Below are 126956 nucleotides of genomic sequence, written 5' to 3' on the forward strand. Positions count from 1 at the left end.
TCCAAAAGAAGTTTGTACCCAGCATGTCAGAGCAGCATAGAATATGCTTGCAAGACAGTTTAGGAAAACCTAAGCCAGATCCCAAGGGATGCTGCTTGGAAAATCCTTGGCTTTAACGGAGTCAACACTTTGGGTAAAATTTTCAGTACTGGCTCGTTGTTGTAAGAGCACAAATCGCACCAAACGGGAAAGACAGCTGAGCGCATCTTGGGAAAAACTGAGCTTGAGCAAATACAGCTCCCAATCTCTGCAAAGAAAGCTTCTGAAAGCTGGGGTATAACACCTGCATCAATCACGAGACTGAATCTAACCACTGTTCTAATGCTTCTCTTACTCTTCTTCGCTTTTAAAGTTTCAAATAGAGGAAACAGTTCGAGGGGAGTTGGGGGGAAGAGCCCCCTCGGAGGGGTCTGGCTGTCACCCGGCTGTCCCCTCACCGCAGCCCGATCTCATTCCCCCTTCACAGTGACACCTACCGGCCTCCCGACCGCTCCCCGCATCCCCCGCCCGCGCCCGGCGCTGCTCCGGGCCCGGGGCCGCTCTCCCCCGGCCCTGCCCGGGCCCGAGCTGCGCGCTGGCAGCACCGGCACGACCGGCCCGGCGGGGCAGAAACTTTCCCGGCGAGTTTCGCCGCCGCCGCGGGCGCGCAGGGTGCGCGATGGGGCGGGGGCAGCCCCCGGGGGCCGAGCGCGGAGCCCCGTGCCGAGCCCTCACACGCTGCCAGCGGCCCCGCGGCGCTGCCGGCGGCGGGCGGACGGGCCGGGCGGCAGCCGCCGGCGCGCAGGGCGGGGTGTGGCCTCGCCATTATTTATGAGCTCCAGCCCCTATTTGCTCAGCTAATGATGCACCGGCGGCCGCCGAGCCTCGCCTCGCTAGAGCGGCGGCCAGGGCAGGGCAGCGCCTGTAACTGGAAACCCGCGCCGGCACCGCGCGGCCGCTCCATTCACTCCTCGGGGCGTGATTGCGCGCAGGGGAGCAGCGCTCGCTGAGCTTCGGTTGTCCACTGCCAGGATTATTGTACAGAGGAGCCGGGAGTATCTTTGCAACCACCACGAGGAGAGACTTTTCCCCTTTTTTTTTTTTTTTTTTTTTCTTTAATTTATTTTTCTCTCTGCCGTGAGCCAGGTTTGGAATTAAAATGTTCCGGTAGCAGGAGTGGAGTCTATAAACTGATAGAAACCAGATAGAAATCAGTATACTGCTGCTTCCAATAGCCGGGTAAGCGTAACCTAAAGTTCTCTTTCTTTTCTGTAATAGATGTGAAATGGCTCTGATGGTTGAATTTTGTTGCTGTTCACAGATAGTTAAACCAATGCTTTCCAGATTGGCGCAGTCCGTGTTTGGCAGTGTTTTGGGGCTTTTTTTTTTTTTTTTTTTTTTTTTTTTTTTTTTTTTTTTCCTCCTTCATTTCTTTCTTCTGCCAAATGATTTTTCCTACAGGATTTCAGGGTAGGACCCATCCTGTAGCAGATGACACCTGCAGAACACTTCCTAGCAAAGCGATACTGTACTTTCCAGAAGCCATGCAACATGCTGCCAGCGACCTCCGTGGCAGGGAAACTTCACTACTTCACTTTCGTAGCGGTTTGTGTGTTTGTTTACGGTTAGACTAGAGTGTAAGAACAGAAATGCAATTAGACACGACTTTTTGTCCGTCCTGTAGAGTCTTTTAAAGTACTTGCAAGGCTTTAGGTCTGTGTGTTGTCAGCGGAGATCATGTGCACTGGACGTGCTGAATATAGTATCATGACTTACTGAGATAAATTCAGAGCTGGGATATAAGCCCAACGCTGGAGTCAAACCTGCAAAGAGCTGTCAGTTACCAGCTCTGTAAATCTCTGAAATTAAACCTATTTCCATTAGCTAACTCACGTGTCAGACACCCTGAGGTACCTTTTTGGCACTGTATGCATTTATTATTTATGTATCTAAAAGCTGGGTAGGAACCATGCTGCTCAGCACTTGACTCTTATATTTGCCTGTCACTTTTGTGTTAACGGTGAAGATCTGCAATTTGAGCAATGAAGTGTAGCAATGTTTCACTCCTCTAACTGATTACACTAGAATTGGCTGAGAGGGAAAGAGAGCTGAAAGGGTTTTGTTTTGGTTTTTTTTTTCTATTATTGTTTCCTGCAGTATTATTTAAAGGAAGAAGGAAAGCCACACACTTGTTCCTCTTTGACTTTTTATCTGTATTGCAAAGAAAGCATAGTGCTACTATTGTAAAATACCAATCCCATTGCGTCTGTTAAATCACGTTTTGTATGATTGGCTAATTGTTTTGGCCTGACAAAGAAATTTTATTGGGATTTAATGCCATTTCTCTCTTAGAAGAGGAGTAAGTTAAAGGATATCCCATGAGCAAGTCATAAGGTTTTAAATTTAAAGCCCACAAAGCAACATTAGTAGCAGAGTTTGTGCAGCCTGTTTAAAAATTATTCTTGGCAAAAACTCTGCAACTGTCGTTTTATTAGTTAACAGACCCTTAGAGATAATTTGGAACTGGGCCAGAATGGATATGTTTTTCCTGCAGACCTGATCTGTAGCTGGCAAATTTCTGACAAGGTTGTTTCTGTCAATTAGCAGAGTTGTACAATTACTTGATCCTCATGCATTTTTCAGTACTCAGAGCAAATAAGGAGAGTTTAGAGTGTGGGCTGCAGAGCTCTGCGCTTTCATGCATGCTATCCTTCCCACCCCCAGCTTGATGTGAAGTCCTCATGCAAAGAGAAGCCTTTCCAAGCGATTTATAGTGAGTGGTTAGGGAATGACAGGGGTGGTAATGAGATACGGGGCTTTTCCTGGGCTAAGTCAGTGCTGTGGATCCAGCCCAAACTAGAGCTGGCCTAAAGTCACCCCCTAAGCTCATTCCTGTCATGCTGGGGTGGTTACAGCTGGTTCTAAGGACAGGTGTGAACCTCAGAGGGACAGGATGAACAAGGCTGTAGAAATATTGGCTTCCACTGGAGGGACTGTAGTGCTGAGCACAGCTGGGGTGAAGAAAGCTGACTGAGCAGGTAACAACTCTCTTCATCAAATAAATGTATGGCTTTTAATGATATCTTCTAGCTGTAGGGGTTGTGTCTTTCAAAGTACTTCCAGCTGCCATAAAATAAAGTATATCACCTGGCTAACTCATAAGTGGTGTCTAGAAGAGCTGTTTACATCAAAAAGAAATATATATATATATTAGCAGTGAAGTAGAATGGGCCTGAAATGATGGTGTTACGTATTCTCAGTTTTGCAGCTGAGCTGATAAAGTTTCACCTGTTCCAATAAGTTAAATGAAATTTGCACTTCACAGTTTTTGGAGAGATATAGTTTAGTAGCAGGTGTGATACCGGTATGCAGTATTCAGCTTCTATTGGGGGCTAGGTTTTTTTGGATCTGGTCCAAAGTCCATCAGAAAAGCCACTTTCTCAAGTGATTCCAGTGCCCTCAAGTCCCTCCTGAACTAAGAAAAGATACGGCGTTCTAGAATGCTTTCTGATTCTCTGAGATGCTCAGGCTTCTCAGCAGCTAACTCCCATAAAATAAAGGTTCAGCAGATGTGCAGGAGGAGTAGCAGATATATCAGGTGTAGTATCACTGTCCAACTCTGGGATTCTTAGTGCCCTGTAGAAGTCAGTGTGAGCAGGTGTGTATCCTGAAAGGAGTTAGCCCAAAAAGCAAATGTTGACTAACAGTTTCAAGTGTGTTGAAATACTTTTGGTTTCATACTTTTGGTTTTGAAATTAATGACACAGCCAGAATTTTTTTAAAGAAAAACGTGAGGGTGATTAGAGAGCTCATCTTACTAACACTTAAAGCTCATTTCCAAGCACCTTTGATTTCAGATGTTTAAAGAAAAGAAAACAAACAAACAACAAAAAAAACCCCCACAAACAACCAATAACCCAAACCTCCCTTCCCCTTAACATAAGAGAGAGTGGTCTAAAAATATCAGCCAGATTTCTGTTCGTGAAACTTTATCTCCCGTCCTTGCTTTGCTCTGCCTTGACATTTAGTATAATTACATTTCCAGCAGGTGGAATTGTCTTCATTTTCAGTAAACTGAGTCTAATGCTGTAGTCTGCCCTAGCCTAAAGTTGGGCTCTGTTGGTTCCTACTAACAGGCAGTGACTTTCTCTTGTGCCAGCACAGAAGACTGCTGGGGAAAACCACTTTCAGATGCACAAAGGGAAAACAGAAGTGCTGTGCCTCCTTCTCATCAGTAATTATGGTTTCAGCTGGAAGAGGCTTCCAACACAATCTTTCCATACTGTTGTTTTTGCTCCACAAGATTGTATAAGAAGAGTAATGTGATCTCTCTCTCTTTCAGGTTTCGTTTCTTGGATATTAAGTTGCAAATCTGAAGAGATGGCATTTCTTGCAGTGAACGTGTTGATTGGGATATTTATTTACTTTAGCAGTGTCAAAGGATCTTCCCAGCCCCAAGCAAGGGTGTTCCTATCATTCAATGGTAAGAAAGAAGATAAACATTCTAAAACAATTATTATGATTGAACATTTTCTTCTTCCCCTTAAATTCAATAACTGAGTAGAAACTGGCTTTTTTATCTGTATCCACAATTACTATATTTGGATTGTGTTCTTGCAGCACCTGTCAGCCTAAATTTGATTCTTTTACCAGAGTCTACCTATCACTGTAGATGCATAATTAATAATAATTAGGCTTTTCTCTTTATTTAGAATTATTATGACTTACTAACAACGAAAGATTTATTTCTTATCCTTAGTTTTGCTTGGAAAAAACATAACACGTGACACGTGGTGGAGAGTATTAATGATTTGAGTTTCTTTCATTGGTGCCCAACTGAAACACTATATCTGAAAATGAGGCTGCCTAAAGTTTTACCAAAATAGTTAGTCAGGCACAGAGTCCTTTGAAAAAATATCATTCCTTGTGCACTTGGTGCTGTGTGTAGGATGCACGTAGCATGCAGCAGTCCCTGATGCCTACATACTATAAACCAGCAATGAAAATTATCATTTTCAAATGATAAGTTTCTTTTACTTCTGAAGTGCTGAGCAGCACCTTATTGCTGCGCTTAACCTCAGTACTACTTTTAATGGTAAAGTATCTTATTCTTCTAGTCTTCAATGCTAATTCTAGGCACCACTTCAGAATGTGTGTGTTCTTCAGCTTATAGTGTCTGCTAAATCTGAGCTGAAACTTTCTGTCACTAATTATAGGGGCATTAAGTTTCTCCAGCCCTCTGCCTTTTCTGTGATTGTCTTTGAGGCATGAGGTCTTGCTATTCCCTGCACCAATACTGTTTGCGTTAGGATGGCTTCTGTGCTTCATTAGTGCAGGATGCTCTGCCACTGCCTTGGCACACATTCTGTGTGCTCTGAACAGTCTCTAAGAATTGCTTTGAAAGTAATCTGAGCTAATAATTATCTTAAACTTCTGTTTGCTACAGTGATCAATAACTGTAAACACGAGACTGAGAGACATCCAGAAGACTGCCAAGTTAGACCTTCCACAAATACCAGCCAGAGTTTGAATAATTATATTGTAGAATAAGGGTCCCTACATTGAGAAATGTAGTACTTAATAGGTGTAAAATAGCATGGCTCTGGTAAAAGCAGTAGTAGGAATTGAGTTCCAAGAGGGAATTCCAATGATGAAGTAGGGGTAGGAATTTCTTTTCCTTGCTTAGAGTTTGCACTGACTTTGGTGGGGATGGCTCAACACAGAAGCAAGCTTGGCTGTGGTTGTGTGTTACATTACAGGTTTGCCACAGTTATGCAGAACAGGCTGATTTCAATTTGCACATCATCTCCTTGGTGGCCTTGAAAGTAATCTAGGCTTCCCCTGATCTCTTGTATGACCATGAAGTAGGAAGTGTTCCGGTTTTGTGGTATTCAGCTTTATGAATTGGAAGAACTGTAATGAGAGGCAAACGGTTTTAACAGAAACTCAAGAGATTTTGTTTCATCACAGGCATCCTGCAAGGGTGAAGCAGCCATAGGCCAAAAGACCCCAGACCTAGGAACTGAAAAGTACTGACTTTAAGCCTTATTTTCTGTGTCCCTGAAAGGAGGTCGTCCCTTCTTCCTTCCTGCTTCGCTGCCTCAATGCTATCTGATTTTCTTAAAACTGACTTTTTACTCTTAGTAATATGTAACAGCCAACCTTTAAAAAAGAAATTACATTTTTAGGTCCTAAATTTTATTGGGTCTTTTGAAGTCATAAAGGTAAAAAAATGAATTCTGTGTCTTACGAGAAGTATGTCTGAAGCAAAAAGCTAAGCTTTTTTGTATAATGTATAAACAGAAGTTTTATTTTTAAACCTGACTTCCAGATGGTAAGAAACAACTTTCATTATGTGAAAAGAGTTTGCAGGTTATTGTGTATACCAAAGTAATGGCCCCACCTGTAGTATGAACTTATGTTCTATAAATCTTCGTTTACTTACATAAGTAGAGATGTAATAGAAAAAGGTGAAACCTTGTATTTTTCTCTAACTAAGTGTGATAACACACTCTTTCTTCATAAGCTGCTTCATAACTCACTGTTTTTAAATCATGTAGAGCTACTGAGCTATTTGGCAGTCTCCTTGCCCTGAGAAGCTGTCAGTTTTTATGGAGAATTGTCACTCTTTTAAAGTGATCGTTTGAAAATAAAACCATAATTAGGACTCCTTATGTTTTAAATGACACTACACAATAAAGTCAAGTCATTCAAGCTTAGGATTCTTACGTGATATTTTTCAAGTTCTGAATTGGATTTGGCTTGGTGACTACAATTACATTGCATAAGTTTTGGGGGTAGAGTGTATACAGGAGGAGAAAATGAGTGATGCTTTTCAAAGCTAACCTGCTCCTTCAGGATCAAGTCAATTGAGCTTATTCACATTGCAGCATTTCTCATGGGAAAATCCAGCAAGTATCCTGACCTATTCTGTTTTTCATCAGGAAAGATAAAAATGAGAATCATTTGAATCCTGGGCTGCTTTTCTCTTTGCCATCTACTTCATTAAGAATCAAATGTAATTAAAAAGTGCGCCTGGGTAATACCTCAAGAGCCTGATAATAGGGATTTTGCAATTAACTTCAATGGGTGAAGGACTGCAACCCTAACTTCTATTTCTGAAATCAAAAGCCTGGCCCCTTGTCTAATTAAAATGTAGTTCATGACTTAGCTGAGGTTGTTAACTGTGCGTATGACGTGAGCGTGGAACTTACTGCTGTCTGCGCCCTGAGTGTCTTAGAAATTGCGGTGCTGTACAGAACCCCGAGGCCTGATTCCTGCTGCTTTGCACCTTTTATAGCCATTTACTCAGCTGAAAGGAAAGGTCAGACTGGTGCTGAACAGCTGCTTTGCTCAGGTGAATATGGTTATACAGGAGACTGGGCCAGTGGGGAATCAGGCAAAGGGGCTCTTGGTGTGCCTGGACCAATTTTGCATGACCTGCTTGTCCTGTTCAACAGTGATGGCTCAAACAACTGATAACTTGTACAATGTCTGCACTTGAAGAGCCACTGCAGCTGAGGAAAAGATGGCCCCTGGTTTTTCTGATTCTGAATTTGCAAAGATGTGAAGCCTGTGGTGCAGCAGGTGCAGCAGCATTGGGAATCATCTGCTGTGTTCCCATTGAGCATGCAGGATTGAAGGAACCTGGAATGGGGGAAGCAAAGGACTCAACACGTCTCCCTACACTATTAATACATTATTCCCCCCTCCTCCTACCTCTTCTGGCTCCTTGTCCCTGGAATAGGTATTTTTTAATCTACTTAAATCACCTATCACAATTTAAAGTGCCATAGTTTTTCTCTCCATAGCAAAAGACTTGCCTTATCTGTTTATGAACTATCAAGTGTGGTGCCTGCAGTTTCTCAAGCTCCATGCATTCCTCCTTGTTACTGTACGTTCCTGAACAGATAATTGGGAGCTGTATCCTTCAGTCTTCACAAGGAAAAATCCTGCCTGAAATTAGTGAGAGTCTTACCAGAATAAGGAAGGAGGTACTAGTTTCCAGGCTAGTGTCAGACTTTGTTTCATTCCAACTCACATTTACTTTTTGGGTTTTGTTGCAGGCCTGAAATGTAGAGCCATACCATTTTAACATCAAATTCTGAATTGATTGAAGCTGATATAGTACTTATTTTTTAAAATACACTCAAACAAACCTTCTTTCTGATTTAAATTGATACAGTACTACACAACAAGGTGATAATTTCACAATTTATAGGGAATGTTTAATGCATTCCTACCTCAAATATCTGGTCTAGAAGATATTTCCCATGCAGATTTTCCTATTGTCTGCAGTGAAAATTCCATATGAGAAGTGGATCAAGGCTAATTTGCAGACAGTTTTGTTCTTCTCTTTGTTCTAAAATTACTAGAACATGTAAAGGACTTTTAAGAAAGTATCAGTCAGATTCATTAATGACAATTAAAGTGCATAAAATGTCACCAGAGCAACAGCAGCACTTATTCAACTGTCAACATATTTTAAAAGATTTAAGGCAACCCCTGTGGTTACCCTCAAGGAAAAATAAAGGAACTGAGAACCATTTTCCTTCAGCTCTTGAGCAACAGCAGTACAACTTGTTTTTAAACAACCCCTCATTGTAATGTTAATGTTACCACAGTTAATAAAAAGTTCATTTATTATTTGGGGGACTTTGTGCTGATGACAGTCTAGTAGGCAAAGGTTTACGCTCATATAGTTGATTGGATCTTTTGGTGTCCATGGAATGAAAGCTATTTATGAAATGAAGCAGAAGTAAAGCATTAAAAGAGGGGTGGGAAAAAAAAAAAAAAAAAAAAAAAGAGAGAGAGAGAGGAGATCCATGGTTTAATTTTGTTTACATGCAGAACTTATCTTGAATGTTCATATAGTTGCTTAATTTTCAGCAAATTGTGAGTAATATTTTTTCAAAATTAACTGATTTGTGGGTCTCACAGCTTCTTAGGTCTTAAATGTTAATTTATAAAGTGTTGAACATCAGTGATGTGAAATTTTTTTTCAATTTAATTATCTCTCACTGAAGATTTAAATGCGTCCAATGAAAAATATATTTTTTTTTTCTCTTTATTAGTGAAGATTGGTTTTTACAGTTTGTTATAGAATATAGAATGTTAAGGGGTTGGAAAGGATCTTAATGCATCTGGTCCTGACACTCCCTGACATGGGCAGGGAGGGATACCTCCCATTAGACCAGACTGCTCAAGGCTTTATCCAAGCTGCCCTTAAACACTGCCAGGGTTGGGGTATCCACAGTCTCCCTGGCAATCTGTTTCAGTGTCTAACCACTTGCACAGTACAAAAATTCTTCCTGACATCTAACCTAAATTTCCCCCTCTTTCAGTTTGCGCCCATTACTCCCTGTCCCATCACTACGGTTCCTGACAAAGAGCCCTTCTCTGGCTTCTCTGTAGCCCCTTCAGATACTGGAAGGTTGCTGTGAGGTCTCCAAGCCTTCTGTTCTCCAGGCTGATCATCCCCAACTTTCTCAGCCTTTGTATGGGAGGTGCTCCAGTCCCCTTATCAACTTCATAGCCTCCTCTGGATTTGCTCCAACAGTTTCATGTCCTTCTTATTTTGAGGACACCAGAACTGTTCTCAGTATTCCAGAGGAGTATCGAATTGACAGCTTTGGTTCTTCCTAAAGACAAATGCCTGATTTACGAACTATAGTCTTTGGGGTCGTTTTTAGACTTCTGCCTTATCTGTATTTTTTTTTTCCATACTTTTTTTGTTTGTGTTTCTGTATTTCCCTGTTAAATAAATGGAGGCTTAATGCAATAAATTTTATATTGAAATAGAATTACTTGAATTGGCTGAATTAAATGTAAAAAAAAAAATCAAACCTATTAAAGGAAGCAATATGTAAAAACCTCTGTATTCTTTCTAGAGTTCCGTGGGCAAAAGTCCAATGCCAAATGACATTAAATCTGCTTATTTTCACACTCTTGTTCAGTGGCAATGTCTTTGAGTTGGCTTCATTGTCATTATTGTTGACATGAGTGTGTACAGAAGAGGATAATTTATTGTTTCTGTATTTAATTAAATTGTGCCATGTGATTTGACTTCAGTTATAAAAATAGTCTTGCAATAAAGCTGAAGTCACAGGTACAGTTTGGTCCAGTTTTGTGTTTGTGCTCTAAAATTACTGTAAGTGGTACCCTCATGGGAAAGGACAAATAAGTACATCTTCAAGGTACTTAATTATCAGGCAACAAAAGTGCCTGATGATTAACAAAGGTAGGTAATTACCAAGCAACAAATTATCAGCCTATGAATTTGATCCTACTCTTGGATGAAGACTGCATCTGAATTTGACAAAATTTGTGAAGACATGTTTTTTCTTGCACACTAATAAGTAGATCTGTTATCTAAGAGATGACTTACTTCCTTTAATCTCTTTATGTTCCTGAACTCAGTCAATTTGACCTGTATCTGAACCAGCCCGAGGCTTTGTAAGTGTGTTTTTTTGTTTTTTTTTTTAAATTTTGGTATGGAAAAATCAAACTTTATCTTAGAACATTTTGACAGATTCTTCACATCTTGGCGCTCTCTGCTTGTCATAGAGGAAAGCAGCTTATCTTGGCCAATTACATTTCTCTGTCATTACAATTCTTTCTTGTGTTGCCTGTCCAAGGCAAATGCTGAAGTCCCTATGTAGGAAGTTATGTTGCCATTATTCTACAACACTTCTTTTTATGTTTAAAAAAATGTGATGGGAGAGAAATGGCATAGACATTTCCAATACCCCATTTTTTTCCAGATTGTTCGGGTACCAGTAACAAGAGCTCCTCTGTGAGCCATTTCCATACTGGATGAGCTCACAGTTCACTTTGATATATAGAGCTGCACAAGCCTTTTTGTGTATCAGATGTAATTAGTGACGTGACTCACAATAATTGCTCATTTTATTGAAGTGCATTGACTGAGATCCTGCCATGAATAAATACACAGACCAAGAACTTATCCTGTTTTTTGAACTGGCTGTTCCCTCAACTTGCGTATTTTGTTCTTTTTTGGTGCTGACTTTTCAGAGTTCTCAGTAACACTCCTTAATAAAAAGACGAGGCACTGTTTCTCAGGGAAAGGTCTTTGTCTTAGGGGCACAGTTTACCCATTCACAGTGCAGCTCCTCAGCTCATCTCACCTTACATTCAGACATCACTGCCTTAGCAGATACCAGGTTGATAGAAGGCTGTATCTTTGTCCCTGTTCAACTGATTACAGAGTTGGGGTCTCACGGAAAAAAAACTGAGTGAAACATGCTCCATTACCTGTGTGAATCAGGGTGATGTTGTATCTCTCTTACTGGGAATCAAGATAAATGTGTGTTTCCAGGAATAAAAAGAAGGATTGTGATTAAGAGAGGGTTTACAACATTCCTCCCTTCCCGTTTTATCTCCATCCTTATTCACTGTAAACTTGGTACAATTGCATTTGCATCATTACTTCACCTGCCACCGACAGCTTCTTCCAGGAAGCAGAAATCCTGGTAGTGATTTACTGGAGCTAAGACTCAGGTGTAACAATGGAAAGAAGATAGGGAGTGATTGCTCTGCTTCTCCCATGAAACCACTCTGGAGCTGGGACCATCATCCCTTGAGAGAGTTTAGCTCTTCATGTTACCTTTTGGATGTAAGGCTAACTATTCCTCCTTGAGGAGAAGTTTCTTCATTCTTTAGTGTGTGAGGCTGGTGGAGGTTTTTTTCCCTACTCATTTGTACAGCAGTATTTGGGGTATTTCCAGCTGCTACTCTAACCCAGAAAATCAGTTATGCAAAAGTGAGTGCTAAAAAGGCTCCTCAGTTACCACAACTAATACCCCAGATTACACAAAGAATTTTTTTTTTTTTTTCAGAAACACAGTACACATAGTTTTCATTTATAATCTTAGAAGGCTTATATTCCATGGCAGCATTTTGAAGATATGTCTTTCTGCCATCTTACATCTTACCTACAAGAAATTAGGCCGTGGTATTTCATCATTATCAGGAAAGAAAATGAAAAAAATTCTGGAACTCTCCATCAAATCATCTTGATAGAAAAAAGTCTCTGGAAAGCATTTCACCAGGACACAAATCCAGTGAGTGCTGTCTGGGAACTGCAAGGGATGCAGGATGTATTGGGAGCTCTGTGTGTTGTTAGGGAGAAATGAATTTCAGATTTGGTGTGTGAATGCCCTCAAATGGTTTTGGGGTTTTGTTTGTTTGTTTGGTTGTTGTTGTTGTAGTTTTTGGTGGGTTTTTTTCATTTATTTTATTTTTATTTTGTGGCTGTAAGTAAACACTTCATATGAAATACATCCTATTTTTATGAGGGTGTTTTATTTCCAGTAAAAATTTCAAATGCAAGTATGTTTTTATGAAATGCAATTTTTAGGGATTGAATGGAATGAATACCCAGACTTTTGAACTGTTCTGCCTAATCTTACACACTGCTCTGGAATAAATTATTACCTCACTAAAATTATCTTAGGGAATGTGGATGAGGAGACAACACAATCAACTGGGACTGCCAAGTTTCTTCATGGAAAAAAAATGTGTATTGGCAGTTGCTTCTATTTTTTTTCTTAAAAAAGAAGTCAAAATTAAGCTGAATCCAAATTCTTTTAATTACAGCACTGCTTTCAGCCATTAAGAAGGTCACACTGGCATTCCAAAATTTTTAAAAAAATTGTTTTAAGAATTACACAATAAATGTGTGATGTATTAAAATTCTCTTTCAACTATCACCCCAACTATTGTCTCCTTTCAGAATTTCCTTTGCAATTTCACAGTTCCAATACTGCTTTGAAATGGAACTGAAAAACACAAGATCTTGTAAATCCCTCCCTGAGAGTAATAGGCTTTCTCAGTTACCCGTTCTCCTTATCATTTGTTGTTGTTTCTGTTGCCTAACAATTTTTTTTGTTGTTGTTTAATAACATTTCTCTTTACCATTCTTAAATGAAAAATATATTTATTTTCAAAAGCTTTGAGTTGTGCAGAATAAATCAATTTATGTCAGCTCAGAATCAATTAAATTGGACAAACAATTGTCTTCTTTTAACATCTGTGTAAATCAGGCTAGATCTCAGTCTCCCAGCTGAAAGGAGCTGCAGAGTCAGATTTACTGGCCTAAGAGAAATATGCAAGGCAAGTTTCTGATGGCAAGTTTCTGATCCCTTATTTAGCTCAATTGGCTGAGAATGATGAGGTTCATTTTCTTTCTTTCTTTGTCATGATGCAAAGTTTTGAACAGCAGGAGAAGTACCATGGTATATATGCACACCACAATTGATAGTGCAACAGGAAACAGAGAGGGGAAGATAGTAACAGTAGATGTATTCATAATCCTGCAAGAATTACTTTTTAATGAAAAAAGGCATTTGGATTTAGAACAGTTTTTAAACAGATACATCAATTTGAAGCCTGCATTTATTGTTTGTTGATCCCAAGCATTTTACTTGGCTTCAACCTAACACTGATACAGAAACTCCTTGGAAATAAAACTGGTGTCAGGAGAGTGGATTTTCCTTATCCTCTGAGAGATCCACTGAGCCACAGCCAGCCAGGGAACAAAACACTGTTTTCCTTGGGTCCAGCACTGTCACACACCTCTTTGGCCTTTCTGGTGCATTACATGGCACAGGATACACATCATGACATGTACTTTCTATAGCCCTTAGGAACTCCTCCTTGTCTGCAATAACCAGCCTGCATGCCTCTCATTGCAGTTTTCCGAGACAGTCTCTGTGTGAGTATGTTGAGTGCTCTTACAAGGCAAATATCAAATTAGAACACAAAAATGTGAGCACTTGCATTTTCAGAATGGCACTTTCTGGTTGGTTGGTGGTTTTTTTTTGGTTTTTTTTTTTTAATATCAGCCAATTAAAATGTTATTTTCAAGGAGAGGCTTGGCATTTTTTCAAAAATTTACTTCTCGAGGCCTGAAAAGGATTTTGTTGGCATGGAGAAGGGATCCTGGGCTTAGACTTTGCGATGGCTTCAACGTGAACACAGCTGGAGTGTTTTAAGCTGATTCGACTAAAAACCCACTTCCTGCCACTGTTGAAAATAATGCACTTTTTTTTTCTTCTTTTTTTTTTTTCTTTTTTTTTTTTTTTCCTTAAGCAGACAAACCTACAGCAAAGACAAAAGAGTTGAAAGCCTCCATGAGGTGTTTTATTGTGGTTTTCATTAGGGAACTGAAACAGTGCATATACAGCTATTAAATATGAAAATGAATATGCCTGTAAAGTCTACTTCTTATTTAATAATTTATTATCTTTGTAGCTTTGGTAACTGCCTTTAAAATTAGAAGAGTGTTAGCTATTCATTTCTCCAGTATGAATATTTTTTTCACTTTTGGGTACTTGCAAATGTAAGACTTTTTTTAGACAAAATTTTGAAAAGTAAAGTAGGTAAAGAATCATTTCTCAGTACTTTTTATTCCATTGAATGTTTTTTTCAAACTCCCCCTCTACTATTTCATGGTCTCAAGTAAATGTGTTCTTAAGTTCACACCAACAGCTGAAAGGTTATTCTGCATAAAATTGCAAAAATAATTTGAAGCTTTCAGATGCTGCAGGTATAACACTATATGAGCAGTGCTCAGAAAGTGGAGCTAGGAGAAGACTTACGAACTTAGTTTGGCCCATCAGGCAGGTCCAACAAACCACGGACTTTTTTCATCTAGTCACATTCGTTCCTTTGAGACCTGGGAGAATCTGCTTGCTCAGTGTGTGCTTCTACAGCTGATGAGTTCATCCTCCCCAGCACCCAGAAGGTGAGCAGTGGATTCATGAAGCACTAGCATGGCATTTACTGAAGAGAAAGAGCATGAGCGTTGCTGAATATTTGTGTATATATGCCCCTGGACTAATTAGAGCAGGCTCTGGGGAAGAGGGCCAAGCACAGGAATTCAGCATCTCCCCAGCAGCTGGGGAAAGCAGAACGACCACCCTGATGCAGGGGTTCTGAGGAGGCTTTTATAGAGGAAGGCTATGCCAGCTGAATCAATACAGGGGCAGGTTTCATGCCTACTGTGGTAATTTACAGACATGTGTTGGATGGGGGAGACAATCTCACAGAATTAATTAAGGAAATCCAGACAGTCATCTTTCTTTAGTTAGACTTTTTTTTTTTTTTTTCCAGATACAGAAATCTGCCTGAAATGATTACCTAATTTCCATTTGCTATTAAAAAAGTAAAAAGGTGTATTTTATTCCAGATTCTCACTGTTATTGCCAAAGAAATTTCCTTCATAAAAACATTTGTTACATGCAGCACTGCAGTCCAGTGATGAGATCCCTCACCATTATTTTTTATTATTATTGTTGTTTTTGTTGTTGTTGTTATTATTGATATTATTGTTACGTGCTTATATCCAGTGCATTTTTATGGGTAATGGTGTATTGATATTGGTATTAGTATTGGTACTAGGGTCAAGAATTGAATGCTGATTATGAGGCATGTCCTTCTCCTTGTATGCTCACTTCCACTCTTACCTTGTTCCTAAAGATCCTGCCTGGATTTTTCCAAGAGGCGAGCAGCTGAGTTTATTCTTTTCACTCTTTGTGGTGGCTGTGACAGACTTTTACTTTAAGGTTATTTTCTTTTGCACAAGGGCACAGTGGCATGGGGTTTATGGCTTGCTTATGGCTAGTGAAAGCTTCCCCAGCCATCTGGGGATCCCTTTCAGGTTGGGTTGGATGTGAGAGAAAACACGTAATGTCTAAGATCAGCTAAACTTGAGATTGTGTGTAACATCAATAAACCACAGCACTCTGAGTAAACAAGGTGGCCACTCACTGTTTACTGTTCCCTTTGCTTATTTTTCCAGCACTGTGTCTGTGACAGCCCCAACCTGCTTGCTGAGCTGCTTAAAATGGGTTTTGCTCAAAATGGGTCTAATTCCTGGCTGATAGGTATAAGTTCTATGTGGAAATGTGTTAGAGAGGGCTAGCAGATTGTGGGACAAATTTTCTCTAAAAGGCCCTTTAAATAAAGCAAATATTTATCAGTGGAGGAGAGTAAGAGGGTTACATAGGAAACACCAGGAGGTGAAAGGGGCTTGCAGAGGTTACTTGCAGGCACAAAATACTGCAGCCCAGCTCATGAATGAACATTCAGCCTTAATGTCTGCTCCAGAGATAATCTCCATTTCCTTTGAAGCTGACCTAAAATCTGCTGTCAGATCTTGTGCTGAAGAAAGTACATGTGTGTTATTTGTAGGCTCATTTAGGAGGCAAAATACTATTTTTTCACATAGGAATAGAGCATAGTTCTGGCCTACTGTGTCATTTATGTGTTAAAGTTTTCTGCAGTCATGCCAGTTCGTTTTGATTTGTGGAGATGAAAGATTAGGGAAAGAGATTTTTCAGTTTTGGACCCTCCCAGCATAAGAGGTTCTGGCAAAAAGATGGGCCACAAGGCTGCTGTGGGTGCTGGAGCACATGGTAAGCAGAGTTTCTTCTCGTGGCTCTCTGATGGGGAGAGCAGACTCTTCTCAGCAGTACACAGTGACGTCTGTTTCGATGGTAGGAATTTTGTTGTTATTGTTGTTGTTGTTTAGTTGGAGGGTTTTTTTGTTGTGGTTTTTTTTTTTTTTTACTATAAGCATAGTGAGACATTGAAGCAGGTTGTACAAGGAGGCAACAGACTCTCCGCTGCTCCAGGTGTTTGAAGCTCAGCTAGGTGAGGTCCTGTGCAAACTCACAAATTCAGTGGGTAGCCCTGTTTTGAGGAGGATTTTGGCTGACACCACCTTTTCCAATCTGCATGTTTTTGCTTCTGTGATTTTATCAGAGATCGGCAGGTGTGAGTTTTAAGACGTTGGTATCTATTTTGGCAGTGTTTCCAGTACAGCTTATCTATTAAAGTAGTTCTGAAGAAGAAAGTTAGCTTCTCTTGAAAAGGTCAGAAATTTGACCCAAATGACCTGGCATCCTGCGTGCCCTTCTCCACAGTGAAAGCTATAAACACTCAACAGCAGGAATTCTTATTTAGGTGCCTTCTGCAAATTATTGTGCCTAAAGTATGTGTTTCCAAGACTGAAATCTTGCATGTTGTGCAAATTTTTCTCTTCCAATAAGAAATAGAGTAGATTTCCCTGGTGTGGAGAGGAAAATCATGGGTCTGGAGCAGATTTGTTTGAACAGTAAAATACAACAATTCTTTTCTAAGGAATTGCAAAAATCCTAGATATGCAGCATTACATGGAATTATATGAGGACATAATATCATATGATTCCATGAGTATTTTCTTTAAATAATCTCCTTTTTTCTCTTGTTTAAAAAAAGAGATTGGTTAAGAAAAAGAGATTGCCTTCTTTTTAAACTGATCTCATTCATTATATGACTAAATCAGGACTGATGATCAGTTATGATGGAGCATGCAGTATGTAGATAAATTAACAGGTTTAAATAATTTCTATAGTATCTCTATTTATTTATTTATTTATTTATTTATTTATTTTTGAAATTCTATTGAACTCTTTTATTACCAAATCAGAATAAATATTAAATTATGTAAGTAGCATTTCTGACCATGTTTCACAGTATATGTTTGGTCTCAGAACAGATACTAGGTCTTGTTCTGGTTGTAGTTTATTCTCAAAGTTTGTATCTGTGTGTGTGTAATGTTACATAGAATGGATAAAGGAGACTTCTACAGTACACGTTGTGTTTAGGGAGGTATACGTGTCTACTTCTTGGCAAATTTTATGTTAGCTGATGTATTGCAGGTGTATAGCAAAAAATGTTTCCTAAAATATGATAAAATGGCAAATCCAGTCAAAAAAAATTCTAAATAACCTGGCCACATCCTGTTTTGCATGCATAGCATCCTAAATTTGTCCAAGCTATTGTATTTTCTTTCATTTGAATGGCTGAATTTGCATGCTCAAGCTCTGCTCTTCAGTGTTATGTGTGCACACACATATACAACCAGCGTAGGAAAAAATTAGTAACATGATGCATACTTCTGAGCTTAAGCTTTTTCAGTCTGCGGTTTATAATGTAATATTTTGAATATTTGACAAAAACATTAGAATTGTGTTGATTAATAGTCTGTACAAACTTAGGGAAGATTTCTTTAGCCTCTTTGCAAGCCTGTACTGGTCTCCGACTGGCCTTATTTATCAAATAAGGCCATCTATTGTTCCAGTCTGCCATAAAGTCATGGAATCTTGTGACTTGGAAGGGACCTCCAGCCAACATCGTGCTCAAAGCAGGTCTAACTAGATCAGGTTGCTTTGAGACAAGTCCACATAAGTCTTTAATAACTACAGTGGTGAACATCCCACCCTTTAGCATCAGTGTTCCAGTAGCGTTCCAGCAGGTTATTTTACACATAAGAAGAGTAATTCACCATCCCTGAAAGTGCTCCGGGCCAGGCTGTATGATGCTTTGAACAGCCTGGTTTAGTGGAAGGGGTCCCTACCTATGGCAGGGGACTTGAAATTAGATGATCTTTAAGGTCCTGTGCTGGCTTGAAAGCAAAACCTGCAAGAGACTCCAAGTCAGAAAAACAATTTAATTGGAAAGAAAAAACAAAACAAAATAAAATAAAATAAATGCAATAGTACAAAAGATCACTGATGGAGTCAGAATACAACCTGACACCTTGTTAGTTAAGGTGGTGGTAGCAGTCCAAATGAAGTGGTCTTGTTGAAGCAGTGATCCTGTAGAAAGATCTGGTAGCTCTTGTCCTCTGGTGATCCAGTGGGTAAAGCTGGCTGTGCTGTCCCAAATCCCAGATTATATCCAGGTGGGAATGCTTGGCTCCTCGCCCTGGGCAGAGCATCTCACAATGGGCTGATATCATTCTAAGAGCCTTGCAATGGGTCCTTGATTGCCCATTAAACAGAGATAGCTCCCGGAGGGAGTTATCTATGAGTCATGCAGCAGGGCACTGATGGGCCATTGACAGAAGATAGTCTGGAGGGAGAGGGCAAGGGAAACACTGCCCAATCTAGTGTCAACAGCTCATGTAAATGGTGGTGGAATACATACTTCGGGCACATTTTACATTGTAAGTTAGGACAGGTCCTTTCCAACCCAAACCATTCTGTGGCTGGTTCTAGAATTTCCTCTTCTCACTTGACTTTTAAAACTGAAGAAACCCAGTTCCATCATCTCTCCATGGAAGCCATGTGGTCCAGAAACTTGTATCTTTTCTTTGGCTTACTTTTAGTCTTGGAAAGTGATCCTGTCACTCTTAATGATGAGTTGCTCACTTCAGTATCTGCTCACATCTCTTCACCCCTCTCCAGGTTCATCTCTGCATAAATGAATAAAATGAATAGAGTCTGACTCTGTGTCTGTCACAATAATTCATAATTCACCTACTTTAAAACTGTGTAAAAACCATATACCATATACTTTGTATATTCTTACTGGCTATAAAGTTGTTTTGGTGCCCATTTGGGGGAAAAAAAAAGAAAAAAAAAAAGGAGGATTTTGTTGGCCTTGGTGTTGTTAGAGTCAGCTCTTGAGGGTTGTTTTTTTTTTTCCCAGAGAATGTAAACAAGTGTGAGTTTCGAGTGCCCATGGCAGTTGTAGAGTGTTTCTTGAAGCTGTTTTATGGTATTATGAGGAAATCACCTGATAGCCGTTTTTAGAGGAATTTCTCTCCAAGTTTTTGAGGAGACACTTTGATTCCTTCCCATAAATCAAATTCTGTATAGAGTTGAAAAGGAAAAATCTGTTTACTATTTCCATATTAATTTACATTTTGGGCATTAATTCTGGTCGCTGGGGGAAGCCAAAGTATTGTGTCATTTGGCAATACCAAAATCACTTGTATATGAAGAATAAAATAGAATAGATCTCAATTCACTTTTTAAGATTCTCTGCAGACAAATTCATTCTCTGTGTGGTAAAGGATAGGTGGATTTCGTCTGTAAAGGGATATTCATTTTCATTTGATCTGCCTTAATCCTGAGGATATGGATTCAGATCCCAGAGCTATTGAAAATATTAACTTGATGCTTCCATCAGCCTTGAAAAGCTCTGTGATTGAAGGCTCTCAGCAGCTGTGATCTACTGTAATAAATGCCAATGATAAAAAAGGACTAGACGAGCTGAGGATTTTTTTTTTATTTTGAAGAGGAAATCAAAGTATTTTCTTTCTAAATTAAATTAGGGGAAAAAATAATTTGATGACTAATTTATTGATAGAAGGTACCAACAAGATTGTTCTTTTCAAGAAATAACTGCTCAGAATTTTGGAGCCATGGTTCATCTCAAAATATGTTGCCTGTTTGCCCAGCTGCCACACCGCCTTTGCCTTGTCTCCTCCTGCGTGTGAAAAAAGAGACTGAAAGCAAGGTAAAGGGAGTAACAGATTTAGTGCTGCTTGTAGGCCATAGTCCTTAAGAGGATTAAGACCTTTGGCTTCCATGTGCATATCACATCCTAGAGGAATGGAACCCTAGGATTTGAGCACAGTCAAGCTAGCATAGTCCTCTGGTGTGGTTTTGACTATATAGTCACATGTATTATTGGTGATCCAAAATGCAGGAACAAGTCTTGAAAGTTTTTTTTTATTATGCATTTTTTTTGGGGGGGGGGGAGGCAGTGGGGGGAAGTGCTAATTTTTTTTTTTTTTTACTGTTAAGTCACAATTGAAACAACTGGGAAATGCTTCTCCAACATAACCTGGATAGTGCAGGCAGAATGGGCCCTCAGACAGAAGCAAGCCGAAGTGCCAAAACCAAAGGAAACTCTTAGGGAGAAAAAGGATACAGAAAGGATGTTTCTTTAATCTTTCATTGCTACTTGAATTTTATGGAAGTTACACACAAATTAAAGTAAGATTATATTCCAGAGTTGTGTGTTCCAAAACCTTATGGTACAAAAAAGAAAAAAATCCATATTCATGTCAGATGCATTTTAATTTCAAAATGGTACACAGAGTTTATGCCCAGCATATCATTTGTTACGCAGCAGTCTTCCTCTGTCTTACATGTTTCCATTTGGTTTTGGCAAAAAAAAAAAAGGAAACAGTTAAAAAGACAGTTCTCTTTGTGGGGACAAAAAAAACCCTTCTGAAGTCCAGTGATGTTACCAAACTTTGGATCATTATCATATTTTCCAATGCTTGCAGTATTTCAGTGAGAAATCTACATTTAATCAGTCTCCACCCTAAAAGAGAACATGCCATTGGGAGCACAATGATACATGCTGGTGTTCAGTGATATCTTTCATCATAAAAGAGTATTCAATTTTCAAATGAATGTTAGAATTAGAATAGATTAAAATCAGTTTCTAAGTTTTTAATTTTTATTTTTTTAATTATATCCAAACTGCAGCATGAAATGTTTATCCAGCTCAGAGGTTTCAGGGCCATGGATGTGGTTTTGCATTAACAAGGTGGCATTTACATGTCTCGGGACAGGCCTTGCTACTCCTCTTGGCAATGATAAAAAGGACACACTTTTACTACTGTCCCTTCCTCACTGCCCATACCAGTAATTACCACTTTGTATTATTTATAGAGACTGAGTTGGTTTACAGTTTTGGTTCTTTACTTGCTTTTCTCTTTAACCACTATCCAACAAAACTGCACCCAAAGTTTTGGGGGGTTTTTTGAGGTTTGTCTGGTGGAAGCAGAATTGAAGAGTTTTATGTACTGTGCTGTCTTATGACAACTGGCAGCAACTGAAATGAGGCATGTCAAGTGACTACCACAAAAAGAAATCAGTAATTTACAAGTTCGGACAAAGGTTGAACAAACCTTCTCTGTAGTTGTTCTGTCTTGTACAGTCTGCTAATATTTTCACGTTTAAGAATATTTAATTTTCCTAATTGAGAGAATGTTACACTACAGTCCAGAACAAAAGGCAAAATCAAAAGCGGAGTACTCTCATTTTCAGCAGAGCCGTGCTAATGCTTATGTTGGTTAGTGAGAAAAACATGGGGGTGGATGAGAAACAATAATTCATTACTGTCTCTCCTGCAGTCAATTAAATGTCTCTCATGTAGCTGATTAAAGCTGCCTTTTTTCAATAATAATAATAATAATAATAATTAGAAACAGACTGAGATTAGGACCATTTCTCCCAGCATACCAAACCTTTAGTGGAAGGGAAAAAGTAAAACCCAAATGCCAGCCTTGCCAGGTTGAGTTGGATTATACAGTCAATATCCATAGCTTGCAATATGTGCAAAGTTATTCTTCCTACTCTGATGTTGACACCTGTTCTTAGCTTGACCTGCTGAATCTTAACCAGTGCACCACATCTGAGAAGTTTTCACACATGATAAAAGCACGGGTCAGAAAGGTGATGATCTGATGTCTTCACACACGAGTCTAACATATTGTTTGCATGTGAAATCATAGATGGCTTCGTAACAAAGGACCCTCCCCATCCTCAATTTGCCTGCTTTTAAAATAGTTTGTAGAAGGATTTTGGAAAACCAATCTCTATAATGTCCTTCTCTTTCTATAAAATTTATTGTTATATATTTCCAGGCTCCTTAAGATACTACATACTATTTTGCTAGGCTAAAATGCACCTCGCCCTTACAATTTTTCACACTTGCTATCTCCTCCGATTTGATTCTCAGTTTCTCCCTTCTGTATCTAGTTCCCTCTCCAAGCTAAAATGTAAAATAAAGTAGAAGAGATGCTTGGGCCCCTGAACACATTGCTGAAAGGTTCAATTTTCTGCACACAAGTGTTCAGAGTATTTCTCACAGAAGAATTGCATAAATTATGGAGATTCCAGTCACAGAACAGTGAATGGTATTGTCAGTTTACTTAGGAAAAACTAATGAGGTTGTAAAGAAATGCTGTCTGCTTTATAAGAGTAAAATTTGACAGCTGGAAAAACAAGGGCAATAGGCTGGTTTCCATTTTCCATTGATTTTAGCCCCCAACATTCAGAAGACTTCCTTTTCTGCAAAACTATATTCACACTGCCTACACATGAGCACATAATGCTCTTTTGCTTCAAGCCAGAGGCAGATTAAACTTCATTAGGAGAGTAAGGCTTGAGGAAAGTTCAAACTGTAACAGATAGTAATTTGACAAATAAAGAATTAGGGTTTGTTTTACTAAGCCAAAAATAAAGGCTAGAGCAAGGTTCCCATGGCTCTTTTGTGCCTTTAACCACTGGGTAGTAATACCATCCCTTTTCACAGTCTGGTTTACATACTGTATAAGCCTAGTAGACACATACCAAGGCTGTTTTAATGCATTTAAGCACTCACTGGAAGCACACATATCTCTCATTAAATTAAAAAAAAAAAAAAGCCCATGAAGTATTTCCCTTAGAGCAAGAAATAAGAACAGGAAGTAGAATATGTGTTCAGAATATTCTTAGGTAGATGCACTAGCAGCTGAGCTTAAAATCAACAAGAACGAATGCATTTTTTTGTCTGAATGGATTCCATTAGCTTTCTGTAGCAACATTAAATTCTCAGTCAAGCATCTTCATGTCTACATATTTACACATTCCCAGGCCTTGTTGTGCTAGGATAAAGGATGGATCATTGCAGGTGAGTGACAGGTACCTGTGGTAACTGATGGGCTGTGATTTAAGAATTTAAGTTCTTCTCACTCAATACCAAACTGTGCTAATGTGCAGTGGCACAATCCCATACAAATGTCTCTGACATCATTATCTGAAAACCTTTTACTAATATGTATTGGATGAACTTCAACAGACAATCTACCTACTAAATGTTGTACACTGGAATATACAATGTACTAGATAGTGGCTGCATGCAAACAATATTACAAAGTGAGGGCTAATACAGAATGATGTGCTGAAATGCCTGGCAAAAACCAGTATGAGATGGTCTCCTGGACTGGAATGCAAAGCCACTGTGTCTTTGTGTCTGTGCTTGTTCTTGGGGGTTAGGCACCTCAGACTGGGAGCTGAAGTAACCCTGCCAAATAAACAATTGCTCCAAGAATCATCAGGCTTCTTTAAAGATTACCTGGAAGTATCTAAGGGAGAATCTTTGAGGACAGGAATAGGACACAAACCTTGGTATTTAGTTGTCTTATTCTGGTCTGCAGGGAGGTACAACTAATAGCCTGGAATCTGCACAGAGGATCGTTGCCTGAAGAGAAATGTTTGCACAGTTTACATACAAAGAACTGAGCAGACACCACTTTCTTTTCTACATTTTATATAATGAGAGAGGGAAAAAAGTTTTAATTTCCATAACAATTTGGAAGCAAAGAGCTGGAAATTCCAATTCCAGCCCATGTTTCTTAAGTAATTTTGTAGTAGGAGACATAAGCTAATTAAAGTTCACTTTTCATTCCGCTCTTTAGCCTCTGCCACAATACACAAAAAATAATGCAGAATGAGCTGAATTTGATTGAGAAGCTTAAGGGGCTCAGATTAGATCTGAGTCATGAGTGCGACGTCTTGTTTTCATAATTGCTACTTTATTTTATAGTTAGCTCTGTAAAACAGAGAAATTGTCCTTTAGGGGCATCTTCTGGATGGTGGAAGACTGGAGCTGTGGCCAACCACTGTTCATTCTTCACATCCACCAAATGATTCCTGCAGCCTGTTGAAGAGGCATTAGCCACCTGCCTCCAAAATCTTCTCTTTAATTGTCTTCTGCACAGATTAGGTCTCATAGATCAGTTGTTCTCCATCTTCAAATCTGAATGTTGGGAAACATATAATTTTGAAAGGTTGGTAACCCTTTGTCCTGGGCTTAGACTGGCTCACAGATGCCATAACCAAGTTAATTCTGTGCATTTTGCCAGAAGGTACTCCTGTTCGTGGAGGTTTTAAGTTCTTGCTGTTGTGAGTGAACAAATCTGTCAATTCGATTGTTAGTGATCCTCAAAAGCTGCATACAGACATAGAGAAATGCCTGTGCCCTGGAATGGATTTCAGCCCTGGTGAATAACTCCTTTAAAACTTCATTATGTTAATTAAATTGTCAGGTAAAGTAAAAAAATTCAATCTTTAAGTAAATTGTAAGAACAATTTACTTTATGACTTGAAGGAAACTGCTGCACTGAAAACAACTATAAAATGATAAAAACTGTGAATTGAGTTTTCTAAATTATTTTTACAGAAGTTAAGGAGAAAAGGCAATTAAAATGAATCATAGTGAAAATGGTGCATTTCTTCAAAATAAGGCCTACATCGTAGTCAATATATGTATCAGAACAATCCTGGTGATACTAATTTTAAACCCATGAAATGCACGGCAGTATGTACTTAGAAACCAATGCTGAAGTGTGTAATAAGTAGGAATTGCCTTGTGTTGCAATTAGAATTTGTGCTGACAGTGAAAAATACAGTTTGAAACCACGCATTTGGACTGACTCCCTCTTCTCTCATCATTCAAGCAGACTTCTCAGCTGTGTGTGGGGGGGCAGCTGCATTTACCTCCAATGAAATTACAGCAGCAGAGAATTTGGCTTTGTTTCATTAACTTCACTTGTTTCTTGGAGCTTTTATGTCTCACTCCCTCAAGCAACAGGATAGATATCTATTCAAGATATTTGTGACTTCAGAATACTTTATATTTTCTGCCTCAGGTGAGGAAGGTATCTAAATCTCTTTCTTTTCCTAATGAACACATGTACACACAATATTCTGTCCCTTTATCTACATGTGTAAATATACATACAGACACAAAGGTGAGACCCCTGACTTAAGAAATAGACCAAATCAGTATTTGAATCCAGTCATAATGAAAATACGTGTTTTACATGTAGGAAATGTGAATACCAGAAATATTAGCAATCTTAACCCTCTAATCCACTTCATTTTATTGAAAAAAAAAGTGTTTGCTCCAGCACATTTTTGTAGTGCTTTCTCTTGTTCAGTAATGAATGCCTTAAGCACAGAAACTTTTTTCTGAGCTGTTATTTCAGGAGGAAGAATTATTTTCTAACTGTGAGCCTTTGTTTTCAATTTTGCAACTCTTTGTAATAGTGAATTATACTTCTGTGCACCATACTAATCCTATCCAGTTTGAGCACAGAGTACTCACACAGAAACTGTTCCTGTGTTGCTTTCCAGGTTTTTTTTGTTTGTTTGTTTTTTGTGTTTTTTGTGTTTTTTTTTTTTTGTTTTGTTTTGTTTTTACCTTGATGGCCATGTTGGTTTATTTACTTGCTTATTCATGATTTCTTGATATTCCTTCATAATTCAGTCTCTTTAGTCTCTTGAATACTTACAGTGTTCCAAACTTGTGCCAGTTGTGCTTTACATTACTAGTACTGAAAAACTTGGAAAGAAAGTTCATTATTCCATAGATAAACTCAGGGTGGTAAAGTGCTGTTGTGTGATGAGATTCTTCCAAGTAGCATTCAAAGTGATGCTAAATACAAGGCAGAGCATTTTTAATTTATTTCTTGCAGGTGCATATGCTTCCATTGTTCTAATGGTAATTTAATGTGTGCAAATCCAGACTGATTCCCTTGAAGTTGGTGAATATGCATCACCTTCCTAATTGTTTATTAAAGTATTAGATTTGAAATGGTAAAGGTACAGTGAGCCAAGTCCATAGGCTCAACCAGATATCAGCAGTGAAGCAGAGCTAGAGAAGTAATGGAGCCAAGACTTTAGACAACTCTATTTACCTGCTTATGTGGATGCTGTTTCCTGAAACTTGTCATTTTGCTGTTGACTCACCAGCTGCACAAATGCAAAGGGCTGCACTCTCAACTTTTTAATTTATTCAGGCACACGTCTGTTCTTGTCTTCAAAAGGATACATGTGCAGTAGACCAGCAGCATGAGTTAGAGAGTATGATTTTCCAGAGGTTTTCAGACTAATTAATCCTAAATTTTGCCAGTCAGCTTGACTGGAGATGGAAATCCCAAGTTTTACCTGTGAAAGGAAATGATACCTGAAGGTCACTCAGACAATTTCCTTATTGCTACCTGGGACAGGATTGCCCTGTCCGGTGTTGGGGAGGCCCATGTGGAGTTGGTTTGCTGGTAAGAGCAGGTGGCAATGCTTCCTTAGGCTCCTTATCTCAGGAATTTGTCTCCCCACTTCTCCCTGCAGCACTTAGGTGAGAGAGATCCAGATGTTATGCAGAAGCTCCATGGTGTAGGAACGAGATCTGTTAGTGTGTCAAACTGTGTGACTGATATTGCTGGTATTTTACTGGTGTTGGAATATTGCAGTGTAAGCAGATTTCACGAGATTTGTTCATAGAAGGTCTGGCTGCCAATGCTAAACGCTTTCTTTGTACATTCTTCAAGTGAATAGGTGCATCTCTTCTGCTGAAGGCTTCATTTGAAAGCAGGATTTTGGCTTGGATATAAACTTGTGCTCTGAACAGCCTCACACTTATTCAAGAAGGATGTTTAGGTCTGAAGTTTTGTGTGAGCCTCAGGCTTGGAGCAGCACTGTTTACTCAGACAATTGTCACTGGTGCCAGCAGTCCTTATGACACAACTTTGCAGTCTGCTGCCTGCTCGGCCCTCCCTCAGCATCAAGACATCTCTTGACAAAGCAGCCTCAGCATGCCCTGAAAGGAGATGGAAATATAGTTCAACAGTAGAGTCTTTGCTGCTGTTGTGCAATATGAATGTAAAATCATCTTCTTATGCCTGTTGTTTACTGTATAACAGAAACTGAGGAATTTTCAGTTTAAGAAGAAAAAGTTTAGCTGATCCAGTTTCTTGGGATGGAGCATAAGAGAGATGTAGAGAAACAAGTGCTTAGGGGGCGTGAGTGGGCTTTTGTTAAAGAACAATGGAAAACAAGGAAGACTCACCATGACGTTCTGGAAAAGCTTGTAATTTGTAAGATACTATTTTTATAGCAATTGTGTCTGTACAAAATAGGACCCAGGTAAATATAACAAAATAAGTTAGACTTGTATGGGTTGGATGATTGGTTGGTGTTTTGGGGGTTTTCTTGGTTTGTTTTTTTTTTTGGTTTTTTTTCCAGGTGCGTAACCTGAAGGCACTTTTAACTTGCATAGGCTTTGAATTATTGTAATATATGATACATGCAAAATAAGAAGAATTTCTTGTTTGTTCTCTTGCTTTCTTTGTGGATAAATGTCTGTGTGTCAGGCAGCAGACAGATTTAAATTGCAGAGCTGTTTAAGTATGGAAGAGGGAATGGTGTTCAATTAATGGTGTTTAAATAATTTGATGCTACTGTTCTTTAAGTAGAATAAATGAATGTAATGAATGTAGGCAGTTCCTTTTGAGCCCATTAGCTTTATCACTTCCTTGAAGGTATGAAAAATTTAAAGACAGCATCAGAAGAAATATGAAATAAAATCCAAAATGCTTATATTTTTGCTGGGATCATTAGAATTTGTCCTTGGATTTTAAAGCATTTTTTTTCATTGCCTACTGTGAAGAGGTTTTTCATAAAAGCCAAAAAACCTGGATGAGAATGCTGTGCAATATTAACCATTCCAGGAGGCTCTGTGTAGGAGAGCCACTGGGTAAACTACAAAAATAGCATCAAAATCTGTAAGTCTGGTAGGAAAGTAAGACTCTACTATCACTTTTCCATGTGTATTAGGCATCTAATAGAACTGAAAATCAGAGAAACAGGTCCTTCAGTTATATTTTATGTCATTTTCTCTCCTGCTCATCTCTGTTACTACCATACACAGTTAAATGTAGAGTCTTGTGTAGCAATTCTGCAGCAACTCTAATGATCATTCTTCCTTAGCCTGATTTGATCCCATGCTTCTCACACTTTATGACTCACCCATGTCTGAACAGGGATTTGGATTTTCCTGGGGTGGTGAGTGTGTGGGTGAATCTGGCCACCCCCTCCAACCTCCCCATGTCCACACGAGCAGCGCGGCTTCTCACCAGCTGCCACAGCCAGACACAATTCCCAGCTCTCCTCTGCAGGGCTGCTGCCCATGCCAGCCTGGAGCTCTCTTGACGTTTTGCCCAGATGACAGAGCTGCCCTGCGAGCCTGTCCAGGGTCACAGCCGTCCCCCTGTGTCCTCGGCAGGGAGCAGAGCAGCCTTCCCGGGCAGAGATGCCACTGCCAGCGGGCAGCTGTGTCTCAGCCGTGTATTTTTGGAAGTCTCTGAACTTTACAGTTAAAGACATGCCAGAAATATTTAGGAAAAGTTCAGGAGACATGGAGCACTTGAATGCTTGCTTACTAACCCTCTGGCCTGACACTGTTAATAAAACTTGGTTTGGCAGTCCTCAATTTAAGAGGATGAAACTTTCAGCTGCAGGTTGGTTTGTTTCAGTTTCCTCATGGGCTGCAATATGCTCCGTAGAAACTCGCACCCTTTTTTAAAAAATTATTAAAATATGTTTTCAAGCTCCTAATAAAGAAAAGCTTTTAAAAATTTAAATACTCCAGGAATTGATCCTGGAATAATGTGCATGAGCATGAGCAAGCTTTAGCACCACCAGTGCTGGTGCTGCAGTGGCAGGCTCTAATCAGCAGCAGAGTGTGATGGAGTTTGGAGAAGAAGAGTGGGGAGCGATGGCAGGAGGAAAACAGAAGTGTAATTGGCTTCAGAATGAGCAGACCAGTCAAGAAAGTACTGAGCTGAATTAAAGTAGGAAATAACTATTTATTTCTGTCCCCTAGAAAAGAAGTAATGAAAAGCTTTGGTTATTCTGTCGTGGAGTCCAATTTGGTTAATCTCAGTGGGCCATTTACCAGCTTCCATGGAAAGGAGAATTGTTAAATCATGTTAAAAATTAATAAAAATTTCCTGGTGTATCAAGTGTTCCACCTTTTCTTTCTGTAATGCTCCTAAGTATTTCCCATGAGGGACTCAATGGCTTGTCAGGGGATTTAGCATTAATATAACAATCTCATGATTTGTTATTGCAGCAGTATTTTGAAGAGATTTGTGGGAAGGGCAGGGTTTTGAGGAGTAGCACAGTGTCTGCTGTCTTCTTACAACAGGTTTTGCCTCCCCTCTGTTGCCACCCACCCTCCTCCTATGCATGTTTAGCACCTGTGAAGGGCTTAGGGTGCTCTTCTACTGTGCCTCTTCCTGTTCTGCACTCCTTTTCGGAGTGCCTCAGCTGGAATATATTTGAAATATTTAACTTTGTCACTTAATATAATTTGTAAGTCCAGACCAAAAAGTTTCAATAAATATGTCTTCTTATACTGTTAAACATAGAAATTAAGTACACTAAGTACTGATCTAATTCACATGTAGAGGTATTTTGTGCGGGGAGAAGATGGGATCTTATTTGAAAAATAATTTTGATTGTATTCTGCCCACGTAGCTATTTTGGGGTAGACACAGCACAGACTTTTGGTGTGAGCTAAACCAGCTTTCTTTGTGTTCTGACATAAAAGCCATTGAGCATTTCACAGGAAGACTCTTCTAGATTGCACGGCTGTCCAGCTGTCTGGCTGGGCTCTGTGCAGCAGGTGTTTGGTTATGATCTCAGTTACATATGTACCAATAGTTTCTGCTGCTGCCTTTCAATACTTTGTTTTACCTCAAAATCTAGTAGTCTCAACTGGATATCACTATTGATTGTAAGTACAATGATCATGAATGCCTGTCCATAATAAACACAGAGGAAGACCCAGTTCTGAAGCTCATTTGGTTTTAAAAAAAGAGGTAGTTACTAAAACTAAATTATTATTCTTATTATAAGGATTAAAATCAATAACTTAAAAAATTGCAAAGACTAACACCTACTTTTTCCATCCTTTTCCTTCTAGCCATCAACATGTTTTACCCAGCAGGTCTAACTAACAGCCATATGCTCTCTAGTCTCAAGGGAACTAGTTCCAGCTTGAAAATCAATATGTCCCTACCAAGCTGTGGTAATAGATGCTTACAGCAGCAGGTTTATATAACCTAATGGTACTCTGTGCAACAGCAGCTCATTTAGATGAAAGAGTTGCCTAGTCTCACTCAAATGTTTGGGGCAGCAAAAGATGAATGTTTCTAAAAGCTGATCAAATTAGTAATTTGTTACTGACAGCAGCCTGTCTTTAGTTGCTACTCTGGAGATCCTGCCAAGGAATACAGTGTACACTCGTCCATGAGGTTATTTCTGCCAGATGTTTTCATATTTGTAAAGACTGTCACTACCCTATCCGCTGGAATGAAACAATATAGTTTATTGTTTGGATTTTTTTGGTTTGGTTTGGTTTGGTTTGGTTTTGGTTTGTTTTGTTTTGTTTTTTCTTTGCATAAACATCAGCCCCTCTCGATTTGGATAACCTGGAAGAAATCTGCAAAAATCCAAAACTCTAAATATGTTTGTGAAATTCAGATAGATTTTTTAAAAAACTGCCTAGAAATCATCAAGGCCTGGATTTAATGTATATTTAAAAGAGAAGGGCCTAAAATTAGGGGTTTTATAGAAGAATCCTGCCTTGACTTTTTTTTTTTTTTTTTTGGTGGAGAATAATGGTGACAGGTCATGTGGATCGAAGTTTGTTGAAGTGGCTGTTTTTTATGTTGTGTGCCACTGCAAAGCTATTCCCAGTGCTGATTGTGAGGTCCTGCTTGCTTCCACAGAAGGGTTGTTTACACCACTGCTGCTATGTTCTGCCTAGTGGCTTTCACAGCAGTTAAAATCCTCTTCAGGGAAGTGTATCACTGCCTCTTTCAGAGCAACTGTAGGCAGTCTTCAGTGCCAAATACAGACGAAACTGCAGACGTGTACATTGCTGTAGATGTGTACAAGTTCCCTTCTTCTCATGCGCTCTAAGGTAGTGCTCAGTCTCATTTCTTTCTCTTGCTTGGGATGACCAGAGCATGTTTTTTCACCTGAAATATGTGTTTGAGTTATCAAGACAGGAGCAGGATTTTGGCTAGAAAGTACAAGTTCGTCAAGTCAGCCATGACTTCTGTCCTCTCATTATGAAGGGTGACCAACAAGATATCCATAATTCCAGACTTCATTGTGTAGTACATAGCCCATTTTATGAAACCTACTTCTCATTTCCATCAATACCTTCTCAAGATAAGTTGCCTCTCTAGATTTGCTTCCATCTAATACAGGAAGTCTTGAGGCAGTTCTTTCCACTCCTTTTCTATTATTTAGGATAAAATGATTTGTCTGAATAATTCACATCCATACATTAGATTTTGCTTAAGTTCCGCTCTAGGTCTGAGTGAAATTTTGTGCAGGGGAAAGTAACTCCTATCCGTGTCTGTTTAATTCTTACTTGCCTGGTTTGTGGGGGCTTATTTAAAAAGAGTTGCAACACATAAGGCTGTGTATATCTTAATCTCATGTTCAGACATGGTGTTCCTAGCTTAAATAAGTAGTTAAAAAGAGCTCTTTAGCAACCCTTTGTAACTTGTGGGAGCAAGAGCTTTTCTTGTTGAGCTTTAAAATCTAACTAAGCTGTATTTTGGTGATGTAGGGTGACTCTTTCTGTTTATTTATTTCAAACTCTTCCAAACTCTTCCAGCAGCTTGTTTTACATATATTTATAAGTGAAGTTTCATCGAAAGGACATGTGGCCTCTTGTTTGCAAATTTACAAGGTGCATCAAAGGACATTTTAAATACACTGAAAATTTCCTCTAGCGAGAAACAAAACCACCAGATTATTTGTGCACTATGCATGTTTATAGCCTACTTCAAAGATTTTAGTTACCTTAGCTCTGAGCCGTGGAATCTATCTTGCAATGCATGAGGAGGTCAAGAACTGCAGACACACAGACATCAGCCTGGCAGACTGAACCAATGTAACAATTCAGTGTACACACCAGTGTGTTTCCTTTTGTCTGAACAGTGGTCTGAAGCCCTCGAAAAAAAGTGAGAAAACCTCACTTTTGGCAGTTTTCTAAAATCTGATTCACTGTCCCTTAAAGTCAGTTGAAAGATTCCCATGACCTAAAGAGAACTGTGGAGTGTCTTTCCTCAGAGGGAGCCTGTCTGCATTCTCCAGCAGGATCCCAGGTTGGATAAAAAAGTGAAAAACTGACAAACTGTATTATCAAATGTCAGAAAGCAGAGGAGCTTGTGAAATGTGAAGCCTTTCCATGTATTAGGTCAGCTACTCACAGAGCTCCCCCTTCACATCAGCCTGGAAATAGAACTGATGGGTGAGCATGGGTGAGAATCAGACTCATTACAAAAGTCTTCAAGAAACCCAGCAGTGTGAAGAGAACATTACTGAAGGATCAAGTCAGTCGCTAAAAGACTAGAAAATAGCCAGCCTAAATTTAACTCAGCTGCTTTGTGATCATGTGTTGTGAAATTACCCTTCCAGTTCTTTGTAGGCCTTTATCTTTAGAATTTATGAAGGCCTGAGATAGGATTTCTGGATCTCTGTCATAATTTGCAGAAGTTGCAAAATGGAAGAGAAATATTTCGACTCACTGTTTCTGAGGAAATTTGTCTTCTTGCCTGTTCCACAGTTTTCATTTCATTCTAGACCAGTGCGTTATTGTTTTCAGATGGTCACAAAGTGCTTTTAGCTAGGCTGAGATTTCTGTTTCATTGTGAAGTTACAAACATTTTCACTTTCCATTTTCCATCTATAAGTTTCTAGACATGTTAGAGTAGTAATTCAGTTAATATTTCTAAAGACACTCAGATGCTAATTTTAGCAGCATTGAAAAACCCCATCAGAATTAAGAATATTCTTTTCAGGATAGGTCAGATGATTCCTAGAATTGAGGAATGAAGATGAAAAAAGAGTTGCTTCAAGTTTATTCAATGCACCAAAAGAGCTAATTGAAGTACTAAGGAAAAATGTGCTGATATAATTATAGAAACATGTTACAATTAATGATACTATGATTCACAATAACTCAGGAGTCAAATTAGATTTTATTCAGGCAGTTGACATCTCCTGAGTGCTTGAATTTGCAACATCAGTTTTCTTTCAAAGCTGAATGAATTCATTAAAAACTTAACAGTAATGTTTTGAAAGCATTCTGAGTGCTTTCTTCCTCTTCTGATGAAATTCTATGATCATAGTCATGCTCATAAAAATCATAAACCGTGTATGATTTTTGAGTTCATTCAATCCTCTCCTACTGAAGTGGCAGTGGCACCAAAGTGACCCTTGTTGATGAAACCCAGAAGAGAAATCACTTTTTATCCATAGTGCAGCCTCCCTTCTGGTGTTACGTTGTATTTGGTGGGTGTTCCCTCCATATCCTGCCTGACCTCATATTGGAAGGTAACATAAAAGGTGTAAGATAATTTAATGTAAGCCTGATTCTGAATTGTGCAAGTAATGCAAAGGTTGTTGTTGGTTTTTTTGGGGTTTTTTTTGGTGTTTTTTTTTTTTTTTTTTGTTTTTTTTGTTTTGTTTTGTTTTGTTTTGTTTTGTTTTAAATTTATTCTGCAGTTCAGTTCTTGAAATGAGTAAGAAATTTAGGTTAAAAGTAACAACATATGTATATATTCTGTAGCTGACTGAAAAGGGAGTAAATAAACATACTGCGGTTACAAGTTTAACAGTTTAGCATGGAGGAAGAGAGAAGCACAGTTCTTAATTCAAGAAGAGCAAGTTAAAGGATATTTATCCAAGCTAGATAATTTCAAATGTGTGGCTGATTATCCTAGACAAATTTAAGGGAAGTGTAAATTCCTCAGTTCCAAGGCTATGGTTGTAATAACAAATACAACTTTCTAGGAGCTTTCCTGGGTACTGATGCCACAGGGCATGAAACAGCACAGGTCTCCACTGAAAATTACCTTTGCCTTCAAAACAGAGAATGTGCATCCAAAGCATTTGTTAGTAATCATACATCCTGGAAATTTCCATCCTTAAACCTGACCTCAGTTTTAAGTTGGAAAACTGCTACCAAGCAAAGGCAGGTCCCTGTTATCACTGTTCAACATTACAGACTTGTGTCTTTAATGTTACTCACATAATAGGGACTTTCCCTGACTTGTTAATTGCAGCATTAGTGAGTCTTTTCAAGAGCCCTTCAAGGATGATAAAGTCAAAGTGGGTCAGAGCATGGTGGATCAGCAAATATGAGGCTGCTCTTTGCAAAGAGGTAAGCAAAGGGTTTAAATAAGTACAGACAAGTCAATAATATGGTAACCAAAAAGCTTCCAAATTGACTAAAATGCTGTAGAAGTCAGTTTAAATGCGTTGGAAGGATGGAGATGTGTGTTAAATGAAACAAAGCAGATTTATAAAGACTACAGTTGATTCTAGTCATATCCAAATTCCTTCTTTGATCGAGTGTCTGCTTTTATGGATGTGAAGAAGTGCATCTGTTAAAACTTGACTTGACATTGTCCCATTTCAAATTCATTAAACAGTGGAATTAAGGTGTAGATTAATTTAATGTATTCTTAGTGGGTGGAAAATAATTTAAGAATACTGTTTTGCTGTCAAACTGGAAAGACTTCTCTAGTGTGATTACGAAGTGTCTGTCTGGAATCTATTTCTATTACACATTTTTCAGCTGCAGTTTGGATGATGGAATAGAATTTCCACTTTTGAACCTGAGAGTAAACTGAGAGGAATTTCAAGATTTTTGGAGGATAAGGTCAGAGCTCAAAATATTTTCACTTAATTGAAAAGTGGTTTGAAATCAATAGATTTAAATTCAACAAGGAGAACTGCAAAGTCTGTGTATGCAGTTGAGAGGAAGTTAAATGGTCAAATACAAAAGAGAAGAAAATTGTGCAGCAACATTGCAGAACTGGAGTTAGAACTGGATTTAGTCTACCTTGCAGACTAAGAAATGAACAGCATAAGTGCTTTAGATAAATTTATGGAAATGTCCATGTCAGGAACAGGAGGCAGTTACTCTACTCCACACTGATGAGGGCAGTTTTGGTCACTGCATTTAGAAAAGATGTAGACAAAGTGAAGGGAGTCTGGAGGACAGCAGCAGGGCTGATAAGAGGTATAAAAGATACAACCTGCAAGGAAAGCTTGAAATAGCTGGGTTTGTTTAGTCTGGAAAGAAGAAGACTCATGGTGTGGGAGAAGGGAACTTGATAAGAGTCCTGAAAACCATTACATCCACAGGGGTTATCAGTTGTTCCCCAGATCCATAGAGAACAACGCAGGCAGCTACTGACTTAATTTGTTGTCGGGATTCAAAAGAAAAACCTCGCTGGGCAGACTTGAACAGAAGTAGTGTTGGAAGGATGGGAGTGATGGTCTGCAGAGAATTACACATCAGAAAAAAAAGCATTCTGAACCTGTCTACATATATTGATCCTTCTTCAGTTTAGCAGGATGGTATGATGACATTTGTGATCCTTACCAACTCTGCTTTTCCATTTTGATTTGTTCCATTACTTTGTCTTCCATGTCTGTGGTATAATAAATAAAACATGCAATTCTTGCTTTTGCTGAAACATAAATTAGTCAAGTAATTCACAGTAATCCACAACCTTTAACATTTTTTAAGTGAAGACTTATTTCTCCAGTAGTTTTTTAGAAGGAAAATATGTCAGTGCTTGGTGGCAATGAATTATTATCTTTTCCATATACCAGCATTTAATAACTTATATTACTGGTGTGTTTCACACATTTCTGTATATTTCATATGTTTTATATATTTCCAAAATAAAGTTATCTCGTTTTCATGGTCTTTCCATTACAGTATTCTTGGACTTATAGAGTGCTTATTTAAAAATGAAATGTCTACTGGTCAGCATCCACCCAAACTTACAAATAAACTCGTCCCTCCAAAATGGTAGTGGTGGTCATGAATTTTGGCTCTAGATTTCATTTTTTGAAATGAAAATGAGCAAATATAAATGTACTGTCTGGGATCCATAAAATCATGCAATATTTTGCCACCAGCTTCATTGGAAATAAGATGTATTTTTAATAGGCTAAAGGTAGCTTCAAAATCCACTTTACAGTTGCCTTTGCAAAATTGTATATTTCCTGATTCAGCTCTGGGATGGCTGCCATCTCTGAGTGATGCCATCATTTGGGTTGTGGTACATAGTGTTACAAGCCTAGCATTTCCCACATTTTTCATTCATGTTTCCTCTTACATAATTTTTCAAGGCTTTTTTTTTTTTTTTTCTTTTTCTTTTTTTTTCCATATCATAATTTGCTGAGTTGAGCCTCCTGTACTGAAGATGTCTATTAACATTTCTAGAATCCTTCTAGGGGTGTCCCACATTCCTGTCCTAACTTTGACTGAGAAATTTAAACAGAACAGCATGCTATGCTCAAAGAAAACACAGTCCAAACTATTGGAATGGGCCATATATACCAGAAAGCAAAAATGTGAATCAAAATATATGACTCCTTTGTTTCTGCCAATAGGTTTTGACATGGCAGTTCTCTTGGTTTTCTGTTTTTCGGGGGTTTTTTACCTTGCTTTTGTGCGTTAGAGTGTTCTTTGTGATCTCAAGCATGTTCTCACCTTTAGTTGCTGCTCGCTGCTTCTGGAGTGCCCTTGGTCATCAATATTAAAAGAACTTTAGTATTGAGCTACCACAGATGCATTTGTAAAAGTGTGCCAGTGCACTTCCAGCCCTGGAAGCGAGGTACAGTGACCTGTGAGCTCTCTGGGCACATTCAGCAAAGGCAGCAGACACCAGCACCCTGAGGGAAAAGGAAAGAAGCAGAGACTGGTGAGGATGGAGCCACAGGGCTTTGGGGGTGAGTAAAACTGAAGTGACAAAGGGCAGGAGAGGAAGAGAGTGCAGCATATAAAGGAAGAAATAGAAATTTTGCACCCTGGCTGCTTCTGCAGTTCATGAATTCCTGTGGATTATGCAGTCATTCCTAAAATGAGTAACATTATCAGATTTTGGATCATAGCAGTATGTGTTATTATTCTGCAAATGAATAAACAAGCGGCCTCATTTTGCAACATAGTGAATATGGTCTTCTGTAAAGTTAAGTGGACCATAAATTAAGTGGATGGATCACATTTTCCATCTGGGAAGTGCGAAGAAAAATAGCTTGACTTTGTGTTATTCATCCCTTTTCACCCTTAAATGAGAGTAATGCAATAGCTATTTAAAACTGCAACCAGAACACTCTACTATTATTTGTGTAGTTTACATATGCAAAAGGAATTTTTTGACTTGATGCATAGGTCTTCAAGCAAACATATCATGTGCAATAAAATCCACAAAAAAAATTATTTTTTACTCTAAAAGCTGTAGTGGCATTTTGGTAGTATTTCAAAGCATTTCACTTTTACAAATAAAAGTCAGCAATAGTTATAAATAATTTTATTATATAACAGTTTGTGAAAATACACATTTGCATCAAACATATGAATGTACAACAATTAATTATTTGGTTCAGTGAAGTTGTCTTGAAAGGCCAGAGAAATGTGTCTGATATTTACCAACTGGTTGCATATGACTTCTTTGCACACGCAGATAGTGCCTAAGTGGTGTCCCCTGCCAAGAGCTGAGCTAGCCTAGCCTAGATCTGCCAAGATTCAAGGAGAAATACTACAATACTACAAGAGGCATTAAGCCAACCCAACTCACATATATACAGAATATATTTCTGTGAAAGTGTTATGCACCCATATGTTAAACTAAAAAATTACAAATTTTGAGGGTGAGATTGGTTTGAATTAGTGATATCCACACAGGATGCAAAGGAGTGATAAACAAGTGATGAAGCTGATTTTGAAAGAATGAGCCAAGATGAGCCGCCATTCCTCATTGAGCTGCAGTAGAAAGGAAGGACAGGAAGGATTTGAGAGCTTTAGGCTGAGGTCAGAACTTGATCTTTTGATGGTTCGTGGTTAGGGTTTGCTTTTTATTCAAGGTTCAACGTGAATGTTTTGCTTGGACTGAACCATCCCTGCTGCCACACCTGATGTAAGCACAGCAGAACTGGAAGCTAGATGTCTTTATCATGTTGGATTGATATGATTCACTATGTTGATAAAGAAAAAAGAAAGGGCACGGGAAACTAATAATAATAATGTGGCTTTAGCTAGTAGAGGTGTAAGGTAAATGCTGCATGTGGTTAAAACATGAGTGAGTTACAAACAGTGCTGGACCTGCACAAAGGGGAGGTATCCCCTGTGTAAGCTCTAACTGCATTGTTTTGATCAATCACATTTGTGAAGGTCAACCTTACCTCACAAGTATGAAAAACCCACTTGCCTGTTCAATCAACTATTTCCACAAGGAAAGATGAATATTTGATATGTTGACTGTATGCAGTACCTGCTTTCTGGTGAGATTACAGCTGCAAAATACTATTTCCATGATTAAATATTAGGAACCTAGGGGGAAATGCAGTTACTAAACTATTTGAAGCACAAGCCATAGTTCTGATGACGTTATGATGGTCCAGGATGCATCCCTGGAACTGAGAATTGAATGCACTTCCAAGAAGTACTGAAATGTAGGGAAATTCTGAAGCCTTGCAATTATGAATGTAGTAGGTTTCAGGCTGAAGTTACCCTTTATGAGTTAACGGGAGAGTCTGTAATCCAGAGGCTTCTGTACTGAATGTTCAAGCTTGTGGCGGTGCGAGAATCAAGCTCTATAAAGCACCATCATTTTTTTGGTATCTCAGTCCTCTGCTGTGCTCCAGTAAAACTCAAGGTTTTCCCATTAGTGGTTAAAGATTTCTAGAATATGTCAGAAATGGTTGTTAGACCAAAACTGCAGCAGGTTGGAGACCTTGTATTTCCAGGTGGGTTGTTGCTTTTAAAAAGAGCATAAACATCATAATATAGTGATATTGTGATATAGTGCATACTGTACTCTTAGGGATAAAATGAGTGATCATTTCTGTCTTTCTGAATTTTAAGCATAGAGATATGTACAAAACTCTTATCAACATGGAATTTTAGATACTGATGTAATTTTTTGGAAAGGAAGATTACTTGGCATTAATGCAGAATGTGTAAGGAGGTGGTACAGCAGGCATGTAAAGACATTGAACTGATCTTCTGGTTGTGCAAGTGTTTGAAGCTGATTTACTGGAAGACAGCAAAGGCCTTAAGGATTCATACTTGTTTTCATTACAGCAGGGTTGAATCACATATGTCAACATTTGTGTGCATAACTGTTCTGTTCTATAGCTACAAGGTTAAATCTTTCTAAAATATACCTGGGAGTGCAGGCGTGCCTTCTAGTCTGCCCCACCAGCTCCTCCGCTGTCTAAATGATTTGATACAGCTTTGTAAGTGTTCACTTTTCATACCATTTAACAAAAAAATTGTTCCTTTAAATAACAATGCCTCATTTAATTTGTAATTGAAATTGTAGGTAACTACGAGGTTACCACCTGCTGAGACAATAAAATCTTTGATGGCACAGTGTCTCAGTAGACTGGGGAGGTGGGGAAAAATGTTTGCTGCACTTCAGAGACTATGATTTTGTTCACAGCCTGCTGGTTTGGATTAGAGTCAGAGATGAGTTTCCAAGTCAGCATGTACAGCGCACTGCCAGAAAGTTGTTCTTGGATATGCTGCTTCTTAGTAAAATGCAGAGGGAACAAAAAAGGGAGGAAAAAAAATTAAAAAAAAAAAAAAAAAAAAAAAAAAAAAAAAAAAAAAAAAAAAAAAAAAAAGGAAGGAGGAATGGCTACTGGCAGCTTTTCATTCCTACATTTAAGGGTGTTGTAAAGACAACAACCAACACTGTCTGGACTTTGATGCATTGAGTCCTGGGTGGGCAGTGCATTTTCTCACTTCTGATTGATTCTGTTGTTAGTACAGCAGTGTTAGAAAAGAAAGCAGAGTTTTCACTGAGACCAGTAGTATAAGCAGTATGTGTTTCATATGTGAATGAAGCAGTAGTTCTAGCTTTTCTATAAAACACAGTGGAAAGCTTATTATATGTTTTCTGATTTTATTATTACCTTCAAAAGGGAAAAAAAAAAAAAACTGGTTTGGAAATTGTAAAATATACTTTTTCTCAAGCAGATGAATATTTTTCCATTTTCTATAAAGAAGAGTTTACAAAACCATTACACTTACAGGGGTTTAGTCAGCCTACACAACAAAAGTATGTAAAGAATTTCAACACAGTGGTTGTTTGTAAGATATTTAGACCTGTTCTGCTGACTCAAAAACTTGAATGGTAGCAACAGTAATAACATTTAGCTAGTAATATTGCTAATAATATTTTAATAATGTTTTTCAAGAAGAAAACATCAAAAGCTTTGCAAGGCACATGATCCAATAGGTGAACTGAAGGATAGAGAAGTAGTCTTGATTGTCTGAGTCCAAGAGAATCTACATCACTCCTTTAGACACAGGCAGGATACAGCACCCTCACTGCTTTTCTGAAAATGTTACATGGTTCAAGGTTTTAATACTTAACCAAGCAAAATTACATTTCTGCCAATTTTGCCTAGATTTGTTTTGGCAGGGGGCTGACCAAGCAGCTGGGGTGCCTCCTGCAGGTGGAGGTTCACCTTCCTTCTACCTAGCCAGCTTTGAGCAAGTACCTTGTCTTCTGTCTGGAATTTCCCATCAGCTGATCAGCATTGATGCCATGTCACAGATACATTATGAGAATAAAGACACTTACAAATTTGACTTGTATGCTGGTAACCATAGGCATGTAAGGCAGAACAAGAACATAATTTTTTATTGTGTATGCCTGGACTCAGAGTCATTTCAACAGGGATTCGGTAGTGCAAAGTCTGGGTTGGTGCAGTCCACAGAGAGTCCATAATCAAGGCTTCATTTCCATTATTTACTTTCATCTTAAGGCTGATGCAGTTATGTGAAACATCTAAAGGGAATTTCAGTTCTAAATTTCACTTTGCTGATCACTTACCAAGTGAATTCTTATATACTCGTGCACAACTTGTTTAGAGCAACACAGCGAGTTTTGGAAGAGAGAGAACAGTTTACAGTTTATTTACTTAGCATTTCCTATAGTCCTACCGTAATTTTTAGAGAAAGAATTCAAGAAAATCACCAATTGTATAGCAACCATTTTGATACTGTCTCTGTATCCCTTGTCATTTAAAAACTCTTGTCTAAGAAATGAAAAAGCATGAAAACATGATTTTACTCATCCATCTTTTTTTACTATTGTGTTCTTTATACATTCTACATCCTCAGTTTACCACCTTAAATGGAATTACTGCATTTCCTAATTGTAAACTAAATACATTGTTAAAACAGTTCCTTTTCTGCATTTGGCATTGCTTCTTATCTTTTCTATTTTGTGAATTTTGGCAGAGACTACAGGACCATGCATATTTGTGAAACACAGTATACTGTATGCCCATATTTTGAAATGACATTATCTTTTTTCTAAAAGTACTCGAGGGTGGAGCACTCAGAAGCAATTACGGCCTGACAGGACAAATCTTACTGAAAGTACGTTATTGCTAAACGTTTTAGATGGAAAATTCCTCTCATACTTTTCACATTACAACAGTGAAATCTGTTTAATTATTCCAATCAGCAGATATGCAATGTGAATCACAAAGAAAACAAGATCAGAGTAATATAAAGCTGTAAATATATTGAAAGGGGAATTTAGCATCTTTTTTGCTTACAGCAAACATTTTATTTCTTGGAAGCAACAGAAAGAAAAGCAGTGGGGCTTCTTGATGTCAGCAAGTGTGCTCTTTGAAGGCCTTGGAGGTGCAAAGCAATGAAGAAAATTAATTCCAATTCAATAGTAAGAAAGAGAAAGGTAATGTTCCAGAAAACAAAACCTCTTTCTTTCTCACCTGGGTGACAAAGCTACCTATAAAAATGTTCTCTCATGCATTTTGGGTGAGAGCTCTTCTCTCAGAGAGTTAAGTTTGCTCCATGGGCTGGTGCTGGAGGTGCCCTCTGGACAGAAGAGCTCTGGTTTCCCTGCTCAGAGGTCTGTGATAAGCCTCTGCATCACGGGGGAGCCTTGGAGGAGGATAAACTTAGTGCACAGCCATGGTTTGTTTATAAAAACAAGTTGTCCTGGCAGAGAGTGTTAGCAGCCTTAGAACAGAGGCTGTCAGATCTTTTGGTATCTTATTAGCTTTTATCTTCTGTCTGGGGGTTGCAGTGCCTTCTGCTGTGTCCTGGTGTGCGCAACACTTACTTCAGGCATTGTCATAGCTAGAGAAAGGCTTTTGCTGTTCTAACATTGGATTTCTTGACTTGGTTAACTAACCTGGTAGTGAAGCTTTTCATGCCATCTGCGTCATGTCAGCAGAGTAATCTTCAGCTTAGACAGCAGCTGGGCATGGTTTTTCCTGACAGATGGTATCCTGTCATCTCTTTAGCAGCTGTTTGGACGTGGCTGTGTGTCAACGCCACCATGATATAATCATTGTATCCTGTGAAGCAAGCCCAATGTGACCCTTAAGGCACTTGGCATCGTGCTGTTGGTGGCATATTTTGCAAGAATATTTTGAAGAAAGGGTATGGAAACAAGAAATCCGAGCATGTGTCACATGTCCTTCCTTTGCACACTTTTATGGGAAGCAACAAATGTGTTCCAGCACTTTAACAGTAAGTCTTTTGCTGGTTGAAAACCTAAATTTCTGATTTAGAAAGCTATATAGCATTACTATGAAACCATGACAGTTTTGCAGTAAAGTTACATTGTTCTGGCTTTATTCCACTGATATCGAAGAGAGTCTTTTACATTTAGCAATTAATTGAAGATATAGATGGTGTCAACCTGCAGATTTTAAAATCAGTGAGAGAATATTTTATGCAACAGGTGGAAAGATGTTTTAAGAACATGCTTTCTCTCCCTAGATGTATGTGGTTGCAGCAATTCTGAGTCAAAGAGGATACACAAGAGTTAACAGTATCAGTGTTCTAAAGAAACATAGCAACAGGATAAATTTTCATGTTGGAATTCAAATGCTTAACCTGGTGGCTATAAGGGGATTCTTTACATATTTGGACTCCTGTATTGTAAAATTTGAGCCATGTTTGTTACATCTGAAAGCTCAGTTCTCTTCACTGTTTGGTGTGCTCTCAATGATCAAATGTCCTTTTTTCCTCCCCTTTTTTGTTTCCACATATGCATCTTCCACTTAATCACGTTATGTGCTTTACTCTGCCTATGGCGGAAGTCCCAAGTGTAGCACTAACAGCTGTGACACGGTTCCTCCTGTGGCTTGGTGGCTCTCCCTACGGGAGGCGGGGTTGGCAGCCTTAGTGAGTTGTGTGTGTTTCTGTGTACACACATACATAGAGCTGTGTCCAAGCCACTTTGGCCACTACCTCAGAGTTCAAAGAATCTCCAGCATGAGTGTTAATTTTGTCCTGATGTAAGTTCTTTTGGTCAAACTGAATCATACATAGGATCTCACCACAGGAATCTCATTCCTGATGCTTTCTTCTTTGACCTTTTGTGAATTAGCAAGTATTGTGACTTATCAGTGAGGGCTGGGAGGTGACAATTAGGTTTTATATTTCTGTGAGCCAATTATATGTGATTTTACTGCCAGGCAATACAGCTTTGGTCTGCTATATGCATAGGACAGAAAAAACTCATGTGGTCATTGAATCATTCAATGTTCCTCAGTGTTGAAGTATTAAAGAAGCTCAGCACATGAATATAGCACATTTTCAATGTAGTCAAGTGCACAACAATAGGCTTCTTAGCCTCTTTGTGCAGTTTTCTCTTTGTTTGTTTGTCTTTTTTGCTGACACAGAAATAATAGTCTCAAGATTATTGTGGGTTCTATGGGCTCAGTAGCTGGGGAGGTTTAACTTGCTATTTTCAGTCTAATTCTTTACAAAGGATAAGTGAATAATAATAAATGTTACTTTCCTGTCATAATTGTTTCCAGCGGATCGTTTAAAAAGTTTTTCAAGGACATTATATTTTTCAAGCATATGAGTATGCTTTGTTTTACTGAACTACAGCTTTAAAAGACATTTTCTAAACTTTTAAGTTTCTGACTTTATGAGGATTCAACTTTTGTTTTGAGCACATCTTGACACATCACTGCGCCTCGGTTTTGCAGCTGCTCTGGTTTGCCCAAGGATCCTGCCAGCTGTTGAGGCTGTGAAGTTAATGGGAGTTGGATTGGTACCTGGGCCCACCCAGCTGCAGTTTGGCTGGTGACTGACCATCAGCACAGCCAGATTAGAGTTGGTCTCTTTGTGCTGGTCGAGGGGCTGTCCCTTAGGTGAAACGTTAAACAGAAATCAAGTAACTCAAGTTGGAAGACTAAGACATAAAATGTGAGCCTATATAAGTCTAAGCCTCTGACTTTTGTGTTTGATCTACCATCTTTTTTTGATTTCAGTGTCACCTTTATTCTTACCCTCAAGCTTGAGTGTTGTTTGCTATATAGTGTGGAACAGCTGTTCCCTTTAACCTGGAGCTCGTTGTTGAGAGATGTGTTCTTTATAGTGTGTTCACGCTTCTCTGGGCTGTGTTTTAAGGGTTAGTTAAAGTCATTTGAGATCCCTAGGGCAGTGTTACTGCATGTTTAGTGTTTTACTACCTAATAGTTAGGTACTATTTTTTAAATTGCTTTGTATACATGACCTAAATTTGTAAATCTAATACTCAAAATGGTGTGTTAGAAGGTTGAGAGCACAAACCTGTTTATTTGGAGACATGGTTTATTATGGTGCAGTTTCTGACCTTCTACCAGATTTCCTTATGGAACTATACTAAAAATAAATTAATAGTACCCAAACATGTAGTTCACATCCTATTCTCTTCCTAAGTAAAATTTAAAAGCAAGAATACAAAGTTTCATACCAAAGCAGCTGACCTAGTCACAGAAAGGTCCTTCTGTCTGGTCAAGTGGGCCACTCCTATTCAAGATGAAAACCTCCAAAAAGCCTCCAATTCCATTGTTTTTTTTCTGAGTTTATGTAGCAAGCAGGAGTAGAGCTCTTTCTGTGAGAGATGTGAGGCTGTGTGCTTCCCTTGAGGGAGAAGGAAATATTTTTTTGATAAAAAAGTTTGTTTACCAAATGCAATAATACATGTATTATTTATTTTTATTTAATATAGTCAATCACTTTTTTTTTTACTATGAACACTTGCTTTATTATTCTAAACATATTAACTAATTGCTATGTGTGCATTTTGCAGTTTGAATGCTTGCATTGTCTCATAGCTAGATTTGCTGTTAGGCAATTGCTGGTATCCAGTCAGACTGGATGAATAGAATTGTTGTACTTAGAAAGCTGAATACTTTATATGGCTCAAGAAATTAATTAAAACTGCTACTATTTAGCCTCCAGGTATAGCTTATACAACTTAATCCTAGTTATAACAGATAAAAATATGAGTCCATAAACACTGGTGTATTTCTAACTAGGATTTATTATTTCCCTCTGTAATGTTAGGCAACAGATGAAACTTCTGTGAAACATTTGTGCTGGGAAACTTTTATCATATTATCATGTGGCTTGTTTTTACAGTTCAGTCCATTACAGTGATGAAAAGAGGCTCGGTAAAGTCAAGATATAGTTTAAAGATGATAAAAACAAGAAGCTTGAAGGCTGCCTCTCATACTGACTGTACTCAGTCCTGTCTGACTGATTTCTTCTTCCTGGACTTTGTTTAATTAAGTGTGCTTCAGTTCACTGTCTCCGTGACCTATTGAAAGCAAAGTCTTCTATTGAGTTTTACTTTGTTTTATGAAGTCTTTCTACTGCCACTAGTACTACACCTGATAAGGCAGATGCTTTATATAGATGATCCATTCATGTGGTCATCCTCACATCGGTTCCTTCGATGTCACAGTTTTCTGGAGCAGTGTGTGCCCAGGATGCACTGACTGGCTGCTGCACTGGGAAAATGGGCTTTGGGGGCAGAGAGATCAGGCTAGGAGGAGCTCAGGAGCTCATTCTGGAAAGCATGCTCCCTTGCAGAAGTACTTGGCTGCAGCCCCAGACGGCGTGTCCTGCCCGCCCTCTGCGAGTGCCCTGACGTGGGGGATGCGCCCCTTCACACGACCCTGCAAGTGGAGCCTGGAGCATCCAGGAACAGAAACTTGGGAGGTCTCTAATGGGCTTGGACCAAGCCCTGTGTCAGGCTCAGTGTTGATAATTGACTGTCTCTGTGTCTGACATCATGCTTAAGTTAATGTCAAAGAGAGATTCTGAAAATGTAACTCATAAAATTACAGGACTTCAGGAAGTATCAAACCACTTCCAAACAAACTGGAGGTGCTGTCACATTTCCCATGAGACTTCAGCTCTTCTTCTTCTAGAACAGTGGGAATCAGCATTCAGTAAGATTTCAAGGAAGAAATTCAAATTTCTTGGAATCTTAGTAGCTGGCCTTATTTTAGAGGAATAGAGAAAGTTTTATTGTTTTATTTCATATAGAGTCATCTTCTGTTCTCAAGACAGAAATAGTTTGCTAATTTTCATGATTGCTTTATGACCTTTGTACTACCAGTGACTTTTTTCTTTTCCTAAATCTTCAGCTCCTGAGCTCCTTTAGCAGAAATTACCTTGAACCAGGTTTAGTCATACTCCTGCTGTGTAGGCCAGTGTTTGGCAAAAATGATTGTATTTGTCTCGCTATTCAGATTGCTCCAAGCACTTTCCTGCCAACTGTATTTGTTTGTTTGTTAAAAAAATTATTTCTCGTAACTTTTGACTTGTGTAATATTCCTCAAGGCAATGATATTTATAAGAGTAATGAAAATGTGTACCCTCCTTTGATGACATGAAAGAGGATTGCAGGGTTAAATGTAGATCAGCAGATCCTGCTGCTTCCTTCTGAACACACAGCGGCAAACATACATTCCTTTTCACGCTCTGAATTTGCTTTGAAGCACATCTCTGCTATTGAATGTGTCAGTGGCTGTTTCAAAAATTCTTCTACTCTTTGGGCCAAAGCCCTTACATTTGGGACATTGGCTCACCAAGATACTTGTATAGGGCCAAAATACATATTTTTTTAGGGAACTTTAGAACCTTTTTCTCTCTGCTTGTGCATCTGGGTTTTCTTTTTCTTCCTATTCTCCCTGTTGTTTTTGTTTTCAGGGTGGTGATGAGTTTATTCATTGTAATAGCATTCTAATGCAGTGACATAAATCCCTTGCTAGTAGGAAACAGAAATAACAAATAGCTTCATGTACCTTCAGTGCAAAGCACATGAAGTATAGAGTAACAAATGTTAACTTGGATGCCGTTGAAAAGATGTGGAAGTAACAAGCCTTTCCTCTTTCATATGCCCTACTTGGAGGCTGTTGAGTGCTGAAAATTCCATTACTAGATTGCATGCCTATTTCTCTTTAGAATATCTCTGTTTGGGAATTTTCTTTTCCTTTAAGTTTACAGGAGAAAAGATACTTATTTTTGCATACATAAAACTCTCTATTGTTCCTCAAAAAATATCATTAGTAGCAGTTAACTAAGTGAAATATATACCATTAAAACCCAAGGGAGGCATGCTTAGGAGGTAGGAGCGGCAGATGGACTGAATGATCTCTTAACTCAATTTTCTGTAATGTGGGAGGCTAGTAGTAAAGTTTATTAGTGTGGGCTTTATAATAAAAACTTCCTTCTGACAAGTTTTCCAGGGATGAACAACCAACCCATCCTCCCAGGCCAGTAAAATGTGAACCTCATGGGACTCAATCTCATTAAATGTCTTGATGACTGCACAGCATAATTTGAACCCGTAAAGAAAAAATAAATTCAGATGGTTTGCAGCCATTGTTATTTTTAGTTAAGCCACAAACCATTAATGGCTGTTTAAAGTAGAGGCATTTTTCTCCTCAAGCATGTGCTGCTTGCTTCCTACCCATTCAAATATGCAGCCGGAACACTTGGTCCCTCCAGGGCCACTGGAAAGGCTTCAGAGTAAAGTTGCACTAAAACTCTAAGAAGGGAACCTGTCTCTGCCTCATACAACCTCCTCAGTGATGACTGTTCCCAAATGATTTGTTCCTCTGTGTGATGGAAAGCCAAGATGCTGCCTTTGGTCTAACAGGATGTGAAAGTGTGTAAGTGCCCTTCCCAGTTATGGTCTTGCATGACTTTTGGAAAGTTCCTAACACTCTTTACATTTCTGATTTCTCTTTGAGTTGTTTACAAAGGTACAACTGTTTCTGACAGATGTCTGTGTTCAGCCCTATATTTCTGCTGTCCAGAGTTGCAATTTTACTTTCAATCTGAAGTAAATTGATGCTGACAAATAAATTATCAGATAGATATATTAGCATATTTGGTTTATGATAAGTATCTTCCCATAACCCCTCTTTGTGTCCCTAACCTACAGGGATTCTTGAGATTGGCTGCTATTAAACATATCCAAGCAAGATTGTATTGGGAAAGGAAGAAGAAAATTGTGTGCAAACTAGTTTTCAGCTGTATTGACAATCTTGTTTCTGGAGTGGTATTTTCTTCTCTTCTTGCTCTCTTTCTGGTTTGGTGTTTCTTTGGGTTTTTTTTTTGTTTGTGGGTTTTTTGTTTTTTTTTTCCCCATAACTCTCTTATTTCATGTTGGTTATTTCCTCTGCTGGGATAGCAATACATTATTGTGGCAGTGCAGTGTTTCTGTAAAAGTAAATAAAATTTAGCTTCCTATCTTCCAGTAAGACACTGCTGTGTATTTTAAAACAAATAACTATTGTCATTTGTAATAAATAACCCAATATTTTAATTTCCTTGCTTTCTCTTTTCCCTCAAAAGTGATGATCTTCCTTCACTTTCTTTTTTACCTGAAATTAAAAATTGGTCCAACAGAGCATTCAAAGATGCTTAGTTTGCATTTCTGAGAAGTCCTAGTGGAAATTCCTGTGTTTTCTGTTAGAATCTAAGTGCTTAATATTGTCCTAGAGGAAACCACATTACAACTGTATCAGATTAAAAGTTGCCCCTATTTCGTTCTTGTACCCTTTAAAATATTTAGAGGTTCCTGCTTTATTTCAGTCTTTTAGCCTTGTCCTGTGGAAAATACGGCCACCAGTCTTTCAGTGGAATCTTGTGAATTTCATTGACTGTCAAAGATGTGAGTGCAGAGGTAAAGATCAGGAGGGGAGGGATCTTCTCTCAAAGTAATTAATCTCTTTGAAAGAGCATAAAAGGAAGTTGGAAGTTTTATTAAATGAAGTTACAGTTTGTTACCTTCATAATGGCAATGATCTGTAAGAGACATAGATGACCCTGCAGCGCTTTTAAATACTTGTAAGAAAACATGCATAACCACTGACCTGTGGGCCTGGTGTTTTGAAACAAATGTCCACAATGTTTTGTTCAAGGAGTTTCCACCTGTTCTGAGATTTCATGGGGAATTGTCACCATTATGTATGACCTTATGTAGATCAAGCAAACAGACATCTATTTGTAAAGTGGTGTTATCTCTTTACGTTCTGCTTCACCTCAGTAAATCTTGGCAGGTTCATTCAGATGGAGCTTTAGAGAATCTAAGCTACTCCCTCTCTCTCTTTAGCCCTCTGATTTTTCCCTCCCAGTGAGAATATACAGAGCTTCTACAAACTGGTCTCCTAAATTCAGTACCTCAGATGGCTGCAGCAGACTATATGACTCTGCCCAGCCTGCCCTAGCAGCTAATGTACAAACTCACATCTCTTTGGAATTCATCTTTATTAATGCAAAGGAGAGACTAGAGCAAGCCATGCCCCTACCTTCAGATAACCTAGAATTCGCAACATGGAACTCCTGAGCCACTCATAATTGCTTTATGTTTCCCTGAGTCAGAAAGTGTGATGGAACCATTTGTTTTTGGAAGAATACCCTTGTTTTACTCCTCCTAGAACATTTGCAGGTCTGTTGCAACTTAGTGGCAATCCTGACTTTGGGCCTGTGGTTTGTGCTGCCCTACAAAATATTTTTGACTTTCTACTGACCTTCCTTGCTTAATATTCAAAGCCAGTTGTTACATGTCACTTTCCTGTGTTTTTCTTGCATGCTGATTTGTTCCAGAAGATGATGCTTAGATTACTTGTAATCCAGATGGCCACAGAGGATTTGGCATTGGTTTGGGTTGTTACTATGGATGAGTGACTCAATAGCAGTGATAAAGTATTTACACTGCACCTCCCAACAGAATGAAGCAGACAGGAGGCAACCTGATAGGAAGTTTTCAGTAAGAACATTGCTCAGTCAGTTCAAAATGCAAAATGGGGACATAAAATCTTTCTGTCAGAAGCACTTCTTAAAAACTAATTTAAAAGGAAGAGGTGTTTATATGTACCCCCTTCCAAAGTATTTAAGCCACTGTAAATATTTTCTTTTATTTTATTTTTTTTTAAAAATATCAATATTGCAGTAAACTGAAGTTATGTGATTTCCCACCCCTGTCCTGCACAGGCATTCAGAAGCTGCTGTCTGTGGCCCCATCTTGAGAAGCTTATAATGCAAATAAGCCAGACAGACCAAAGCCAGAAGGAGAAACAGACATGAAATGATGCACCAATGGTTCTGCATCTGGCCAGTAGCAGAGCTCAAGTTAATCTAAGAGGTGCTTGTCACAAGAAATATGTCGTTTCAGTAAGAAAAACCTGGCTGATGCCAGCTACAAGCTGAGTCAATTGACTAAACTACTGACTATAATTTCAGAGGCAAGACATAGGAAAAATGTGTTGATTTAATGAATTCACAAACTGAGACAAAAGAAGTAAGAGCATCATCTACTGTGTTATGAAATGGGATCAGAAATAGCATGGCTCTTATCACAGTGGGATATGCTGATATACACACCCACAATAATTAAGTGCTCTTTACCTTGCTGTATTGTTGCCTTTTGTCCAACCTGGAAATGAAACTCGAGATAATTTTAGTAAGGAGGTAATATAAAAGGGGATCTCTGTTTGAAGGCTTTCAGGTACAGTTATGGAAAGATGTCCACAAAAGCTTACCCCCCCGGGGGTGAGTACATTTCTATAGGTTTTAGGAAATTAGCATAATTGATAAAACTAGGAGGACAGGTGATGATGCAATTCCCCCCCCCAAGTGGAGCCCCCTCTCTGGAGTCCTCCTTCAGCACTGGTTGTACTTTGTCCTTGAGAGTGTATCTCCAAGAGTTGTTCTCAGCCTTGGTTCCCAGGAAGAACCAAGATAGCACTGGAGCCTTGTACCTCCCAGGCCTTGGAGCTCTGGAATTTGTTTTGTCTTTCTGCTTAAGGAAAGGCCATGGAAAAGTTCTGGAGAAGCTAGTCACCAATACAATAGACTACAGAGCTACAGATACATGTGTGAAGAATACAGAGGATGTAGAAAAAAGGCAAAACCTAACCGGCATCAATATAGCAAAAGATAGGAGATTCTGGGAATGTTTTAATATTTTATCTACTCCAGACTGGTAATGTGTATTTTTATGTTCTCATATCTAATCGTCAACAGTTATTTTATGCCTTTTATATTATGCCTTTTATATTTTTTTTTTCCTTCAGTACGGAGGCAAGCTTGTTTAACTACTAGCTCATTTGTGATTAGAATTCTTCCCCAAGGCTATTGACATAGTCTTCTTTGTTCAATTAAATCTAGCTAAATACTAATATTTCATGAGTAACAGAACCATTGCAGCAGAGAAAGCAGTTCAAACAAATTGCATTCTATACTCACTTGCTAGGCAGACAGCCACACGCTAACATTAATTAATGTAATTGATAGGTCTTATTTTAATTATAGTAATACAATAACTTGGCAAGATATTTAAAATGCCCTGTGTGAAAAACTAAAGGGATTTTTGGTGTCAGCTAAGCAAAGCAGAATTTTTACAGTGTATGAATAAATTGGGGGCCAAAACACAGAATAAAAACTGTCTTTTAGCAGCAGCATTTTATAATTTTGAAAAAGAAATGTTATCACTTGGACCTGGGCTCTCTACCATTTCACTTGGTATGCATAAGTTCATACTAGCTGAAAGGATAGTCCTTTACTGTATTAGAGAGCAGGAGAAAGGGAAGCAGAACTAAATGAGAAAATCAGTATTAATGACATGATCTGGACAGTGATAATTTATCTGCGAACAGCATCTAAATACTGCTAATGTGCAGCCTGACAGAACCTGCAAACATTTACTTGCATGATTATTTTTGGCATCTATGAAAAGTCACCTTCTGATTGCTTCTACGAGTAGTGTTTTCAGGACAAATAATGCAGGTCTGCTTTGGCTTAGTGTGCAAGGGGCAGGGGGATATTAGAGAGTATCTAATGCTATCAGGAAATAATGCAAATGCATTCAAATTGCAGATAGTTTATTGCCTTCCCTTCCTTCCTCTTCTCATATGTCACTTACTTTCTAAGATGATAAATCCAAGAAGTTAATTTGTCACACACCTGTCTGTGTGTTTTTTGTCCTGCTTAGAGGTTTTTAATACAATTACATTTGAGTTCACTGCATTTACAGAGAATTAGATCTTTTTTATTTCAGTGGCCCAAAGTCAATCATTGAAACAAACAAACCCTTCAGTTAACTGTTTTCAGATTTTTTTTTTTTAGTCTGTTACACTTGCCCCTTGAGGTACCAGGTGAGGCAAAGTTGTATTTTTATCATATTGAGGAAGTTCAGATTTATCAAATTCAGGAAATTCTTGTGTCATCATGTAAATATTTGATATCTATTCTGAGTTAATCATTCTGGCTTCTTTTGTAGTCATTAGAAAAAAACAAAACAAAACAGAAACCTGCAGAAGAAGGTTGAAATCAATAACAAAGGAGAAAATTAATGGATGACTTAGGTTCTCGTGTTACAGTTTTTCTCCCTTGTTCACCAGAATGTTTCTCCCCAGAGTAGTCACTGATTGTTAAGGTTTCCCTTTTCTCATGCCCAAGTCTGAAGTACCCTGCCCTCATCCTCTTGTCTCATTTTAAGCCTAAAGAAGTTGATGCATTTTCTGGCAGCGCAGGATTTGTGACCATTTCGTTTGGAATGGGGAACACTGAAGGATGGACTTGTCTGCGTGTACTTTATCTCACAGGTTGTAAATCATTAACCATTTGCTCTGCATTGCTCTAGACATGATAAAGGGGCAGGCCATCCATAGGCAGTGACAAGTGTGGGACAGCCCACTTTGCCTCTTGTGACTAGACTAAGGAATCAGACCTCTGAGCATAGCAGTCTCATATCTGCATGATCTCTTTCTTGTGGGACTTGGGAAGCAGGATGAAGGACCAAAGGGACAGCATAGTTCCCCAGGTTCCAGAATGTTTCCTTTGTCATAACAAAGGAAATGTGTTGAGAATTCTTTTAGAAGACCTATTTTGGAACATAAAGTGGCATTGCTGTACAGAATTTATTACAGTATTGCCAAACTGAGGATGACCTTTCTGAAAATAATTGTGCTCTAGATTAGTTTATGATACCAGGACTAGAGCCCAAGCATCTGAACTTCTAGGTCATTTTTCACCCTGAGCTCATGTTTTAAAATTTTTTAAAATTTTGCCTGCAGCTAACTGGGAAGTATGGTAAATTTGGACACTTCATTTCTAACAGTTGTTAAAGCATTGATTCTTAATGCTTTAAGACTAAATTTTATGCCAATGGTTCTCTTTTGGTTTTATTGATGTTGAGAGGTGAACATTCAGAGCAATGCCATGAAAAATCAGGTCAGCAGACACTGGTCAGTGAAAATAAAATCCAGTGTTGTGTTAAGCATTTTAATTCTCAGGGCAATGATTAGAAGCAGGAGTAGATTTGATAACTTTTGTAGCACAAATTGAAAAGCTCAGTATCATTAGATGGTAGTGTCTTCAGTGATAATGTGTCTTCAGAGCCTTATAATAGACTGCCATCAAAAATACATAAAAATAAGTTTAAATTATTTATTCTACACTAAATATGCATCTGATGAAAGAAACCTCTTCTTCTAGGAGCTCTCAGTGCCAGTAAACCACCCAGTAACCCAGCATGGAATAGCAAACAGAGCCGAGCCAGAAGAGCAGCTATGTGAGATCATTTAACAAGGCGAAAGTTATTAGATGAAATGTTAGTTTTTATAACTGATAAACAGTTTGTAAAAATATAAAAATGAAAATATACTATGAAATGCTATGAAGGTGAAGCTATTTAAGGGAACCAGTCAAAGTATGTCTTGTATAATACTGAAAGCCCTATTTAATAAACACCAGCTACAAGACTTAAACCTGTTGAAAATATTTTTCCTTCAATGTGAGTTCAGAAGGTCACTGTATGGCATTCCTCCTCATGGCCGAATCTACTGAAGTTAACATGCCTTTAGCAAACAAATTCTGATTAAAAGCTATTCAGAACTGTCTCTATTTTCTTTGTCATAATCATATTGTAGATATTTTCTTTCTACAGCAGTCAAATTCATGACATCTATTTAATGGGGCTAAATGGATTGTGCATTAAGCAACATTGCTTTATACAAAAGGGAAGCACTAAAGCATGTGTACCTGCAAAATAGAGTGATTTAAATGTATTATACAATAAGCCTAAACAGTTACCAGGAACTTGAATTAGAATACCACCTTGAACATAAAAATGCCTTTAATTTGTTATTTTTTAACAAACATACATTAACTGAACTGTTTAGTAATTATGAAAGACAGGTAAGTGTTGTTATAAACATATAGCAGATGGTTAAACTGACATAAATGGAGGGTGAGAGGTTTGTTCAAGGTCAGAGAGCAAGTGCCCAGGAGTTCTGACATATAGTTAGTTCCCTGTTCTGATCATGGAACAAATCTCCTTTGTTCTACGTATTTGCACATTACACTTTAAATGAATAGCCATATTATTTCACTTGTGCTTCCAAAATATAAGTACAGGGCATACAGAAGAGACACAATCTATGATTTTTGTCTCTAAATTAATGCAATTTTTGTTTAAGGATCAAAGCATAGTTCTATACTGAGGGCACTTGCATCATCCTCTGCTACAGTAGTAGCTTGCTGTAGAGATAAGTGGATGACTGTGGTTGATTTCTCTGCTATTGCCACTTCCTATCCTGTATCTGCCATGTGCCCATTTTAATCTAAATAATCTAAAGGAATATAAATACCTTTCAGGTTTGGTTTGCTGATTGTGTCCTTCTTCCTTCAACCTCCAGTTTCTATACTGAACCTCTCGGGGGCTGACATAGTATCTTATTGAGTATGTTACTCATCTTGACTCTTCTTTTTACCTGAAAGCAAAAATTTGTCTTCTGTTTTCTCTTTGCTGTTGTTCAGCATATCCAAATACACTAATTACTCAGTTCTGTTAGACCCTCCCATTATCTGAAAGAGATAGTGTTGTAATCATGAGATGTTTCATAACTGAAAGTTGGATATAAACAAGTAGGTTTTATCTATTTTTTTTTCCTATATGTGTAAATGCAAAAGAGGGAATTCTTGTACTTTTTTTTTTTTCCCCACTTTTGGCCAAGTTCTAAATGGTCATCTTGATGAATAAATATGGCAAGTTTAGTTTAAACATGGAGTGAGTGACTGCAGAAGGTTTATTTATTTTAATGGCTTTCCATTCAGATTAAATATAAACAGAAAAGCATAAAAGTTATCTCTTAAATCCAAACCAGAGTTTTGGCTGAGCTCATGAAGTCTGAAGTGTCTGGAGTTCAAACAAACAAACAAACAAACAAACAAATATCTCTTTTTGCATGTGAAATACATTTGAAATAACTTCCTCCAGCTATTAAATTTTAATTTCAAAGGCTTTTTTGCACCAAGTGCAATTCAAAATGAAACCCATTCAAATAAGTTCCAAACTGTTACCTTCACCTTACATATGTAAGTCACAGAGTTTGTGACATGTCTGAAGTCAGAAAGCAGAATACCAGCAGACTCAAATCCACCAGGCTGTGCTCAGCCCACTGAACATGACTTTTATTGTGCACCCAAATACCAGCTGGTGATCACTTGAAGATTGATGGTAGCATGCAGCTCTGGAATGTGCTCCTAAATTCATTCTTTGTGTCAGTCTTCATGGTGTGAAAAAGAGTGAAATACCTTTGTGTTCTGTGTGTTTGAACAGCAAGTGTGCTGTCCACCGAGCACGGCTGCCTGCAGGCTTGGAACACTCCTGCTCCCCGGAGACAGCAGGAGGGACAGCCACATGCCAAAAATGACACCCAGCAGTGACAGAGCCAAATCCATACAGAAAATATTAAGGTTAAATAAAATACTGCACACATGCTTAGAAATATTTTATTTTTGAAGTTGACACTTGAAAAAAAAACCACCATAAGTCTTCATTTAATTTAATATTGAAAATACACTTAGCAGTCCTCAATGTTCAGCAATACAAGCAGAAAACAATGATGATGAAATTAATAATTTCCACTGAAGTCCTCTGGGGGATGTGGCAAACCCCATACTCGATGAAGCAGGTTGTTTCATAACAGTCATTTGAAAAAAAAAAAAAAAAAATTAATGTGCAATCTGATGAAGCCACATGACTATTCCTCTGATGGGAGTGAATGCATTTAATATAACAGAAAAATGCATTTCCAGAGAAAAAAAGAACCAACTGCCCAGACATTTAAAGACAGGCTTGACCTTTGCTTTTCTCCCAAACCAAACTTTCCTTGGCTTCAGAAGGCGTCCCAAACACCCACATCCAGAAAGCAGCTTGCTTCCTGTCAGTGGAAAAGGCTGGGTGGCCTTGCAGTTGCAAAATAAAATTTAATCCAAAAGCTCAAATTAGCCTACAAGAGGTAGTACAGTGGGTACTCTACTAAAGCATACAGAAAAACAAATAAGTATAGGAAAATAAATTAAGAATATTGTGGAAAAGCACTCTTATTATTCTAAAATTTCTGTAAATAGAAATAATGGAAGATTTGGGTAAATGCAGTTGTGACACAGCTGTGGAATTGGGCATGGCTGTTGCTTTTGGTGAAATTTGTTATCTCCAATATAATGACCCTTCTGGCATCATGTTGAACTAGGGGTTCATGGAAGGTTCACTGAGCAGGGGATGCCATTTGTTGACCTCCAGCTGCTTTGTTTTCTCACACAGTCGAGTGAGAATAAGTGTTTCTTTTATCCTTCCCAGATGTAAAGCAGAGTTTGCTAACTATCTTGCCTTGGTATATAGAGATGATTGTCTGATATGTAGACAAGAGTATGTAGACATCAAGTATATGCATCCCATTGGCATACTGATACTAAGAAAACAAGAAAACACACCAAAAAAGGAAGCAGTGATTTACCTATTTGTGTGTGATAGTCACCATGCCACATACTTCTTTGCTTGGTTTTGCTATGGGCAACTTGGCCTTTTTTATGAGTTTCCCGCTAAATTCAAAATTTTTTGTGTATAAAAATACCACCCTTTATATCGGCAGTCAACTGAAACAAATTTATTACTGTAATTCTTTTGAATGAGAAATACTGCCTCCCAAAGTTTCTTCAGCTCATAACTGGGTAAATTTTCCATTATTTTAATGAAGGATCAATGAAAGCTAAGCACTGGGATGTGGCTTGATCTCTTTATCCCTGATGTTTGCTTGATAGCTAATCCTAATTTGATTAAATTGATAGTAATAATAATGAAACTGTAACCAAGGCTGCATATACTAAATTGCCCTATTTTGTACAGGGTAGTGGTGAGAAGTGACTGATGAAGATAGGAACAATATGTTTTAAGGAGATGTGTGGATAAAGTAGCATGGCTAAAGTTGCAGTACAGTTGGTAACATCAATAGAGGCAAGGATTACTGCAGCAAAAGCAATAATGCCAATTGTAGACATGCAAAGATTGGCTGAATCTCTGGGGAGGTTGTTCTTTGAGGGAGAGAAAGGAATATAATGGAAAGGGTTTCTCTGCCTTGCCACAGTAAAGTGGGTTCTTACTTTATTACAGAAACCATAATGAAATTTTTCAGTGGATGAGCTGCGTTTTCTCAATGAGTTTTTATTAGCTCTGGTAGCAAATAATTCAGCAGCTTGGTGAAAATGTGCTCAGAGAGAAGGACTGTGTGTGAGCTTTTGTTAAGAGCTTTTTCAGTCTGAAAAGAAGTTAGGAGACTACTATCATATTTTGATTATTTAAGGTGTTGACTATTCTGAAACATTTGATTCACTAAAGTTCAACGTCATGTTGTTGGTACATCAACGAAGATATATTAACATCTCAAAACCACACACTGCTACTCCCCAGTAGTTGTCAGTTTTGCAGAAGCCAAATTATCTCTTCACTGTCTACAGACTACCTTGATACATTTGCAAAGTACTCACTTAGATTGAACAGAAAGATCAAATTTCAGAGAAAAAAAATTCTAGCAGTAAAACAACCTACCTATCAGCCAGCCTTACCTACACTCTCACTGTTCCTCTCTCTCCCTTCCCAATATTCAAAGATGTCTCAGCTGACAGCATCTGACCCATCTGTTTGTGGGGAGTACATAGTCAGGTACTTAAACATAAGCCTTAAAAGTTGTTGGTTTTGGTTTTTTGGGGTTTTGGTTTTTTTTTTTTTGTTTTTTTTTTTTTTTTTAATCACAAAAGCAATAGCCAGAACAAGATGCAAAACTAAAGAGAAGTCCACTGAGACCTAGTTCTCACAGTGGCCAACCCGTGAGTGGCAAATGGAATGAAAATGTGTGATTTGGAAAAAAACATGTTGTTGAGATTTGGAGTTCTGACTTGGAGACTATCACAAGTCTTAATTAATTTTTTGGGCAGACAATTACAATAATTCCCTTTCTTCTGTTTCTCACATATTTCTGTAAATTTGTGTGGAAGTTTCAGTGTCTGCATGCAGTCAGGGGTTTAGCTATCCAGTTAGTGGGATCACTTTCTTGGAACATTTCTCTGTGTGCCGGAGCATCACGGGAGGAGGTGCAGCCGTTCTTCCAGCAGTGTGTTTGGTGGCCCACTAGAAAAAAGAGAAGAGCGAAAACACAAGAGGTTACAATGAAGAGATATACTTCTCCCAGAAGAGGCAAAACTATGTGGAATCTGTCTGACTTCTTCAGGGGTGCGGCCTTTTTTTTCTTACTCTGTCTCAAAAATAATGTCATACTTGGCAACCAAAAGCTTCTCACTCCTGCATCTGGAAAACAAAAACATCCCTAGTGCCAATGGCAAAGCCACTGTGTGCACATAGGCTGAGCTTCTTCAGCCTTCAGGCAGTGTGGCAAGGGTCCTCTCTCTCCATGGGTTTTGAAAAGCAGCCAAAGGGTAAACTCTGTGTAACTGTGCATACTTGGAGGTATGCATCTCTTGGAGAGCAGCTTTCGTGCTGCAGAGCTGTTGTACACAAGCTTGTTACACACAAGGCCTGGAGGAGACTGGCTCCCATCTGACGTGGATAACTCAGCTGCAGTAATCAGACCCAGTTGGCCTGTCTTTATGGCTCTCCATGCTTGCCAAAGTTGTCCCTTTTGTTTTGGGATCAAAAATGAGAACAAGGCCTGGACGGGATAATAATGATCAGGAAAGAACAAGGTAATACTTGAAAAATAGGATATCTTCTGGAAAGTTCTGTATTTATAGCATCTTCTGAAATAAAACATGCATATAGCATTTATATAAAATTATAACTGCACACTCCTTGCTAAAAAAAGAAGCCTACTTTTCAATGTTTTTATTGAAATGCCTATACAGACTTCAGAGGAGTTATTCGAGGTTTATAGTGAGGTAAAGGGAGGAATAATCTTAAGATTATGCCCAGGAGTGTCTACAGCCTAGTGAGACTAGATGGCTCTAGGGTGTGGGTGGTCTTACATAATGCTCAGTGAAGGAATCTCAGTACTGGAATATTTGGCAAGACTTAGGATAGCTGTGTAACTGCAGTTTGAAAAACATTGACACATTTCTCCTCTTTGTTTTGGAGTGGGTTTTCTGTTGTGGAATGTGGTATGATTTCACATGACAATATCTGTGAAAATGAAAAAGAAATCGTATCTCTTCTTCATAATTTAAAGCTTCAATAAAGAGGCATGGAACGTTGTGGGGTGTCTTGGTTTGATAAGTGTGCCACAAAGCCATGTTAATACATTTTGCCACACATGAGTAAGTGGCTTTCTCTTCTCGTGTGTTTGCGTTTGCTTAGAAAGCACATTCCTTCTGCACAAAACTGGCAGCTGCCCACACCTCAGAGGATCCGCCCCTCCTTTTTTCTTCAATGTACTAAAGGAAAGATGAAAAATTCTGTTACAGATTTTGGTAATTTTAATAAAACTGCACTCTGTCATAAATTATTTCCCTTTTGGTACAACTTTTTAAAAGGCACAGTGTCAAAAGCCAGTTAATACTTCATTGCAATTTTTTAAAAGTCTCTGAATTACCAGGATTTCAGGAGTCTTGTGTATTTTGCAAATTGAAAAGAAAAAAAAAAAAAAAGAAGAAGAAGAAAAAAAAAAAGAGAGAGAGAGAGACCTGACATATGTGAACGCTCTGCTTAAGGTCAACTGTTAACTGGTATGTCTTTTCCTATCAACACATGGTCCCCTTCACAAAGAGCTATTGAGTGTTTTACTGCTCCTAATGTATATGCTGAGCTGCTCAAGGTGACAAATTGTTCTTCAGAAATGCTAGAGCCACCTCTGGACCTGATTCTCCAAAGACTTCACCTTGGTGCTTTCATTTCCCTTTATAAAAGATTGCACTATCTCAGTCCAGTAATATTTAAATTCCACTCTCAACTCACTTAGCAAATACACCCACAAGTATTCAAGGCGTATATTTAAACCAGATCATATTTAGATATCATTGACATTTCCTTGTTATTTACTCTCGTTCCAAATGCAGCAATTAAGTTTCCTTCTAGCAGATTGTACATTTTAGCTCTGGGCAAAAAGAGGGTTCTGTTTCAGCCTGTACTATCTGCACTCCCTTCTTCTCTCATTCAAATGATCTTATTGATTTTATGAGCACTTGTAAATCTGTTTTCTTCCCTTCCACTTGCTCATTTTTTAATAAAAATGCAATTAAACACATTTCAGATGGATTCAGAAACAGGCAAGTGTGCACATCAGTGATTTCTAGTTCTTATGAAGCTATTACCTTTTATATAAAAAGACAGATTTCATTGTAACAGCATTAAAGAAAAGAGTAAAAACTCCCATGCATGAAGAAGAGATAAAGAGATAAATAAAAGGTCAAAGGTCCACCTGAGATTTTTGGGCCCTGAGTGGTTAAGGCACACAAGGGACTGACCAGTAGCACATCTGGCTACTTATGGCTCTTTGGTGAGATGACTGTGTCCCCATTCACAATAGGATTCACTTGAGAAGGGCTGAGGGATGGGTTTTTAGTTTGAACACTGCATGAGCAGTGGCAAAATGCTTCAGCAGCTCCCTTATCTCAGCCCCTTAGGCAGAAGGAATCAATACATATATCTTCAAAGAAAATTAATAACAGGGCAAAGTTGACTCATTCTGAAGTTTTGAAAAGAAATATTCTGGCTTTACTTGTTCTTTTTCCATACTTAAAATTGAAAAAGTAGTCACTGGTGTTCTCAGACTTGCACTATTATAGCAGACTATCTCCACAAGCACTGTGTAAACTATAAAAATGCTGTGTTTATTTCTTCCATGTCTTTAAAGAAATTAAAAATAAAGCCAAGAAAACAGTAATTAAAATTGTTAGATTCTTATGAAATCTGATACTGTTTAACTGAATATTTTCCAGTCATTTCTGCTAAAAAGATACAAAACAGATTTGTAAATAAAAAGTAGAAAGGAAAATATTTAAACTAAAATAAAACAGACCTTTTCTTCTGGCTGAATATTTTTGGTTGTTTTTTAAATTATTTTTTGGTAACTTGGCAAATACCTCAAAATGTGCTCACATTCTTAAAATACATAACCTTTCCATTTAATGCTACCAACATTATACGTGGTGTCTATATGTCCAAATTACTTTTTTCACCTGTTCAAACGTGACCTGTGGGCAAAAGGGGACCATTTCCATTTGATGTTATAAGCAAAAAATATTGTTTTACTTAAGTATTTATTTCTAGGGGAAAAGGAAAAAAAAAAAAAGAAATTGGTTTCATTCCAGTTCCTAGAAAGTGAGATTTTACGTTGCAGTCTCACATTTGGCATGGGCTGGCATATTTGTTGGCACAAACTCAAGGCTTAATGAGGCTTAAGAGAGTCTTACAGCCTCCATAACCAGAGGCTAACATCGAGCTTGCTGCTGGATGTGCAACAAGGCGTGTGATTTGTGCACCCCACTCCCCATGAGAACGGAAAATAAAACAGCATTGTATTGCTGACTTCCACATCAGTAAGGCTACATAAATTCCATGCCAATTTGGGCAGCAGAGGTTCCCAGGGGAGATGGAGCCCATCTTCCTGGAAAGCTGTGTTTGTGCCCTTCACTGTGGTACTGCGTGTGAATGGATTGCTGTGCTTTACTCCCTGATTGTTTCTGAGGCACAGACACCAAATCTCTGCTTTTGCTCTGAACTTCCCCATAAACAGCCTTCTGAGACTGAAGCTTTATGCCAGCAGGAAAGAGGAGGAAAGCATATTATTTCTTACACTCTCCCATGGGGGATCCTAAATTAAAAGCTTGACAGACCATCCTGGGCTTGCTCAAGGAAGCCCTGCTAGGCTGGCAATCCAGAGATGGTAGAGTGCAGGCGTGACTGCGTGCAGTCTCTCACGTGTCATAGTTTATCCACAGTTTATCACTGGATGAAATCAGTGCCTTGAACTTGGGCTAGGGATGCCTGCATAGCATGGCTGTAGCTTACCAAACCCTGCAAAGTAAAGATAGTTCTTGATTATGTTGAAATCGTTCTTGGTTATGTTGAAATCATTCTTGGTTATGTTGAACATTCAGTAATTGGTTTTGTGAGTCTGCAAAAAGTTATATTTTGGGAAGGTCCTGCTAAAAATTGCATAAATTTCAATAATAAATGCGTCAAGCATTTATATCCATTCTTATAGGACGTCAGCCAAGGATGTCAACCAAGGAAGTCACTTAGGGCCTTGCCTCTACATATTAGAGATTATTATATTCCTTAGTCTGGGAATCAGGCTGTTTTCAACATTGCGCTACCAGTGAATTTGAATTAAGGAGTGATGAAAGTTTGAGGCTGAGTGATTAAATAAGACATTCAAAGGACTACCTAGTGGATCTAGCTCATTTATCCTTATGAAGGCTGGACAATTTGGTTATGATAGGCTGTGTGAGATAACTACACCTCCCTGGATACCCTGCCTCTAATAGCTGAAATTGTTTTGTTCTGGCCAGCATATTTAGATTTGTTTCAAGGGCTTTTGTGATGTCAGTAATAGACACTGTACACATATTTTGTTATTTCTTCTGTGAGAACACGATTTAAATATATATATAAATATATATATATATAATTTTTTTTTTTTTTTTTTTTTTTTTTTTTTTGTGGTGGTGGTGGTGGATTAGAAGGATAATTAAAGAGTCGGATTTAAACTGTCTAATTGTCGGTAAGCTGTCCACTGTGTACAGAGAAAACTTCCAGTCATTGGGATCTCCAAAATATGCAGTTCAATAACAAGTATAATGAAGCTCTTGTTACTTTGTTAAAACAACCTTTCCTCTAAGATCAGATTTCTTACAGCAGGGATCAAGTTGGTATTGATTTTATCCCTGAGGAAAGGCAAAATTCACCAACTGATGAAGAAAAACAAGGAGCAAAGATTAGTTTTGTATCATTAAGGATGAAAGTTACTTGTATACTGTTCTATGGTAAAAAAGGAAAAAAGTTGGTATTTAGAGAGCTGGCTGTAGCATCATTCTTCATATAGGTTTTACTGCTTTCAATGTTTGGTTAAATTCTCAAAGCATGGAATAGAATTACTCTGAATGTCAGTAAATGTCTGTTTCATCTTTTGACAAAAACTTGCTTTTGAGAGACAAGAAAGGGAATGTGAAAGACCGTACAGCATCTTTGCAGCCACTGCTTTCTCCAAGCAACAACCAGATAGTAATCCTTTAAAAAAGCAAATTTTCTTGGGTGATTGTGCAGTAATTTTTGTTGAATGAAAATAAAATTTGATTAGTTATAAATTTTGTCCCTACTTGCTTGAGTAGCCCAGAGACTGTAATTAGCTGTAAGCTTCAGCACTAAAAGAAATAAAACTAATAAATCAGTGTGAGAGTATTTGTTTTGCAGCTTTCCTTCCTCTTAAGAATGGTGTTGAGTTTCCTTAGTCTAGTAACCTGACATTAGGTGTTCTCATCAGCACCTCGATGGAGGCAGATTACCCTTCAGGAGCCTTGGAAAGAATAATAACCATTTCAAAGAGGTTAAAATTTCAGTAAAATAATGGGGTCTGAGAAATGAAAGTTGTGGAAATCTTCGATGATCATGATTATCTTTTACATCAGCCATGGTGTTTTCAGTGTCGACCGCTCAGCCAGTGAGGCAATAAGGAGGGACACTGTGTTGTGCAATACCCTGCTCACATTTAGCTGGTGCTGTGTGGGAAATCCTCCCAGTTTACCTGTGCTTTCCTGGTATATCAAATGTACAGTTAGGAGAAGGTTCAGTTTCACCTCCTAGCTGCCAAGTGTTATGGTACAGTTAATAATGCCCAGGAAGAGGGATGAGCACAAGTGTCTGAGACTGGTGGTGAGAATTTCAGAGCGGCCAAAGGTCCTGGGTGTTAATGGCACTGTGCTGCTGAGTCTCCCAGGTGCCTGGGACAATCCTAGCTAAAAGCTTACAGGGAGGATTTTTTTTTTTTTTTAAGTGAAATAAAGCAGGTGATTTTTGAATCACTAAAGAAAGGCTTCTGAAAACACTGTGAACAATTTTCATATATATTTAACATGTTCTTTTTCAGTTTTTAAGCACAGATTGTAAATCTTTATTATATGTTTATCTATTGCCAAGGAACAAGATATACACTATTTGAGGGTTTTTTTAATATTATCATAAATAAATGCACTCAGATCCTGAAAGCTGTCACACATCTAAATTAATCAAAACACAATTATCATTCAGTAACTCGGAATATTTTTCATCTTTCTATGAAACTAGTTAACAATGATAAATTAATTGATGTGTCATATTTTTCAATGCAAATTATATTCTGATAAGTGTTCTTTCAGTCCTTAGTTCTCTGCTAGGCAGGTGTGCATCCTAGGACTACAACTTTTGCTTGCTATTAAAAATGGCTCTCCAAGTAATTAAAAACAAAAAAATTCAAAAATTCATAAGTAATGTGTGTTTGCCACCCTGAGTCACAGTGAACTCAATTCAATCCTAATATTCATAAAGAAAGAAAGCATAATTATATGTTAAATATTTTAACAAAGACAAATTGATTATAAAGGTTTTATTTTCCCACTCTCAGCTCTTGAGAAATCTCTCTTCTGTCATTACTGAAAAGTAAAACACTTGGGGGCCAAAATATATTGGCCAAGCAAAGATGGGAAGGCTGAGCTTTCTTGAGGGCAGCAAGTAATACTTATATTGCAGTTGCTCGTGCTATTCCTGTAACAGGCCTGATCCTGCGCTGCTGAGATCAAAGGATGTTTTCACTTCACTTTGTTGAGGAAAGTTTTATGTAGAAAAATAGAGCTCCTTTTACAGTTCGGTTAGTTTGGTCCAAACCCCTAAACAGACAACTGAATGCACATGCATATTTAGGCTTGACTGAACAATTTTGTTTTTCTTTTAAGTAAGCCACACAAGGTGATGAAGAACAAAGTAAAATTTGACCTTGAAAATTATAAAAACCTATTCTTAGTGAAGCCCCCTGTTAGGAAAAGGAAGTAAAATGTTCTTATGTGGTTCTTATTGATCTTGTGGATTTTCTTCAGTCATAAACTTCAGAATGTATTGAACACATTGATTAATTTAATAAATTATCTCCCTTAAAAGCCAAAGCTGTAAATAATAATATCCATTAAAATAAGAATTAATTAGATTAGTGAATAATAGCACTGCCTGATATTTATGAACCATGTCTCTCTACTTAATGTAGAAAATAATTGTATTCAAACTGGGAAAAGAAAATTTGTTTTACCTCAGCCATTGTATTATTACCTAGTGTCCAATGAGGCTTTTTCTTTCCTCTCTGACCCCATTTGTGTTCAAAGATATCTTTATTTAGAAAGAAATGCAGTTGAGAAGCAAGAAACGTGAGTGAAATGCTTTACTATGCTACTGTCTTTACTATTTCAGAGCTGCAAGAAACTAAGACCTCTGAGTATCACAGGATATCCCACAGCCCCCTGGATTACAGGATATTATTGATGGATGAAGATCAGGATCGGATCTACGTGGGGAGTAAAGATCATATTCTGTCTTTGAATATTAACAATATAAGCCAAGACCCCCTCAGTGTAAGTTCAAGCTTTATTTTGAGAATCTGAGGTTGCTTTACTCCATGCCTTTCCTTTTAAGACAAAAAAATTAGGATGTGATTATTTTGTATGAAGTCCATGCCCACATATTATTGTGGGTTTTTTGTCCTTGTTTTATGTGTAATGCAGATGAAGCTATACACTGTTCCTCAAACACTGTTTAAAACTGACCTATTTACTTACTTTGAAGCAATATTCTGCTTGGCCTGGCCTCACAATGAAATCTGTGTGGTTTGACGGTTTCCACCTCTCTCCAAGATAAGATAGTTCAGAGATGCACTTTTAGAAGAATCGTCAAGGAAGAATAAGATACACACCATCATTCTCAGGCCATATGGAAAAAAAACAAGGACAGTTGTCCTTAACCTTATACTATATTTTTTTATGTTTCATGCTCTGGGCCCTAAGCACTGAACTATTTTCCAGTCTCTTGTTATGTGCCAGCCTTTGCCCTTTAGTTGGGTAGCTGAGACACCTTATTTGGGGTTTTTGGGCACTGTGACCCACATCTACCCTTTGACACCACCCATTTCTGGCTTCTCTCACTTACTGAGATGGTGTTTTCCAAGGATTTTGTGTTCCCTCACCAAACAGTAATAGGCAACCTCTGTGTGAAAATAATAACATTATCAAGTGCTTACAGGTTCCTCTCTTGTTTCCAAAGCCAGTTGAAATTCAGCCTCACTGCTTTTGAAATAGGTGACCTGCAGAAGTACTCGTGTGCCCAGAAGCTTGGCTGCTGAGCTATTACCTGCCTACAGACTTTGTCTTGCCTGTCTTTAGACTATCACAGCCTGAAAGTGTACCATAAAGGCCTTGTTCCACCAAATCCATCCAGTCCTTTAATCTGTGGGCTTTATTACTGTATCTCAGAAGGACTGAGGGACAGCGATACCCGGCTTGCAGCAGGGAAGATAAATGCCTTCCTTAAGAGACAAGGCTTTTAATGTGTCAGAGGACAGAGGGGGCCCTGCCAGAGACTGATTGAGCACAGTTAAATTAGTCTTTGCTCCGAATCACCCTCTGGACATGCCTGTCCACCTGAATTTATTGTTCAGGGAGCCCGGGGAGGCTCATTCTAACTTACACATTTAAATTAAATGCCTCTCGTTCAATGGTGTGAATGCATCCTTTCCCTCCTCCTAATGGTACCCAAATCTCCCTCTGAAATGTGGCTGCCCTCTAGGATCCAAAATACGTTCTGTGACCTTTTTGCTGATTTCCATCTCACGGTGATTCAGCCCCCCTGGTCTGGCAGAGGCTGTGCCCCAGCATGGCACACTCCCTCCTGTCCTTGGCAGGTCAGCTTTGGTCCTGTGCCGAGTTTGGTTGGATAGCAGGGCCTTTGTAACGTGGAATATTTTCTGCAGTATAAAGTTGTGAGGCATTTCAACAGCTCGTGTAGGTCTGGAGAAACAAGAATAATAATAATAAAAGAAAAAAAATAGCAGAATGGAAAAACACACAAAGCCTTCTGGCAGTGAGTGTGATCACTCAGTATTAGGCTCAGAGTGAATCTCTGCAATTCCACACAGACTTCCATTTGTTTATTTATTTTAACAATAGATTCTCTTTGCTGATCCTATATATCTGTGGAAATACTATATACATATACATTCAAATCCACAATTCTACATGTATATATGTGTGTACATATATACTCAGAGATCTTTTAATGATACTGTTTATGCTATCTTGAGGCTGAATTTTATCAGGCTCTGTCACTTTCTAGATTTCTAGAGATTCATTTGTAATGGATGTCTTTCCTATTTCAAAATCAAAATAAATAATGGAAGAAGCTCAAAATATTTACAGTTTGAGATAAACAGATAAATGTTCATACACTGTGGTATTTCTTGAAAAAATGTCTGAAAGAAATCAATGTGAAATCTTGAGATTTCAAGTAGGTTTTGTCATAATCTAGCCAAACCTTTAATGATAAAACTGAAACGTTGTTACAAGAGCCTTTCTTTCAATATTTAAGTTTTTTGGTTTCTACTGTAAATAATTTTTCCAAGTTCAGTGAAAGTAAAAATGTAAAGATGAGTAACAATTTAGGCAGTAGTGGTGAAAAACCTCTGTTATTTGGAAGAAACAAATCTAAATAAATTGATTAACTTGCCTTAAAATATGTAATAAACTTAATACATACCAGCCAAAAACCTGGACCTTGATTTTGTGCAATGCATGCTAAGACAGTTTTATTTATTAAAAAAATCTGTTTTTCCTTAACGTGTAAATTATATCTAAATATTAATCTATTAGTGTAAGATAGGCAGTGAATTTCTTATTTTAACTATGTGATTAATATACTACTTGACCAATACTTCTTTCCTTACAGATTTTCTGGCCAGCATCAGCAAACAAGGTTGAAGAGTGCAAAATGGCTGGCAAGGATCCTACAGTAAGTTATAATCCACATGCACACATACACACAAATTAGATACTTGGCAATAAAATAAGAGCACCTTGAGTGCAGCCAAAGCAAAATGAAAGAAGTGTTTGTTTTTCTTTTGAAACGCTTTGCAAGCCAATCTATAAAGTGAAATTCTGGAAAATCAGGCGATGTAAACAGAATGCACCTCCAGACTGACAGATGGGAGAAGATTTGTATTGTCCATTTCCTCGCCTTTTTTGGGTGTTACTAATCAAACTAGGTAATGGTACTTTTCCAGATATGTCCTGGGGTGATGCTGAACAGCCTGTTGATCTCTCTTTAGAGTGGGGAAGTTCTCTGGCTGGCTGCTCCCCCCAGGAGTGCCCTGTGAAGGTGGGAGGGTGCCTGCTCTCTAAAGACCCCAGTTGTGCACCAGTTTTCAGATTGTTCTGTATGGTGCTGGCTCCTGCTGAACCAAAAAAGTGAATGCCTTTAAAAGTAAATAAACCTGTGCAGTCTGCTAAACAAGGATTAACTCTACTGATTTTCATGAAGATGACTGATGGCATAGTTTCCAACCCTGTGCTCATAAAACATACACAGTTCTCACTGTCACGGGTGAGGTTTGGATGATTGGATATGAAAGCAGTTCTGGGATATAGGTAAGAAAAAATATTCATTAAAAAATCTATTTTCAACCTTAAGTGCATTAACACCTGATCATAGTAAAAAATGAAAGAGAGAAAAAATGGAAGGAAAAAACTAAATCCAATACTCTGAACTGTGTGGCCCTTAACATTCTGTTTTAATTTTCATGCTGATTTGAAGATGTTACTGTAGGCCTTCAATACAAAGCAACAGTTGACTGCAAACCTCAATTTAACCTTTTGGAAATAAATTGTTTATGCAAATAGCAGAATCTCATATTTGGACTTGCTTTCTTTTTAATTATCCCCATTAATGTTGAACAAATCAGGGGGGAAAAGAGACTGTTTCAGAGGTGTCCTTAAGGAAACTTCCTAAGGTTTCACCTTGGTTTCCTGTAGAGGTCCTGCTTCGCTTGCAAGAGAAATATGTGAATGAAAATTGGATTGCTGTGTGGAAGTGGGAAAGCTACGTGGGCTCCTCTATAACTCATCTGTGGTGCTCAATCAGAGAGAGCCTGGTTCCCAGAGCAGGCAAAATGACGTGGAAATAAACTGGTGTCCCAATCCAGGGACTGACTAACTCAGTAGCTGTTTTCATGATGCTGTTAAGATTATATACTATGTATATTCCCTGGAGTTCCCGACGACGTCTCATAACATTTTCCCCCGTGGGGTGGCTGTTCCCTGTTTGCTGCAGCACGGCTGTGGGAACTTTGTGCGCGTGATCCAGTCGTACAACCGCACCCACCTGTACGTCTGCGGCAGCGGCGCCTTCAGCCCCGTCTGCGTCTACGTCAACAGGGGACGCAGGTCTGAGGTAACTCCCTTTTCATTCCATCCACTCATTTCGTCGTCGGTCCTGTGGGTGTGATGAGAGAGCTCAAAGTTTGGAAAGTGCAAAATTCAGTGGTCCCAGTAGATTCCTTCACTGATGTTAAATAGCAAAAGAGCAAAGGTCTGTAGTTTTCTGACTGATACCAGCTAGAAACAGTGACCAAAAGCCATGCCTCAAATATGATGGTTATCCAAAATTCCAGTCGTACCAAATGCTGTACATTTGATACTACTTTCTATTTGACATTGTCTGGTGAATTCTTTCGTACCATTTGGTGGAAAAATTCCCAAGAAATACTTGAAAGAAAATAGGCAGTTAGATGAAAGTAAAATACAAAGTCTACTTTTTATAACTTCCATGTGTTACTGGTTCCCTGGAGAAGCCCTTAATTTGGCTAACTATTCAGGTTAGGTTGGCTGGAATTCAGCTTAACACCATCTAGATGCACTCCCAATACAGGAACTTTTATCTTCTGCTCAAGTTTTGCCCCACTAGATGGTGCCCAGATGAAGTTGCTAAGTTTCTCTTCACTGTGAGATCTTATTTTTTTAGATAGGTCTCCAGTTTTTCTATGTTCAGTTTCACTGAGGGTATTTTCAGTATAAGTACCAGATGTTTCAGAAATATATGGTCCAAGTTTCCTGATTTGAAAGAGAAATGTTTGTTTATGTGCAGATGTAATAGGTAATAAATTAAGCAACCAGAAGGAAAAGGAAAGGCACTTAAGCAGGAGGCAGCACCTCAGTAGCTTTTGGGTCAGATTCATGTCTGCAGGCACAGGGGTGTGCAGTATATTTTCCAGAACAATGTGGAAGCAGATGTGTTGGGAAGGAAGATCAGAGCGTGCTACCTGGAGCTTTGCCATGTGAGGGTAACTTTAAAAGCTGGGCTGGCTTCTCAGGAAGACACTGAAAAATTCATCACTGATTTAATTGGGAGTGGGATGGGAATCCTGGCCGAGACCCAGGATTGCTGCAGAGGCTGCCAGGGAGGTGATTAGTCAGTGGTTCTCCAGATCATGCATGGCATGATCTCAGTGACTTTTGGTAGATCCCTACCTGGCTCCAGCTTCCTTAACGCAGCATGCACTCGGAATCACTGCACTTTTAATCCCACTAAATTATCTAAAAGTAGAGATTGTAGGCCTGGATTTGAAAGCAGAAGCAAGCAGAACTGAGTAGGTAAATCCATCCTTCTGGTTAAAAATTCTGCATTAATTTATTTTAATGTATTTTGAAACAGGGGTCATCTTTCCCCAACATTATTCTATTTCTTGAAAAATCATTTAAAACATGAACAGTGATCTCATTTTGTCTTTAATTCATGTAATACTCCGTATCATCTTAAGTACTGGTATTGCAGTCCAGGGACGTTTGAATCTCATTATTTTAGACTGTAAATGAGATTGGGACAGAGAGGAGGGCAGGAAATGACATCTCCAGATGATGCAAGATGTTAAATTTCTTAAATGAAAAAGTAAAGATACATGACTTGGAAAAGCAGAACCGGCTTCGCTTAGCCCGTCTGTATAGCTGCATGCCTATGATCAATTGATTAAATAAACTGCTGTTTCAGACGTCTGGAGTCTGTGAGACACTTGACTGTAGGCACTTCATGCTCAGAGCTATTACTGTCCAGGCCAACAATAGCATAACAGTTTAAACCCAAGCATTTCCTTCTGAACTCATTGCATATATCTGTGCATGACTAATTGATAGAGCAGGATGAGGAACTATATAGTGCTGATGGGTCTAGTGAAAATTCTTTTTTTCCTCTGTTTTTATCATTTCACCTTCAATTTGGTACAGTTTTCAAAGCACAAAACGTTGTTTTTGCACGTGCAAAATGAATATTTTACAAAGCACATCTGTTTTTCTCTAGAGGCTACAAAGCCTGACAGAGTCATATCCAACAGTCTTAAGAACTGGGCCTGTTTTGCTCTTTTGTCTCCAGGATTCCACATAAGCTCACAAAAAATAGGGATCTCACTGATGAGGCAAAATTTTGCCTTTTTCCCTGAAACATAGGTTATAAAACAATTAATTTTCTTTCTTGGCACACTTGGTACTTTAGTCTTTGGTAATTACTCCCTTAGTCACCCAAATATATTCTAATGTTGAAGTAAATGCAAACAGAAGGAATTAATGTGAAATATTATATATTTTGTGAATATATATGAAAATATGTGAAATAATTATAGACTAAATAGCAGTTTAATATATATGAAAATCAAGTGTAATCCTGGAGCTAGTTTAACAGAAGAGTAATGGGCATTTTGAATTGGTAAATAGTGGTTTAATATAGTAAATATGGATTAGAACCAAGTTGCATATAATCTAGAAGTAGAAAAACAACAAAGAAACCACCCAAGATCACATTAGAAACTTCATGCTTATGTTAGAACATTGTTTAGAGAGCTTCTTACTGAAACAATAGATAAGATCTCTGAGATTCAATTAGGCACAACAGAACTGGGGGAAAGAGAGGGGATAATGGTATGAAAACTTCCTGCTGCAGCTGTGCCTTTGAGCTTGGTGTAAACTTAAATTCGCTAGTGCCAAATGGCTGTTTAGGGACTTGTGTGGCATCCCCACTCCCCTGTGATCTACATTAGCTGTTAAAGGGAATTCAAGGAGTTTGCTGTCCTTTCTCAAATAACTAATTTTTGCCATCTACCTCACAGAGGCCTTTCTTTTGAATTTTTGTCGGCTACATTTTTCTTCTGAAATGTTTAAGTTTGGTCATTTGGGGTTTTTTTGTTGTTTTTGGGGGGTTTTGTTTTGTTTGTTTGTTTGCTTGTTTGTTTTCCTTGCAACTGTGTCTTTTGAAGATTGGAAGTTTGTTGTAGGAGCCTAAGAACAAGTTGTTTGGTACACAGTGTGTGTTGGGTCAGTGAGTCTGTCATTACTGACTGCAGTTTTTGAGGGATGAGCTTGGGCCTGAGTCACTTCTTGCTGAACACACTGTGCTAGTATTGCTGGGAACCAAGAAGTGAAGAGTTGCACCAAAATGGGCAGATTTTCTAAAGATACTCAGATTGTTTTTATTTAAAGGTGTAGTCCAAATTGCTTCTCCTTTGCTAAATGCATTTCCTGTTCATAAAGTTCATAACATATAAACAAATCCCTGTACCATGATTTCTTAAAAAAAAAAAAAAAATCAGGAGATTTCAGGCTTATGATAAGAGGTGGAGATAAATCATCTATCACTGGGTTTGGGGCTCGACACACAATCCAAGAGATGGTATTGAAGAAAATAAATGTCATTTGGGGCATTTTAGAGGTCTGATAGCTCAGTAAAGACCAAATGATTTATGCTATAATCTAATGACAGATGTCATAAGAGATTTTTATTTTATATGTATTATTGTTCTAGTAGCTTTATTATAATGTCGTAGACAGGTATAAGCACACCAATATATTCAGAAAATAAATTATAAATAGCATCAAAACCACAGAAGCAATCTCCACAGATATTATTGCAGATATCAGTCAACCTATCCTTAACAAAGGGAACATTTTTTTTTGATTCAGTGTCTTGAATTTATAACAAGAGTCTTGAAAATAACCATGTGTCAGTGTTATCTAACAAGATAATGGCATTCTGAATAGGAGAGTTAAACTACTGATAGTACAGCAAAAGTGCCCAATAGAGCATTGTTAATAGAGCATTGCTAATGCTGCGAACAGCCAGGCATAAAAATCAGCTTAGATCTAATGGTTTCTGACATGAGAAGTGACACACAAATCTACTTTGCAGGAGCAAATCTTCAAGATCGACTCCAAGTGTGAATCAGGAAAGGGACGCTGTTCTTTCAACCCTAACGTGAATACGGTGTCTGTTATGATCAGTAAGTAAAGATACTCTAGGTTGCTGAGGTCTAAACCCACATGACCATGTGTAGGGTGGGTTGCTGGAATACCCCAAGGGAGCTGGACACAGGATTCACCCTCTCAGGAGCAGTGCCTTTTGTCTTGCTGATGGGTGGGCCCATCCATGTTTCAGGGCTTGTATGAAGCTTAAGGGGGGTGGACAAATGAAATGCAGGAATAAGTTATTGAAAGGGGGAGAGACACACAGGGAACAAAAGGTTCTCCCTTTTCCAGATGACACATTTTTTTCCCAGGAATAGTTTCAGCTTTGCATAACCCTGTCTAGCATTTGTGTTTGAATGGTTTCTGACCTTGTTCATCCTAGACGGCACTTGTGTCTTACTTAATTATTTTTAAAATCTCAGAGTAGCCAGGAGAAGAAAGCCTGAAGACTTTGAATTGCATTTTTGTTGTCATCGCTGCTGTAGAGCCCACCAACTATTGTAAAGCTCTTCATTCTTCAATCGGCTTTATACCCAACGAATTTTGGAATTTTCTTCCATCTGAAAGGCCAAAAAGTGAAACAATAAGGGATTTTTGCTGTGCTTGCTGCACACTTATGAGAAAATTCCAAGGGGGTATACACTTTGTGCAGCCCAAATCATCTGTAAAAGATGCTTTTCTTTTTTCAACCAGGAAGAGCTGGAAATATATACTCAGTGTAACCCGACCTTTCACATTTGCAGTATGTTCACACACTTCTGCTTCTTGCTGTATTTTTGTCTATGAAGGGAAGAGCAGTTGCACAGATTTTTGAGGCTTTCTTAGTAAGTAAAACTTATTGCACACAGATACTGTGTATTTCACCCAAGGTTAACAAGGGAACAGTGTGCAGTGTTTCTGACATTCAGCTTCCTCTGAAGTCAATTACATATTTTGTGAGATATTTTCTTTAAAATATTACAGATCTTAAGGGAAGTGTAACACAGTCTGTCCTACATGACCGGTTCAAAATATAAATTGCCTTTTGTTGTTGTTGTTGTTGTTGTTTTTTGAGGTAGGGTTCTTTTTTATTCCTCATTGCAACTATATTTAGTTCAAAGGACATGTATATCTATTCACAGTTATATGAACTGAATACCTTTAGAGAACAGGCAAATGCTACCTAGACATATCTGAACCTTGGCTGCACTTACACTTTTATCTCAACAGTGATCTAGGGACAGTGTTTACAGACACTCACTGTATAAAGAAAATGTTTGTTCAAAGTCTGTGATAGATGAGTTCACTGCTACTCATTGCCATTCTGGTACTATTAGGTGAAGCAATTGTTTCCTGCCCTTGTTCCTTCTGGATTTTATATAGCTACATTAAATAATGTTGTTTCTGAATTAATTGTTTGTATAGTAAGCTGATTTTTTTTCTCCAGTAGATCAGGGGGAGCTTTGTTCATCTTAATAGACTTTTTGTTATATTTCTTGATCTCTGTTATGTGACTAAGGAGATCTTCCCTAGTGTTTGACTAATCTTTCATGACACAGTTCATCTACAAAGTTTAAATTATTCCAGAAAGGTCAAAATCCTTCTAAAAAAAGAGTCCACAGATTGGGTTTTATACTTTCTGTTGCAAAGTCCAGTCACTTCAAAAATGTTAAGCTCTAATGAATTTAGCCTCAGTACCCATGCCAGAAACATGAACATTTTCTAAGTCTCAGCTCATGTTGTAATGAGGGGACTGAGCCAATGTGCTGGACTCACCTTCGAGCTTTCTGCAGGAGGAATTACCTCCTGTTGCTTCAGAAGATAGTAAATACCACCAGACCAACTAACTCTTCCACAACAAAATAACCGTTTTTAAAATATAGATGTAATTTGTTGACCATTTTGGTCATCACTGGCCTAGAATACAGCAGGAAAACTTATTCACCCTTCAGAAGAAAGTGCTGCTGTAAAAACAAATTTGAACTTTGTACAGCTTGCCATTGTACAGAGATGCATTTGCATCAAAGCAATGAAAAATGTGCTTTGAAGCAGCTTGGCATTACTTGTGTGCAGGATGCATCTGTCTCTCCCTACCAAGACTATGAGATATTTATAAAAGCAGACATACCTCATCAATTCAGTAATTCCCCCCAGTAATAAAGTGGAGTGAACTCATTGTGCTGTGCAGACCAAATACTGTGTGGAATTTAAGGATTTTAGCAGAAGGAAGTGGAACTGATAGATCTCCTCTGATACATGATTAGCAAATAGACACTTGGAATTCTTAAGACATAAGTAATACCGCTGATATGTAATAGGATTAAAATTGCACAGGATAGTACTATTGCTGGTGTGTATGTATGTGTATATGCACAGAACTGTACATAACATTTACTGAGAACCATAAACCTGATCTCTTTTAGCCAGTTTGTTTCATAATGAAAATAAAGTTCTGATGGATTGAGGCAAGGAGGCAAATACACAAAATCATGTATAAATTTGTACAGATCTAACATCATTCTGTCAATACCTGCTCCAGAAGTAAACGCTTCAGCAACATGCAGCAAATGCATTGCTTAAATCCCCTGTGTACAAATCTTGTCATCACGGGGAGAGATGAGAGCAGAAGAGGCTGCTGGATCCTCTGCCAGAGTTCAGTTCAGGCTCCAGTTAGCAGTAGAAAAGCAAAGTCTCCAGGGTTTTGATTCTCTCGTGAGCTTCTCAATAGTCTTCCATGCTGATTATGAACACACGCACACACACACACACGCACACACACACACACGCACACACACACGCATACACACACGCACGGAGCATGAAAATAGCCTCAAGTATTTCTGAGCCTGTGACTCTTGCCAGCTTGACCACACTCTGGATAGTCCAGGAGTACAGACAAAAACATCAATCAAAGGACCCAGCTGTACTGGAATGTATTCAGCCACCACTCCCACTCTGAGTGCTAGAGTTTATTTTAGCTACTGTTTTCTACTCTGGGGTTTCATTGTCATTAGTCAGCGGAAATTGCTTGGTTATTCACAGAGTAGAAAATTATAGTATATGTAATTATAATTGTAATTATATATACATATGTTTGTGCACACACACAGACTCAAACACAGATAGACATCCTGATTGATGGGCTGAGTTTTCAGCCCTACACAGAAGCTCATAGTTCTGTCAATGTAGAAGTTGCATGTCTCATTCTGCTCAAGTATAATGACCTTACACTTAGAACCAAGTGCACAAAAGGGGACAGCTCAATAGCTCAATAGCTCCATATTACTCTGAGTCAAGTTCAATAATCTGATTGTCTGGCCTCTGCAATACTGAAGTCAGCTTGAGGCTGCCTGGGACAGCCGTAACAATGATGCTGGTAAAAATTGGCACTGATTCACTGACTGCAATAGATGTTGTGCCAGTTTACAGCAGCAATAAATTCAACCCAGTCACTTCATCAACTTCCATAACAAAACAAAACAAAACAAAAAAACAACAACAACAAAAAAAAACACACATAAAAAAAAAAAAATCCTTTGAAGGGCATACTTAAGATATTGTATGTGATACTTTTTGATAACACTAGCCTTATTCTCCAGTGGTCCTTAGCAGCACAAATGGAGCAACTAAACTTCCTATCAAGAACGATTCCCCCTCTATGCAGCTCTGCTGTGGCATTTATTAGTACAGTTCCATAGTCTCAATGAAAAAGCTGATTACTCTCATGCATTCTAGGTTGAGTCTTTCTAAATCAGAAAAAAACTTACTCCCACGACCCACTGTTTATCTGCATAGACTCCTGTTTAAATAAAGAGCTGATGAATTTAAAATAAACTTTTGTTTTTCCAAAAGCCATAACAATTCTCCCTCCATTTCAATTCTTTTCAGATGAAGAGCTTTTTTCAGGAATGTATATTGATTTCATGGGGACAGATGCAGCCATTTTTCGCAGTCTGACCAGGAGGAACGCAGTGAGGACTGACCAGCACAACTCCAAGTGGCTGAGTGGTGAGATGCCATTAATTTACCAGAGTTTTAATGGGTGTCACAGAGATTCTGCTTTCCTTTCCTTACCTTTTAAAGAGCTTGTCTCTGAATTTAATTTATGAAGTTGAACTATGAAGAAATGTGTGTAAAAACAAGCTGTAGTCAATGCTCAGATGTGGAGGGATATCTGCATGAGCCAAGCTCCTAGGCCATCCCATCTGGAGGCCTTTTTTGCATTGAGGCTGAACCAAGCTATTTGAAGGCAAGATTATGAAAACCTTTCCAATAGCAATTGGCCAATCTGATTTCTAGAAAAGTGCTTTCACGTCTAAGGAATCAGATATTGCTTTAAATCAGTGTTTGATTCTAAGCCACCAGCTTCAGTTGATTCAAGGTCATCCGTCTCTGCACAGAAGATTCACCACCACTTGCATTCAAAATGTGTGCAGAAGGGTGTCCCACTATCAGGGAAGTCAATGTGGATCATTGCCATTTATTTCACTGGTGAGGAATTGGTAATCTAAACATAGTAGAAAACCTCATTGCGGAGTGGAATCACGTAACTCTTTGCTTCACTGACTTCACTGTGAAAATTCTCCCTGTATTTACTAGTAAGAAAATTCCTTCCAGTGAAACAAATTTAGATTAAAATGTTGGTCAACCCTCTGAGTAGAAGGGAAAGGTTATAGAGCAACTAACACAGCAGTTATGGTTTTATGGTTTTAAAAAGCCTTCAGGTATGTTGAAGTGAAGTTACTGTGGTTTTGTCTTGATATTTTATATGGCGACTTATTGCTCCTGTCCGGCTGTGACTGCAATGAAGTCACAAGATTTCAGTCACAAATTCATTTCACTAAGAAATGGAAACTATGTCTGCTCTCTAATTTTTTTTTGGTTTTTATACATTCTTACACTTATCTGCACACCCTAACGTGCATCCTAAAACAAGTCAGAGAAAAAGAAAAATTTTAACTGCCCAATTTCTGGAAAATCTCAAAACAGGTACTTGAAAGTACAATTTGTTTCCAAGTTCTTTTAGAGCCAAAGTCTTGACATTTATATAAATAATGTTATTAATATAACATTGTTATATTAATTGAGACTAGACTTATGTGAACAGAAAAATGCTGCAGTCTAAAAAGAGTTTTCTGTTAGACATTTAACCTTTGTATCAGATTGTTTCAAACTTTATACTGCATTTCAGCCGAACAAGCAATCTTGCGTGATCATTGAAAAGACAAAGCTTTCATGCAGGGAGAGGGGCCACTTCTTCCTTCAATCAAAGGAGGTGTTTTGAGGGCTCCTGCACTGCCCATTATATGCTTGCTGTTAAGGTTATAAATTATTTTTCTCTCTCCCTGGTTCTCCTTTGTAGTGTTTTGCACGTACATTTGATTATGTTTACCAGCCTCTGATATGAAGTCAAATGTTGCTCAAGCATTTGTGCACCCTGCTTTCCTTTTCTGGGTTACACAAATTGTTTTCCGCTCTTACTCATGAACCTTATTTGTTGTGTTTCTAAGCTCTTCCAGCTTACTTTTAGGTTTTGTCTCAATGAGCCTTTCCTTAGGTGCCCCAGATAACACACTGATTCTTCCTTCTTTCTTGAAGCCTTTGAGTCTCTGCAGTAATGTGATACCATTGCTTCTGGACTGCTCTTCTCAAAATTGCTGTGAAATAAAATTCGAGGATGCAAACACATATGGCTGCCAGCAAGGAGCCTGTTGATATTTGGTATATTTAGCACTTCCTTGAAGCAGTCAATAAATGTCAAATCAGTTGTTGTTTATACTGATACATCTTTTGGTTTCATCCTTTTGGTAAACTTTTTCATTTCAGAGCCTATTTTTGTGGATGCTCATGTTATCCCAGATGGCACTGACCCCAATGATGCCAAAATCTACTTCTTCTTCAAAGAAAGACTCACAGACAACAGCGGCAGCACAAAGCAAATTCATTCAATGATTGCAAGAGTATGCCCTGTAAGAACCATTTTGTTTACCAGGTTGCTGGGATAAGCTGCTAGTGTGACGTGATAACCTAAAAGACTGAATGTTTAAAAAGCCTTTAATTTGGCAAAATTTCCTGTTTCTGTGTCACCTTTCATAATTAAGAAGAGCTGTTACTGTACTCACAGCTAGGGTCTGAACAGGTTATATATAGCTGACTATATGTGTAAGAATATGGAAATGTAGAGGTTCAGGGATTTGTATTTCTCTGACTGAGTCAGAATAGTTACCAATGTTGAATTTTCAAACTCGCTGTCCTTGGCACAAATAAAGCACATTATTTTCTCAATAAAAATGAACCTTAGGCAGTGAAGGCTTTCACACACACACACACACGCTCAGAATATTTAAAGCACATCATAAATAATCAAGCTTTTAAATTGGTGGATTTAACTTTCAAATGGTGTTTTCATTTTTACATTTGTTCTTTCTGCTTGCTTGTATTGATGCTTGAGTAAGCCTAACTTTAAAAACGTGCACAGAAAGTTTAAATTCAGGAGTTATGGCTATTTCTCGGCAATAATTTTTTTTTCACTGCACTCCTCCTTGTCTCTATTTCAGTTTTTTGTATTTCTAATCAACTGTAGATGAAATAAGATTGAAGCAGCTGTTAATATCTCTGGTGAAATAATTTTTCTTTTTTTTTTTTTTTTTTAATGAGAAAAAGTTATAAATGCACAATTGCTGCTAGCCTATTCCTTCTTTTGAAAGGCTTCAGGAATTTCATTGTGGGTGTTTATATATTCCCTATCTTTATTTGGGTTTTCTTTAGGATACGATGCTTTGTGATGTTGTTGTGCCTGGGCATGAAGGTGTTTGTCATTCTCTGGCAGTATGATGGGGCATGTGATCTCTTCTATAATCTCCATTCTCTGTATTTCATTGAGAGTACCTAAAGACCTTTTTGAGTATTTTGCAAGATGTTTCACACAATTACAGCTGTATTTGTTTTTTTAATGTTATAATGAAGCCCAGATGATTTTTGAAAGGCCTAAGACTTTTTAGACTTACACTGAAGCCAGTGGCGGAATACCAAGGCCAATGAAAATAAATCTGAGCCAGTCATATTTGTATACTTGTATACGTACCATCATATTCATTTATCAACACCTTTGAGACTGGCAAAATAAATTAGCCCCTGAAAAGACCCCTTATAAGTCACCCAAAATGTTGGATTACCAGCTCCGACAGCCTCAGTGAAACATGCACAGCACTTTATTGAAATCACATTTCAATAGCTTCTGCATTTTGGTTTTTCTCTTTCCTTGGGTGACATCATGTTATACAGTTGTGAAGACACTGCTCTTATGTAAGGCATTCACCAGCACAGTTATTCAGGATCTGTCACCTCAGTGCCACATCACCTGGTTTGGCAGTTACAGTTCCCACCTTGAACCATGGAAAATTGGAAAGATCCATGAGTGAGACATGACCAAGCCATCTCTAAACCAAGCTAGCAGGACTTGCAACAGTGCAGGCTAGACCTATACTAGCCATCATTTCTGAATACTGTTTAAAGCATCCACCTCATGTGCCAGCATGGCTTACTAGGTCAGGTACAGCTATGCTGCTGTCAGGACTAGAAGAAACATCCCTCTGTAGAACCATGAGACCTTTTAGAGATAGCATGGACTTCATCCTGGATGTCAATGAGTGATGCAGAGCTCCACAGTCACTTCCCATCATGAGAGCATACACTGCTGATGCATAAAATCTACTGCCCAGCCCTCCAACCCTGCTAGCCCAGCAGAGAAGGTCCACTCAGAAAACTAGTTCTTGTTTCTTTCTGCATATAGAATGCTTACATGAGGGTATTTGTCTTAGGCCTGTCTATTTTTAATATTAAATTTACCAGATAATTATCTAGGTAATGAATTTACCTGAGAAAAATGTGGATAAGCCCAGTAAAATGTGTAGCTGTGTTTTATTGCTTCTTTACTGAAAATAATACTCCTTTCCAGAATGACACAGGTGGTCAGCGCAGTCTCGTGAACAAGTGGACAACATTCTTGAAAGCAAGACTTGTGTGCTCAGTAATGGATGAAGATGGAACAGAAACGTACTTTGATGAATTAGGTATCACAAAAAACTTTCCTTAAAATTTCATCTAAATGCTACACCAGTGCATATTTAATGACTGATTTTCATTAACTTTCTTAGTCAAGTTTTTAACAGTGAAGTCATAGCACTCAAAGTCCATGACAAAATTCCCCTTTGCGGTTTTAGGACAGCAAAAGGGAAAAAATCTTCATAAGTTTCTCTGCTTAATTATCATTACCTTTGAATAAAGGTAATTAATCTTGACTATGTAAAACAATGATGTATGTAAAAAATTAATATTTGGAAGGAAATATCTAAGTGACTCTCTTACTGTCTTGCTGCTAGCTTGGATTACAATAGACGGCTTTTAACATCCCTTTGAAACTGTTTCTTATACCACTGTGTAACACATAGCTTTTCCATAAAGCTTTTTTTCTATTTTTTGATCACAGGGTAGAGTCCTCAGTTTGGTAATTCAAGATAGTACACTGCCATCAGCAATAGCACTATCCATAAATATAATTTCTCAGGAATCATTCAGTCACATAAATTTTTGTTTCAACATGTGAAATGCTGTAAATATTCAATGCATAATCTATACAGTAATCACAAGAGGTTTCTTTTCATGAAGGAATTAATAGATGCATATTTTGATACCTACATGCCAAACAAGATTACCAGAAAATTTCAAGTTCTGTATTTTCCGTAGCTGAGATGTGCAAAATCATAGTTCTAAATTCAGGTACTGGAAGATTTGGTATGTTCTTTACTATAAATATAAATAATATAAGCAGCTAATGTGCCCTGCCCTGGGTCTGCAGCTGTTTCTGATCTTCTCTTCATTGTATCCTCTCTCTCTGTTCTCAGTTGTTATTCCTGATTCCCACCATAGCAAATGGGGTTTGGAGTCTTTTTGAGCTTATACATTTACAACTATTTGGTGCACTTGTTTTGGTTCAAGGAACCAAAAGGGAACCTGATTGGGCCTAGGGGCAGATCCTAACTTGCTCTAGCTCAGAATGTGCAAGGTGCTTGGAGGACTGATTTTCTGAAGTTTACAGTGCTCAGCACTGCCACAGCAGCTCATCCTTCAGAACTGTGATTTACCAACCCCCTTCTCTTCAACAAAGCAGTAGGATAACTGCTTTTAGTTTCTTGGATGACAAAATGTAGGACCGTAGTGAATAGGAGACAATGCTCTCAGCATGGGCTCCCAGCACAATTCCCTAGCAAGGAGGAAGAATACAATCACAGCTGGAAATTCAAAAAACTGGGAGTGAGCAAACACATGCTTCTGTGTTCATGTATAATGCAGGAGAGTATAACACTTCCAGTTCTGCATGGTGAAGCCTTTTACTTTTGACATAGTGAAAAGAATATTTAAAAAATTCAGCAGGTTAAATGAAAGAGCCACATAAATTAATGGAAAGCTAAGGAACATATTCTGTGATAAAAAGCTCAAACAGTTCAGTCTTTTTTGTGTTGTAAATTAAGTTTAAGAGGTAGCATGATTATAGTTTTTAAAAACATTTGTAAAGAGAAGCTGTCAGAGATTAAAGTAGTTTTCACTGAAGTATAAAAAAAATTCAACAGATCAGAGGTAATAGCGGGTAAATTCATTTCAGTGAGTAGGTAGTTTTGCACAGTGCAGTCAATAAATCCCTACACAACAGGAAGTGGGAGGTTTACATCTCTCACAGTCTTTCCTGCAAAGCTGTCTGACATTCATATCATGTTGAAACGGTGCTAGTGAAGGCACTCAACTGCAGTCTGGACAATAAAACACCCAATTTCCCTGTTTTCAATCCATCTATTGGAACTCTTTTTCTTTAACCTACTGCAACTTTAATGTTTTCCTACTGCTAAACAACCTGCTGAAACAAGATACAACTGAGAAAAATATGTGACATAGATCCTGAATGTATCTGAAAATCGTTGCCTTCTGTCTCCATAAGGCTAGAGGGCATGGAGTTAATTTTGAAATTTGTTTCCAAATGTTCAAATGCTAGATTTATGCATTTATGGTCTGTTCACGTGGTAGGTCTCCTTTTTTTCCCATTCATGTCTGAGATAAAAGTGCTGTTGAGTTTAGGAAGGGCAAAATCATCAAATAAACCGGAAAATAAAGTTTTTCTTACTAATCAAAATGGGTTTTTTCCTCTTTCTTACAGAGGATGTGTTTCTCCTAGAGACAGATAACCCCAGAACTACACTCGTGTATGGAATTTTTACAACATCAAGGTAAACATGGAGATTTGTAAAAAATTACCTGAACTGCTGGATTCTCTGTATGAAAATTGACACTGTTGTTTTGTGGATGAGGCTGTGCTGGACAGTTTCGTGTGTCTGCTGTGGCCGTGGTGTGCATGCAGGAGTCTCCTTATCATTGCTGTTGCTATCTATGTCAGAGCTATGCTTCTTGGAGGAGACTGCTTCCTGACGTACTGTCAGCTGCCTCTGGGAAAACATTTCCGTGGAGGCCACTTGTCACTGCTCAGCAGTGGAAAGCTAAATGACTTCAGTGCAGTGAACTTGTGGCATCTAAGAGCACTTAACACCTCCTGAAAAACATCCAACACCCTGATGGATCAAACCAGGAATTCTTACATGAATTCGTACAAATCATTTCCACTAAGCTGGCTGATGATCACAGAGATGGCAAATAACCATACTGGCTTCAGTTGGCTAGAAAAGGACGAGCTTACGTGGCATTTGGTCTCCTCCTTGCAGCTCCCTATTACAGTCAGTTGAATTCACTTCACTTACTATCTGGTTTAGAGAGCATTTACTGAGTTCCCAAGGGTGGTGGAAGGACTAGATACAGCTTAGTATGCGGAAACTCTCCATGAAGATAGACTGACAGGTGGACCAGATTCTTCCACCTCTACATTTATCTTTTTATTTTCCCTCTTGCCCTCACTACATAGTGTTAGCACAGAGTAAAATTGTTTACTAACCCCTGATTTCTGATATGCTATGCTTTAATATTTAGCTGTTATTTCTTATGTTCAAAGAAGTCTTCTGTTTGTTTTTTTTTTAATTTTCATTTAATTTATTTTATCAAATTAGAAAATTATGTAATTTATTGTCAAAAATTCCTTTAATGGCAAGTTTTAGTAAAAAAATTCCTTTCAGATTTTTTTTTCTCCAGTAGACTTTTTTCACCAAGATATAGGGGTCTGCTTACTTAAATATGTAAATATGACAGGAGAATATGATTCTATGATATTTAATTGGGAAAAAAAAAGCATCACATAGCTTGTAAATTTAGGTGATGTCTATAATTCCTACTTTACAAAAAGAGAAAAGGATGAGCTTATGCTTAGTAGTAAAACCACAAGTATCATAAGGTTGGGAGTACAACATGACTGAACTGGAAACATTTGTACCTAATTCTGGTATTTCTCAGTGGAAATGAGGCTTGAATCACAGGACCATATAAAGTGACAAAAAGGAAAAAACTTCACTTTTTTCCTGGCTCTCAAGCTATTTTCTCTCTCTTCTGAAGTGTTTACACATGCATTTCTGTTAATGGTGAACCACATGGTCTATTTTTGGTTTATTTTTGTTCAACTATAGGTTGAATGTGTTACCTAGTTAAATACAGAAACCATAAGGATTTTTAATCCTTAATAATTTCTGTAACTTCATCTCTGTAGACTTCCAGCTCGTAATAGTAGCAAGAGAGAAACATCATAGGAAGTAATACCTACTAGTATTTTTTATCTAAATCATACGGAAGGAAACCAACTAATACTGAACTAAATTATTTTAGTGTCATAATATGCTGTAAATCTAACATAAAACATCTTGAAAGACTAAATGCATTTCTCAGAACCTATTAATACCTAGTAAAATTTCCACAAATACCATAATCCATCAAAAAGGTTCATTCTACTAATCCATATATAGCTGAGAGCAGTGTGGATTTCACTTTTGTTTAGACACTGTGTGTAGTATTTTCAGGCTTTTTCTGGAGTGTTTTTTCTTTTTTCATTGAAAACAGTTACTTGGATTATCTTCATCCTACAGTTAACAGCAGGGTAGATTTTAGACTGTCTGGAGTTTCCACTTTTTAAAAATTAACATCGCAAACCCTGCATGCAGTGAGAGGAAAAATGAGGGAGTTTATTCACTGTAGTCAGCCTTAGCATCAATCTGGAAATTTTTCCCCTAGTGCCCTTCATCGTCATGGGGTGGTGGAGACCATTCAGGGCTTGTGCTACCCGGACCCGTGGCTGAATCTAGAGCAGTGGGAAGAGCATTCCCTTTGCTTAGGTGAATCCATGGGTCCCCTTCAGGAAGCTTGGGTCCTCCTAAGATCCATTTTTTTGGGTGGATTTGAGGGCTGTGTAGGAGTAGTTCCTTTACAGCCACATCATGTCCCCATTTTTTGCAAAAATGCTGGAAAATGATTATAATAATCCAGCTGGTTGTCATTGCTCTGTCTGTTTTGATTAATATTTCAGCCATCTATTTTAGGAGGCTCATGGAGGTCTTGTGGTTAATATACTGGTAGGGAGCTCTGTGGTTAATATACTGGTAGGGAGCTCTGGAAACCTGTGCTGAGCTTGGCAGTACAAAGTTTATAAAACTCCTGCTTCACTGAAGTCAGCATTATTTTTGCCATTGATTTAACTGGAGCCAGATTATATTTCTTCTATATTTAGCAATAGGAAATCTTCTTGTTGCACCAGTAGGGTAGTGCCTGCCTCTCTCTGTTTTCAGTTCACTGTTCAGAAATGTGCTAAGTCTTAAGAAGTAGTGGTGCATATTGGGCAGCTGGATTAGTTGATTGTTTTAAATCCATATAAAAGCAATAAGTCGTATAAAATATTATGTTAGAGGTATCTTTCATCATTAGACCATATAAAATTATGGAAAAGCTTTAAAAAAGTTGATAGATTACAATGCTAACTTTTTCTTGTCTTCCAGCTCCATATTTAAAGGCTCAGCAGTGTGTGTGTATCATCTGTCTGACATCCAGACTGTGTTCAATGGACCATTTGCACACAAGGAGGGCCCAAACCACCAGCTGATTCCATATCAGGGCAGAATTCCATACCCGCGACCTGGCACCGTAAGTACAAAGATGTTTATTCAGTCTTGCCAATTGCTTGTCTTTGTTTAATGCATAAATAAATATTACTTATTTCAGGAGAAAAGTCTGTATGTGACTGTGACAGTTGCAATTCAGAACTATTTTATTTGCTTTTCAGTTGCCTGCAAATCACATAGTGTCTGGAAATCTGGAAAGAATTAAAAGTCATGTAAAATGTCAATTATTCTCTCTCTTTCTGCTTCAAAGACAATAAGAATTAGTTCATTAGGTGATAGTCTTCTTGTTTGTACATGCATTTCCATTTTATGGGTGCACTTGAGCAAAATGCAGCTAAACAAGCAAGCAGGCAAAGATAGCATTGTTAGTGTGCTCCACAGCCTGGATCCAAATGGTCTGTAAGTCTGTCTGCTGTCTGCATGAATTTTCTTCAGTTCTCCAGAGTCTTGCACCTCTTCTCAGATGCTTAGGAGATACAGATTTAGAGAACAAGGTTTCTGGGACTTGTCACTTGACTGTCATACCCTCCCAGGTTCTGAATCTTAGAAGAGAGAGCTAGAAATAGATGCATTTTCAGTTCATCAGAGTCTTCCTCATAAGAATGCCTTTTGTATGCCTTGCTTTCAGGACTTTCTTTCACTATATCAGGGGTAGTAATAATCTTCGAATAAATTCTGTACTCAGTTAGAGCTAGCTCTGTTTCTAAGTAGTGTAAAAGTATCCCATGAATATTTTAAACAAAACCATTATTTATTCTTACTTTTCAACTTCATGACATATAAAAATTGCTGTTAATTCACTTCTTTCTTTATTTACCTATTTAATTTAACTATTCTAAATTTATATTTAGCAGAAATGTGGCATCTAATATTTCAAGCTTTAATGAAGAATATATGAACTTTCTCTAGAATCATCTCTGAATCCATATTTGCTAAATGAAGTATGGTGGTGTGGGTGTGTGTTGACTCCTATGAAGTCTTACAGTTTCTCAAGTATCAGAACAAAATAAGCATGCAGAGAATCATAAATTATCACTCAACATTGCAGTTATATTTTTTTAGATTAACACTTTGTTGCTTTTCCATTCATCACAGGAAATTAAATTTTATTTTAATTTTTCCAGTCCCTGTGAGAACCTTTAACCATATTACTATTTCACTCTGATTTGTCTTTATGCTGCAAAATCTTGTTCTTTTTCTCTCTTTCTCTCTCAGATACATGGAGTAACTCTCCCTGTTCACACAATTCTTCATGACATTTTAGTGCTGTTCAGTGCTCCTGACATTTTAATTGTTGCTGGCAATAAGTTAGGACTTTACATTCCCAGATCTCTAGAATTAACTAATCAATACCTGACATTCCACAAAGGTCTAATCTTAACATTAGTCTTTCCTTGAAATTAATTCATACAGCTCTAATCTCATGAGTTCACTGAGGCTTTAAAAAAAAGACCCACTTAAATAGGAATTTTCACACTCTTGTGATTAGTCACATTCCGAAGTTTCTTGCTGCTTCAGAGTATTTTGTTTGTATGTGTTTCCTCAACCACTGCCATGTTTTTCTTGGTTCACTTCATGGAGGCTTCTGAGGTGTTCCAGATGGGCCTAAAGAAATTGGGCAACACAACAGAAAGGAAAAAAAAAAAGAGATTTGGACTTAACATTGTGACAGAAATTATCTACACTTTCCAGATATGCCGATGAGCTCTGAATTTGAAGATGAGTTCTTAGATCATACCTCATAGTGATTCCTTTAGTTGACCATTGCTGGTTTTGGATCACTGGCTTTTGTGTGGTTCCTCATGATTCAGCCACAACACAGTATCCCTAAGTCATATTTTCTAAGATGGAATTTCTTTGGCTTTGCTTTTTTTTTCACTGCCAAAAAAATTCCACTTTTCAGTGTGTGCCACAAACTTTATTTTTCAGTTATACCAAAGCGTCTGTAAAAATCAGGACATGGGGATTTTTTGCTGCTCAGAATTTATGCTCAAAGAGTTAACATGATTAGCCATATTTGCAGTCTGTGGGCTTGATCTTCTCTTCTCTGGAATGTACTTTTTTTATAACTTCTGGGATGCTGGACTAGACAGGGGTGCCTTTTTATATGACATGGAAAATCCTACTTTGCAGTTGCCTAGAGAGATATTCTTACTAAACCTCTGGATAGAAGTAAAAGTTCATCATGTTGCGGTACACTGGATAAACAATGGAAAGGCTTCAGTGTAGCTTCAGTAGGATTAAATAAAGCAATACATTCTTCTGGCCATGATCAACTCGGCAGTGTTTGGCTGGCCTTCACTGAATACCAATGGTTTCTTATTTCTCCACAAGCAAGTCTTACTTATGGAAAAAAAAAAACCAACAAAAAAAACATAATTGGCAGCTTGCTACTAAACTCAGTGATGTTTGAGGGTAGTTTCCATTTTTCAGAGTTTACAGAAATAGTTTTTGTACCTACAGCATACTGGGGAATATGCTGTAATTAAAGAATTCTGATAATCGAGTGTGAACATAAAATTGTGTACACAAGTTCTTGAATGAGCTGTGAAGGATGACTGTTCAATGCCTCCAGGAAAGGGAGAGCTTATAGCTTTCTTCATTATCATCTTTTGCTTGTCACTCATTTAGCAAAAGAATTAATTGGTTTAAGATGTTTGTTCAGGCTTTGCTCAGAACAATGATATACTGTAAGTTTTTAGGGTCATGCTGGTGTGAATCGTAGCACAGACATTTTTGCAAAAAGTCACAGACAAAAGTCTTATGACTCCAAGTCAATAATGCAAGGGTTGAAGGTATCAGACTTTTAATTGAGCTATGTGAGACAGGAAAGTTTAAGTTGAACTGTTTGTGAAACAGAATCCCTCTTGAAAGGAACTGAAGTCTGGCAGAGCACTACCAAGTAGAATAATTTTGCTAATGATGAATGCAGTTCTTTTTTAAGCATTTGTTGCTAATCTTAACAGATAGTTCCATACATTTTCTGTAATGTGGATGAATATGCCAGAGAGGGTAGAGCAAGCAAGATAATAATTCAACTTTGAGAGCAATCTTGGAGCATTAACATATAGCATCATTTTTAATGAGAGCCAAAACAAAACCCTTAAGGTAAATATGAGCCCAAAAAATGAACTGTCGAAGATGTCAGATGAGTGAAACAACCTATGTCTGAGCTGAGTTCTGGTTCTTCTTCCTGGAGGGGACTGATGCCAGAACAATTTCTTTTAAAGAGTTCCTACCAGAGCTGTTCTACTTAGTATTAATAATTAATTCCTAATTGAGCCAGAAGATGACTCTAAAGCCTGTGATTAGGCTGAAGTCCCCTCTCTACTTGTTTCCTGGTATGCCCAATGAATATTTTGCTGGGTGCACAGTGTGGAACAGGTTTTAGCAGTGAGGGTAGGACGGGCACTCCTGGCCTGTGGTTACAGGGATGCCCTGGGAGGTGAAAACCCAAATTCTAACATTGCATCTCATCAGATGGGTTGGACACATGACTCACGTATCCACAGACAGTTTCCAAGTCTCTCAGAATATGATTCATTTTATGTCATTTTAGCCATATAAAAGCAGGGTGTTTAGTCTGAATTACTGACTATGGAGGAAACCTAAGAATAAATGCCTGACTTTAAGAGAGTAGAAGTCAGGTGAGGTAAATCTCTCCCTAAGCTACTGTCTATTTTGTGTCTGTGGTTTTGACCAGAAATTCCATCCTAGATGTAAGAATGGCCCCCGTCAAAATAAACAAATTTCCATCAAGTGCTTTTTATTGAACAAATTATTTTCCAATTGGAAAAATACTGCATTGAAACACTTCTGAACATCTCCAGTACTCTGAGGAGAGCTTCACAGCTCAGAAACACGGTAAGGGGAAGAAATTGAAGCTCAGGAGCAGCAATGAGAAGTGAGGTAATGGTAGCTGGAAAAAAGAAAAAATCAAGTAAACTAACATAGGTACATCCAGAACTTTGTACCATTTACTGACGTAGCTCTGATTTCTTCAGTTTTGATTTAGTTTCAAACTCAGTAAAGAGCTAAGTTTTCTAAGATGGCTTTTATTTTCTCATGAGGCCCAGAATGCCTCAGTGATGATTATTTGGATGGTTCTTCGTTATATTTAAAGAAGCATCCGAAGTGTTCATGGACTTCAGTTACTTCCAAGGAACAGGGAAGTGTATAGACAATCTTTTCAGATATAAGTTTTTATAGGACACCCTCATCAACTCCACATTATTGCTCTTTCATATGAAGATGAGTCACAGGCCCTTTCATCATCTTATAATCAACATACTGATAAAAGGGATATTGGCCAAATTAAAACTAACTATCAGATTTTGTCTTCTGCTTTTCTACTAATTCTGTAAAAAAACAGATGCAAAATTTGGTGTCTTCCCATACCAATCTCTTGGATTTTTTTTTTTCAACAGGCAGTTTAGAAGCATAAAACATGTAGAAATAGGTTCAGAAGTACAGATCTTTGCCATCATACTGGATTTTGAAAGTGCAAAAATACATTTTAGTTTGTTTTATCAGAAGTGATGGGAGTTTGAAGTGTAGCTATTTAACACTTCGCTCCCCTTACTGGAATATACTGTTTGGCCAAAGTCTGAAGTGCTTTTTTTGGGATTTCCTTTGTCAACTATCTGTACATATTTGTAAATGATCTGGAGATGAAAACTCTCTGAAAGATGGTAAGTACTGTCCATCATTACTGTGCATGTTTCTTGCAGTGCCCAGGAGGAGCCTTCACACCCAATGTGCGGACAACCAAAGAGTTTCCGGACGATGTTGTGACCTTCATTAGGAATCACCCCTTGATGTTTAATCCCATTTACCCAATACACAAGAGGCCTTTAATCATCCGGATAGGAGCTGACTACAAGTATACAAAGATTGCTGTGGATCGAGTGAATGCTGCTGATGGAAGATACCATGTCTTGTTTCTTGGAACAGGTAAGAGAAATTTGGCGGCATTCATTTTCCTCTATTGCAATGGAATCTGCAATCAACTCTGCTTTTTACAATTTACAACTTTGAGAAATATTGGTTTAAATGTTTGCAATCTACAGAAATCCATGAAGAATGTTCTCTTTACTTTCTGTGCATTTTTCTGTTTACTATAGATATCAATTATGTGCGAAAGATACAATGTATTGATCTTAATTTTGAGGGAAAAAAACCACCACCAAAGTATATTTTATTGGCTCTAAACTATAATACTTCTTTTGTATATGGTTTGTCTGCAATATGATTCCAGATTACATTTTGATGATCTCTAAGGCAAGAAAAAAATAACAAAATCTAGCTTATAATTTTTTTATACTCTCATAATCATTATTTAATATATGCTCTGTAAGCTACTTCTGAAGAAAAGCATGATCTGATCAAGATGTTGCAAAGGCAGAAACAACTCCTCCAGAAAACAGTAGTAATATGGAAGTACTTAGCAGAGAAAAAGAAATGAATGGTTAGAGCCCTAGCGGTAGTGGACACAGAGAACTTGATCCAAGTATTCTAAAATTATTTCTGTCTAATATAACCTATATTCTGTTTTTACTTACACCAAATTTGAATCTGGTGTTATGCATCTGAAGTCTGCAGGGAACAGGTTAAGTGATTCTTGTACTGATCAATTTTGGTTTTTTTAAACACCTTGATAGGAATCACACCCTTTGGATTGAAGCAGACAAGTAGAGTGGTACTCTGACTAGACCCTAGGAGTCACTAACATCTGAAACTCATACTGTTTTAACAGGGCATTAAAGGTCGATAGGCACCAAGGCTAATCTTTTTTTACTTTCAAGTAGAACAAAGGAGAAGAACTTTAAGAGAACAAATATATCTCTGAACATCAGAAAATGATTACAGAGATGGCTTGCATTGCTTTTATGGTTCACGTATTATTGGGGTCCTGATTGTTTTCTGCTTGTAGAGTAACTGTGTCTGCCAACAAACTCACATGGGGCTGGGAATAACCATCCTGTTAAAATAGATTTAGGAAGCGGGTGCTAAAAAATCTCTTAAGAATGTTGGGCTTCTGTAGGGAAAGGATTAAAAGTAACTCTCTTCACTCTTAGAAACACCTCTCAAACTATCAAAATCAGCAGGGTGCCTATGTGCCAAAGGAGGCCAACTGCACACTGTTCTGTGTGCGCAGAACTGTATCCAGCAAGCAGGTTGATGGAAAGGCTTTTTTCCCTGTGTTTGGCTCCTGTTGGGAGTACTGTGCCCAACTGTGGGCTGACCAGTATAGAGAAAACATTGACCTAATGGACTGAGATCAGTTGAGGGATTGTAAGATGTGATGTAGGAAAAAAAAGCTGAGAAAATGGGTTTATTCAGAGAAAGCTAAAGGAAGACCTTAATGCTGTTGACAACTATCAGCTAGGGTGGGTACAGCTGCCTAGTGGGAAAATTACAGATGGGGACTCTTCTCAAGGTGCTCAGTGCCAAGGAGAGGGATTTCACACAAGCTGCACTGTGGGACAGTGCTATTCGATATAAAGGAGAAGGGTTTTGCCATCAACATGATCAAACAGTAGAAAAAGGATCCAGAGTGGTTAGGAATTCTCTTGTCTTCAGAGACTCAAAAGATTCAAACCCCAACAAACACAGCATTGAGCAGCCTGCTCTAAACAGGACTTGCTTTGAGTGTGGGACTGCATCAGATGTCTTCTAAGGCTACAGGTTTCTGCAGTTCAGTGAAAGGAAAACAAAACCACTTCAGTCATGTGAGGTTATGGGTGGAGAAAACGAGAAGAGCTAAAGCCCAGCAAGAACTCAGTTTGGCTACTGCTGTAAAAGGCAATAAAAAAAGTTTCTATAAATACATTATCAGCAAAAAGAGAGTTAAGGAGAATTTCCATCCTTTACTGGAAACTGTGAAAAGACTGAAGGTCTTAATGCTTTCTTTGTCTCAGTCTTCCTGTAGCAGGACCAGTTCAGCAGGCTCTCAGCCCCTGAATTGAAGACAGGAATAAAGAGCAAAATGAACCCTCCATAATCCCAGGAGTAATGGTCCTACTACACCCCTTAGACACAAACAAGTCCTTGGGGCTGGATGGATCCATCCAAGGACACTGAAGGAGCTGGCAGAGTGCTCACCAAGCCACTTTCCCTCGTTCAGCAGCAGTCCTGGCTAACTGGGGAGGATCCAGCTGATGGGAAGTCACATGATGCCCATCCACAAGAAGGGCCACAAGGAGGATGTGGGGAGCTACAGGCCTGTCAGTAACACCTCAGGGCTGCAGAAGGTTCCGGAGCAGATTATCTTGAGTGCCGTCACATGGTGTGTGCAGGCCAGCCAGGGATCAGACCCAGCCAGCAGGGGTTTGTGAAGGGCAGGTCCTGCTTGACCAGCCTGAGCTCCTTCTGTGACCAGGTGACCCACACAGTGGCCGAGGAAAAGGCTCTGGGTGTTGTCTACCTGGACTTCAGTAAAGCCTTTGACACCATTTCCCACAGCATCCTCCTGGAGAAACCGGCTGACCATGGCCTGGATGGGAGCACTGTTCACTGTGGATAAAACTGGCTGGACAGCTGGGCCCAGAGAGGGGAGGGAATGGAGTTAGACCCAACTGGTGTTCCTTCAGGTCTTTCCCAACCTAAATGATTCTATGATTCCATGTTTTTCCACCAAACCTTTACCAAGTCTCCGTCTGATGTAGATTGAATGCTCAGTATATGATAAGGCATAGTCAGGGTAATAAATTATTCAAAGAATTTCATAAGTTTTTGATCTGGGTATTTTAGTTTTCTTAGCTGGAGGCTGATAAATGAGTTTAAGGTATTCTTGATTCTCTCCTATTTGCAGCTGTTGGAGACTACTGAACTAGGCTAATTAGGACAGGACTTTCTAAAATAGGGGTTGTCCCTCCCTCCCCCTTTCCCTCTTCCTGCCGCTAACATAAGCCTACATTTTCTGTTTAGTTTAATTAACACAGATGCAATTTTTGATTTTGTGAACTGTAGGATATTTTTTCTCCTTTCATGCAGAAGTTTTCTTCTACTATAGAAACAATGAAAGTGTTGATAGACAACATCCATACTCTTGTTATACAACTGCACAAGAAAACTTGGTAAAAGAGAAGTTTGACTTTACTGGTAGTTTCCTTCCTTAACAAATCACAATGTTTAGTCAAAGTAATAGATGGGTAGGCTAGTGCAGATTTTTCAAATTAACTTTTTTTTTTTTTTTTTTTTTTTTTTTTTTTTTTTTTTTTTTCCCCAATGCATAGTGATGCCACTGTTTTAAAATGCTGTGTAAGCATCTAATATTATTTGGAGGCAAGTTCTACTAAGGCTTAGTGGAAAAGATGGAGACATAAGTTCCCAGACCATATAGATTGTTAATTGGAAAACTATCGAAAAGTTGAAATGTCCTTGAAATCACAATTTGATAGTAAGGATTCTTCTCTGCAAGAGGTAAACATAGGTAATTTCATTTTATAGTTTGATGATCATCTGACGGTTTTTAGGTGATCAGTGTGGCCACATACGCACACGAGCTGTTAAAAACATAAACATACCTCAGGTTGTTCTTATGTTAATCCTTCTCTGTGTATCGGCACAGGACCCATTATGGATCAGATACAAAAAGTGCAGCTCTTGATACTTTATATTCATTGCTTTATCTTCTTCATTACACTGGAGACAAGGATCATTTTCTGCTTTCTAGTGAGATGGAGGGCAGGCATTATTCTTCCTGAGTAGGGCACAGGACATTAATACCTTCCAAAGTCTTCTTCCAAAGAAATTGCTGCAATGTAAATTACTGCATTTCTCAGCCCTTTCAAATAAAAGTGATCAGGTTTCAGCCACTGAGAGGAGAAGCTTGTTTTCTTTATTCTCTGCTTTCTGTGAGACTCAGGAGGATTTGATAGAGATATTAAGTGTCAAAAGGAATGCAGAGGGAATTTGCTTTGGTGTCAGTTCATCCCAGCAAATGCAAAAACCACATTGTATAGGAGAATTTCATGTGATAATTTCCTTGGGAGCCTGGAGCCCCACAGCCAGAGACAATGGGACTTGACACCTGGTGACAATTACACTCAGCTCAAATGATGAGTTACTGCTGCTGAACTGAGATGTTGCCAGCCATGTCTGTCACTGTCAGTGACCTGTCTCATGCTTGGAATCAGGGTGTTTTATGTCTTGCCAGATGCAGAGCACACAAAATGTTTAGCTTTTCCTCTCTTCCTCCTCTATAGCCTTAGTAATAAATCAGTTCCTGAATGCAAGTGAAGAATAACAGAAGTACAGAGCTCTGACAACCCCAGTGGTTTTCATCATGCAGCCATGGCACAGGAGGGTATAGGCAACTCTGTAATTTTTTCACCTTGGTGTGAACTAAATGTATTGTTTCCTTTGCTCCCCCAGACAGAAGTGCTGTGCTCACAGGGGCTGATCCATACCCAGAGTTAATGCTTCTCTCCCTTGCTTACCTGCATAGCAAACAAAATAAATCCTAGGGATAGACATTGTTCTTGTGGCATTCCATGCTTTTCAAATTATTGCAATCACCTGTTTTTCCTATGCTTTTAAACATGAAGTCTCCCAAAGCACTTAACAAAGCTTGCTAGTTTTGTTGTGTCTCTCCTAAAGGATCTCTTCACCCCTGTCTGGTGTGAGCTGACTTGGAGAAAGGAGCAAGTCTGGACTGGTAGAGAGCAGTGCTGCAAGAGAAGGGTGCTGTCTACCCTCCTTGTCTTCCCAAACAGAAACGGAAGAGATAACTTATTTGCAAAGAATATAATCACTCATTTGTATATTTGACTAGAGCAATGCTGATTGCCCTAGAGTTGTACTGTAATTTGTTACTCATTTCAGTTATATCTGCAGAACCTGAGCTTTCAATATTTTGTGTTCATCCTTTGGTAGATTTTTTCCTATCTGAGTTTTAAGACAGCAGTAAAACATCATGAGAACATATTTGTGAGATTAATATTCATTTATTAAGCATGCCATCTACTGCTTGCAGCACGAAAGCCTTTGGTCAAAGTACACACAGATTGCACAACCAAAAGATTATTCACGGGGTTTTTAATTGCTCCTGGTGTTATGAAAATATTTAAATGTCTGGATCAAACTTGGGTACATTAAACAGCTATGGGCACAAATGGCATTTTTTTGGTCCTTGCTATCAAGATATTATATGTTTTTCTGGAAAGAGATCTAAGTTACTGTCATAAAAAGGCACTACAGACTTCAGTGTGGCTTATTGAGATGATTAATGTCAGCCACATGCATCTGATGTGGCGTGAGGCTGATCGATGTTTCTCATTATCTTTTCTTTGATGAAATGTTTGTTTTCAAAATCTGGGTGCATTAAGTGCCTCCAGAGCAAGAGTTCGTAATGATCATTTTCATGTTGTTGTATGATGGCTGTCTTTTTGGAAAACCAAGCCTTGCTGACAACAGTAGCCTCCAGTAATGCAATAGCCAAATGATCTACAGATTCTAAGAGAGAGATAATCTGGTCAAAAGAGCAAGCTTGCCTCCCATAGCTGCACTTCGTGACTGTGAGCTTGGAAAGATGATGTTGCACAACAGTGGCACAACAGGCGTCAGACACAATTTCCTTCTTCCTCTTGGTCATAGTGCCTGAGTCATTCATAACCTTTCATTGACCTGTTCATCCACAGCTTTTTCACAGACTTTTAAGATGATATGTAAGTTAAGAGGGCGTACCTCCACCTGCTTCATTTCCCTTGTTCAGCTTTTATTCAAGCAAGCTCACACTGTGTCCCAAAGGATTGACTGAGCGAGGGCTATGCAAAAACTTCACCCTCAAGTGTGAGCATTTGTATCTGTCGTTTTGTTCTTTGATGCAGCTTGTATTTTATGGAGTTTCACAGAAATATTATGAGCTGGAAAATATTACCCCATTTGACAGATGAGTGAACTAAGCTCAGAGAGGTTAGTGGCTGTGGTGGGAGCTCTGAGTTACAGCAGACACAGAGCGTGGGAACGTGGCTGTCAGCCCTGGCTGCTAACCTGCCACCCTCTCAGGTGCTCTGCTGAGCCTCAACAGAGGCTGTTTTCTCAAACAGACAGATTTCAAACATTCTATAAACTTTTAGCTTTCTTTTTTCTTTGTAAGGTTATTTGTATACATCAGGTTCAACTCAGATAAGAGATCAGAAATAATTAGCTGCTCTTAGGCTGACAAGTAAAACATGAAGAAAAAGTTTTTAGAGGGTCTCCAGCAATGTCAGATGCATCAGGAGAGGGGATTACTGAGGGAAGTCTCTCAAAAACTCATGTCAGAGTAGAAGTTGGTGCCTATTGCAGTCATTTTTTTTATGATGTGGAAAATTTGGGGGTTTTATTTGTAGTTCAGTTTGTCCATGTGATGTGTGTGGCTCAGGGGTAAATGGGTCCTGGCTCTCTTTGAGGCTCACATTACTGACAGCTGCAGCGTTCACTTAGAACTAGGGAAATAAAAACTAGTCAAAATTCAGAGAATTAGTTTTATACTTCTGATTCAGCCAAAAACCTATGTATTTTTGATATTTGTTCATTAAGCTTTGCTTTTTCCATTGCCCATGGTCAGGCAGATGAGGAATGAATGTAATCAGGCCCAGTCTAATTGGTATTGATGAAGCTTAGCTGATTAATATCAGTACAGAATCATGCCTTGCATTTCAATAAATATTTTAATTATCATGATGATGATTTGCCTCATATGATTCCATTCCATTTATTGGAATGCCTTCCTTCTTTATTTATTTCCCACTCTGAATACATTCTACAGCATTTTTTTAGCCTGCACTTTTCTCCCTTGACGTTCCCAGTTTCTCAGTCCTGTCAGAGGGAATGTGATCTCAGTGTCACTGTCTTTAGTGTCAAGCCGGGACACCTGCATTTGTTAAGTAGGTTTGAAATGGAAAAGCTTTTTGAATCGCTCCTGTCCTCTTTCTGTCAGCTTGAGGGAGGTTCCCTTTTGTTTGTCCATCTCCCCTTGACTCACAGACTGCTGAGCTGATGCAAGGCTGCAAACAGCTCCCAGTGATGAATTAGGAAAGTGGTGAGCAAAAATCTGCCTCTTCATTTCTAGTGGCAGGTTGCTGTTCTGGAGATATAGTAGCTTTTTCATGACTGTGTAAAACCATAGCAATGGAGAACTGTTTCAAAGTGGATTTCTGGAAGGAACAAGTAAATGGCAAAAGAAAACATGCTGTTCATTTTTATGAATTTTAGAGGATTCCCTTCCGATTTCATACACTGACCAAACTTGAAAAAAATTTACTTGCACTTGTTTGATGATCTCTTATGCCTGATTTACAGCATAAAATATTATCTATTGTGAAATACACTCGGAAACAGCTCAGGCACTGCTTTGTGTAACTGTCCTGTAGTGCACAGTGCTTCATCCTTTCCTCTAACCCAGTGAATTTAGTTCACTTTTTTGCCATTAGCAGAAATAATCAAATAAGATTTTTGACAAAACTCAAATATCAGCTTCCTATGTGAACACATGTAAGTGACTTGATTTGTCTGATACAAATTTGTGTTTATAGTGGAGATAGCAATGCTGCTGAGAAAGAAACAAAAAGTGGGGTTTGGGGACAAATATTTGCTTTTCGTTTATTGAGGAAGAGGCTGAGCAACAGTAGCAGGACTATTTTAGAAGCAATGGGAGAACTGTGGCCTATAAGCTATGTATCATTGGAAGTGCTTATATATAGGTGTGTATATATATATATATATATATATATATATATATATATATGTAGAGACTATTAGAATCCCTTACTTTATGAAATTTTATTTAATCAATAGCTTTCTGTTGCCTTGAATATTTATTTTAAATGTTGTCTTAATCTCCTTTAAAACAATGGAGCATTCCTTTCTGCAAGGATCTGTCCATCATGGTACAAAACTGAGTCAAAGCAAATGGTAAAATACTGAGTCAAAGGGAATGAATACGAAGGTAAACAGTCCTTCACTCTGTGTATTTTTCTGGGCCGTGACAAAAAGGTAGATAGGAACCTGTTCTACAAATAGGAAAGGTTATTAGCACACAAGGACTTGGCGTCAGGCATTATCAGTATTTTCTGTGCCAATGCCGAGGATAAAATCTCCCCTCAGGCTCTGATTTCATTTTGGGGCAATGTTTGAGGACTCAAGACAATTTAGGAATTTTAAATGTGTGGCATGTGCTAATGGATCATTGACATAAACCGGTTCTTCAGAGTCTCAGCAGCTTTACATTCCTTTGCAGGTAAGGTCACTGTCAACATTCTTAGTGCCCTGTATGTCAGGGTTACAGGTACTTGACACATTGCAGGCAGCTTAAAAAAAAAAAAAGTCTAACGTTGGAGAAATAGAATTGATAAAAGAATGCAAAGAAGCAGAGGTAGACTGGACTGAAGCCATGTACATGTGTGAGTGGGTTATTCCCTTAAGTCGGAGAAGAAATACACACAGCCCTTTCTCCTTTCCTCCGAGGGAGGCATCTGCAGCAGTTTAACACTTCGGTGGGCCCTGGCAGTTAGTAAATCTCTCTCAGGTTTTCATAGCTTTGCTAATACTGGCACCCAGGCTAGACTACAGCTGTGCTATCACAAGATTTAGTTTCAGTAAAGTTTCTTCAGGAGGAACCGTTTTATCATGCCACTGTATAATGAGAATAAATGTCTCCATAGAAAATTCTCATGAAAAATTCATACCTAACGCGCCCTGAGCATGTACCCTTGATAGCTACACATTTTTAAGCCTTGTCAGCTTTCAGTTTCTCTTTTCCTTCTTTTTTTAAAGATGAAATAGTGCAATGTGCTCTCTGTGTTGTGATCAAGTAATTAAATATTCTGGCTTTGAACCTATTTTTTGTTGTAGTAGTAGTAATAATAATAATAATAATAATAATTAATAATAATAATAACAGAAGCAACAAGTAATAGTACTAGCAGTAGTAGCAGCAGCAGCAATAGTAGTAGTAGTAGTAGTAGTAGTAGTAGTAGTAGTAGTAGTAGTAGTAGTAGTAGTATCTGGCTTCCTCAAGTGAAATAAGATGTAAATTACTTACAGTAATCATCTTACCCTGCAGCTCTAGCTATATAATTTAGTCATTGAGCTTAAAGCAAAAAAAAAAATTGAACTTTTTCAGCTTACATGGTCTTCATTATGAATTGCCTAACTGGAAACTGAAATTTCCTAATTAATGTAGATACTTGCCTGTATTGTGCTATGCTAATGTTCTACCAACTGCACAGCTCTACACTGCTCCTAAAACTTTTGAAGGTTGAACAGAACCTGTACTGTGTGTTCTCATTCCTCAGAATCAGTATTGAGCAGATAGAGTTATTCTACTCAGTCTAATTTCTAGGTCTTTCAGATAAGAGGAATTCTATGTGCTTTTTCCAAGTTAAAATGCTCATTCTTGTGATTATCCTACAGTCTGCCTTTTCTACCACATCAGAAATACTTCAGTGGCTGTCTCAGCCTGTAAGAGCCTTCACATATGGACCCCTTCATCTCACGTATTCTTTCCACATAAGAAATTTGGAAAACTAATCACAAATTTCCCTTTGGTCGCACTCATCACATCTACCCTGCAAAAACACTGTAATTGCCACATATTTCTACTTCTTTTCCTTTGTTCTGAGTGGATTTGTGAGGCTAGGAACTGTACTGTGAGAGGGAAGTCACGATACAATAGCTAAAATATCTTCACCTTGCTTTTTCTTTTCACCTTACAGAGTAAAATATTAACTCCTACCAATATATAATGTATTTCATTATTGTTTAAATTTAATTAAAAAAAAAAAAAAACACTTTCATCTAACCGTGTTTACATGTAGATAGAGTTATTCTTTGGAAGATTAATCTTTCACGTCATCAGTTATCCTAGCATTTTCTTATTGGATATGAATATATCACATCCTGCAGTAGCTCCCTTTTACCTGTTTATATTGTGCTTTACTTTAAGATCATTAGGATAGATTCTGCCTGTGTCTGTGTGTACAGCATTCATATATGAGAATAATACTATAATAGTACTCCTGTATAAGGAATCATCTCACCATTCTTAGTGACTCCAAACTGTAGACATTACTGAACATTTCTTACCTTTCTCTGTGTCATAGTACTTGCTTTGATGGTTTCCTTTTATAATTAATGAAGGTTAATCTGCTTTTTTATTTTTCCCTCTCTGTGTCACATGGTCTCACTTACTCTCACCTATTGCAGATCAAGGAACTGTGCAAAAAGTTGTTGTCCTGCCCACCAACTTCTCTGCAAGTGGAGAACTCATTTTAGAAGAGATGGAGGTTTTCCAGGTTTGGCTTTCCCCTTTCGTTTCTCCAGTATGCATGTTCACACAAACACTTTGTTCTTACAGACTTTGTCAGGGGCAACTGTGATTTGATAAAAGACCAAGTAAATGTGCATGCTGTCAGTTTGATAACCACATAAAGAGGATTACAAAATGGTGACTGTTATGAAGGCTCTAGCTAGCTGAAGCCCCTTTCTTCTCCTGTATTTTAGTTGCCAGGTTTGTTTGTGTTGATATATGGGCTAGAAGGATTTTGGTAATCAGTTTTTTAGGAGGTCATGTTATAATGGCTTCCAGAAGAAGAGTTTTGTCATTGGCATCACTATAGAGACTGTTGCTGTGTATGGTTGGAATTTCAGGTTTCTGTTCTTTGATTATCTGAAGATCTTCCTGGTTCTCAGTTGCAAAATGAAATCAAATTAGTGTTGTTTTTGCTTAACTCGTGTTCGTCAAAGTCACATGCCACTGGAGTCAAGAAAGCTACAAGTTTAAAGCAACATAAGCTGAAAAGAAACACAAAAACTACAGGGAGATAAAGGAATAGCCTCTGTCAATCACTCTGGCATGTAACAGTTGTAATAACCTAAAGAAAATGTTCACTCTCATGTTGAAAAATCCCTCTCAAATATTTGAATGGGCTATTCATTAAACATCAGTAGCCTTGGGGCAAATGCTACTATAGGTCTATAAACTTAGTTTAGAATTTTGTCATGGCCTTTTCTCTATTTCATAGACAGACTACAAAGAGGAGGATTTAAGCTTCTTTGAGGCAGCATTAACAGTTTTCTTAAGAAAAAGAAGGCATCTGTGTTAGCACTGATAAAGGCATAGTTAGTCTTTCTAGGTCTTCATTAAAGACTTCCTGCTAAAAATGATATATGTGAGTAATACTACTTAAAGCACATTCTTCACCAAGATACTGCTAATCCCATTTGCTGGAACGTAAATTAACACCATGAAGATACCTGGGCTGAGAGGCATCCTCAGCCCAGACCTAGTTTCTGGGTCTCTATGCAGAGACCTTTTTATCTTGAACCCTAAAAATCATGAATTCTGCTGGTGCAGTCTCTGTGGTATCATGGTGTTTAGCTGAGTCTCTCCCAGAGTGCAGGGATGAAATCATGGGCCCTGTGCTAGTTAATATCAAGGGTAGCGAAGAAGAGATCTTCTTCCAGAGTAAAGGAGAGTGTGGCATCAGATCAAATGTTGCATTTGACCTACAGTCTCTAAACAGTTCATGAAGCAGCTCTAAACTTCTCCAAACTTTTGCCAATTCACGTGATTCACAGCCAGACTTTCTAGTCCTGACCTCCCTGCTGTGTTGTGGTCTACTGCAATTAATCCTAGCCCACTGTTATGGCTTTCCTTTGTGACTGAGCAAATGCTGAATCTTAAAAAAATGCTGAACATTTTTATTACCATCGATTTTATCACTTGTTTGGATGAACATAATTACTTCAGGCAAGGAAAGTAACAATTCCTTTTCCAGCTCTTTAATATTTGATTTGGACACAGACTTTAATAGACTGCTATGATGACACACAGTAGTGTACAGTACTGTCTCTGGGAAAGAAACGTTCAAGAAAATTCTTGCCATTTTAAAAGAATCTAGTCATTGATAATCTGAATTTATACGTAGCATGGTAACCAACTATGTAGATAATTTGTAGGAAAAGGATTTGTATTCTTATCTGAGTCATGTGGTAAATATTCTTGAGCTATTTTATGATTTTTCCTTATCACTATCATTAAAGAAAAAACGCTGTTAAAGTAGTGGCTCCTATATTTCTGAGATAGCACAGATCCAGGTCAAGTGTACAAAAACCTTTTATAAGTCTACAAAAACTTTTAAGATACATGTAGTAATAATGTGGTTGAGTTTGAACAGTATATTTTGTGAGACATTAATTGTTTGTATGTCATCTGTTTAGTTCTGAAAATAGCAGTACTTAGTAGGAGTGAGTGTTCCCATTCCAGGATATAAAAATATATAGTTTTCTTAGATATGACTTAGATTTTAGCGACTTTTAAATATTAATTTTGGGACAGAATTCTTGACAATGGTTTGTAACTCTGTCTTTCAGAGTAATTCTCCTATAACAACAATGAAGATTTCATCTAAAAAGGTAAGGCAAAGTGGAATACCTGCCTAGTGCTTATTAACTGAGAAGCAAATTGACATAGATGTTAGAGTTCTTGTGGAACACACTAATTATAGGCAAATTTTCCCTAATGAGTACAGAAAACTTGACTGAAGTTTGCAGGAGCTGTTTATATGCCCTTCAGCCACTAAGATAAAACAATTTCTATTCATTATGTATAATTCCTAATTCACTGAAAGTGTTGGGTTTTTTGTTGTTTTGATTTGCAATTAAGGAATCAAAAAAGAATAAAAGAGGAAATTCACCCTCCCCATTTTTTTCTCTGAAATCCCAAATAGAATTTTTTTTCCTTGGAAGTCTGAACAGTGTAAAAAGGCAGTGTTAGGGCTGTTGGGTCCATGGTGCAATTGTGCATGTTTGCTTAGTAGTAATAAACAATAGCAATAAGAATGATGAAAACAGCTGAGAGGATTTCTACTGAAATGCTTAACACACAAGCTAAAAATGTGTATTCTATGATTTTGCAAGCAAGATGTTGCTCAATATTTTACAAAACTACTACTAAGTAAATACTATTCACTAACTCAAATTCAGTATGCCTTTTCATTTTTATGACAAAAAGATCAAAGGAATTTCAAGGGGTTTTGTTCAATATTAATTTACATTTTTAGAATGATTAATTGTTTTTGAGTAAAACAGTCATTTTGGCCCAGATTTTGGTAATGATCTACTCCCTTTGAACTTCTCTTGCAAAAGCTCTGATTTATTGTGAAAGTTCTCTTGGCTTATTTTTCCAGGTATATTGGGCTATCAGAACCTGGCCATAAGCCTCAACATAATCTCTAGGTTCTACATCTTGTAAATATACGCACAGGAGGATCCAACTAGGAACTCTGCATAATATTTATTAAAGTGACTATGTGCAGAGAAAATACTTAGTTCAAAGGCTTGGGCCAATAATCCTCTTTGAATAAGAACCAAGTTCTCAAATCTGAGCAATATTAACTCAGTCTGTCTGCCCCAGAACAGAACAATGACACTCAATGTCCGAAAAGCCATTAACATTCCCCAGTGTTTCTAGGTGTTCTCTAGTAGCAAAGTGGAAATAATATAAGCCTGTTCACCTGGGAGACTTCTGTTGATCTTGACTTTATATGTATTTTTGTCTCCCCGCTTGGTCTTGAGTTAATTCCAAAATTAATTGCAAGGTTTTTTGGGTGTGTTAGCCAGGTCTCCGGGTGAAACTCCTCCACATCTGAAATAAATCTTCCCACTTCCTCCTGCAGCAACAGTTGTATGTGAGCTCAGATGAAGGGGTCACCCAGGTTTCCTTGCATCGCTGCCACATCTACGGGACTGCCTGTGCTGACTGCTGCCTAGCCCGAGATCCGTACTGCGCCTGGGATGGCAGCTCCTGCTCCAGGTTTTATCCCACAGGAAAAAGGTGAGCAGTGTTAAGCAGTGTTTGCAAGGGAAGATGGTTTTCATTCTGCTGTGTAGCCTGGAGTGTTGTAATGCGATGAAGTGGGATGTCATTCTTTTCATGAGCAAGTACAAACAATACCCCGTAGCTGTTGTGCTTGGAGTTATTCATCACCTGGGACTGTATGCTGCAAGAGTGAAGAGCTTGGCTTTTCATATTTAAAGTAATGAATGGGAAAAAAAAAAAAAAAAAAAAAAAAAAAAAAAAAAAAAAAAAAAAAAAAAAAAGGAAAGGAAAAAAATTATTCCTAATCATAAATATTAATCTTTCCCTCTCACACGCACAAAATCAGGGAGACATTTGTTCCCTTCATTTAAATTAAATTACTTGCTATGGATGTAATTATGATAGCCCTAAATATGGCAAAGGATTTCTCAGGCTGTCTGAGGAATAAAGTAATTTATATTTTTTTGTTCCTCATTTGCTCCTAAGTGAGAAGAATTATTTTCAGGAAAATTTTAGGCAAATGTGATTTCCATGTAGTGCCTGTGTATTTGGGGTTTTTGACATGTGGTTTATTAAAGCAGACAGGGAAAGCAATTCCTGTTTAATTTTCAACAGAACTAATAGTCCATTCATAATCTTATGCAAAACAGGAGTCTCTTTCCTCCTCCCAGGGGTAATATTTAATAGCAGAAGGCTGTAGTGAGCTCTTGTCTTAATAAGATTTCACTTCATATACAAACAAAGCTAGAGAATACACAATGAGGTGTTAGTGGATAGGAGACAAACCTTTCAGATGTGTACTCTCTACAACTACCTGGAAGGAGCTTGTAGCCAGCGGGGTTTGGACTCTTCTCCCAGGTGAAAAGTAAAATGACAAGAGGAAACAGCCTCAAGTTGTGCCAGAAGAGGCTTAGATTGCATATTCTAGAATCACAGAATTAGGAAATACGGTGAGTTGGACAGGACCATTGAGTGCAGCTCCTGGCCCTTCCTGGACACTCCAGGAATTACACTTGGATGTGCCTGACAGCATTACCCAAACACTTCTTCAAAGGCCTGGTGCTGTGACCACTTCCCTGGGGTGCCTGTTCCAATGCCCAGCCACCTTCTGGATTAAAAACTTTTTTTGATATCCAGCCTAAACCTGTGACTGTGCTCAGTGTCTGCGCCTGAGCTGCAGGTGCAGAAAGCCACATACAGTCACTGGGTTTTATTCCTGTTCCCTCATGGAGGAAGACAGTCGACAGAAACAGGCAAAGCTTGGATCTGCTGCTAATAATGTCATGTCCTGGACAATTGTTTTTGTTATTGCAAAGTTTTCTTGACTCAATTCCTTACATCAGATTACAAGGTAAAGCCCAGACTGGCCATGTAGTAATTGGTAACTGCTTTCATTCAGAATATTCAGCCACCAGTCTGCGAACTCATTGTTTGCTACCATGGAACAAAGGTCAGAATATGGGGGAGGAAAGAAAAGAAAAATCCCCAAGTCTTAGGCCACGTAACTCCTACAGTAACACAGCTGCCAAAAGGTACAAGAAGCAGTCAGGTACACTCAGCCTGTAAGTTTCCAGTTTGCCATCCCCATTATATACATCCACCCACCCAGGCTTATTTCCACTGGGGCTTACTTTCATGCTGATATTTTTTTTGCAATTTGCTCTTTATGTCAAACCAAAATAAACACCTCAAACTGTATGGAAAAAGGTCTGGTTTTCATATATGAGGAAATGAGTTGTCTCTTTATCTAACAAGACAGATTATGAAGGAGAAAACATTGGTAATTAGAGCCAAATCCCATTGTCTAGACAGTAGTTTCTGCTGTGTGCATTTGCTTATTTGCTTCTTTTCACACTTCTGTGAATTACTGTAGTTCCTCATAGAACATCAATTTACCCCAAAACACCTTATGGTATTCTCTTTATTTTCTAACCACCACTTTTTTTGTTTTTTTGTTTTTTGTTTTTTGTTTTTTAAATAAGTTTCTAAGTGCTAAGTTTACATTCTCAGAACTGTTTAATGCAACAATGGGCCACCTCTGACAGTGTGGAGCAGCTAGCTCACAGTAGCACAAGAACTCTTGACATTCACTCAGAAATTCTTCATTGCCTTCCTCAATTCATGTAAATAGTTCACAAGGGTTAAGACCCCACGGCTTAAAATGAAATATTTTTGATGGTAAACATAAAAACTATACTTGGAATTTCAGTAATTACTCATTTAAAACATCACCTTTCAAAGGCTTGCTTTTCAAACAATGCAGTGAAGGATCAGGTGACAGGGGATTAGGAGCACTCTCTCTGGGTGTTTGTGCACTACCTGGTATAATGTGGCCATTGGTGTGTCACCCTTCACTCAGTAGTGCTGGAGCTCCAGGGGCTTTTGATGGTTTCTGATCCTCAACTCCTTAGTGCACAGTTCAGAATACAGCTGTTCAATATCCCAACAGCGTCCATTTGCAACAATTTGTCACCAATATATTATTTTCTTGAACTTGATAAATACTGAAGTACCTTACACAATATTTAGCAATGAAAATAATATATCTTAATAATAATAATTTAAAAAAAAAATTGTACCAGCTTTTCATGCACTGAATTTTGTGAGGTTTGACCTCCTAGCTGAGGAGGACTGAAATACCAGAATTCCCAGTCCCAGTAAGCTCCCCAGACAATTTGCTGTAGAATCATGATTTTACAAATGCCATCCAGATTATATAATAAATTCCCTATTTAGAAGTATCCTGATACTCGGTGAGTTTTATTATCTTTTGGAAATAGTCTCATCCCTTCAAGTAGAAGACAGAATAGAATCTTAGCTCTCCACCATTCTGGATGAATACTTCAGTCACTCTGCTACGAAGGTGGCTACAGGCACCAAAAGTAAAGTGCTTGCTAAAATCGAGGTGGGAACATGCTCTTTATCACAGTTTTATGCTGGTGTGTTAAGTTATGAGCAGTATGAATCTCATGTATCTCATTGTTAGCTGGTTGCCTTTATGAAGTGTTCCAGCTGGGGTTTCTGGCTTTGAATGAGCAGAGGTCTCTTTTGTGTATCACCTCCGATCATTCCATCCCTATACCTCCACTGCACAACTGCTTTACCTACAAAAACTGCACCTGTTTTACAGGCTTCAACAGATGCTTCACCTAAATGGTACCTTCACTCCAGCAAGCCTGCCAAGAGTAAAGCACACTCAGTGTAGGTCATGAACTATCCCTAACATTTGATCTAGTAAAAAGAACAAAACACAACAAATCCACAAATAAAAAAGTGCTTATTTTCAGTATAGCTATCTTGGAATAACGTTTTGTTTTTACAAAATATTGCAGGAGGAGCCGTAGACAAGACGTGAGACATGGAAACCCTCTGACTCAGTGCCGAGGTTTCAACCTGAAAGGTACTATAATTTAGAGATCCTCATGCTATATAAAGAACACATGGCTTTCCTTTATATGATTCATCATAACTGACATTATTGGTATGGTTTACTGGTAAAGCATAATTATTTTCCAAGTCTGAGTTTTGTTTTGATTTGGTTTTATCGTCTTTCCTCGCGATTACATGAGATTTGCACATGTATGATAAAATGATGAGCTGTGAAGTAGATAGTTCAGCATACTTGAATTGAGAAGCTGACAAAGTTGACTAGAAAAAGGTAAAGCTAGTTTGAGGGCTTCTCTACCTCTGTTTCCCTTCAGTCTTTATTATTGCTCTTTCATTCATTTAAGCTTTGGACCTCAGAATTTTTCTGAATATTTGATCCCATACTGAGTTTTAGAGCACGCCTTTCACCAAACAGCAGGATCTAGGCCAGCCTGTCTTTTGATTTATGATTATTCTCTTCTCCCTTTATATGGGAAAATAAAACCAAACAAACAACTATTCGAAATTCTCTTATTTCCAACTGTGCAACTGTTTAGTCAGCTTGGCATGGTGAGGGTGCCCAGGGGAGCCAAGGCTTTGCCCTCCCAGCTAGCATTTTCTCCAGATTGATGAACAGTCAAATATGCCCAAAGTCAAGGACTAAATGCTTATATAAAGGTAGCTCAATCCTCTTCAACCCCATGCATGTCTGAGCTAGATAGTGGCAATGTATGCCATCAGACCAAGAGCACACAGAGAATTATGCTCCTTTCACCTCTATTTATGAGCCTGAATTTTGAAGTATGTTCTAATCTGTACCACTTGGAAACCAAATAATAGAGCTGATTGTAAGTGTTTTTGAAGAACAATGCTTTAAAAGTTACATGCAAAAGGTTCTGTTAATAATAATTCTGCTGAAATAATCTCCACTGGTTGTTGGAAGAATCTCCTGGATGAGAAAAGACCACAGCAGTCAGCTGGGTATAGATCCCTCTGCTTAAATGAGCCTTTCCCCATGAGTGAGTATTAGCTCACTGATATGAAACTGAAGAGCTTGAACAGGTAATTCCAAGAGATGACCCCAGTGTTAGAGAATACACCTGAGCTCTGAGAGATCCATGTTGAAGCAACTTGAGCTGCCTGTTTTCCCCTGCAGGGATGTGCTGAGGCCTCCCACCCATTGTCTGTCAAGGGTGGGTGTCTCCTCACTCCACTTTGGAAAATGTGAGAATGTCAACTGTCTGCATTCTGGCCTGAGGGGAAATAATTGTTTCAGCCTTAAAAGTCTTGTGAAACAGGTTTCTTGTTTTCCAGCCACTTTTGTAATGAGGATGTATTTATAGGTTTATGTATTTTAGCGTCTTTGCAAAGGAAGTTTTGGTAGCAGTAGTGGGATGTAGAATAGGTAGATGGCAATTGTTTCCCTGGAAAAAAAAAAGATTAAAAGAAAGAACAATTTAGACCCTTGCAAAATATAATTAGAGCCATTTATAGCAAAATGTCATGTTTGACAATGACTATGTTTGGGGGAAAAATTATATCTACCTAAAGGACAAAAGAGCAGAGAGCAGAGCAAAGTCAAGGAATCTTCCAAGCTCATAGAGAGCCATAATGCTGAATGGAAGTCTTTTAACATTGTAGACCTCTAAGCACATATAAACTCAACATTTTTGGCACATTTTATTTTTAAATAAATCATCAAGAACTAAGCAATCTTGTAGGTTTTCTTTTCACATCTGTTTAATATTGTTATGTTTGTGTTAGCCCTTATAGCCATTACAGAAATACATTTTAAATGCAAAGTATTTCCATATTTTTCTCCTAAAAGTTAGAATTGGTTTTGGTACAACTTCCTGAATGTGCTGAAGGACTAGAACCAGGCAAAGTCTCCTTCCTTCAGGAGAGTGGATTTCAATTTCACATATCAGTTGATGAAAGAAGCTGAAAAGAATGGGAGATAAAATAGAGTCTAAGGAAAACCAGTCTTAGGACTGTGCAAGAACAGAGTCAGATTATAGACATGCAGACCTCTTACATTTGCAGTTCTTACATTATTTTGTATCCATTCCTCTTTTCTCAAAAAAAAAAAAAAAAAAAAAAAAAGTATTTCATATATGAGGCAATATTTTAAATCTGGAAGTGCTTTGTTTTCAGGATAAATTCTATGATTTGGACCAAGCAATAAGCATGCATAAGTTCCTACTGGTGACTGCCAATTATTCATCTGTCGAGACTCTAAAGGGACACAAGTCTAAGTGATGACATATGCTCAGCACTTGCCCAGGTGTGGCTGGAGTGCTATAAATCTGTCTTTCTCTCTGTGGCTGGCCTGTCTACATACTCATCACATTTCAGGTTGAGAGCCAAGTCCCTTCCTTGTGCTGGAAGGGAAGCAGAGGAGCGGGAGCCCAGCCTGCCCTCTCTCTCCTCCCTGGGATGCTGCACACAGCTGGAGTAGCTGGAGCCTTCTTTAGGGCATGATGCTTTATTTTGGTCATACAGCTATATTCCCCCAACTTATAAATGGTGAAGTGTGAAAAAATATATGAAATACTTCATTCTCTTTTGGAGTAGTAGAGAATGAGATAATCTCACAGAAAAATATCTCTGAGCTCAGTTATTCCATCAGCAAAGATTACCAGCCTATATAGGTGCCCTAATTTCTCAGAACAGACCATGTTATTCTGAAAACATTGGTGTGGTATTTGAAACTGAGTGTGCTTCTTCACATTTCATTTATTCTCTTTGAAAAATTTTCCCAAAAATTATTTATTTTTGGCCAATATCAGAATCAGACATCATTTAATCTGTATTGCAAAGAGTTACATGTTTTCTTAATGCAATCACCATTCACAATATCTTGACCTGTTTTCTTTTTCTTTCTTTCTAGCATACAGAAACGCTGCAGAAATAGTTCAGTATGGAGTAAAAAACAACACCACCTTTCTGGAATGCACTCCTAAATCTCCTCAGGCTTCTATTAAATGGCTGCTACAGAAAGACAATGACAGGAGGAAAGAGGTGAGTAATGAGAGCAGGAGCTCTGGGATGATCCTCGGTCAGCATTACATTCCCTCCCCAAACAAAGGCGAGGGACAGTTTGTGTGTTTCATCAGGCAGTCTGGATGGAGTGACGCTGGAGAATTTGTGTGGATGCAGGACAGTGACCATCATTTACTCAGATGAATAAGGGCAGACTCAGTACATCTGGGACTTCATCCTCAGTCCCACTGATTTCTGTCAGATCAGATCAGCTACCAGAAAATTAAAGAATCTTTGCTTCACACCTTACTAATTGCAAACTGAAGGTTTGCAGCACTCAGGACTTCTTCTTGATCTAAGGAAATAGGCACAAAAGCAACGACTTGTATAAAGTTCAGGAAGAAGTCAGCATGCAGTAGCTCCTCTGTGCTATTGAAGAGATAAAAGGCAAAAGTGGGGGAAATGTGAAAGGTTTCTATAGCAAGAAACTAGCCCAGGCTAAGAACATGTATTGACAAAAGCATTTCCTCACCATGGTGCAATCACATTTTCCATTACTGCACTCTCTAAGGCTCTCGAGTTTCAGCACTGTAATATACAGTATGATTGTTTATGGGGAATGTGCCTTCTTTAAGTAATATAAAAGGGAAAAAAATCCATTTCAAATCCAAGGCACTTACTATATGAATAAAGAGAAACATCTTTCAAAAGGAACTTTTAAGTAATGTAGTGTCGGTTGATAGGTTATAAATACTGTAAAGTATTATTCTCCTATCAGGCCATTTTACAAAAACAGAGGGGACTTACAAATGTCTCACTGAGTTTTCTAACTATTGAAAGACTCAAGCCATGTCCTGGCAGTAGGTGCAATAGGTGCAATTCTTTAACCCATTGCTTCAGCAGAACATCTCTTTTTTGTTCTTATGTTGAGTAACTATTTTAGAATCAATGTAGTTTCTAGGTACAACAGGCAGAATAAAGCAATCCAAGTGTTAATTAGTTTTCAAGTTCTCATATTTCTGGAAATCTTCCACAACATCTACAAAAGTTTGCAATAGCAGAATACCATAATAAGTAAATTACTTCCCAAGAGAATCAAGTATAATGCAAAGTACAGTAGCAAAATAGAAAAACCATTCAGAAAAATACCAGCAGTGGTTTCCTTTCATAATGGATTGAACTAGCAATTTTTACTTCATGCTGATATGCAAAGGGACATCTGCACATTCATTTATAATTGTATGATAACAAGCTCTGGTAACTTGCTTCTTTCAGATGATGTGACCATCTCCTGGGACAGTGCAGAGTCTGAAGCCAGAAAGGAAATAGGAGAGTGCCTGTGCTCCTGGTTAACATGGAGCCAAGTCCCATTTGAGACCACTGTGGTGATAATTTTTAAATGAGGCTACAGACTCTGCAGAGCAGATAGACTTCATCAGCAGAAATCTGCTCAAAGTCAAAATATTTAATGAGAATCCACCTTGAGTTCAATGCCAAATTAGCCTCCCTGGTCCTGCACGTTTCTTCCACTGAGTCTCAGCAGCAAGCTCTTGATGCTGAAAGAGACATTCTCAGGAGTGCAACAAGGCAAATAAAAGTTCAACTCTACTATTTGAACATTATGAAAACTTTCATTTCATGTGGTTTCCATATTTTCATCTTTGTGTGCATCCTGATCAAATTTATTCTAACATAAGAAATAAAATTATTTATGTCATTTTCTTCAGCAATACTTGACTTCCTTGAGGTAAGCTCTCTCCTAAAAGTAGCAATATTGGTGGTCTCTTGAAGATAATTATATAAAAAATTGAGTGACTTTAAGAAAGAAACATTTGAAGCGAAGCTTCCCAGAAGGTCCAATACTCTGTTGTTCCATAAGCTTCCCTAAAAGGTTCCTTCTGCCTTTTTTCTCTCTAGGTCAAGCTGAACGAGAGGATCATCGCTACTGAGCACGGGCTCCTGATTCGCTCTGTGCAGGACAGCGACCGGGGGCTTTACCACTGCATCGCCACAGAGAACAGCTTCAAGCAGACCTTGGCAAAGATCAACTTCAAGGTGCTGGATTCGGAGATGGTGGCCGTCATGACTGACAAGTGGTCCCCTTGGACCTGGGCCAGCTCGGTGCGAGCGCTGCAGTTCCACCCCAAGGACTTTGTGGGGGCTTTCAGCCACTCCGAGATGCAGATGATTAACCAGTACTGCAAAGACAGCAGGCAGGCAGGTCAGCAGAAGGAAGAATCCCAGAAGATGAGAGGGGACTACAGCAAACTAAAGGCCCTTATCAGTAGCAGAAAAAGTAGAAATAGAAGGAATCAATTACCTGGATCTTAATTTTATTTTGTAGTAATAGATATTTCTGTCCTCAGTGTAGGGGGCTTATATTTGTCTATTGAGAAACAAATTTGTGCAAATCTGATAAAAAATTAAATGAAAACCCAGCAAGCCTCATAAAAGATCTCTCTCCCAATTCAGTGCAGTGTAACCTAACTAAAGAAAATAACTCAGAGCATTTTATTTCCTGTGTGCTTAGCGACTCTAGGCTGGGCTCTGTCCTAGAAACAGCACTGGGTATTCATCTTAAACCAGATTCACTTTTAACATCTCAGTATTTAATTACAGCTGAATAGAAATTTTACAAAGTCAGTGCATTGTCTTGCAACTCTTGAACTGTACCAAGACTGGTGGTGAAAGAATCTGGGTTAAGATGCATACTTAGAGTAGGATGGTACTAAAATTTCCTTGCACTGTGTTTAAGAACATGAGTTTCTTCTTGTTTACTGCTCAGCATTGGGTTTACAGCTTTCACTCATCGATCAAATCGTGTGAATGCATGCAGATAGGAAGCAAGTAAAGTGTAGTAGAAATGTTTCGCTTGCTCAGAGGTCAAATGAAGGAACAGAAAGAAGAAAAAGAATTTATGCTTTATCAGAGTAAGCACTGATTATTGTGCATAGTATGAGTTGTAATAAATTAATGAGTTCTGGAATGTAACTTAAAATATCTCTGCTCATGTTGATTTTTATTGAAATAGGGTGTCCTATAACACTACATAGCTTTATAAGCAGCACAAAGGTAACATGAGAATGTTCATTATACATACAATTTTGAAAAGCACCTATGTGACTTAGGTATTTTAGCTACTTCTCAAAGGATTACACTCCAATTTCTTTTCAAAGGACAGAGTGTAGATATACTGTATAGTGTTTGTTGAGAAATGAAAAATATAGATTATCTTTATTCTGTTCCATGATTAAATTGGAACTGGTCTGCAATGTGGAAACAAGTCATAAGTGTCTTTGAAAAATTTAAAACATTATTTTTTCAACTGTTTTCTCAAAGTTGCAAATATTTTAACTAGAATTTTCTAATTAAACCATTCCCATTTTCCAGTCTTTGTACCCTTTTTCTTTTCCTTATTTTTTTCCCCAATTTGCTCGTATTTTCAGTTCTCTGCTGAAAAGCAGATCAGGAGGAAAAAAAAAAAAAAAATAGGGAAAAATAATACTGAAAAATGGGTTTGGGTCAAAAACCAAAAAGGATAACTTGAGAGGCATGTACAAACAGAAATCTTTAATTTAAGAAGCAGCTGTCAGGTCAAATGAAGCAAGTTTTGTTGAAAATTGGATGAGTGTGCACCAAGCCATCCTAGGAAAAGCAATCATTTGAGATTTTTTTGAGCAACACAAATGCCAAAAAGAGGGACAGGTCATCAATCCTTTTACTATGTAAGTTGTTCTGGAAGCCACTGAGTCTGTTCGAAACAGTAACAGGGATTAAAAATGTAAGAGTACCTTAGAAAAATCACAATTATTTATGACATTATACAAAAATGTAAACTGATGTTCGGCTCAAAACTGAGCTATGTTAAGTTAAAATTCTGCTTTTAATAGAATATTCTGGGAGCAACTCTGCAGGGCATGGGGAAACACTTCTGGGTTTGAGCCAGTGTGAATTCAGTGTAGTGCAATGGAATTAATACTGGTATTTACCTGCATTTGGTTGGATTGTTATTTATCACCGCTCAGGATAGCTGGGAAATGAGCTCTGATCACGCCTTTAAACAGTTTCTAAGTCCCCTTTGATGCTGGTGAGAGCCCTTTGAATTTAATTTGTGTTCCTGATTATATGTTGCCATCTAGTTAAGTGCTCTCCATACTCAAGGCCTAAACCTGTATTTGTGCAATATTTCTGCAATAGTTAGCCATTGATAACTAAGGTCCTCCTTATGGAAACCATCAGGAAACTTTCTCTGGCCCCCATGAGATTGAATTTGGCCCCAGGAGACGGCAAAGCAGATTCTGTAGGTATCTGGTTTGGTTGGTTTGTTTGTTTGTTGTTTTTTTTTTTTTCCTTAATATGACTGACTTCAGACTGACTTCTGAAGTGTGTAAGTGACAAACCAAAAATTGAGTGCCAAGAGATAGAACTACCTCTTGGAATGACACTAGTGCATGTCCTCTCTATGCTGCCATGCTCTTCCTATCTCCCCAGCAGACTCACTGCAGAGTTAGTGTGATAGTAATGTCTCTTGTGAGGATCATAATTGCTTCCAGATGGAATACAGTGATTAATAGATATTTCAGGGTACAAATTTCCCTTTAAGTGGTTAGGTACAGTGATATTTTAATAGGCCCCCATTAGGCCTCAGAAATTACAGTTAACACTGTTTTCTAATAGAATATTGGCAATAAAGGGATTCCGTTAAAACAATCAGCATAGCTCAGAGTTTCATATGATCATAAAATAATATTTTTAAAGCTGCTTCATGTACCATTATTATGGTATGACTGTTTAAGGGATTATACTTAAACTAACATTTTTCCTGCTGCATGAGAACTCCAGTATATAAATATAATAAGCTTCTGTCAGTGCATTACTGGTCCAAGCTTCCATGCTTTAGGAGTCTTCCTGCATGTATAGAGAAGTCAGGAGCCAGATGCTCAGCTGGTATAAACTAATGTAACTTCCTTGCTGTCCTTATAGCTACTGGGGTTGGTACCAGCTGAGTGTTTGGCCTTAAATGTACAGAATAGACAAACTGCCATTTTTGTTTAAAGTAGCCCTCTACTGTAGGTAACACCAAAACTTAAGACTGTAATATTATTTGTGCTATTTAATACTTCCTGTTTTGAGGATTTCTAAATAATGTATATAATTTTATTCCTTAAAAAAAAAAAAGCAAAAGCAAAATGACCTCTAGGAATAACTTCACCAAATGTAAAGATATGTTCTCTGCCAAGAACTTCACTGTGTATTTTTTTTTGCCTTTTTATTTTGTGTAGTTTGTAAAGTTTGCAGAAATCTTGACCTAACAATGTGTTCTTTGCAATTATTGTTACTGTAGATATACGTGTTTTATTAAGAGAATCTTGGTTTTAAAAGTGTAGGTATGTGTATAAGTTCCTAGCATGATGAAACTGTCATGACAGTGAATATGCATCATATAGTGTGTAAGAAAGAACAAAATGTAGTTTAACATAGTGCTATTTAATTGAGTATCTAAAATGCCCAACAAAATAAAGTGTGTTGCAACGTCTCAAAATTTTGAAATTTGTTGGTTCCCCCCTTATGGAAGTGCATTAAAAAAAGGAACTTTTGAGGAAAAGAAAAGAACCTGAAAAGGGAGCATCAGTTTTTGTAGCTGATCAGTTCTGGGCTCTAGACTGAAGCCCCAGTCACAGAGATAACAAGGAACTCATGAGGAGTCAGAGATTAATTCTTTCACAGACTATCCCATATAAGCACCTTGCATAAAAGCAGGTTACTTTTCTTTTATTCATTGTTAAAAGGAGAAGAAAAAGTTCGTTTTCTCCTAGCAGTATAAAGTAAATCAGAAATGTCTGACTAAAAAAGGGGAGTGAAGTGTAAAAGCTTTTTTCTTTTATTACACTGAGGGAAAAAAAAAGAAAACTACAAAATACGCAAATAAAAAACGCACAACACCAAAGCAACACGTACTGTGAAATCCTGATTCTTTCAGCTGAGACTCCTGGCGTTCCCTAGGCATCTCTTCAGAGAGGACAGGTTGCTGGGGCTGCACCACAGGGAGTCACAGCTCTTTCCCAGTTTCCTGGCTTGTTCTTGGGGTGAAATAACCTTCCTGACACCTACAGTATGCTCCTTTTCCCTGCAGTTATCATCCAAGCCGTGTTATTGCTGCTCTTCTTACTGGCTGTCTTTCCAGATGGGCTTTGTTATAAATAAAATCGACCAAATTTAAAGTATCAAAATTTAGAAATTTTATTATGAGACAAAATATCAGTCTCGGAAAGCCACAATTTAAAAGGACAGCGCCGAGCCCGGGATCGGTGCCGGGTGAACACGGGTATCAAGCTCTGCCAGCCTGGTATCCCCCCCAAGTTCACAATTTCTGGTCTCCGGCCACCCCTTTTTATACACAAGATCGCGGAGTGAAGTCCGAAATTCTGACGTTATCCTCTCCGAGGCGTCTTCATTAATTATTCAAGTCCTGGTATCGGAGGTCTGAATAGACCGGTAGGGTGGAACAATGCCGCTGATGGCCGAGCCCGGGTGTGTCGTGTATATGTTAATTTCGGCGGAGACGAGTAGAGATATCCATCTGAAGTGATTATCTTGGTCTCCGGACTTGTATCTTCTTCTTCCGTGGTTTTTTTGTTTCTTTTCAGGGATTCCCGGCAGCAATAGTTTCAAGGCCCCCTCCCTGGTAATTCCAATCATACTTTCCTCGTGTCCCTCCTGTGCTTCCCAAGCTAGGAAATTTTCTAATTTTGGTTTCTACATTTTACCCTTACTTATGTTCATTTGAGCACATCTTTAACATTCATATTTTATACGGTTCAACATTTACCTTTTATAATTTGATAACACGAATTAACTTTAGCACATTTATTACAGGCTTTAACAAGAAAGCATAGGTTCTCTTCAGTTCTTTGGGATAATAATTGAAAATTAAATGTCACAAATACTGGCCTTCACAACAAGGTTCTGGATCGTTAAACCTGGATTTTGATTTCCCTGATAGGTAGGTAGCTGCAAGGCTTTAAGAGGTTAGAGTGGATAAGGTGACCTCACTCCAGGATTTCCGTATTGGCTGGTTCCTAGATGTGCTGATATTGAATACTTACCTGCGCAGCACTCAGACCAGCCTGGGCCAGAAGCTGAGTTTCCAAGCACTCCCACATGCTGTAGGAAATGTTTGGATAAGGTTCCAAAAAGATAGAGATTTACAGTTTTACACTCTGAGAAAGCTTTCCCAGGTCTGAGCCTCTGTCCATCCTGCTCAGCTGTCTTTTGCTGATCTTCTTCCCTGACTCTTTTGCCCTCTCCTGCAGAGTTCAGCACTTAAGGTTTTGATTCCTTGGCTCTGAGCAGCGGCAAAACAAGACATGGGACTTCTCTGGACATCAGATGTGAAAACTCTGGGGGTCTGATGCTTCTCTCTTGACTTTCAAATGTCTGTTAGATCACATTTTTCCCTCCGTTGAGAGCTACTGCTTTTTCTATGGTCTCCCTTCTGGTGGCAAGACCTTTCTCGGTTTTCCCTTTGAGTAAATGCAGGATGCAGAATTTAGGCGCTTCCTCATAGGACTGAGCAGTATCAATTACAGCCTCCTCCAGGCAGCCACAGAAGCCCAGAGGTGACCAGTGAAAAATGTGGCCTGCGCAGCCAACACTGGTGTGGCTCTCAATGCTACCAGATTATTGTTGCCTCTGGAATTAATTGTTGCCTCCAGAATGAAGTCAGCAGATGTAATTCTGTTATGCAGGCCATAAAAAAACAGGTTGTGGCATTGTGGCTTTTGCGAAAAGCAATGGGCTGGGTCTCAGGAGACCAGTGCTTCTTTATCCTTTGCAATGCAAGGGGCTTGCTGAGACCGCCTCTTGCACCCCAAGTGACATCATGTGCTATGAGCCCAAGTACAGCTACACACAGATACTTACCAAATTCAGGTCCCAGATATACATGCAATCATAGAGCTACCTGCATACAGAGGAGCTTTTCTTTCTGTGAAGTACTCATCTTTCTTTAACATGAATGTGTGTCCTCCTCTGTTTCCACATGGGCAGAATCAGTCCTCACAATCCCAAGATCAACAGCTTGTAGGTATTGCTGTTACCATCTCTGAGAGCATTTTAAAGACAAGTAATTATTCAACAAAAGTTCTTCTATCCACCCTCCTTTCCAATTTACCTTCTTCTGTACCATCTCAACAAGAAATTCCTTTTAGCATCAGGAGGCTAGCACACTGTAAGTAATAAAAAATGTTCTGTCATTTAACTTGTCTTATCTAAATTAGAGACTGAGATTTAAAGATGCTTTGGCATTCTGAACACTCCAAGAAGCAAATTCAACACAGCTGGCTCAGCAGTCAACAAATAATTACTCTACAATGATAGACTGTCCTGTATCCCAGGACTCATTATTGAATTCCATATACAGCTTTACAAAACAAACAGTATTTGTGTATTCTTAGCACTCCATCAGCTTCATTATTCCCGATTTGAATGCCTGATAAACGAACAGTTTCATATGCCAGCCTTATAAATGAATCTGCATGTTTGCTGAGCTCCACATTCAAGACAGTTTAGGCCTAGGGATTTCAACATATCCAACGTTTTATAGACCTATATATGTTTTTTCTAAGGATTTTAGGAAAAAAAAAAAGAGCCAAATTCAAAACGGCCATTATTGTTGTCCATGGTAAATGAGAGTTGATAAAAAGGATTGTTTTCTAGCTTGTACAGCAACATGCAGTGTGGGGAAGGAATAAGAAAAATGCATTTGCTTAACCTTGGGTTCACAACCCTTTGGATAGTTGCTGTTCCTTGGCTCTTTGCAGTAGTCCTTTTACCAGTACATGTTCTCCCTGTCTGCCTTTCAAAGGCCCTTAAAAGCCATGCAGTTTATTCTTTTTCCAAGCTGACAACTTAGGACATGATGTCCAGGGCATCCTTTTAGGCTTTTTGTATAATTAGACCTCAGACAGTTTTGCCTATGGTATCTGCCTAAGAAATTTCATTATTTGATTCAATATTTGGAAAAAAAACTTGTAATTTTTGTAAGGTATTGCTGGAAATGGCACAGAGAGAAGGATAGGACCCCCAAAATAAACAGAGCAATGGAACGTGCTATGGTCCGTAAATGAATGCTGTGAACATTTCCTCACTGCTGCATGTTGTTATATGATAGAAAAATATTATTCTTATATTCGACTTGAAAGCCCAATTTTCCCATCGGTTAAAGCTCACCAAGACTAAGATCCTTTTGCTGCTCTCAATAAGATTATGGTTGAGCCTCTTGGAGAGCTTTTATGCGCCCCCCCTCCCCTTAATTTTTGTTAAAAATTCAGCCATTTCCTCTTTCAAGAGCTCTTATTCCTCCAGGGTTCTGCTCCTCCTTCTCTGTATGGACGCTTCTTTATTTCTTTTCCTTTCCTCAGATGAACTCATGCTAATAGTCACACTTTAATTAAACTCTTTTCATTACAACCCATTTTCACACCAATACTCTGAAATATTTTACCCATTATAATCTTCAAAAGATGGTGCACTTTATTTGTTTCATCAAGTTTCTTTGCTTTGTATTGTCAGCAAACAAAATATAAAAAGTATAAAACACCTCCAAGGTGTTTGTAGCCTTCAAGCTTAAGAACAGGTATTGGAACTAAACTACTAGCTACATGTATATGTTCACACTCAAGAAACATTAAAATAATATTTTGTTCTATTATTTTCAGCACTACATTCATGTTGCAGAGTGTTCTTTACTCCATACCTGGCACTACAAGCAATCCTAGGTAGAGGACTTTGTTCTGGGGAACTTGAGATATAGTAAAAGGTATAGATTAAAAATATCAATCGATTATATTATACAGATCTATTTGTCAGATTGCCAGCCTTAAACACCTTCAGTTAAATTACCTGTAGGAGAATTTATTTTGTAACTCAGGTTAATAATGGAAATAATTAGTCCAAGCTATCCAAAGCAGTGAGCACAAAAAGTGTTCCTAAGACTGTGTTCTTTGGAGGAGTAAAATCATTTGTCACAGAAGAGAAAGATCATTGTTGCTGTTATTTACAGCAACAAATCCAGGTGCCTCCTTCACATAAATGGGACAAAAAGGAGCTTACAAATTTCCTTCTCTTTGCTGGTTTTCTAAGGATTAGAAAAATTAAGGGTATTTACCTATATATGGGGTTTTCCTATGCATGGATCTGTACTGTGCTGTGCCTTCCACCTAGAGATGTCTGAGCTATGAGGAAATGGTTAAAGCAGGGAATACCATGCCTGCTGAGCTATCCAGGGCTCCAGAAGTAAGGAATAATGTTTGGTGCCATTTGGTAACCACCTGGCCCTCTGGAGAGTGCAAGTGTGTACTCGTCCCTGCAGAGGGGCTGTTGTGGTGCAGTACACACAGGCCAGGGAGCCCCAAATGGAGTTAGAGACAGTTCATTTTCTAGTGTTGCTGGAGACCAGCTAGAGACTAACAAAGAAAGAGCTGCTTTGCCAGTTTATTCTTTGCTGTCAAGAAGGCAAGCTGTTATTTTGAAAGGAGCTAACGACATGATGGCGAAAACCATATAAGCTGAACAGAAACTTCCCCTGTATCCTCCAGCCAACTGTAAATTCAGCCAGCAGATATCTTGGAAATGGTACAAGCCTTCCTGCGCTGAGAGCACTCAGGTTGGGGTGCCAAGAATAAATCTCCCTCTGAGGGAAACCTCTGAAGTAACTGCTGTTGACTGAGCTGTTCCTGGCTGTGAAGGCGGAGCTGAGTGTGGCAGACAGTGTCATGCCGTGCCAGATGCTGCATCCCCCTGGCCCTGTTTTCACCAGATTTTGCCTTACTTGTCAGGGCAGGAAGAGAAGGAAATGGTGCAGTCTCCCTTCCTTTGCCCAGACTGGCAGCTCTGGGCCTCTCCCTCGATTTTCTCCAGCTACTCTGTGCCGTCCTAGAAAGCTGAGACAGTCATAAACACCATTTAACTGGTTGATTAAGTCAATTCACAGCTGCTTTTCATCGCCAGAATTTTGTAAAGCAACTATTGGGTCTAGGCCATTATTTTAAGTCCTTCTATGAGGACAGAGCACTAAGTTGCACAAAGACAGATTTGGGTCACACCAGCATCCCAAAGAAGGGCACGTGCAGCAACAAGGAACTCTGATTTGCAAATAATTCTTGGCATTGACCTTTTTCAGCTGTAAGATGGGAGAACAGTTTCTTAGATGTTTACAGCATGCTGCACACCTAAGTATTTTGCTAAACAAGGTGTGATATGCTTTCAACTTGAAATTTAGCTGGGAAAAAAAGCAGAAAATATATAATTCATGAAATAACCAAAATTTAAGTCAAGGCAGTTCATGCTGATGAATACCCTGAGTCTTAAGCAATGTCATAAACTCCTTGGTTAATGCATCCGATATCTAGCAATTCCTATCCACATATCCCAGGAAAGATCCAGCAAGTATTCCCTTGAAGACTTTTTAAATTGCAGCCCAGTCCAATGCAGCCCCTTTCTAAGCTCCTTAAGCCAGGTTCCAAGTGAAAACTCCTACTGAGGTTACTGAGCTTGGATGAGTGAGGGCTGAATAAGGCCTGTGGGATTTAACTTTCTAAGAACCATGTTCAGTCTCCTTTTCCTGTGTCCAGGGTCTTCTGAATTGGAAATCTTTCTCACCTCCTGGTCAAGGGTGATCTATAAACTCTCTTCATAAGTTCATTCCAAATCACTGAGAAGAACATTTCTTTTCAGTGTTATTTATTTTAGGTTACTATGGCCATAGTTACCATATACAAATTTAGATTGCTGCAAACACACAGTAATGAGAAAATATTCAGAATATATGTTAAAAAAAAAAAAAAGGAGAAAAATGATCTCAGTAAGCATTAAAAAAAAATCAAACCCCAAAATTAGAATTAAATTATCTCCTACACATTCTTGCATTATGTAGAAATTAAAATGCACTCTGACAATGATTTTCTTTGACAAATATCTGTCTTAAGTGTGATAATTTTATTCCTCTCCATCATCTCCACACCCCAAAGCTGTGGATTCTTTCTTCTACTCTGGGTGATTAGTAAGATTGCTAAACAGTTTCTTCATTGAATATTCTCCCTTGTAGGAAGAACCACATTTATTCAGGAGTGAGTGTCGTCCTAAGCCAAATGGAGACACATGGATGAATTTGTAGCTCTGGCTCTCCTGTGACCGTGCTGTTTAGTTCACCAACTCCAGCAACACCATTATTGCCAGTCTGATGAATTGTGGCAGTTGGGACTTGTTTGCTGCCTTGAAGTTTCCTTTAAAGTTGGCTAGATGGTGCTAGAACACACTGCATTACATTAACGAGCATATGGCTCACATTCTTATTGTTGATCAGAGACTTCTTAAAACTTGGGTTTACAATGTACCTCCACAGTTAAAAATTGTAAAATGAGCCAGTTCTACAGTCCAGTCCTGGACTAGAAGCTCTTAACAGTGCACTACTAACTAAATAGTGATTTGGTTTTAAGGATGAAAATTTTTAAAATGTAAATTTAAAAATCCCTTCCATTGGCATAGGTAACAGCTACTTGGCCATGTACTAGGGCTTTGTACCTCTGAAGGTTTGTCATCCTTAATAAAGGAATTTCTACCAGCTGTGCAGCTTAACTTTTCTTGCTGCCGTGAATCTTGACCTTTGAACTCTCTGTCTTTGCAGGGTGTTTCTGTGTTTTCCTTTGCTTGTTTGCCTGTAACTCACTTGGGTCCACCGACTCTAAGAAACATGTAATTTAGTTAATATGGCAGAGCTGCAGACACAGTTGAGCACAGCCTGAATTTATGTTTTCATTTGGCTGGTCAGAAAATTGGTTGCAATTCAAAATGAGTATGTCATTCCAGATCTCACACTCTGGTCTGTGGACAGCTACACACACATAGCAACAGCTGAAATGAAAATACAAGTCTCAAAGGACATTTAACTTCCAATATTTTCGGCTTCTCTTATCACCACTGACCCCATGCCGCATACTGGCCTTCCCACAAAGATAAAAAATGGATTCAAGCTGATGAAAAATTAGTTATAGCAAATAAACACAATGTATATCTATACAGTCCTTATGTTCTGCTTGTAAGCGAACAATTGCTGATATTTTATAACTAGCCTTGCGAAGATGATTTGGACCATTGCTGGTGTGTGCTAGCTGACTGCTGTAAAGCCTGCAGGAGCATCCTACTGCTGCACAGTGATTTCCAGGGACATGAGCAAGCTGACCACACTGCCATGGATGTAGTTCCATGCTTGTAAAATAGCAGCAGGTTCCTTTTCACCTCCAGTTTTAAATCTGAATTTGCAGAGATTTTTTTTTTTTTTTTTTTTGCAACCAATGTACTGAGGAAAACACACATTAAAAGAAAACTGACACAGAGAAAACACTTTTCTGTTAAGGTAATATTGATACAGCTGTTTATTACCCAACATACTGAGGGAAACAATACCTCAATGAGGTCAAAGGGCTTCCAAATAAACATTAACACACTTTCTGCAGGAGTGAGTTTCAAATTATTGCAGAAGGATGTGTCACATGAATGTAAATTGCATTGATTGATACATTCAAGATTTGCCGCTGTCAATCCTCCTTCTTGAGCAACAGGTGTTGGGCAAGTCTCAGGCCACAACATTGGGCTGCTCTGTGTAGTATGAACTAGGAGGAAGCTCTGGGCTGGATTTCAGTGCAATCACAGCAAGAGGGAGGTTTAAATGCTCAAAGAGAACAGCGTTGGTTTGTCTGGCAGGTGGCAGTCCTGAACAGCGTGCTGCTGAGGCTTGTGAGGTTTCTTTTTTTCTTTCTGTTTTTTCTCCATGCAAAGCCAAACAATAGCAGCACAAGATACTTAGATATCTCTGTTTAAGATGTAACAAGCGAGCTAATATCAAACTGGTTGAGAGAAACTAATCAAATCCCTTCTGACTGGGGAGCAATTGGCATTGGAGCTAGGCTATGACCTGTGACTGAAATGGGAGGAAGAGAGGATTCTTCCTCTGGATGTGTTTGTCTGAGCTTGTACATAATCTGAGAGCAGCTACAGCTCCACACTTTTTAATCAGAATAATATCTGCTGTGGAAAACCCCAAAACTAAGAGCTTAGGTGGCTGCTGT

The 126956-nt window shown here is 38.4% G+C and overlaps 1 protein-coding gene across 1 annotated transcript; it reads left to right on the plus strand.

Moving 5' to 3' along the window:
* Window positions 1-834: 834 nt before the first annotated feature.
* Window positions 835-118659, plus strand: SEMA3C (semaphorin 3C). The gene is made up of 18 exons (XM_040061558.2): window positions 835-1218; window positions 4322-4462; window positions 66746-66906; window positions 69269-69331; window positions 70649-70768; window positions 74546-74636; window positions 78469-78588; window positions 80407-80549; window positions 82538-82652; window positions 84788-84857; window positions 87552-87696; window positions 92405-92627; window positions 102867-102955; window positions 105036-105077; window positions 106340-106497; window positions 109815-109882; window positions 112739-112869; window positions 114748-118659. The coding sequence occupies exons 2-18, from the start codon at window positions 4360-4362 to the stop codon at window positions 115159-115161; spliced, it is 2256 nt and encodes a 751-aa protein (XP_039917492.1). The 5' UTR covers window positions 835-1218; window positions 4322-4359; the 3' UTR covers window positions 115162-118659.
* The last annotated feature ends 8297 nt before the right edge of the window (window positions 118660-126956 follow it).

This window comes from Hirundo rustica, chromosome 4 (genome assembly GCF_015227805.2).
Source record: "Hirundo rustica isolate bHirRus1 chromosome 4, bHirRus1.pri.v3, whole genome shotgun sequence".
NCBI classification, from domain to species: Eukaryota; Metazoa; Chordata; class Aves; order Passeriformes; family Hirundinidae; genus Hirundo; species Hirundo rustica.

Bases quoted from the DNA above. Each gene is read 5' to 3' on its own strand.
- SEMA3C (XM_040061558.2), top strand. From the start codon at position 4,360: ATGGCATTTCTTGCAGTGAACGTGTTGATTGGGATATTTATTTACTTT. The intron at 82,653-84,787 runs GTATCACAAAAA...TCTTTCTTACAG, and splicing joins AACGTACTTTGATGAATTAG to AGGATGTGTTTCTCCTAGAG. The intron at 84,858-87,551 runs GTAAACATGGAG...CTTGTCTTCCAG, and splicing joins GGAATTTTTACAACATCAAG to CTCCATATTTAAAGGCTCAG.